The 141,598-nt window shown below is 43.4% G+C and overlaps 5 protein-coding genes and 1 long non-coding RNA gene across 12 annotated transcripts in view; 3 read left to right on the forward strand and 3 right to left on the reverse strand.

The window, feature by feature from the left end:
• Positions 1 to 4,697: 4,697 nt before the first annotated feature.
• Positions 4,698 to 25,265, forward strand: PHC1 (polyhomeotic homolog 1). Of its 4 annotated transcripts, XR_006167313.1 has the most exons (16): positions 5,409 to 5,427; positions 9,547 to 9,702; positions 10,992 to 11,102; positions 12,333 to 12,410; positions 13,162 to 13,311; positions 14,255 to 14,410; positions 15,528 to 16,026; positions 16,352 to 17,097; positions 18,299 to 18,446; positions 18,559 to 18,767; positions 19,347 to 19,458; positions 20,000 to 20,108; positions 20,749 to 20,899; positions 22,682 to 22,913; positions 23,135 to 23,736; positions 24,427 to 25,265. XR_006167313.1 is itself a non-coding variant. In XM_042810032.1 (15 exons), the coding sequence occupies exons 2-15, from the start codon at positions 9,589 to 9,591 to the stop codon at positions 23,287 to 23,289; spliced, it is 2,970 nt and encodes a 989-aa protein (XP_042665966.1). In that variant the 5' UTR covers positions 4,698 to 4,764; positions 9,547 to 9,588; the 3' UTR covers positions 23,290 to 24,391. The 4 variants fall into 4 exon arrangements, 3 of the variants coding, with proteins under 3 accessions (XP_042665966.1, XP_042665965.1, XP_042665967.1); XM_042810032.1 differs by lacking the exons at positions 5,409 to 5,427; positions 24,427 to 25,265 and adding an exon at positions 4,698 to 4,764 and having other exon boundaries at positions 23,135 to 24,391; XM_042810031.1 differs by lacking the exon at positions 24,427 to 25,265 and having other exon boundaries at positions 23,135 to 24,391.
• A 290-nt stretch (positions 25,266 to 25,555) lies between these two features.
• Positions 25,556 to 30,983, reverse strand: M6PR (mannose-6-phosphate receptor, cation dependent). The gene is made up of 7 exons (XM_042810034.1): positions 30,820 to 30,983; positions 29,311 to 29,484; positions 28,915 to 29,087; positions 28,717 to 28,826; positions 28,384 to 28,514; positions 27,793 to 27,919; positions 25,556 to 27,244 (listed from the first exon to the last, which is right to left on the reverse strand). The coding sequence occupies exons 1-7, from the start codon at positions 30,966 to 30,968 to the stop codon at positions 27,122 to 27,124; spliced, it is 987 nt and encodes a 328-aa protein (XP_042665968.1). The 5' UTR covers positions 30,969 to 30,983; the 3' UTR covers positions 25,556 to 27,121.
• Positions 30,984 to 31,355: 372 nt separating this feature from the next.
• LOC122156164 lies at positions 31,356 to 40,571 on the forward strand. 3 transcript variants are annotated; one of them, XR_006167395.1, is made up of 3 exons: positions 31,356 to 36,581; positions 36,662 to 38,532; positions 38,689 to 40,571. It is a non-coding gene; the product is annotated as an uncharacterized LOC122156164 (long non-coding RNA). The 3 variants fall into 3 exon arrangements; XR_006167394.1 differs by having other exon boundaries at positions 36,662 to 37,006; positions 38,450 to 40,571; XR_006167396.1 differs by having other exon boundaries at positions 31,356 to 31,537; positions 33,843 to 36,581; positions 36,662 to 40,571.
• Positions 40,572 to 46,427: 5,856 nt separating this feature from the next.
• A2M (alpha-2-macroglobulin) lies at positions 46,428 to 74,903 on the forward strand. 2 transcript variants are annotated; one of them, XM_042809644.1, is made up of 36 exons: positions 46,428 to 46,658; positions 47,668 to 47,851; positions 48,783 to 48,942; positions 49,831 to 49,883; positions 50,361 to 50,381; positions 50,706 to 50,874; positions 51,993 to 52,077; positions 52,871 to 52,994; positions 54,202 to 54,316; positions 54,553 to 54,662; positions 55,118 to 55,276; positions 56,127 to 56,354; positions 56,707 to 56,770; positions 57,215 to 57,357; positions 58,935 to 59,084; positions 60,034 to 60,204; positions 60,810 to 60,951; positions 61,561 to 61,669; positions 61,973 to 62,201; positions 62,475 to 62,601; positions 63,223 to 63,344; positions 65,001 to 65,052; positions 65,837 to 65,920; positions 66,354 to 66,530; positions 66,973 to 67,057; positions 68,209 to 68,365; positions 68,680 to 68,754; positions 69,484 to 69,649; positions 70,552 to 70,775; positions 71,325 to 71,543; positions 71,831 to 71,958; positions 72,307 to 72,397; positions 73,176 to 73,244; positions 73,679 to 73,781; positions 73,960 to 74,001; positions 74,734 to 74,903. In XM_042809644.1, the coding sequence occupies exons 1-36, from the start codon at positions 46,576 to 46,578 to the stop codon at positions 74,757 to 74,759; spliced, it is 4,446 nt and encodes a 1,481-aa protein (XP_042665578.1). In that variant the 5' UTR covers positions 46,428 to 46,575; the 3' UTR covers positions 74,760 to 74,903. The 2 variants fall into 2 exon arrangements, with proteins under 2 accessions (XP_042665578.1, XP_042665577.1); XM_042809643.1 differs by lacking the exon at positions 74,734 to 74,903 and adding an exon at positions 74,342 to 74,727.
• Positions 74,904 to 78,505: 3,602 nt separating this feature from the next.
• LOC122156280 (alpha-2-macroglobulin-like) lies at positions 78,506 to 114,367 on the reverse strand. Its single transcript, XM_042810921.1, has 36 exons — positions 114,255 to 114,367; positions 110,150 to 110,333; positions 106,461 to 106,617; positions 105,851 to 105,903; positions 105,147 to 105,167; positions 101,949 to 102,117; positions 101,690 to 101,774; positions 100,867 to 100,990; positions 100,122 to 100,236; positions 99,876 to 99,985; positions 98,338 to 98,499; positions 97,824 to 98,051; positions 96,145 to 96,208; positions 94,771 to 94,913; positions 94,274 to 94,423; positions 93,904 to 94,074; positions 93,092 to 93,182; positions 91,529 to 91,625; positions 91,031 to 91,259; positions 90,631 to 90,757; positions 89,888 to 90,009; positions 88,180 to 88,231; positions 87,312 to 87,395; positions 86,702 to 86,878; positions 86,176 to 86,260; positions 84,868 to 85,024; positions 84,479 to 84,553; positions 83,584 to 83,749; positions 82,458 to 82,681; positions 81,690 to 81,908; positions 81,275 to 81,402; positions 80,836 to 80,926; positions 79,989 to 80,057; positions 79,452 to 79,554; positions 79,232 to 79,273; positions 78,506 to 78,891 (listed from the first exon to the last, which is right to left on the reverse strand). The coding sequence occupies exons 1-36, from the start codon at positions 114,341 to 114,343 to the stop codon at positions 78,854 to 78,856; spliced, it is 4,401 nt and encodes a 1,466-aa protein (XP_042666855.1). The 5' UTR covers positions 114,344 to 114,367; the 3' UTR covers positions 78,506 to 78,853.
• A 17,884-nt stretch (positions 114,368 to 132,251) lies between these two features.
• Positions 132,252 to 141,598, reverse strand: part of LOC122156277 (ovostatin-like) — a 32,222-nt gene continuing 22,875 nt past the window's right edge. The window contains 6 exon segments of the mRNA XM_042810916.1: positions 132,252 to 133,028; positions 136,223 to 136,328; positions 137,162 to 137,230; positions 140,298 to 140,388; positions 140,747 to 140,871; positions 141,285 to 141,500. Coding sequence (XP_042666850.1) covers positions 132,967 to 133,028; positions 136,223 to 136,328; positions 137,162 to 137,230; positions 140,298 to 140,388; positions 140,747 to 140,871; positions 141,285 to 141,500 — 669 coding nt within the window. The 3' untranslated portion in view covers positions 132,252 to 132,966.

The following is a 141,598-nucleotide window of genomic DNA, read 5'->3' on the forward strand; positions in this document are numbered from 1 at the left end:
ATGGCTTGCAGAAAGCCTGCTTTGTAATAAAGAGACAGTTGCCTCAGCTTCCTTAGAAACTTACTTGCATTTTTTCAGAAGAGAATATTATAGAAAATGGCTGACATTCAGGCCACATCTTGTAGGAAGGAGTGTTATCTGGAACTGTCGAACTGTCTTCCTTAAACACCAACAGCCCTGTATAGGAGGATGAATTCAGTTATTCCTTAAGTTCACCTTTAAAGAGTTGAGTAAATGTGAAAAGTCTTGTAGTGAGCTGATCGGCCAGACACTATGATTCCCGCATGTAAGCCATGTTTTATAAGAAGAAATCCTAGGCTCAAAGGTCAGTCTTCTTCAGACGTCTGGCTCCCCATGCATTCGCCGTGGTGCTGCTTTCGGGATTAACTCTTGATGGCTGAGGCTAACTGCCATTACAAGCTGTCATGTTCCTTGGAAGGGTGCATGAAAAATCCAGACTTCCTCATCACAAGAGAAAGGATTTTCCACCTGTGTATGTGATGTTGATTATATCACTACCAGCCTGAAGTAAGTAAATGAGCATGGGTAAGGGAAAGAAAGTGAATGAGATACGCATTTATACTTTTGTACTATATGAACATGTACAGCATAGTTTGTACTGATTCTTAGGTTAAGCAGCACTGCTTACTTATCTGTGAATGAGGTTCATTTGCAGTCACTGCTTACCTAGCAGATTCAGAAAACGAACTTGAAAAAGTGCACTTTTCCTGTAGAACCGCTAAGTGTCACTAGCACTCTCTAGCCTTCCCTGCAAGCTTTAGTTTCTTTAACAAAGCTTCTTTGCTGAAAAACGTCGGAATATCGTAACTTCCCGAAAAGCCTGGAGCTGGGAAAGTCTGCACCTAAAATGTGAGCAAGTGGTTGAATGTGAGCTATTGATGAAATGAATTCTGGATTACATTCAAGCATAGTGTTAGAAAGATTTCCAGACAGTTTTATGAAGTATGGCTTGAGACCTACTGAAAATGATTACAGGATGGAATAAATGCTTCATGAGGAGATGTTAGAAAGGTTGAATTTCTACCACTTGGTGAGCAATTTAGAGAGCAGTCGAGGAGCTGAGATTTACAAAAATAACAAAGGAAGTAGATAGAGCAAATGGAAAATTGTCCTGTAACAAAGGACTGCTTTCTTTAGTTGTACCCAAGATAGAATTGAGGACACATAATATGGTAGGGACTCATTTGAAAAGAAAAGAAAAGAATAAACAAACAAACAAATAAAAAAACCACAAGAACCTGCTGCTGTGAGAGTTTTAGGAGCAGGTATCAACAGATTCACAATGCCTGCAGACAAACTAATGGAAAGCCAGTTTATAAAGATAAAAAAGGGGACAGGTAGTAGCAGTGTGTTCCTTAAGGTCCCATGCTTCGATGAGGGAATAGAACAACGGAAATAGATCACAGATGTTGGCCAGGTGAACCTGCTGTCCCTATAAAGTATTAAGTGTAGATGAATCTGGTGGACTGAAAGATTCAAAGGTTCCTTTTGTTCCTAGGCCAATGGAGATGAGCAGGAGCTTCTTACCCATTTCAATTTCCGTTAGTAGCAGGGTGGTCAAATTCACAGTACATATACAAATACTGCCTGAGACAAACAGGATACAGTACTTTAAAGATACTCATACAAATAAAGCATGAGTAGCCTGTTTCTAAGGGCAGGCCTTAGTTCTCTCTTGAATTTTTGACTCCCAAAGCACTCACCCTACTTGCTAACTAGAAAGACTTTGAAGTTTGTTAGTGTGTCTCCTGTGCACGCAACAGAATACAGTCAGACAGGATTGAAATAGTTTATTAAGAATACAGTACAGACTGGTGATCAGGTGCAAAACTTGCCTGCGTAAGTACATTGAGTACATAAGTACAATAAGTACATTGACAAGAACCTTCTCACATTAGCAGATCAGTTTAGCCTTCTCATTTTTCTTATTTGTTCATCTTTGATGCGTCTTGATATCATTTCCCTTTCTGTGATTTTTACCCCAAGCTATAGTCCTGCAAATACTCAAGTTCTCTTGCGTCCTAAAATCCTCCTCCTCAGTCCATACTAAGTCCTGATGCCTTTTTACTGTTTCCCTTTGTTTGCATGGATTCCAGAATGAGTTTAGTGAATTTTGCAGCGGGGACAAATAGCTTAGTCATTCATGCAGCCATTAAGGGTTGTAGAAGAGATTTATTCACAGGGATTAAGTCGGCTGGGTTTCCAGCCTCCTTGTCTTCGTTCCTTTGATCACTCTCAGACTTAAAAAAGACAAAAAAAAAAAAAAAAAAAAAAAAAAAAAAAAAAAAAAAAAAAAGAAACAGCCAAACACTTTTCCATCTGAATTTAAAGCAAAACAAAACCAAGCATTTGGAGCCCAAACATCTCGTTGTATGGTGTTTTTCAGTTTTTCAAGCAGCAGCAAATATTACTGATCCTAAGTCATCTCCTGTGAAATTATATTACTGAATCCGGTCAAGTCTTCTTTCCAACGTCATCTGAAATCCGGGAATAAATTCACTAACTCCGACGTGGTGTTAGTAAGCAGACATTCTTTGTTTACGACGTCCGATGTGCCAGGGGATTTCTCCGCCCTAACAGCGCATGTTCTGCTTTTTCAAAAGATCTTCAGCTTATATTCAATACTTGTGTTACATATGCACACATGCCCGATTTTCCCTGGCAGTATATGCATATTCAATACTCCCCCCTAAAATCATTAACATTGGCTCCTGCCTCTTTACATATGCTCAGTGATTTTGGTTGGTAGTCTCAAGACCCTCGGGGAATGAATTTAGCAGTCTTCATGACCGCATTCCTCTTGTTTTTCCAAGTTGGAAGTTTTCCATAGCTCGTTTGCAACAATGAGCAACTCTTTATCACTTAGATGATAGGAAGAGTTCTTGTGGAGTGATGTACTGGAGAGGGCATCCACACCGACCTAGATAACAGTGATATACTGGGCTCCTTGAGTAGGTAAAGGATGTTATGCAAATGTGTTTTGCTTAGCATCAGACAATTAAGGCAAGTTTCGCTTAGCAAAAGCTAGTTTTGTGAAAATAAGTATTGTTCAGTTAAGGATATCACCAACACCAAGCTCAAACTTTAACTTAGTTCCCTAAGCTGGGTAACTGACGTAAGTGATGTTCAGCAGAACCAATCAAGGCAAGGCTGACGTGCTCGTGTAGATAGCTTCTCTTCTTATTTCTAAATGTGGTAGTTCAGCTCTGGCACTTTCTTAATGCACTTCATGCAGATTTCTGCTGTACACCTGAATCCAGGCGGAGAACACTCCAGTGATTTCAAGAATTACACAAAATGTTCTCTTAATATATCCTTATAAGCATAGCTGGTGAATTGTTGTATAACATGAATAATACTTGCCTGAAGCACCATAGTAGCCTTTAGATGTTACGGATGATATTTGTGAGGGAGGGGGAGACGAGTTGTAAGACCGTCCTCCTTTAACATGATAGAAGTTATAACAATATAATTAAGCTTGCTAGTGTTCACTGATAGATACCCCTGTTCTGCAGTTTGTTTAAATAACAGAAAGAACCTGCCTCTGAATCAAGGAAGCTCTGCTGAGTCTTTGTACTAAGTAAATAGGAGGTACAGCTTAGAATCAGTCACTCAGAATCAGAATATGCAACATACTTCTGGGAAAACCTGTAACAAAAAAATGTGACATAACTCCTAGAAACTTCTGCATATGTAACATATCTCTTGGAAAATTTCTGCATATATAACACCAGTTATGTGTATAAACAGAAGATTTTTTGTGTAAGCTATGCACAATTGGAGGAGCACCTCCATGTAACCAGCACCATCAGTAAGAATACTTGCTTAACTGTAATAAAACTTTTGCTGTTAAATCTTTTTGCATCGACTTCTTCAGTTCACCAGGCACAGCTCTTTCTGCTGCATCATGGTCATTTATCAGTGTTTTCCTAAGTATCAAGATAAATATTTTACCTACATAAAATTGCTGATGTTTAGTAAGATTAACCATTCTCCGGAAGAGCTGATTGCAAATTTTCTCAACAGAGAGCACACTCTTTAAGCTGAGTGCTGCACCTGCCCTGCAAAGCTCAGTTCCGCTGGTTATAAAGCCAGAGCTATCGGTCCATTGGTTCTCTCCCCAGCGCTGGTAGAGAATACAGGACAGCGACGCGTGCCCCTCACCCGCTCTGATTGCTGGGGCCTGACGGGGCGCAGAGGTGGGAACCACAGGCGAGCACTGCCGGAAAGACAGCTCTCATACAAGGTTCCCAAACGCCGCCACCAGGCTGCAGCTGCCGTCGCCCGGGCAACAGAAAGCGGCGCTCGGGAAGAGATCGTGTGCCCGGAAGCGCCTCAAGAGAGGAAGTGACGAGCGCTTGGGTGCCCCGGAGGCCAACAGTATTAAAAAAAAAAAAAAAAAAAAAAAAGGCGGGACAGGCGTGGTGGGAGCGCGCGGAGCATTTACCATCCCCGCCCCACCGTTCTGCTCCGCCAACCCACAACGGCCGCGCAGTGCGTCGAGGCTGCACCGCCGGGACGGGCTGGGCCGCGGCTGCCTGGAGCCGCCTCGAGGTAACGCCCCCGTCCCGCCCTCCCTGAACAACGGCACTCGTGCCCCGCCCCGCCCGGCCCGGCCCGGCCCGGCCTGGCTGTCCGCGCACGGGGGCGTGTCAGGCGGCGGCGGCGGCGTGGGACTTCGGTGGCGCCTGGCCCTCACAGGGTGGCGCGGGGCTAACGCCGGCGCGGGAGCGGCGACTGCAGGTGAGGCTGGGCCCGGGGTCCGGGTGGCCGCGGCTTATTCCTCGGGGCCGGCGAGGGTGCGCCGCAAGTTGACAGCGCCTGCGGAGCGGCCATTGTCTGTCCTACGCCGAGCAACTGGAGCGGTGGTCGGCAGTAACTTCGTCTCGAAGCGGCGCTCCCGCCTGCCCGGCAGCTGCCGGCCTCGCCGAGCTTCGCGCCTCCAGCTTCGCAGGGATGGGGTCGCAGTCGCGCCTCGTCCCCTGTCCTCCTTCGCCAGCATCCTGCGGCGGGTTCCCCCATCCTTCCCTCCCTCGCTTTCTTTCCCTTTCTCCCCTCTTCCCTCCCAGCGAGTCTATGTCGTATTGTATCTGTGTGTTGCGATGAAGTGTCTGCAGGCAGCGTACGGTCGCTCTGTATTGGGCGCTCAGCCCACCCTCTGTTGGATGCAACTCGCACTCACCGAACTTCGCTCCCTGGGCTGCGAGCCATGCGGGGACTATGGCCGCGCTCGTGCCCCCCTCAGCCTTGGTGGGGAACTGGGCGGGTGGGCTGCGGGGCGAGGTGCTCACAGTGCTTTACTGTTGCACCCGCTGCTGCCGGAACATCTGGAAACCGAGTTACGGGTCCCTACGGTTTCCTCTCTCTGCCTGAATAGTTCACAGAATGTGCTGCAGGAAAGCGATGGTAACTGTGAGGAGGAATGTCTGGGTGGTTGGCTGTTCTGTCCTTATCTTCTGGTCAAATCTGCACAAATCTTGTTGGTTAACTTAGTCTCCCAAGGATGAGATTACAAAGCCAATTGTAAAATTAGGAGATGTTCTGCAGGTAACACCTGTGTGCCAGGATGGGGAAAGCAAGTAAAATTTTTCTAAACCTGATGTGTTCAGTAGCTAGAGTAGATGCTTGCTCTAATCTGCTGCACTTGAGAAGGGCCAGAGGCCTGTAGACAGACCACCTCTGTTTGTCTTGTGTGCTGTTATCAGCATTGCAGGTTAGACTCTAGGCTGGCTCGTGTTCTCATGTTTGCTTGCCTTGTTCTATAAATTAGTTCTGTGCCTTTCTTTCACCTTCCTCTCTGCTGTGTTGTCGTTCTTGTCATGGTGTTAATAGGTCTTTGTATTCTTCCTTTCCTGCCTTTCAGGGTGCAGTTCTGTGCTAAGTATGATGTAATTTAGCTACCTAGTTGTTGTTTCAAGGTTAATTTCCAGTGAGGCCACATTTTTACTGCCTTTTTTTTTTTTTTTTTTTTTTTTAATTTTCTTGGGATCTATCAGTTATGCTTGTATAATGGTTTGCATGACTGTTTGGAGTATCATTTAATAATTTTTGGTAGATTATTAATCTCATGGAGCAGATAGTTGAGTCATCTAATAGCTCAGTGATCACTAGACTGACATAAAATAAAGAGGAACGTGTCTGGAAGATGTGTGTGGAGAGGGAAGAGGGTGAAGTCTGGGCTATTTTGTGTGGAAATAGCCTGTGTCTGAATTGGATTATGGTAACGTGGGGCTGCCTCCCTAGATGTACTTGCCTGCTTGAAGTGGAACTTAGCTCTTCATTTTTGTGTTTGGAAAGGTTTGTGTTTGTTGGCCAGTCCTGTTCATTAAATTCTTACTTCCCTTCTGCAAAGGGAGAGCATGCTTCTCTAGCTATGCCTCCAAAGGCCTTTTTCCTACAGAGTTTTTTGAGTACCTTCTTTCCAGAGGTTCTAGTGTGTCAGGAGGATTCTCCTTCTGCCAGGTCTTGATTATCTGTAGATCTAGATCAGTGTGATTCTCAAAAATGTGTGAAATCTTGCAGATTGATGATGTTGTATATGAGGAAGCATGAGCTGATGGAATGGAGCACCAGGTTTGAAGCTAGGTTTCTCTTTCTAGTGCATCTTTTGAGAGTAAGGGCATGTGCTACAGCTAGGCTGAACCAATGTCTTATTTAGTTACTTTCTCTTCCACACATGATTGACAGCTGTAGGGTCACAACTGAGCTACTTCAACTCACTGATCTAGCCAAAGCTTACGTTTAAAGTGGTTTTTTTTTTTTTGTTTTGTTTTGTTTTTTTTCCCCAAAGTTAACAAGTTGCGTCAACTGATGGGAAGATCTAGTGAGCATCAGAAGTGAAGTAAATGCTGGGAGGAACCTGTGAGGGCAGATTGAGAGTGGGCAAGAGAACAGTGTCTCCTATGGAGAAGGACTTGGTGGTCCTGATGAATGAAAAGTTGGACATGAGCCAGAAGTGTGTGCTTGCAGCCTGGAAGGCCAACTGTATCCTGGTGTGCACTGAAAGAGGGTGGCCAACAGGACAAGGAGGGTGATTGTGTCAGTTTGCTCTGCCCATGTGAGGCCCCACCTGCAGTAACGCATCCTGGCCTGGGGCCTTCAGCACAAGAAAGATGCAAGGCAGTTGGGGTATGTCCAGAGGAGGGCCACAAAGGTGATACGCAGACTTGTGCACCTGTCTCATGAAGAAAGGTTTGAAGGTGTTGGGCTTGTTCAGTCTTGAGAAGAAAAGGCTCTGGGGAGACCTCATTGTGGCCTTCCATTACTTGAGAAAAGCTTATAAGCAGGAAGGGGGGCAACTTTTTGTACACTCAGATGGTGATAGGACAAGGGAGAATAACTTTAAACTAAAAGGAGACTTTGATTAGATGTTAGGAGAAATTCTTTTTTTTTTTTTTTTTTTTCAGAGGGTGGTGAGGCACTGCAACAGATTGCTCAGAGAAGTTGTGGGTGCCCATCTCTGAAGCTTCAGAGCCAGGTTGGATGGGGCAGTGGGCAACCTTATCTATCAATAGAATAGCGTAGTTTGGAGGAGACTTCAGAGATCACCTAGTTCCAAGGCTCCTGCTGTGGGCAGTTGTGAGTAGCTTGATCTACTGGTTAGCAACCAAGATCACAGCAGAAGGGGGGGGGGAGAGAGGTGGGAGATTGGAAATAAATGATCTATAAGATAAAGTCCCTTCCAAGCCAAGCCATTCTGTGATGCTTTTAGTTGTGCTATAATGTGTACAGTTTCACTTTGATTGTCACATTTGTCCTATGTACTACTTCTTTGTCCCACAGTCCTTTGAAAATGTCTGTATTCTTTCTCCTCAGTTTCTCACTTTTCAGTTGTCTCCTCCGGAGCTTTTATCTTCTAGGTAGGCTTATTGACCAACTCTTTCTATCTGTTGCAGAGTTGTGGATGAGGACAGTAGTGGCCAGCTAGGAGAGTGTTTGAGTTGAGAAGAGGATGCCTGCATGGTCGAGTTGGTTGCTGTGGTCACTACTGAAGCAGATACAAGAGGCTAGTGTTGGATTAGCAGGGAGACACCTAGGCAGTACTTGAGGGCAGAGGTGAAGATGCACGGGGTGCCAGGATTGAAGCAACATCAACATGCTGGTCAATTAGAGAATTTTACAGATTTCAAGGAGCTGGTCTGGAGCAGCAGTTCCCCTGATTTTGTCAGTCATTCTCAGTACTGTCAGTGCTATTGTTTTTCTTTAAAGGTATCTGCTCCTAACGGTGCTCCTAACACCGTTCTGGAATTTAAAAACTGATGGAGAATATTGTTTCACCTCCTTTTATGCTTTGCTTACTGACCTGGAAAAAGTTGAGTTTGATGAATGCTAAAAAGCTTGAAATGTTTGGTATTAAAGAGGTGTAGATACAGGGGCTGTGCTGGTGCTGTGGGATCCTGGAAGCCTAGGGGTCTTATTTAGAGGTCTCAGAGGTGAGCTGTTGGGGAGCCAGCTGGTGGTTTAGTCAGTAATACAGAGACTATCAAAAACTATCAGAGACTATCTTTTTTTTTTTTTTTTTGATCTTATACAAATGATATCCTTCTAAAAGATTTTTTTTTTTTTTTCCAGAATTCTGTTCCCAGTTTATCACTTTTGTCTTCCTTTTTCTGACTTCAGTGGCCCCCCCATGCCTCCCATCTTCCTATATAGTGTATGCTTCTTGATACAAGAAAACCCCGCGATCATTTCCATGTATTACTTTTCCTCTAAGTACTTTTTTTTCAGTCACTTCTCTTCCTCTTGGCTGATGAATGCCATCTTCAGGCTTTTCTCAATCCTGCAGGCCACTGCAACTCCCCTTTCTGCTGCTGGAAAATCTGTCTCTGCATGACTCCTTCAGCAGTTTTCATCTCATAAGCATGGCTAGTGATCCCTTCATCTGCTCTGCTTGTGACTCCATCCATACCTAAAGCAACTCACCACTCTAGATAGCAGCTTCCAAATGAATATTCGAGTTATGATCTGTAAGGAACAATGAGTAGCTGGAAATGCGTGTGTTCAGAAAAGAAGGAAACAATTGAGGGGGCTAAACTGGGAGAAGGAATTATCTGCAGGGCAGCAGAGTTGTAGGATAATCGAACCTCTTGTGAGACTAGAGGAAGAGATGATAAGAAGTTGCAAAACTGCAGTGGCAGACTAGAAGCGCTGTTGATTTTCCTCAGTTCCCTGGACTTGAGGTAGAAGTAAGCAGGTCTGTAACCAAATTGTTTCTGAATGACCTGCAGCTGCTACTTCACTCTGCTACCTGTTTAAGAATTCAGTATGCTGTAGCTTCCAATTGCAGCATGACAATAAAAATATGAGAATGTGTGTATTACGTTTCATACTGGTAATGAAAGATAGAAACTGTGAGCATAATTTCTGGATTATTTCAGCCTCTGGCACCCCTTTATCTTTGTGATGTATCAAAGTTGTGGAAGAAGCCTGGTAGTGGGATATTCAAGTAAAAAGACTGTGTAACACAATGCACTACAGTTTGGCTCCTTCTATAACCTGACATAGTTCCCAATTCTCTCAATTTAGAGCCGGAGTCCATCTCAGCCAAGCTCTTGGGATTCTGTCACCATGGAGACTGAGAGTGAGCAGAACTCCGGCTCCACCAGTGGGAGCTCCAGCTCTGGGGGAAGCACCCGTCCTCAGATATCACAGATGTCTCTGTATGAGCGGCAGGCTGTTCAGGTGAGGTGCTACTATGTGCTAGGAATAAATGTGCATCAGTGAAAGGGTGGTGAGCCCTTTTGTATGTACCTGAGTTGTCGTGTCAGGGTGGGACCTTGAAGGGGTGTCTTGTTTCTGGATTTAGGATTTTTTGTGCTAGGCCTGACTTTTACTTCATTCTTTTATAAGTTACTCCACCGGCCTCTTAGATTTAATCTACTGTGACCCAATAGACTCATTTTAGCTCCATTATTGTAGAGCAAGTTGCTCAGCTTGTCATACTATTTTCTCTATACAGACTTTACCCCACGAGTGTCCAACCTTTTGGCTTGCCTCGGACCCACTGAGTGAATAGGATTTGTCTTGGGCCACATGTGCATAAGTTGCTTTGAAAGTAATGCCTCCTATTTATTTCGGTATAAACAACAACAGTTACAAAAAGCACAATAATACTGTTTGATGGAATAAATTCTCAGCTACAAAACACTATTTTTCAACATAATCACTACCAGTAGCAATGTTTTTTTTTTTTTTGCCAGTGATGATGTGAGCCTGCATGCTGCACTCATAAAAAAAAAATATATATATATTCTTCAGCTGAAGGGACCCACTGTCACTGCTGCTGAAACACACCACCTGCCACCTCTCTGTGCTAACATCCACTGTTTGGTGTCCATAATTGTTCAGCAAGCATTGGTGAATGTCAGCGGGTGCAATTTTTTCCAAATTGAATTCAGTTCCACACCATTTCTTCATACACACTTCCACGTCAGACAGCAACATACAATTATTTGCCATCACGTGAGTCAGCACTGTGCACTGCATAGCACTGCCCTCCCCACATCTCAGCTTCAGTTGACACAGTGTTAATAGTGTTTAGCCATTGCTAAATGTTGAGTGCGTGTCCCCACAGAGTGGTCCCAGACACCGCTTTTGTAGCACGGGGTGGACTGTGTTGCAGACTGTGCTGGGCTACATGCAGCCCATGGGTTGGACATGTGTGCTTTATCCTATATATTCATGCTGTACTGGAGCACTTGTCTGCCTGCTGAACCATGAACACTGCCAGATTCCTGGAGCTTATTAAAATTTTGCGAATGTGCTTTTTGCTATCTTAGAATATACCTGTGATTCAGTCTTTATCAATTTTGTAGCTTTAATACTTATTTTGGTGTTCTAATGTGGTGGCCTTGCTTTTTTCACGGGGACTAGAGATTGTCTCAAGGCTGTTACTTATTTCTTCATTTATCTCTCTAATCATGTTTCAAGGACATGCTATTTTTCACAATTGGGTTTTACTCTTTCTTTAGGCTCTTCAGGCACTCCAGAGACAGCCCAATGCAGCCCAGTACTTTCATCAGTTTATGCTCCAGCAACAGCTTAACAGTGCCCAGCTTCACAGCTTGGCTGCTGTCCAGCAGGTGAGTTGCACTGGATCTGAGGAAGATGTGGAGATTCTCTGCTCGTACACTGAGGTCCTTATCTGCGATTCCCTGAACACGTTGTTTGGGGTTAATACAAACAGCTAGTAAACTGTGAGGGTTGATGAAAAGATTTGTTTGCTTTTCAGCAAAAAAATTCATCTCACCAAATGGGAACTTGCACTTTGGAGGCATGTGACTTGCCATTCTACCTCCTTGAAAGAAAAGATAGGTGGTTAAATCACCAGGGAATGTTTTAAAACAATCTTAAAGTGAACTGTGGATGGCTATTTCTCTAATAACTGTGGTTTTCTGTATGTGAAATTTAATGTGAGGTCCTCTGAATTTTTATTTTGAAACTATTCTGTTTTCTTTACTAGTTACTAGAAAGAAAGTTCCTAGAAAGGGGTAGATCTTATCTATCAATAAGGGTGTTTCCTTAATTGAATTTTGCTTATTGAGATGATGTATGATGCTTAATTGTTGAGCAGGTATTTTTATTTAGCAACTTTGCTCACCTGTCAGACTTTGTCAGTTGAAGATAAATTAAATGTGATGCGACAGTACAGGTCTGTCCCTCTCAGTAGCTTTGCTTCTTGGCTGTTAGTCCAAGATTTAATTGTTTTCAAATCCCTACCTGTAGTTCTATAGCATGGAGTGAATAGAGTATCGCGAGTATCATACTAAACTTTTCTGTAAAACCAACTAGACATGTATAGTATACTTGTTGTGGGATCACATAGGAAAGGAAAAAAGCATTGAACACTATTTACCTTCCTCCACTAACCATACGTGCCTCAATTTGAAATTTGTTACTTGCAGTGCTACCATTGTATTGTTAATAACTTGCATGACTAGCCCAGCAAATTGCTAATATTGGCAGGGACTATCTGGGTGTTAACAGTGGACTGGAGCATCATCAGAGTTGCAGCATGTAGCATGACAAACTGAGGCAACAACAGGATATGTACTTAATTGTGGAGGAATGAAGGTCATGCACTTTCAGTGTTTATTTCCATTGCATGTATTGTACAGGACTGAAATGGTTTGGTGAAAAGGAGGTGTCTTGCTGAGTTGCACTTGATTTGTTGAGGGGTTTGTAGTAGTTCGACTGTGCTCCAGTTCTTGAAAATGGGAGAAGATGATGATGATGAGACTCGGTGTTTATACGAAACCAAATATTTGGACCTTTCTTTCAAGTACTCTTTTCTCTGTCAATCTTTCTTACAGGCTACTATTGCAGCTAGTAGACAGGCCAGCTCACCAAACACCAGCACCCCTCAACAGACTACCACCACCCAAGCCTCTGTAAGTTATCACATATCAAAGCCTTTCTCTGCCCCCTACTCTCCTCTGCCCTTGTTCTTTCTCCTCTTTGTCTTTTAGGAAGGCAGTCAGCCAGGGAAACACAGCTTCTAAGAATGCTGGGAGTCCACAAGATACAGACAACTTTGAGGACTTGGGGTGCTGTCATAATTGGTGGGGGTTGAGGAGCCCAGAGAAGGTTTCTGAGTGGGAGAGGCCTCTTAGCTGGAAAGGTAGTCACTGATCTCTTTTTCCTGAGGCTTTGGGGATATATTGTCATGGTTTAGAAGAGTATCAGGACTTCTTAGAAGGAGGAGTTTTGAGCAGTTTGAAAGGGACCATTCTTTGGCAGAGCTCATTGAATGAGTGGAAGTATGATTTTGTAGTGCATATTGGGAAGCTGCGATTTGTTCAGGGAATAGGTGAGTTGGTAAGGTAGATTACTTTGTTTTTGCTGGTTTGATTTTATTTTTCCTTTACTTGAGAGGCTGGAGAAAATGTATTTTTAGATCTCTTATTGAAGTTACAAACTATCAGAGATACCTGGGCTTAGCTTACAAATGAGTTTAGCATTCAGGGTTGGCTAATTTAGATTGCATAACCCATTAAGGCAAGAATTTCTTTCTTCTTGGCCCCCTGCATGATACAGGGAGAATCTGTGAAATATTGCTTCTACGCCCCAGTAAGTGGATTTGTTCTTATTTCTTTTGCCCCCATCCTTCCTGTATGATTTGGGACTTTTCTCTGTTTTAAGATCAACCTAGCCACCACATCAGCTGCTCAGCTGATCAGTCGTTCACAGAGCGTGAGTTCTCCCACTGCCACAACTCTGACGCAGTCTGTGCTCCTTGGGAACACCACTTCACCACCTCTCAACCAGTCGCAGGCACAGATGTATCTCCGGGTAAGAGATTTGTACACACAACTTGTCCTGTGTATAAACCATGTCTTCCTAGACACTCTTGTTTCAGTTTTTGGAGCTACCAACACTTCTGGGCTAATTCCAGATTAAACTAACTCAAAATTTAAGAGTGTTGTGTTCTGAATTCAGATGGGAAAGGTCTAGTCACAGTTTGACTCTGGGCTTAGCTTAAGATGAATTTTGTATTGTATACTGAGATACTTAAGAACCATATTTGTCTCTGCTCTGCATAGATGTTAAAGATCCCATGGCACTTCTCACTGGAGTACAAGTGTGAAATATGTTTACTAGACTTGACTACGGCTCACAAAAATAAAACTACTTGTTCATTGTTGGAACAGATAGATAGTAAATTACTCCCTTCAGCTACTCCACACAGGGACACAAGCCAAGATTCAAGCACTTGTAGAAACATAAATCAATATGAACAAATAATCTTTTTAATCAGTTTGAAGTGCTGCTATATAAAAAACATTAGACTTCACTATTATCAATCTCAGGTTTGATTACTTACTTGGAAAATATGTTTTTTCTTTTTGTTGGCATTAGATAAAGATTGTAATCTCCTTTTCAAGTAACCCTAGTCTTGGATATGTCTTTTATCTCTGCTGGTCAGCCAGTCCCAGATATACGCCTCGGAATTAAATTACATGCAAGTCTTCTAGCTAGTCCTGGACAGCCTGTGGGAGTTGACTCAGGCCCCTTTTTTTAATAGCAGATTATTTGTCTCCATAAGAAAATTGCTTCCACTTTCCTATTCTTGAGGGTTATATTTACTGTTACATTGCAGGGAATGCTGGGATTTTTTCCAAGTGCAACATTACAGCCCTTTGTTGCTCTCTAAGCTGCTTGTGGTTCACTGTCTTTCTTTCTGTATTCTCCTCCGTTCCTTTCATTTCACATCACCTGACCCTTCCCCCAACAGCCGCAGCTGGGAAACCTGTTGCAGGTAAACCGGACCTTGGGCCGCAATGTCCCTCTTGCTTCCCAACTCATCCTGATGCCTAATGGGGCCGTGGCTGCTGTCCAGCAGGAGGTACCACCCACCCAGTCTCCTGGGGTCCATGCAGACACAGACCAGGTCAGTGACACCTCCTTCCTGGAGTCCTTCTCTTCCCCTGCGCTCTGCCACCTGCTCTCTGGTCCTTTGCTCTGGCCACCAATGCTTATAAAGAAGGTTGGCTCTGTTTTATCCCCGTTCTGTGTCCCTGTAACTAGTGCAGATAAGACATGTTCTCTTGTCATCATTTCTCAATGTTTGCTTTTTGCCTCCAGAAACAGGATTCATTCCAGCTTAAAATTTCTGAGATGAGACATAACCTGAATCACATCTTCACAGTTGCTCGATTATCCTTGTGTGAAAAAAAAAATTGCTAAGATCTATGTCCATTTTTTTTTTTCAGTTGGACATTCACTTTGCATGAAAGAGTCTTTGCCAGCAGTAGTATTCCTTTGCCCAGTTGGTTTGTTGTAAAAATGCCTAAGACTGGACAGGCCACAAGTTCTTATCTCCTGCATTCACCTGCAAATGTTTCTACAGATTGCTGTGGCTTCCCATTTTCCTGGTCCTAACCCAGTTATGCTTGGGATTTCCAGAAACTTCATATTTATCTTGTCTGAACCACTTTTTCTGGCCAAGTTAGTCCCGATCAGACGTGAAGATAACACTGCATGTGGAGGGGGAGTAAATACAGAAGATGGCAACGCCAAAATACAGAGGAAATAGAGAAAGGCTGCAGAATAGCTGCAGGCATCATAAGTGGAAAGCCCTGCATAGGAAAAGAAGCAAACAGCACAGAAGTTGAAAAGGAATTACTAGTCTTTAAAGGAGTATCAGCGCTTTTAACAACCATGTGAAAGTGTATCCTAGCAATGCAAGGGCGAGGCAGGTCTGAAGGCTGTTGCATGCCTCAGAGAGGACGGTGGTGTTCTTACGCGGTGTTCAGAAAGTGCCAGAGATCTTTAACTTCCATCAGAGATGGAGCAAAAGGGAGTTCACGTTTATATATTTTCTGGGAATAGCTGCAGCTGAGCTTTATCCTGCAGTGTAGGCCAGCTCTGCGTGTGAGACTTAAAGCATCAAATCAGCCTGCATCCCAGTAGCGTTTATTGCTTATGCATTCTCTTGTTCTCTACTGTTCTTAGACTTCTAGGAAGTTACATGCATAAAACAGACTGTATTTTGTATGTGTTTCTAGGTTCAAAACTTGGCTGTGAGGAGCCAACAGACCTCAGGCACTAATGCCCAGCTCCAAGGCTCTGCTCAGAAGGCGGCTCTGCCAGGAAACTCCCAGGCTTCAGGCCTACCACAGGCCACAAGTACAGGCCAGACTGTGGCAGTGGCTCCAGCCTCTTCTGGCAGCATGGGCCAGTCTCTCAACTTGAGCCAAGGGGCAGCAGGCAGTAATGGTGTCTCCGGGGGTGTGGTTGCAAGTAGTGGGAGCCAGAATTCTACAGCATTGAGCCAGACGGCCTCTGCAGGTGCTGCTGGCAGCTGCCAAAGGAAAGGAACGGGAGTGGTTCAGCCATTACCAGTAGCAGCTGCCCAAGCAGTGACTGTCAGCCAGGGAAGCCAAACAGAGTCAGAGAACGCAGCCACAAAGAAGGGTGAAACGGACAGTGGTGGACAGCAGACTGTGGGCATGAACCTTACCAGGACAGCTACACCAGCACCCAGCCAGACATTGATTAGCTCAGGTAAGCGGTGCTCTCTTCCTTCTCTTTGAATTACCTGGGCTTTTGTGAGAATGCCATTTGAAAGTCCAGCAGTGAAAGGTTCCCTATCATGCCCTCCAGCTTCAGTGCTCCCACGGGCTGTTCTGCTGGGATTATCCTGCTCTATTAATGACAGAAGTTGATCTCAGCCCATTCAGTCCCCACGGTCTTCGACCAATAAGCTGTCATTTTGGAGTCATTTTACTGAATCAGACCAGTACAGTGGCTACTTGCTTTTTCTTGTTCCCAGCTGTGCTACTGGTAACCTTTATTCTCTCTTCTTGTTTGGCTCTGTGTTTGTATATAGCTACATATACACAGATTCAGCCACACTCACTGATCCAGCAGCAGCAGCAGATCCACCTGCAGAAACAGGTGGTAATCCAGCAGCAGATTGCCATTCATCACCAGCAGCAGTTCCAGCACCGCCAGTCCCAGCTCCTCCACACAGCCACCCACCTCCAGCTGGCCCAGCAACAGCAACAGTCATCATCTCTGACCCAGCAGCAGCAAGCTCAACCTCCACAGCAGCAGGCTCCACCTCAAAACCAGCAGCAGACTCAGACCCTTGTGGTGCAACCTATGTTACAGTCCCAGCCACAGTCTGTTCAGCTCCAGCATGACAGTCCTAGCCAGCCAGCCACCAAGTCACCTGTTCCAATTCAGTCAAAGTCTATGGTCACCATCAAACCACCTCAGCTTGGGCCTGCCAAAATGTCAGCAGCACAGCAGCCTCCACCACACATCCCTGTGCAGGTGGTGGGTACTCGGCAGCAGGGCTCAGGCCAAGCCCAAGCACTGGGTATAGCTCAGATTGCTGCAGCTGTACCAACTTCCCGGGGAATGCCAGCTGTGGTCCAATCTGTTTCCCAAGCCCATGCTCCTTCCCCACCTTCTTCAGCTCCAGTATCCTCGCAGGAAGCTCCTCCTCTCACTACAGGGGTGAATTTGGCACAAGTTCAAGGTACAACCCACATGGTGAAGAATCCTACCTCCTCTCCAGTTGTGGCTCAGATGCCAACAGCATTCTACATGCAGTCTCTCCAGTTGCCAGTAAGTCAAGAGAGAGAATACCGTATGGATTCTCTTTGTTCAGTCCAAGGACGCTAATTGTATTCTAGCTGTGGGTCAGTGGGATGGGAGGAATAAGAAGTTTGAATTAGGGAATATGTATGGAGACTTTACCTTTCAAGAACACAAATTCCAGCCCAGCTCTTGGGGTTAGTGAGCACAAGCATTTCTCTTTCACGTGATCATTCATTCAAAGACTTGCATGAAACAAATGGGGGAGACTCGGACCCTCACTGAAACAGGGTAGGTGTCCACATTACATACGAAATATCCTATTTAACAACAATTGGCCTCTTCATTGTTTCTCTCAGGAGAGAGAAGGCGGCTGTGTGGGCCATGAAGACTGAACTTCCCTCTCCCTACTAGGTGTGGATATCTCCAGGTCAGAGAAACCTTGATGTGTGGTCTCAGCCACGCAGGTAGAGCTGGCTCTAGGCCTCAGAGGATTCCCTAGCAACAGGCTATGCAGAGGTAAACAAAGATGGCTCCTGTTCCACAGGCCTCTCTCATGCTGCTCTGAATTGTCCAACTAGGACCTACCTGACTAACTCCTTGGTACACCAACACTTTCCCAGCTCAGATACCCTCAGCTTGTTGCTGTGACTGTACTTTTTAGTGGGGCTTCACTTGTATAGTCAGGGACAGAATGTGCCAGTTTGTTTCTAAACTCTGCTTCTTCAGGAAGTTACCACTGGATTTGTCTGATTTTTAGAACTGGGGGGACGATTCTGCTGTCATCCAACATCTTTCCTCAACTGATCTGACAGATTTTCATTGGATAGGATCTGATGTAATCAGAAGCTTATTTGGAAACTTTTGAGTGACTGCTATTCCATTTCTTTCTTACTGGAATAATACCTCAATGTTCTCACAGTGTCTTGGTATTATATGAATATCTCAATATATCAACTAGGATTCTAGATCTTAATCGCAGTAGTCTGACAGTGAGTCTTTTGAAGTTTGGCTTTGGCTGACCAGTCATTTGAAAGTTTGGCTCTGTTCTAGACAAACACTCCTAAATAAAGATATGTACTCTGAGGGAGCTGGAGGCATTTCCAGGGTTGGAACCAGACTGGAGATAAGTACGATGGACCAGGGTCTATCTTTGCATCGCCTTCAATCTGTGTTGTTTTCTGCTTTGTGATTTTTCTCTTTGCTTACGTGTTCTACTTTGCTCATGCAGGGCAAGTCTCAGAGCTTAGCAATAAAGCGCAAGGCAGAGTCAGAGGAGGAGAAGGAGGTATCAGCCAGTGTCACTGCACTAATGCCTGCCAGGTCCTCTCCTGTGACAGATAGCCCCAAAAATGTGGAGGAAAATAATGGCCATGGAGGTGAGGTACAAAGTAGAGCTCCATCTTATGTGTGCTAATAATCTGATCTCACACTCCATGTAAAGTAGATTGAGCAATAGTAACGCTGACTCTTGGGCTGTTAACATTCCAGATAAATCTGATTCTGCTGCTACTGCAACCCCAAATGCCACATCAAGTGAAGGAACATCAGTCACCTCGACTTCTGTTCCCACTGCAAACCTGGCAATGGTGTCACGTCAGACAGGAGACTCCAAACCTCCACAAGCCATTGTTAAGCCCCAGATCCTCACGCACATAATAGAGGGCTTTGTCATCCAGGAAGGAGCAGAGCCCTTTCCGGTAAGAATTTACTGCTGCGAGGGAAATATATCTCTTGGAAGGGTGGCAGGCATTCATCTTTCAACAGATGAACAGACTATATTTCCCCATGCTCCAAATCAGCTTTTTTAACTTAAAACACGGAATTGAGGAAGGCGAAGGAAGCTGTTTTCATGCATGAAGCTAGGTGTCAAGAGTTGTTACTAGAGAACAGGTTGGAGAGAGTAATATAAGAGTGCTGGGAACTGTCTTCTCCAGTAGTTCCCAAAGCAATACATTCTTTAGGAATTGTAAGAAGGTTCTTCTGCCTGGGTTTTAGTGAGGGAAGGATGCACTGCATTGCATTTTGAACAAGCAGCAAGTTTAGGCAAATGAGGGGCGATAAGTCACATGGGTAGGCTATTCAAGGAAGACAGTACATGTTGAAAGAACTCTCACATCTGTGAGTCAGGAAGGAGTAATAACTTTGTTCAGTATCTTCTTCACTAGGCAGAGGGATTCTTTTGAGTCATAAGGCGTGAGGGACTTATGCCTTGAAAGGGGATGGTGGACACAGAGACTCCTTTATTGATGGGCCCAATGCTTTCTCTTCCTGCCCAGGTGGGTTGTTCTCAGCTGCTAAAAGAATCTGAGAAACCTTTGCAGGGAGGGGCTCCTGGCCAGGGTGAAAACCTGTCCAGCAATTCTCCAGGAGGGAACAGTGCTTCTATGGGTGAGTTTCAGCACCAGAACACACAGGTAGTGGTACTGAAAATTTCTTATAATACTTCATTATTTACTTTATATAGTATGGACTTGTCTTTCTTCCTGCCCTCCTGCTAACTTCTTAGAGACTCAAGCTACAGACCCAGGGTCTCTTTTTCTCAAGTGCCAGAAAATATTGCTTGTTTTTAATACAATCTAGCACATGTTAGTAGTAAGCAGAATCTGAACTGTGATGACTTAAGGTTGTAAAGGGTATTTGGACCCAGTAGAGAGTGCAGTGGTGGAGATTCCTGTGCAGACTTATAGGGTATGAGGGATATGTTATTTCTTGTTAAGTGAAAAGATACTGACAGGAGAAGTGCACAACTCTGTTCAATATCTTGGGCTCCTAATTAGTGAAGCTTCTGCCTCTCCCCAAGCTAATTGCTTTGTAGCTTCAAAAGAGTGCTTGGAATCTGCTCTGAGAAGAGCAGCAGAATGAGGAATCTTTATATGTGATTTGTTTCAGTTCAAATAATCAAATGGTGTGCATCTCTGTGTCTCACTAGATCTTGATAAGAAAGCAAACTTGCTGAAGTGTGAATACTGTGGGAAGTATGCCCCAGCTACCCAGTTCCGTGGCTCCAAAAGGTTTTGTTCCATGACCTGCGCTAAAAGGTAATAGCAAGACATCTCTTCCTTTTCTCGTGAGTTTCAGAATTCTCTGGAATTTGGCATTTGCCCTTTTTCCAGGTAGTGTATACTATTTAAGTACATCTGTCTGATTCTCCCTTCATGGGATGCACTGACCACACAGATCCTTTAGGACTGGATGTGTTTATGACTTGTGAGTGCTTCTAGGAGGCATATGTGGTGTTGAGTATAAACAGGATTTTTTTACTTGCTCAGAAAATCAGATGGGAAGGGGGAAGTTCTTGGGCTCCAGAGAACCTCTGTTCAGTTGAACATACATTTGGCTGACTAAATTAATGCATACTGACAGCTGTCTGCTGTATTGATACTAGACGAAGACACAAGGAGAAAAACCTGGGAAGACATTACAATAGTAGAGTACTTGTTATGGGTTTTCTTTTCCATTAAGGGAATGACTTAATTGACCTTTCAGATGTTAGAGCAAGATTTTGGTATACAAATATTGCTTGTGTCAGAAGTCTGGACTGGTTTCTTCTAGGGAGAATTCTTAGAAGGAAGAACAGAATTTGTTGGTAAAGATGAGTTTCATCCCCATTTAGAAGGAGAAGCAGTAATTTAGTTAATTGCTGTATCCTAATTGCTGCTCTGCTTCTACTTATTTGAGGTACAATGTCAGCTGCAGCCATCAGTTTCGGCTGCAGAGAAAGAAGATGAAAGAACTCCAGGAAGCTAACTATGCTCGAGTGCGCCGACGGGGATCACGGCGCAGCAGCTCTGAAATTACTCGAACAAAGATCCAGGGCAAGCGTCACAGGGTAAGGCCATAGTCCTGTCTGCTTCTGTCAGAGCAGCCAATATAAAAGTTGCTGCTGCTAGAGGCACCGGGTTCTTGTAATGTATGTAGTGGCACGTTAACTGCCAAGTGGATGTTCTGACACAGTTGTTACACAGGGCACTGTAAGCTACTCCCATTGCTTGCTCATCAGCTGCAAAAGGTAGATACACATTTGTGCTTCTGTTTACTCTGTATTTACTCCAACTTATGTCACAAATGTCTGAGTGAGTGTGATCAGCTGACAGACTGATCTGCTTTTCCTGAATGGTTAGCTTTCTTTCAGAGAAATTATTTGAATCAGATTATGGAAGGATTGAATGATCTTCCTGGACTTATGCAAAGCCTTTGACATGGTCTCTCACCACATCCTTCTCTCTAAATTGGAGTGGTAGGGATTTGAAGGATGGACTGTTCAGTGGATTAAGAATTGGTTGGCTGGTTGCAGCCAAAGGGTTGTGATCAATGGTTCTATGTCAGAGTGGAGGCCAGTCACAAGCAGCATTTCTCAGGGGTAGGTTTGGGACCAGTGCTCTTTAACATCTTCATCAGTGACACAGAAGATGGCATTTAGTGCACCCTCAGCAAGTTTGCAGATGACACCAAGCTGAACAGTGTAGTCGATATGTTAGAGAGAAGGGAAGCCATCCAGAGGGACCTGGACAGGCTGGAGAATGAGCCCATGAAAACCTAATGAAATTCAACTAGGCTAAGTGAAAAGTGCTGCACTTGGGCCAGGGCAATCCCAGGTGTTTATACAAACTGGGGGAAGAACTCCTTGAGAGCAGCCCTGCAGAGAAGGACTTGGGGGTCCTGGTAGATGAAAAGCTGGACATCAGCCAGCAGTGTGCAATTGCAGCCCAGAAGGCCGGCTGTGTTCTGGGTTGCATTAAAAGAGGAGTGGCTAGCAGGGAGAGGGAGGTGATTGTTCCCTTCTACTCAGCTCTTGTGAGGCCCCATCTGCAGTACTGCATCCAGGCCTGGGGCCCCCAGCACAAGAAAAATGTGGAATTCTTGGAACGAGTCCAGATGAGGTCCACTAAGATGATCAAAGGGCTGGAGCACCTCTGCTCTGAGGAGAGGTTAAGGGAAGTGGGATTGTTTAGCTTGGAGAAAAGAAGGCTCCAGTGAGACTTCATTTGGTCTTCCAATATTTGAAGGGAGCATATGAACGGGAGGGGATATGATGGTTTACAAGGGTGGATAGTGATAGGACAAAGGGGAATGGTTTTAAACTGAGAGAGGGGAGATTTAAGTTAAATATTAGGAAGAAGTTTTTCACTCAGAGGGTGGTGACGCACTGGAACAGGTTGCCCAAGGAGGTTGTGAATGCCCCATTCCTGGAGGCATTCAAGGCCAGGCTGGATATGGCTCTGGGCAGCCTGGTCTGGTGGTTAGTGACCTTGCACACAGCAGGGGGGTTTGAAACTGGATGATCTTTGAGGTCCTTTTCAACCCAGGTCATTTTATAATTCTATTATTCAGAGCTGTCATGAAGAAGAGGAATGGACTGTGGGAGGATAGTGAGGAAAAGGAAGGGAATTGAGAATCTCCCTTTTGTGACATCAAGCTGTTGTGGCAGCTGCCCCTGGACCAACAGCCTGAAACAGCTGTCACTGTCTGGGAAAACTGCTGTTGCTCTTAGTTTCTGACTTTTACAGTTAATAAATGTGAATGTATTTGTTCTTCATTAAAGCAAAACAAAAACAGCAAAAAACAAACAAACAAAATGCTTATGTTTTCTTTCTTTTTCGTGGGCTTGTAGGGCCAGGAGGATTCAAGTCGAGGTTCTGATAATTCTAGCTACGATGAGGCTTTGTCCCCTACATCTCCAGGACCTCTGTCAGTGAGATCTGGCCATGGAGACAGAGACCTGGCAAACTCTAATATGGCCCCACCTACCCCAGATCTACACGGCATCAACCCTGTATTCCTGTCCAGCAATCCCAGTCGTTGGAGCGTGGAGGAAGTGTATGAGTTCATTGCATCACTGCAAGGTGAATCTGTGGTCCATTCCTGCAGTTCTGTGATCCAATAGCATGGGAAAATTTGTTGACTCTCTTTTTGGAAATCTTTGAGAGTGATACGTCATGCTTTCAAACTGTATATGTTTCTGGAGTAGGTCACGCAAATGGATGAGTTGTACTCCTCTGCGAGTGAGATGGGGAATTGGGACTGACCATGGCTGTTTCTTAGTGCTGTTTCCTTGCTTTCACAGGATGCCAGGAGATTGCCGAAGAGTTTCGGTCACAGGAAATAGATGGCCAGGCCCTGTTGCTTTTGAAGGAGGAACACCTCATGAGTGCTATGAACATCAAGCTAGGACCTGCTCTCAAGATATGTGCCAAGATCAATGTCCTCAAGGAGACCTAACAGCTCTGAAGCTAGCAGTTTCAATTTTGCTCTGACCCCAGAGCAGCTGCCAGCTTTAAGACATTCTGTTGGGGCAAGGAATGGGACAATCCCATGTGGTCCTGCATTCAAGAATGAAAAGGAATTTAACTGCCTGAAACTGCCATGCACAAGCCCATGTCTTGATCTTTGAATGGTGCTATAACAAGGGAGGAAAATTCCCACCTGGGGCCTTTGAAACTTCCTTCCTTCTTTGGATATGCCTCTCCCATATACCACATCAAGAAGAGAAGGAGACTTCCTTCTGTTTTAGCAGCCTTGTAAAGGGGAAGTGCCCTTGCCCCTTTTTGCTGAAGCAGGTTTGCTGGATCTTGGTTATGCTGGAACCTGAGGTACAGGAAATTCCTGCCCTGCATGGTTTTGGGAGCAGCTGTGTGTGGAGTATTTAAAAAGGTCCAAGTGGCAGAGGTGGGTATACAAGAACTAAAACAAAAGGGGCTGTTTCTGTTATAGCCTAGGTATTTTTTTTTAACTGTGTTTAATAGCCATTCCAGCACACATATCAAACTCAAAGGCCCATGGCATTAGGAGCTACCTTCCCTTAGCTTTACTGTCTCCAGTAACGATGCAGATTGAAGACTAGGTTTTTTGGCAGCTATTCGCTCCAGATGCCCATCTTTGAAGCAGAAGAGGATTTATCGTGACAAGCTGATGGGAAAATCTGAGTGGGAGGATGGGTTGTCTTACATTAGAAAACCCTTCACCACTAGGTGTCATGAGTGTGATAAAGTATAGTTTACAGATCCAAAGCAGTCTCCAGAAGTGCCAAGGCTCTTCATATTAAAAAAAAACAAAAACAAAAACAAAACAAAAAAAAAAAAAAAACTTGGAATTTTGGTTCGCATTTTTTGTTAAGTTTGTTTTCTGTTCTTTTATCAGTTTGTATTATTTTTGTCTGTTTTCATTATCCTCAGGAGAGCTTACAAGACAAAGTTTAAGCTGGCAGGATTGTATCACCTGCCTCAGACTTTTTTAAATTGATGTTGTAAAACAAATACTTCTCTTCCCCAGTATATATATATATATATATGTATAAAAACACTCTAACAACTGATTTTTGATTTTTTTTTTTTTTTTTTAATACAATTTCTTCCTAAGGGGTACAGTGATGTTTAGAGGATAATCCCCTGCCACTCAGCTCTCACAGGTTTTGTAAAGATCAAGTTCTGAATTTTTTAGCATTTGCCAAAGATGAAAATGTGCAGTTCTCTTCCAGAAGCACCTTCACTTTTAAAAAAGCAAAAAGAAAACAAAAAACAAACTCTGGAAGAAATTATACAAAGCATGAAGAGGTAAGTGTCCCCTACAGCTGAATACCTGAAAGCAAGACTTTTTCCTAGGCCGTTTGTCTCAGCTTTTTTATTTTCAGAAGTTTCACATGCATATTTGAGTAAAACATGAGACTGTTCTATGTGCAAGGCACCTACTGTTGCAGGAGTGTTGTGGCATGGGTGGAAGCTTAATGGCACAAGAAACCATCAGAGATCTCTATAACAGTCTCTGTATTGACCCACCTCATAAGAAGGGGGGGAGATTCTAAACTGTAGTATCAACTTTCCAGTTCTAACTGAAGTGTTGAGTCTGAATTTATTCTTGATATCTTCATTCCTATGAGAGAAGGATTCTAAGCCTTCTTGAATCAAAATAGACCCAAAGGAAGCCACCAACTCTTGCACCTTGAAAACACTCTTCAGTCCAATGAAATTTGAGGGGACAAAAAAGGCAGAGGTGAGCACCTCTAATGGCAAAGGAGGGCAGCCTTTAAACTATTTTGTTAGCAGGCTGGGTATGGCAAAACTTGTTTACTTTGGCTTTTGACAGGGTAGGCAGGTAGTATTTGCTGCTTTTGAAGCATAGATTAACTTCAGTCACATTTAAAGGTTTCACTTCTTCATGTTACATTCAGTGTTCTTAATAAAAATTGTTCAGGTTTTAAAGGTCTGGCCACTTTTTAAACTGTCTGAACCTGACTGTTCCTGTCAGTCAGACCTTTGAGAAGCAACAACTTTGATTTTCATTCTTACAGAAGAATATAGGGAACTTTTCTCCTTTGTGCATATGCCTGAACTTTGAAAAGTGTGCATATCCTGCCCTTTCAAGGCCCTACACTAACAGAAGAGAGTCCTGGTAGAAGTATGAAGATACTGTATAATAAGGACCCTTGGATAAGAAGGGTGGCCTAACACCAAAGAAAGCTGTTAAGTTACATCAGCACAACACTACAGCAGGGTGTCTGATCATTTTATTTTTGAAAGTTGTTTTGTACAAAAAACAAGTTACCTTAAATACCACCATGAAAAACAGTACCAGCTGGCTTAATGACTTCATTTTTTTCCCATGTTATGAGAAGGACTGAGACCATAATTTCTGCTCTGACTTTTGGTGTTTGCCCACTCATCCCCCAGCAAGAAAACAGGGTCATCTCTTTGCCCCTACTGTCATTGGTTATACTGCTTTGTCAGTATAAAAACCCACAAACCTTATCTGTACCATGCCATTAGCAGTATTCAGCAGTCTGTGCCCTCAAGATCAAAGACTGTTTTCTTCCCATTCTGCCATATTGTAGACGGGAGTGAGGAGCTAGACTAAGCAAAAAGCAATTAAGAATCAAAGTATGCTCCTAAAGGTTCAAATTAAGTCTTGTAACTCAGCTGTACCTGCTTTTCCCAAGTGCCCAAGTGGAAGGCTCTCTTGCTCCAAGCAGTATTCAAGTACCATCTGCACAGGGCAAGTGTCTTAAGACTGGTGTACATGATGTTGAAGGGGACAGCAACTGGGGTCACTCTCAAAACATTTCTGAGTGTGTTAGCATTCTTACTCTTTTTAATAAGAATTGTAGTAGCTTCCCAGGAAAACATTCTGCCAGACAAGGAAGCTTCAGGAAGCATGAGATCACAATTCTGACCATGACTGAGCTGTATAGGCATAAAGCTTCAAGTAAGGCTTCTTAAAGAACTCAAGTGATAGCTGTCTTCAATTTTCTGATTTTGCCTTGATGTCACTTTCACATTCAGAAAGCATTCCCTTCATTTAGGAGACCATAATTTTTTTTTTTGCTCTTCTGTGATGGAGAAGACAGTATTTTGACGGAACTCAAAAGTAGTGAAACAGCATTTAACTCGGTTCTTTTTAGCATTGCCCCTCTCGTCTGAGAGGATGGCATGCATCCTTTTACACCTCTTGAAGGAAACAGGTGTCTATTTTTCAACACATTGGCATTAGAAAAAAGACTAGAGGGGTGCTAATGCCTCTTCCAACTCCAGTGAGTCCAGCATAGAGCTTTTCATGCAAGTTATGCTGACAAAGACTGTGTGCAACAGTGCAGGTGCTAGAAAAGCCAAAAATGCATTTAAAGGAAAAAAAAAAGTGTCTAACAGATTTTGTAAATCCTAGGAAAAAAAAATACATTAGAAGACCCCTCTGCTACAGTCTCAGTTTTTTAAATGGAGACTTCCCTTTCTGCATGCATTCACAGCCCTTTCTTCCTCTCAATGAAGAAACTCCCTTTCCTTCTCAGTGCTGATCATTCACATTGTTTTCTTGCTGTCTTATCAACTCTCAGCACTTGCTCCCCATAGCTTTGCTGCTTTACTGCATTTTTTTGGAAAAAAAAAAAAAAAAAAAACAGAACAGCATTACAGCAATGAGGCATGCCATTGGGGACCAGTGCTGTTCACACCTAGAGGCATCCATGAGACTTGACACACCAGACAGGCAAAGCGTATCATGTAAAGAAAAATCAGAAGAGAGAAGAGCTGGCTGGGGGGAAATGGGGAGAAGTGTTGAAAGCCTATCACATTGGTAGCAAGTGGTCATCCCGTTCCTCTGACTCATCACCCAGCTGGTCATCACCCACACCACGGTATGTAGCTGGTACATTTCGAGGCTTAGATCGGCAGACAAAGTCACAGCCATCCTACAAGCACAAGTTGTTACATTAGAATCAGACTGTATGCAGAATCAGCAGCCACACAAAGCAAAACATATTCAATTTTGCTACACGAACATGTCTACCCCAGTGCTATCTGAGGGCAAGACCACAGAACCTAGGCTGATAAGAGGAGCATACAAAGGGATATCCTAGCTTATCCTGAAACTTAAGTCAGGTCTGGGGTAGAATGTGGTACTGATTAAGTGGGCAACACAGACATTCAGAGAATAAACAACACTACTTAAGGTGATCAAGCAAGGGTTTCACATAATCAGGCCTGAACATTCTACAATTCCCAGCTGAACATTCCTACCTGAAAAGTCTTAATCATAATGAGCAGTAGGGAACCAGCTGCATCAAGGAATTAAAAACAGTGTTCCCCTTACCTAGAATAAGATAGATATCTTCTTTTCCCACAGGGTACACTGTGGCAGGTCTATCCAAGAAACAGTCTATGAAGACAGTGCAGGTGCCTTTTTATTATGTCTTAACACGTGGGCTTAGACTGGGAACATAAAAGGATTTCCACTCACCGCAACCAAATTGCCCAAATCTTGCCAGAAGGCAAAGTGAGGGAACTGCTCCATGCCCTTTGCTCCCACTATAAGGCGCTGGTAGAGAAACCCACCAATGATATAGACTGCGATTACTGAGGAAAACCTAGAGGGCAGAATTAAAAAATCAGAACAGCAAAATTATACAAGTAGTCTCTTATAACCCAGTTATACTTGCCTCAGTTTGGCACCGGAGCAAGTAGCTGAACATCACCTAAGAAAAGAGTTGAAGAAAGACCATACCAGAAAAGGTCAAAAACATATAGATCTGCTAGAAAAATTTTTCAGGACATCTGCGTGAAGCAGATCTCCAAAGCACAAAGACAGAAAATGAGAAGTCAAGACTCCTAGTCTGAATTTCCAACTGTGGCAAAGAGCTGTTGTACAATTCCAGGAAGTCACACACTCCATGTTTAAGTGCACTGATCTGTAAGCTATGAAGGGAACAAAGCAGCTCTGCAGCATTATGTCTTAACCTAGAATTTGTCTACAAAGCTTGGAGCCACAGTAACGTCTAACAGTGACTGAATACAATTATCTAGACTAGTATAACATCTTCCAACAACTCACGTGATTAGTAGAATGGAGCCAGTGCTGAGGTGAGAATCCTCAGCTGGACAAGCCACACTGCTGTCCATCTCAAAGAGGTAGAAACAGTCCTGCTCCTTTTCCCTCTCTTCTGAAATAATGCTGAATGAACTCTGCAATTTGGGAAAAGTTATGTGAAAATACACCCAGGCTTATACTAAACTTCACCAGAAGATAGTTTTAGCTCTATTGGTACAGGGGAACAACCCATAGAGAATGTAAGAAAACATTACTGCACCCTCAAGGCCTTTCTGCTTATAAACAAGCTTTCTCTGACAGCCTCCTGTTCCTGTCCTACCTCATATTGTCACTCACCGCTGTAATTCCTCGCTTGCAAGAAATCATTATCACAGCTCTTCTCTTCTCACCACTGCAGTGCCTACCATATGAATCACCTCCTTTATAAATCAGCATGATCCAGTCACCTGTGAAGAGAGAAAGAATATAGGCTGCAAATCCAGACCAGGAGGCAAAAGCTAGATAAGAAGTAAGAGTGTTACTGAGTAGTCTTACTTCCATTGAAGACCTGGGTTTCATTGATTCTTCCTATTACTGTAGTCTTTCCAGACTGCCTATCCATTTGTACTACGCCAGCAAAATCATGCAAGCTGCTGTTGACCTCTCTGCATACCCTGAAATGGTAGGCATAGTTTTCAGTTGTGCCAATCTCCACAGTCGTGTTAAATCTGCAGCAGAGAGAGAATAGAAGACAAGCAAACAGAATTACAATGAGTTGAGTTCAAAGCAATTGACACTCAAGACCTGGGAAGCCAGGTCACAGCTCACGCTAACGACAGAGCCCACCCTAAAGCCTGGCCCTAAATTCTTCCACCCAATTGACCCATTAAGTGTAAACACTGTGCACTGGACCCTAAGGTCCACAGCAAGTCAATACTGCTTGTATCATACCTTATTTGACTCAGTGGTTCTAGTTTCTTCAGCAGGGCTTTTTCCATTTGTGACTCAGTACTCTCATCACCAATCACATCACAGCTCTTCTCAGTCAGCGGTTCAGCTCCCACACCAACAGCAAGGGCCATAAAGACTACCAGCACAGCAGAGGTATGGGAATGTGATGACATCCTGGATACATATCACAAAGAACACATGGGATTAACCATCTCAGCCCTCTACAGGCTAACTACATGAAGGCACTTACTGACCATTCCCTCAATCTTGACTACAAAAAGAAGTAAAAAAACCTATGAACACCTCTCAGTTCTCAACAGACACTACAATCTCTTATACTGAAAAACAAACCAGGCCTCTTTGGGATTCTTTTATGAATTTTGACTTAGAACCACAAAAAGTTTTGCTGCTGAGCATGTTAACCAATTTTGATTCAGCCAAAACAGAGCCTAGCAGGCTGAATGCTGGTGTAAGTATCAGGCACAAGCTACTGTTCATTATCACATCCTACTGAGAAGCCAGTCAGCAAATAATAATTTACCAGGCCTCTAATCAAGTCTTTCTGCAGCTTCTGTATAAAGAGCTTGCAGTGAAGAGCCACTGTGACTTTGTCAGGCTCTGTCTGCTCAAGCTCCTTAATCCTAATAATTACGTTATCCTCCAGGACTACTTCAGCTGAGAATCTGAAAGCATTCAGTAGTACTCAGCTGCAACACCACAGAACAGTTTTCATGAACTGAAAAAGGAAATCGAAACATCCTATGATTAATCCAAGAGAAGGGGAGTAACAAAGGCAAGTGGGCATGGGGGCAATGGGTTGACGGTTGGACTAGATGATCTTATTAGTCTTTTCCAATCTTAATGATTCCATGAAGTCTTGAACTTTCAGCCTTCAGGCTTATGCTAAAATAGCACGTAAATCACTCTGCAACTGCACCAGGACAGATTTCCCCTTTGCTTCTCCTAGTGAGTATGTCAGTTCCAGATGCTGGGAACAAACGAACCACAGTTTCATAAGTTCCTCACTGCAACTAGACTGGCAGGCTATTTGGTGGAACGTCATCTCTGCCCCTCAGCTCATCCTGTCAAGCAACATCTTCTGAGCTACTTGTTATCACCATGGAGATAAACATAAGTATGGAGAGGCTAGATACATTCAAAGGTTGGATACACCACACTGCTAAGGCCCGGGACACAAGAACTCGTGATTCTCTCCTCACGAGACAAAAGAAGAACTCGCTACTAGAACACACTTCCTCGGGCAACCTCTCCGCAAACGCCTCCTTTGCATAGACGCAGGAGGAAGAAACCGCACGGCATTGCTGTCGGCTTCTGCCAGCTAGCCACCGCACAGGCTGACGAACCAGGCCTGAGTGGCAGCTGTCCGGAACCACCTGCTCACAGCTGGGCAGAGTCAGCCCGGGGCAGCCCGCCGCCTCGTCCCCGCCGCCCCGTGCCCACTGCGTAAGTACGCAGTAGAAAGCCGGGCTCGCTTTCCGCCACACCTACCTGCTGCCGCGCACGGTCCTCTCCGTCCGCACCACGGCTCGACGGAGAAGCGGGAGCTGCTCAGGGTCAGGCCATGGTCGGCGGGCAGGGGCAGAGCCCAAGGGCCATTGCGACGGCCATGTCCGCCTCACTACCCTCGCCCGCCCCATGAACCGGAAATAGGAAGAGCATGACAAAAACTAATGCGCCGTGCCGCGCCGCCCAAGAAAATCTCGGCCATAGGCATGCCTATAGCCTCTCTTTAACCAATCAGAAGCGGAGACAGAAAGGGGCGGCTTTCAAACCCCGCCCCAGCCTATAAGTGGAGCTATTGCGGAGCCCGCCTTCTTTCTCCATCCAATAGTCGAGAGAGAAAGGTTCCGACGTTACTACCCCCTTCGCTTCCCTTCTCACGGACGTAGAAGGAAGTCTGCCTGGTAGTACCCTGCGGTTACCCTCTGCGGCGGAAAAGCGCGGCTGGAGGCGGGAATGGCTCGTCCGACGGTAGCGAAGCACGCATGGTGGGCCGCCACGAGGCCGTGCCGCGGGGTGTGCGTAGTGGGCCGCCTGGGTCCGGGTGGGCGGTACTCGGAGGGTTCGCCCCATAGCAGCTCTCATCATCTGGAGCTGAACGTCATCAACGTTCTTCATATGGGCTGTGCTTCTGAATAAGAGCGTCTCCTACAGCCTCTGCATGTTCTGTGTCACTGTAGAGGAGTTCCAGCTGCTCACGGGTGAGGTTGGTCCTGAATGCGATTAATAAAGCTTTACTTGATCTGAGACTGGCCTACTTAAGTGACGTTTACCCCAACTGCGATGGTGACAGCCCAATTTCTAGTGCTCTGTGTTTTAATTTTTTAGAAGAGATGGGATAACTGGGCCTTGTGTGTCTTTTAGTAAGAAGGAAATGCAGGTTCTAATGACTGTAAGCATGCTAAAGAAGTCCCTGGTTTGGGAGGAGACTTTTGTGTGACATACTTGTTGAGCAGAGAAGAACTGGGCAGGAGCATTGCATGTGTCCTGGAAAGCTGATTGATTGAGTCTGACAGCTTGTACCATACTGCTGATTCTACCGGGAGCGTGGCACAGGCATCTGCATAAGCTGCGTGAAATTTATTTACACGCACAGTTAGCTATTAACTGTGTTGTCTGTGTATCTGTCAGTTTTCTGTGTCCAAACTAAGGACTCTACTGCTGATATTTGAGAGAAAATTAAAAAAAAAAAAAAAATCAAACAGAGCTCTTAATTGTTTCCCACCAACTTTCACTTTTCCACAGGTAACATCTTCCTTTTCCTAATTCCTTTTCAACTGTTGGTCATGGCCTTCCCTCCTTAGTCTGGGTATTTAAGCAGTATCTGAATTTTGTTGATTTCTTTCCAGCCGCACTTTATGTTCCCAACTAAGCTCTCAAAATGACTATAGCAGTTTTTTCCCTTACTGAGTTTGACAACCATTCCTACACTTCTCTAATTTCCACTGAAATTGTTCAGGAAAGACATCCCTTCTCCTGTGTTGCTCTGATGTCTGAAAGACCGAGGTTGACTGGGACCCTTGGAGGTTACCTGATCACTCTACTGAGGCAAGGGCCACCTAGAGTGGGTACACTAGGTATCCAAGTGGCTTTTGAAGATCTCCAAAAAGGAGACCCCACTGTATCTCTGCCTGTGCTCCATCACTCCCACATCTCAGAAGTGCTTTCCAGTGTTCAGAGGGAACCTCTTGTGCTCCAGTTTGTGCCAGTTCCCTCTGATCATGGCACTGGGCACCATTGAGAAGAGTCTGGCTCCATTTTCTCTGTACCTTCTTCTCAGGTGTTTATATACAGTAATGAGATCCTTCTGAGCCTTTTCTTTACTAGTCTGAACAGTCCCAGCTCTCTCACTCTCTCATCATGTGTGAGATGCTTCTTAGTCATAGTGCTCAGTGGTCCTTTGCTGGACTCTCTTCACTAGCTCAATTTCTCTCTTGTTACTGACGCTGTTGAGAAGCTGACTGTTGGGGATGTTGAGATGGCAGCTCTCAGTGCCTGCCTGTTTCTCAAGCATGTTTGTACTGGGTGTTGAATATAGAAAAAGATTTCTGTAAGTGTCCCAAAGCTCACAAGACTTTTTTTTTTTCAAACCTGTGCTGTACATCTATTGAAAACTGACTCTAAAAACTGAGCTAACATTGTAATAGGCATTTGAACAAGGAACTCTGGGCTAGTGGTGTGTTTAAGTATCAGAAGAATAAACAATTAGTATCCTTTAACCAGGGGTGTCACAAAATCAGCAGACCATGAGAAAGACGTTAATCAGGATGGTTTGAGGATGTTGCCAGCTTGGCAAGAAAACTCAAGGTCTGTGTATGCTCAGCTGAACTACCTTCATTATAATGTTAAAAGTCACACTCATAGATTGAAAAGACCCCTGCCCAGGTGCATGCATAGTAGAGGAAGTATACAGTCAACAATATTATTATTATATAAAAATTACTAACCAGTCATCACAAAGAGGATGGGCTGGAAAAATTATTAGCTTTGCGAGTTTTGTGTATAACTATAGTGGTGGTAGTTCTGTTTGGTGTGTTTGATTTGTGGGAAACCATCCAGCATCTAGGCTTGCACAAATCTGGAATAAATAAAGAATGTCTCTCCTGAATGTGTGATTACTGACCTCGCACATCAGGCTGTTAATCTGTTTTTTGAACAACACCTCTACTTCCCTTTTGACAGCACTTGGGCTTCTGTCCCAGTGGTCTTTTTAGTCTTGTACTGTACCTATCCATCTGCTTCTGTCTTGAGAGGGAGCACTTCAGACCTGCACACTCTCACAATTACTGCTGCGATGCAATTAAGGCCTGTTGCATTCGCAAGCAATGAGCATGAATTTTGCAAGTAATAATCTCTTCCACTCATGCTGTTTTTAAGATATTCCTTGTCAGCGTAAGAAATGTTCTATCTCCAACACTCCCCATATTGGTATAAATTGAGTTATTTTGCACAGCTTTCCAACTTTACGTTTTTTGTCTTCTGAATGTAGCCTCAAGTTTCCTGTTTCACAGGCACTCAGCACTCAGCAGCCTGATTGCAACATCTTGTCATGCACTCTTTGCTTTGCTGTGTGGGAAAGCAGATTGGAGACTTCTTCAGCAGAAGCAAGTGTGGAAATAATCTTTATTGTCAAATTCTCCCCTACTACTTCTCAAAAAGACAAAACTAGACAGGAAAGGAGAGGTAAGGAAGCTGGGTTTTACTTCTAGCAAAAGTGAGATCTAATGAAAACATTAAAGCGGATGAGTCAGTGACCTGGTGAATGTTCCCCTCTCTCCCTTCCTACTTTCACTACTCCTCTCCCTTCATTCCTCATTCTGTCAAGCCCTTTTCAGTGTCTACTATTGAGCATTTAATCCCCTTTCTTCAGAAGAGGCTTGCACTTTTCAAGTTGTCAGCAGCAGTAAGAAATTGTCATCAATAACTCTTCGAATGGCAGATGAGATGTGAGTAAGTAATAAATTAGAGGCATTTACTAATTAGAAATCAGAGACAGAAGAGGTCTATGAGATCGTCTAGTCTTTCTCTGTTGTGTGTCTGTGTAATTCTTCTGATAAGCTTCTTCCTGCGTTGTCTCTCTTCTAGTTTTACATACTTCCCAATAAGCAATTTTCCAGCTTGAAACAGTCCTGTAGGATAGTTTATTATCAGGAAGATTTTGTTAGTGCTTTCCTTACATTTCTGCTCCATTCTCTCTGTTTAGGCCTAGCAAATGTCACACTGAACAATTTCTCTTAGTTGAGAAATCTCACCTTGGAAGAGTGAGATATTTTGCATTGATGGTCATCTTTTTATAAACGTTTCCTTCTCCTGAGCTGATTGCTTTTCCTGTAAATGTTTATGTGTTTAAGCAAACTACTAGCTGACCTTAGCTATTTTTTCAGAGCTGTTACAGCAAAGAGGACTCTTTGGGATAGTAGATGTCTGTGCCCTGCTCAGAATATTTGTGTATGTATGTGGTTGGCACAGAACCCCCAGAGTTTGTATCCAACAATCTCACTCCATTGACTTGGGAGGCAATCTTGTGTTTGCAGATGCTTTCATCAGAAAACACATCTTCAAATGCATCAGAAAATGCAGGGGCATCATTTAATTCTCCACTGTTTGTGTTCATCCCAATCCTGCTAGAGATGGGAATTTCAGGATGCTGCGTTGGGATGTTTGCAGTTTTCCTTTTAATACTCCTCCTATCCAAATTGCTTAGGCATTTTTTTTTTGTGTGTGTGTGTTAAAATCAAGAGCCTGAAAGAGCTGATATTTTAACAGAATTTCTATGCCTATTATTTATTTCTCAGCTCTCTTCTGCATGCAGGAAGTCCCTAAGGAGAGCAGTTTAAGTAACTTTCTTTAGAAGACCTTTGTTTTCAAAACATGCTCCACTCCTCCATCTCCCTGCCCCCATCACTTTTGAGAGATGTGCTCTCACGTTTTTATTTCTGTTTTCAAATGCACTAAATCATTTCTGTGACCAGTATCATAGGTGTATCACAGGTACATAGATCAGTCCTCTGGTCAACCAGCTGGTATTTTCTCACATGGGCTCTCCAAAAATGAGTAGCTATACTAGCTGTGTCCTTTCTGGCTGTTGGAGAGCCTGAAATATTCTACACTACACCAAAATACAAGTCCTGTGGTCACTTAAAACAGTGTTAGACTGTGTGACATGCTTGTAGTAACAGCGAGTTACCAGGTTTGTGCCATATGATGGGGTTCTTGTTTCTCCCATCCTCTACTCCCCCTGGTTTCACATAGATAAATTGCCCCCATACTGACACAGGTACCAGCTGAGGGAATTTATCTGGGACAGTGCAATGAAATTCTTAGGATGGTCCTAGAAGACTTGAATTATAAAATGCTAGCAACTTTCAGTTTTTTAACCAAATCTAAACTCCCCGACCTAAATATAGTGGGTTACAATGCTTGCAGATGAATGCTGTTATATCACAGTAATCATATCAGAGCTCTGATAGAACTAAATGGGATATATATATATATATATATATATATTTTTTTTTGGTACTAGCAAGCTATAACATTGGATATTTACATTAAATATCCACCAGGAATCCTCTCCTTATGCTTTGGGAATCTTTTCCACAGTTCCCCAAATGACAACATGCAAATATGTCTGGGTGCTCCACTCAGATATCCTTCCTCTTTTCAAGCTCATCTCATAGGTACTTTGCTCTCAGTTTTCTACAAGGGCTTCTTCATGTGGTACTCCCAATGGTTGAGAACCAAGAAGAAACTCGTGAACCTGTCTTAGGAAGAGGGAATGCAAGTAATAATAGTCTTGATTTATGAATTTTTTTATTTCACTTCCCTGAGTTGATCATTGCAACTCAAGTGAGGCTCAAATTAAGGTTGAACACTTCAGTATAAATTTGCCTCCTTCACTTTCTTTTTTTCCTCCACAAAATTATTTAATGGTATAGTTTTTTAGTTTTTTTGTTTTGTTTTAAAAACTGAAGAGAACTCTCCCACTGCTCTGGTTTGTAGAGGTGCTCTGAGATTTTTAGTGCTAATTTGCTGAATAAGTTTTTTTTCTTTTTTTCTGTAGTTGCTTTGAAACAATAGAGTGAACTGCTCTACTTCTTGCCAGTAGGTACCAGCTCAGATGGCATTTAAGAATTAACTGTTTCACTGACATTCCTATAGCCTTCTCCTGGGAGCAGTTTCCCCTAAAAGCAGGAGCCTGAAGAATGCAAGAGATGCTTACTTTCAGAGGCAACAGGAGAATAAAAACACAGGTACAAATAATTTTTTCTGAGCATGTGGTCTCAGGACAATTGTGTTTCAACAGATACTTATCCTCTTGTTTATTTTTCAGTTATAAAATTGCCCAGGTAAGTTGTAAAGTCTCTCTTCTTGGAGGTCTTCAAAAGCTGCCTGGGTGTGGTCCTAGGCAAACTGCTTTGGATGTCCCTGCTTGAGCAAGGTTTGGACCAGATGGACTCACACCTTTACCTGTCTTGGATTCTGTGATCTGCAGAGAACATCTACACCGCCTTTAAGTACAGTTGATTCTATTCACTTGAGGCTCAATTTGATTATTTGATTGATTAAAAGTATGTCACTAGAGATGCGAAGGTGACTTTACAAGAGCAAGCAGACACAGAGAACAGCTGCAGAGTTCAAGTTCTTCGGTTCTCCCACTGTTCTCCCATGTGCAAAGGTGAGAGTCATTCTATATGACGTAACAGGAAATATATATGGTTTTATCTTTATCTTTTAATCTATGAGTGAGGCAGCTAGAAGATTCTGCAAGTCCATGTAATCAAAAATAGGATAGAATAGCTCAGTTGGAAGGGAACTTCAAAGATCGCCTAGTTCAACTGTTCCAGACTGACTGGCTTCTAGAAATGCTACAGAACCTTTGCCTTAGGAAAGATCTTTCTATCAGGAAGATAGTGCTTAGAATTAAACTCCGTCACATTGTACCTTGTTTCTCTTGAAGTTTTTTAAGCCAAAACCACAGGTCTAAATGTAATGCTATAAAACAGAAACAAGTTTTAAAACAACTGACTCTGAAAACCTCTCTAAGAATAAAAATAGATTAATAGAAACAGATCACCTCAGATGGCTCTGAGTACAAAACATTGGAATGAACTGTCATGAGTGGAAACATTTCCCTGAGAATGGCCAATAGCTAACTTCCAGGGGAAGATCTTAGTAGCAGGCTAAATATGTAGCAATAGGTCCCTACAATAATCTCTTTCTCTTCCTAAAATTTCACATTTATTTGCCAGAGTTCATGATCTGGTCTATTGTCTTTATTTGAACTAAGCTTTCAATTCTCAAAGCTGGTATTCTTGTTTTTAAGTTGAGCCCCTTCCCCTTCTGTTTTAGCACTGACTTTCTTTTGTGCTTTCATAGTATTCTTGATATATCATATGTGTTTGTTTTCATCCTCTAGCGAGGGATCCTAAAATAGTCTCTCCTAATGAAGTTTTCCCTAAAGAACAAGTATTTTGTTCCTTTAGCCATGCCTTTTAATTTCTCTTTGAAAAACTTCCTCATTTGCCCGTAGCTTTCTCTTTTGAAGTTGTTACATCATTGTGCTTCCATCACCTGCCCTTCCACTCCCCTCTTTCTGCTGAAACTCTGTATATTTGTGGTCAGTGTGACAGAGAAGCTGCTGGATTGAATTGTGCTAAGCCAGGGCCTGTACACAGTTCACAGCAGTCACAAGCTGATCCTATTTCCATGTGTTTCCTGACTTGCCACTCTTGAGCTGGTTTGCTAATACGTGATTGCTTTCACAATCCTCATCTTACAGTCTGTAATATAATTCTGTTCCTGTGTATTTAGTAGTATTTGCCCAGTCTGTGAGGTTCCTGTTACTACTACATATTAATGCAGTTCATTTAATAACCTACCTTGATCTTAATTTTAATTGGATGGAGAATAGCCTTCTCAGTCTTCCCTATGTATTTTGTATCCCATTGTTCTGATATCCTACTCGTAGCCCATCTCCAACCAAGTCTCTGATGTGCTTGTTGTGGCAGTGTATTTGGTATTCTCCTTCCTCCATTTTATTCCCTAGACTTCTAGTATATATATATATATATATATATTTTATAATATATTTCTTTGGGTTTTGTGACACAATCCATAGAGAAGCGCCTGAGATTTCATGAGTTCTACTGGAGACTTTGCAGTTCCAGGAGGATCTGCTCCATGATCTTCCCAAGCACAGAGGTAAGGCTTGTTGGCCTGTAGTTTTCTGGGTCTTCCTTTCTTAAAAATGGGAGTAATGTTTCCCTTTTTCTAGTCACTGAGGGTTTCACCCAGCAGATATGATTTTTCAAACATGATGGAGAGCTGCTCAGCAATCACATCAGCTATCTCTTTCAGAACCCTAGGATGGATATCGTCTGCACCCATGGACTTACAAACATTCAGTTTCATGAGGTTTTGGACGTGTTCCACTGTTACAGTGGGATGGAATCCTCTCCCCACACCTTCACCTAAAGGTTCAGGACCCTGGCAGACATGGGAAACCTGACCACCAGCGAAGACTGAGGCAAAGCAGTCATTGAGTAGCTCAGCTTTTTCTATGTCTGAGGAAGCCAGCTCTCCATTGCCTTTAATCAGAGGCGGGATTTGCTTTTAGACTGGCAAATGTTACTTCAGTGGAAGAGTGTTTTCAAGCAATAAACTACACTGCACCACAGCATAACCTCACTAACACAGACATGTATTATAATCATACAAGCAGTGCTTCCTTTAATCACATCTGCATGATTCTCCCTTGGGGATGGTTCTTTCTTTGTGGAACAGAGTAACATATTCATACTTATCTGTAAATACCACTGCTACGTATCAATGAAGGGGAAGAAGCTGAATTTTTTTTTTAGATGAAGTCTGTGAAATGTAGAATGCACTGGAACAAAAAAATTGCTAAGGAAATAAAAGCACTATACTTATTATGTAGGAGAGGTGTGTAGCATAACATAGAAGGGAAACATTATAAGTAGCTCAGAGAGATAGATGATTTAGGTCCTGTAGCAGAACAAACATGGAGGAGGGCTCCAAGGACTGCCTTTTAAGGCAGACAGTAAGACCCAGTAATTGTGAAAGTGCCAATCATGGAAAGGATTGGCAGGAGCATATAGAGAGGATGCAGATGAGGGAGCTTAGGTAATGGTAGCTATTATTAGGATTCAGTATCCAGACTGGAATGATTTACTTTGTTGACATATCAGAAAAGAAATTTTGGCAAGTGCGAAGGAAGAAGCAGAAAGAACTCCTGCTCACTGAGACAGCTGTAAACATACCACACTAAGAACCATAGCTCTTCCCTCCTGTAATCATACCTAATGGTAATCATGTTGAAATGCCTTTGTGTGAGGGACTGACTGTAATGATAAGGTTAACCACTTGTAGTGTGTGAAAGCAGCAGTACTCCCAACCTCACTAATAGATGTACCTGTGATGAGCACCTGTAGCCACAAAGCTCAGCACTTTGGCGTGCATGCTTGCCAAAACCATTAATGTTACTTCGCAAGCTAGTGGTTCCGTTGACCATTGCCTGTTAGTAGCACAAGAACTTAGTTGATTAGTTTCTGCATGGAAAAGTTACCTGTGCATTTAGCAACTCAGATGACTCCTTACAAGCTGTGAAGGTGCATAAACCTTCAAATCTGAAGAACTTGGGGTTACTGGTGGATGGGGGAAGCTAAATCTGAGCCAGCAATGTGCCCCCACTTTGCCCAGGAAGTCAACAATATCCTGGGCTGCATCAAAAGAAGCGTGGCCAGTAGGTTGAGGGAGGTGATCCTCCTCCTGTATTCACCATGTGCTGGTGAGGCCTCATCTGGAGTACTGCATCCAGATGTGGAGTCCTCAGGAGAGACATAGACCCATTGGAGCATGTGCAGAGGAGCATCACAAAAATGAACCAAAGGATGGAATGCCTCTCCTACAAGGTCAGGCTGAAAGACCTGAGGCTGTCAGTGTCTAAAGGGGAGCTACAGGAAAGAAGGGGGCTGACTCTTTAGTAGGGTCTGTGGTGATAGGACAAGGGGAAATGGTTTCAAACTTAGAAGAAGAAGAAAGAAGAAGGGCAAATCCTCAGAACGTCACAGAATCCACAGTGGTGACTTACTTTTCTCTCATTTTTTCTCTCCTTTTCTTCTCTTTTTCCTTGCTTACTCATCTTTTAATAAATAAAGCTACATTTATCGATCAACATCTTGACTTGATTCTGAGTCTTAATTCAGAAACTTTGGGATTAACGGAACAAACTGCAAGCCACTTCAGCTTGCAAAAGCCAGCATGAGTGCATGTGACTCATATACAGAGGTTTGGAAATTGCATGGAGTGTCAGAAATCCTGTGTTCATGCATTTGTGTTTTTAGATGTTTATCTTGACTTGTAATTTCTTCATTCCGTCTATCCAGGAGAACTGTTTTACAGTAGGTTCTTGCTTGCAAGTGCTCTTCTGTTGATTAATAGTAGAGAAATCTGGTATTTTTACAGGTGACTTCCACCCACACTGTCCTGAGCAATGAATAGTCTACAGAGGGAGCTGTTACTTCTTTTCCAAAAGGAGCAGGATTTGCATTCCAGCCAGGAATCGTGCTGAGCACAGGGAGCTTATCTCTTGTAATGGTTTTTATGTTCTTTGAGGATCTTGTGTTACCTTGCAGTTACTTGGCCTAGTGGCTGGCAACCCTGCTTATGGCAGGGGGGTTGGTACTTGATGGTCTTTGAGGTTTCTTCCAGCCCTAGCTGTTCTGTGATTCTATGATTTATGACTGCAACATTGTATTGCACCTGCAGTTTCCCAGTGGTCAAATGAGCAGAAGGGAGAATGCAAGTCAAAGAAATACAATTACTTGCATTATTATTATTGAGTTAGCCAAGAACGCGTTTCCCTCTACACCTTTGGAGTTTTGTACTTCAAAGAGAGGAAACAGTGGACAAATACCTGCTGCTAGGAGATTTCAGGTGAAATAGAATAGACATGGTAAGACAGGGTAGCATAGAAAAAGCAAATTGCAAATTTTGGGACAACAGGCAACTGGAAAACTTTTTTTCACCCAGAGATTTTGTTCCAATAAGGGAAGAGAAATTTTGCTAATTTCCAGATTATCATATTTCTCCTGACACAAGTGTACTTGTGTCAGACTCCAATATCAGTTTATCCCTTAGTCTGGGATTGCAGTTTATGTATAGTCAGAGCAGTTACTTGCAGTTGTAAGTGTGGAGGACTGGTAGAAATGAAGAGATAATAAAAGCAAAGAACCACAGCATGGTGCTTGGGAGGAAGGTCTGGAGAGAAAGTAATTGACCCAAGTACTGGAGGTTTCATCTGAAAATATTAGATCAAGGGTTCAGTAGGTTGACGGCAAATAAGTTGGTAGTGATTGTTGATGGGATTGTTACTGCTGTGCCGCATGTAAATAAGCACTACAAAAAACTTTGATATACAGAAAATGGAAACAAGATCTTGCTTCCAAAAAGAAAGTTACTGTGTCCGTCCAATAATTTTATTTTAAAATAATTGAAATTGTTTTTGTATTACCTGGTTGAAAGAAGCAGCTTAATGCAGTTTTAAGGAATCCAGTTGCAGTTTCAACACAGCAGGAAATCTCTGATGTTATTTACAGAATGACTTCAGTTACATATTTCTGAGTATGTGAGGCTTGACATTCATAGAGGATGATATATATGGAGAATTAAGGGCAAATTAACATGAAAATATAGACCTTGGTATACCCAGGTAAGGGGATGTCTGCCAAGACACGTATAGAGTTCACAGAGAAGAGGGAATTAAGTTGGGATTATTCCCAGCAAGAGTAGGTCTGCTTTTCAGTAACCACACCTGTAACAGTCAGACCTAGCGAAAATGGAGGAAAACAATAGTATTTTAAGTAGTGTAGTAGAGCGTAAAAACCTGGAGATCCAATAAAAAAAACCTGGAAATCCAATCATCTTGGATTTTCCAGGTTACTTTGGGTGAGTGATTTTGTCAATACTAGAGACTGTTCAACTATCAAAGGAAGATCCTGTTAGTAGCTCAGAAAGTTGAAAAGACTTAAGAAATAATGCCAGACACTTTGCCTGCATTGTCAAAATGTTAGTAGCCTTTTCGGAAGAAAATCTAACAGTTTACCAGAGAACCCTGGTAAAGAATTAGCAGATATTGGTATTAGAGTAGGCGAAGTTAGCATGCCTCTGAGCTTGCCTAGTTTACCATGTGAAGAATGCAAGAGCTTCGCCTTCCCTAGGATTTTGCAGTGCAGTGCATGCTAGACTGTTTTATTTACCAGCTCTTCAAACATAACCTCTCAATCTTATCCCAGATAAATGCCTAGGAAATGTAAAACAAGTAAATGCATCAGGTTGCTTCAAAAGTGGACCATTCTTCTAAAGGAAGGGATTTTCTGTTATTCCCTTATGAGGAAGATGCTCCATTCCCTTTATCATCTTTGTGGCTCTGCACCTCTCTCAAGCAGTTCCCTGTCCTTCTTGGACTGAGGGGCCAAGAACTGAACACAGTATTGCAGATGAGATCTCACCAAGGCAGAGTATAGAGGGAGGAGAACCTCTTTCAACCTACACACCCCTCCTAATACACTGGAGGATGGCATTGGCCTTCTTGGCCACAAGGGCACAGAACTGACTCACGGTCATGCCCAGGTCTCTTTCCCCTTTGCTGCTCTCCAGCAGGTCAGTCCCCAGCCTGTACTGTAGGCTCTCCTCTTCCACTTGAGTTTGCCCAGCAGTTCTCTGTTTAACCACGCAGGTCTCCTGGCTCCCTTTTTTGACTTCCTACCTGTTGGGACGCTCTGATCTTGAGCATGGAAGAAGCACTCCTTAAATGCTAGCCAACTATATTGGGCCCCTTTACCTTCAAGTACCCCGTTCCATGGGATTTTCCCTAGCAATTGATTGAAAAGGCCATAGTTGGCCTACTGAAGTCCAGGGTTGTGATTCTGCTTGGTATTCTGTTCCTGCCACATGAAATCCTGAACTCCACCATCTCATGGTTGCTGCAATGAAGGCTGCCCTCACTGCTTCAGCCAGATCCCCCTTGTTAGTGAAGTTGTCCTCGATACTGTTAATTCCAGGGTCGTGGGTTTGAGCCCTACACTGAGTGCCAAAATAGTGTTGGAGTTTGAAGAGTTAATCATGTGACGCCCTTCCCTCCCCACTGAAGAGAAAGAAAGGGAAAATCGTGACTGAAATAGGAGAATCTAATTTTTGAGGCCTCTGTAGATCAACGAGGAACTCTGGACTTACTTAAGCATAAAAAGAAAGTCTGTAGGGAGTTGAAAGCAGGAAGGGAATGGGTTACCTGGGAGGCAGACTTACAAAGAAGTTGTCTGAGCAACCAGGGATCAAGTTAGGAAAGCTAAAACCCAGATAAAGTTAAAGCTAGCCGGGGATGTAAAGGGCGAACAAGAAGAAACTCTACAGATATATCAGTGATAAAATGAAGGCCAGGGAAGATATTGGTCTTCTCTGTAAGGAAACTGGAGCCCTGGTCACGAGAGATATGGAGAAAGAAAGCTGAAGTGCTCCATGACTTCTTTGCCTCAGTCTTCACAAGCAAGGTCTATAGCTACATTGTCCAAGATGCAAAAAGCAAAGGTAAGAACTTGGAGAAGGAAGATCTGCCTGCTCTAAATGAAGATCTGATGTTTGAGACCATCTAATGAAGGTGCACAAATCCATGGGACCAGATTCCTGTCAGCCGGAACTGGAAATCATGTGGAGGCTCCTGGGAAATGCAGTACACCCCCATGTATCTTCCCCTTGGAAGATACTCAGCAACTGGTGCCCAGCCTGATTCCCAAGCAATAGCCATCCCGCCCTGGCCAAATCCATCAGCTTTACTGTTCAACATGATGCCACACAGTACAGAATATCCCTTTGTTCAGTCCTGGTCAGCTGTCCTGGCTGTGTCACCTCCCAGCTTCTTGTCCAGCCCCAGCCTATTCACTGGCAGGGTAGCATGAGAATCTAACAAGCCCTTGACTTAGTGTAAGCACTGTTCAACAACTACTGAAATTCCATTGTATTATCAGCATTGTTTTTTGCCTAAATCAAAATCATGGCATCATACCAGTCACTCTGAACAAAATTAACTCTATTCCAGCTGAAAACAGGACAAGGAGTTTTCATACAATCATAGAAATACTTGGGTTGGAAAGGACCTCAAAGATCATCTAGTTCCAACCCCCCTGCCACAGGCAGAATTGCCAATTGCTAGATCAGATTGCATGGCCTTGAACATCTCCACGGTGTTTCCTTGAGGACCTCAAGAGATAACCTTTTAAAAGTTAGCCAAAAAACTCTAGAAAGCCTACTGATGTTCTCAGCTATACCCTCAGCAGATGGAAATAAAAAGAGATTGAGGGAAAGCTGATTGTCACTGCCTTGTCTATGCTATCATCTATAAAAAAGTGAAACACATTGGTCATGCATAAACCCTAGCAATTAGTCTGGCAGAACCAAAGATGCTATTGGGACTATTATGGAGGCCAAGCAGCTTGAGGGCAAATTTTGAAAGGTGGTTTGGTATCTGCATGTGTTCACTGGTACCTACTGGAATTTTCAAGCCTTTACAAACCTGCTCCCTTAACTGACAGTAAACACTTCTCAGATTTTGGCTACAGAGTGCTCTCAGGAACAAGGAGGATCTTTAGTCATAAAGATCATGGTTTTTGATCAGTGTGAGACTATTTTCTAAAAAGTGCAGCTTAGGCTTCTCCTGCTGTGTGCAGTCCTACACCTCTTTCCTGTAACCAGTCAGTCAGTTCAAACTAATGTAAACAAAAAGGCTTTGACCATCCCAAGTACAAACCCTCTTCTATGCGAGTGAGGCAAATCTGGGTTACATTTTTTCTGGACGGACAGAACAACATTAAGGTACCATATAGAGAAGGCGGAGCACAATCTTGGACTGTGTTTCTTTTGTGAATTCCCCAAGGAACTCAGACATGCAAAACTATTCTCTTTTCTTTCCCATCAAGGTCACTACGGGACAGAATGAGGTCTCTAACGAAGGGTTGTTGTGTAATTGCACTTGGATTTCTTAACTCCAAACTTTCTGAGCTTAAGAAACTTATGATGGTAGTAGGAGGAGGGAAGGACAGACAGGTAATCATTTTATCCTAGGCTTTTTTAATGCCCAAATTATGTTTTACGTTCTGTAACACAGATGTCTATTCTTTGGAGTTTGAGTTAGGACTATGAGAAAGACGCATACATCCAGCCACTTGCAAGGGTAATAATTACCAGAGCTATTGATCTTCCTGCTGCAGACCAAGGTAACTACAATAAAGGCAATTGTCAAAAAGAAATTTCCCTCTAGTTACATTACCCATCACACTGCTATACATGGATTTTCGAGTATTGAAACCAAGAAGGACTCCATCAAAAAGCAATAATTTGATCTATATATCCCAATAACTTGACCTGGAACAAGAACTATGACCCAGGCTGCGTATGTTCTGCAGCATGTGAGCAAGTTCTGTTCCGGGGAATGGTTAATGTGTTACATGCTGTTACTTGGGTTGACCTTTTGGCAGCTTCTCCTCATGTTACTGTCCGTGTTTCTGTCAGGTGAAGGTCAGGCTATCCCAGGTTTGATTGTCCAGCTGCTCTCTGGCCCCTTTTCCTGGCATTAGCTATTGTGAGACTAGGAATGGACTGCACAAGAGAGCAGAGTGGGTAGAGGAGTAACGTTTTCACAGTTTGCATTCCCTGATTTCAGATCTGTAAGACTGACATATTTGTCCTGCTTGTAATAACTGGCAAACTCACTCTTGCTTCCCAAACACTCACTCATTCTTCTCCCAGCTGAAAGGAAATAATCTCTCCTCCAGCAGCCTCCAGGATCAGAGACAGGTGCAGCCCTACACAAGGAGTCTTGCTGTAAATTGAGGTCTTTTTTCTACCCTCTGCTGTTAACCCTTCTTTGCTTTAGCTACCACTCTTGCTCCTCCATTTCTTGCTGCCCTGCCCCAAAGAGAGACAGCTCTATCCTGCAGGCATCCTCCCCTCCCTCTTTCCTTTTGCATCTGGACTTCTGCCTGGATTCAAAGAGCTCCTCCTTGCAGCCTCTCCCATTTCTGGATGGTGCCTGGACCCTAGTCCTTATCTCCACCAGCGCTTGGACTGTTTGCAGCAGAGTATAAAGGGTTGACTCGGGGACAGAGTAGCAGTACAAGCACCACTGGACTAGGCTGGGCGGATATTTTACCCAACCACAGCCAATTCTGCACCATGGGGAAAGATGGGTCCAGCAAATTAAACATCTTCATTCTCCTCTTCTTCCTCCTTGGAGATGCTTCACTCATCACAGAACCGTAAGCTACATGGGGGAGACTTTAGGCAGGCTGGAGACCTGGGTTTATTTCTGTGTTTCTTTGTCTTTCATCTTTCAACTACCTTCTTTTACCTTGGAACAAAGACACAAGGGCTGGGTAAAATGTCTTCTACAAACAGCAGCTCTGGTGCTTTTGAGGGACTAAGGAGAGTCTGTGCAATTGAGATATCAATAAAACTGCAGCCTAAATAAACAAATAAAACAAAAAGAAGGAGAGCAGAAAGAAAGAGCTTTTGCTTTTTCAGAGAGCTGACAGCATTTTAGCAAAATTTCTTGCACCAAATTGATTATTTACTTAAAAGACAACTTTTTATAACCGTTTACACACTCATTTTTTTCTTCAGAGATTGTTTTTGAAAAGACAAACATTTCTTTCATTTATTACCTTACTCCTTGGTCGAAATGCCTGGGAGATGTGAGTGGGTTTTTTGATTAATAACATGGAAAAAAAAAAAAAAAAAAAAGCAAATGACAAATCTGGCATGACCATAAATGGTTTTATTTCTTAATTCATATTCTTCAGTTCAGCCAAAGGAATGAAAATTTCCTTCTCAGCCAGGGTTATATGTCACTGTAGAACTGTGGCTGTTAGATCTGTGTGGTACTAGCAGACAGCTAGCAGACTGTATCTTACTGCGTTCTTTCCTTACTCTCTTTTGCCCTATTGGTATGAAGGAGTGACAAATATTGTCTGGCAAAGGTGACAATTGACTTTTTGTTTTTTACCACACCATTCACAATCTCAGAATCGAGTGCTTCTGTTGTGCTAAAGTTTGGAAAAAATATCCCTTCCAGACATTTGCATTGAGAATTTTCTGTGGTATTTTACTTTCAACAGCAGCCTCTCTGCTTTTCCCTACTGTTAGCAGACATGAAGGAAATCCTTTTCCTGTATGGTGAAGTCAGACTGGTTTATTTGCTCTTTCTGTACAGCTCCAGCTACGTGCTCCTCCTGCACATCTCACCTAATCTTCCCCTCCTCTTTCCAGGCAGTACATGGTGCTTCTACCGTTTCTGATACACACAGATTCCCCTGAGAAAATCTGTGTTCAGCTGACTCACCTGAATGAATCTGTGTCGCTGAATGCTGCAATTGAGTATCAAGGGGAAAACAGGAGCTTGATTAATGATGTGGTGTCGGAGAATGATTTGTTTACCTGCATTCCTTTCACTGTAAGTATCTTAATCCCTGTAGAATAAACTCTAGCGGCTCTGAGTAGTAACAAACAGAGTAACTCTGAACAGGTATTCACTTTCCTCTTGGCCACAGTTATACTCATGTCTATCCTCAAAACACTGTCACTGCTGAGCTCTCCTTAGCAAAGATATCTAAATGAGAAATGCTGAATCCCGGAAAGCCTGCCGCTGTTTAGGACAGTAAGAGGAGAGGCCTGGAGAAAAGTAGATTTGGCAAATATGTTAAAAAATATTGTTTTGTAGCTGAGAATTTGCTCTACCAAGTAGTATTATTGTGCTTTATAGATCTGCTTTAGTTTCCATGGAAATAAATAGGAGGCATTATTTTTGGAGTGACTTATGTAATTGGTAGTTCCTAAGTCTAAAGCAACAGTCCTGGGCAACTGGGAATGCTGGTAACCTGGCTCACTATACAGATTATATCTTTGGCCTGAAGGCTGAAGAACTGGTTCTCAGAATACTTAACAGTTGACATCTATGTCATGCACATGTTGAAGACTGCTATTTTGTCACTTGGAGAGAGATGTATGGAGATCTGGTATGGCTGGTTTGAAAAAGGAAATGTTATGCAAAGATTAGAGATATTGCCTGAAAGAAGAGGGGGATTACTCCATTCCTCTGTGAATGTCAAGATGGAAGAGACAGATTTTCATCAATGCAGGAAGGACTTCTTAAAAATGAGTTGCAGAGTTGAATTCCTTTACTGCATAATACTTGCATGATCACTGCATAGCAATAGGAAAGTAGAGGAATATAGTACAAGAAAAGATCAGTCTCTTGTTCCTGATTCCAGTCCCTTCATCTCTGTGCCGGGTCTGTCACAATTACATTAGATCTATTATTTTAGGAAAGCCTGTTCAAGAGGCCTTTACAAGTAGTCCATAGTTGCCTTCTTACAATTCTCCAGATTCCAAAATCAAAGAGCCAGTCAGCAGTCACATTTATTACTGTGACAGTGAAGGGGGAGACTCTGCAGTTCAGAAGCCGCAAGTCAGTGCTGGTCAAGAATTCTGAGAGTTTGGTCTTCGTCCAGACAGACAAACCTATCTACAAGCCTGGACAGACAGGTACGAAGAGGGGGTGGAGATTTGTACTTGAAGCAGAAATTCCTAAAATTGTTGTGCTGTTCAGGCCAGATGTTGACTGCTTTCACTGGAGATTGGAAGATCAGTCTCACATGGCTGAGGTGTATGTTTTTAAAGCTCCACATGGGAACAATTTGGAGAATTTTAAAGAATATGCATGTAACTGGGGCACCTACACACATTTACGTTGCCGCTGGGAGTTCTGTTGTTGTGGTCTATGCAGCTGGATCCCCTTTTGTGCTGTTTTGAACTCTTTTGTTATAACCACAAAAACTAGAGCAGTGACTGGATATTTATTTTATAGAAAACAGGGTGAAAGTTCAGGCTAAGTCATGAAATAGTTTTCAAAGTGGCAGCTGATTTTGCACTATGAAGATAGATAAAACCATATAAGCCATTTCTTCTGAGCCATTCATCTTCTAAACTTGGCCTGGGCAGGAACAAATGTCATAAAAGAGATGCTGAATTCTCTGTTTATCTAGAGCCAACACAAATTTGCAGCCAGGTGCCAAAATGATTTGCTTGCATTCATCCTTCCTGAGAAGTTAATCTGGTTAGAACAAAATTACAAGAGACATGTTAATTCCAATGTGAAAACATGATGTTGACAAAGGCAACTTAAATTTAACTTTGTCCTCAATTAAACTGATGCCCACCATCAATAAAATGTTCACATTGCCGTGATTCTGGTCCTAGCATCCTCTGATTAATATCTCTTACATGGGTAACATAGCATGATTTAACTTTCTAGTGAATGGAATTTCTGTAGAAGAGAATTACTCTGTTCTCTCTTGCACCATCTGTGTTTGCAACTAATGTTTTCTGGTTGGTGTCTGTTCTGTGGAACCTCACTCTGCTTTTGTCCATCAGTCCTTTTCAGAATTGTTTCTCTGGATGAAAACTTCCATCCCTTGAATGAGGTGGTAAGTATAACACTTCTTTTTCAATCATTGTTTGGCTTTAAGTCACCTTTGTGGGAAAAGTGAGGAAAGAGGTGTCTCTTGTGGAGATCTCTCAGTACACAGAGATAGTTGTGCAATTCCCAGGTTATTTCAGATCTTGCTAAGAGGATCTATTCTTCAGATTTCTGCATTCTTGGAATGGTTAGAGAATATAACTTTAAATGAACAATGCGGATGTAAAAACCTCAACAGTGAGAAAATCTGCCATTATTGCAGTGGACATGTGCCACAGTTGGTTTTAGCTGACTTTTCTATCCTGTGCAAATGCTTAACATCAAAGTGCTCTGCTGCTCTCTATCAGGGGCTTTCTTCCTTATCCCATTGTATTATCAGCTTTTTCTCCAAAATATGTTTGTAGTCCTAGTCATTTGACTGTATTGTTTGCACACTCTCCAAACATGGATTCTAAATATGCTGTTTAATTTCTTCCCTTTCTAGCTTCCGCTGGTCTACATTGAGGTATGTATACTCATTAAATTCATGTTCAGATCTATCACATTCCCAGTTGCCTCAAGATGATTCTTGTCTATTTTATTTATACAGCAGATTCATAATATTTATTCAAACACATAAAGTTTTAACTTGTATTATGATACCTATGGCCTAGGGCTCATTCTGTTGTCCAGCCCTGAACTCCCCAAAAAATCCTGCTGTTTCTGCCCTGAGCCTCATTTGATACTGGGGTTGTGCCTACTCTCACTATTTCCATTAGTGCTTTTTAGTTAGTTACCATTGCAGCCTCACACTGTTCTCACAATCTCCTTGTGGTCTCATTATCTGTAGGACCCAAAGAAAAACCGTCTGTACCAGTGGACGGAGGCTGAGATAAGAGAAGGGTTAATGCAGCTGTCTTTCAACCTCACTACTGAGCCCATTCAAGGGACTTACTCAGTGGTTGCACAGAAGGCTTCTGGGAAGACAATCCATCATCCCTTCACTGTGGAGGAGTATGGTAATTGTTGCAGTGGTTTCAGGTTCCTAGCAGCTATTCCAGTAGGGGCAGGAAAGAGGAATTGGACAGAGTGGTAGATATAATCAAGATGTCCAGCAGGGCTGGAAAATATCTCTGTGTTTTCTCCTTCATAAGCTTCATCTGTTCTGGCGGAATGAAGACTGAAGAACTTGAGCAACCTATCTCTACTCCTTCCTAAAATCCAGGCCATGCAGTGCCCATATCAACAAGGCTTCTAGCAGGAGCTAGTATGCTTGTAGCGGTCTATGTTGGTGACCAGTGGCTGTACTTCCTTTCAGAGGTGATTGAAGTCACAGCCTATTCTTCAGCTGGCTACACACGTGTTAAGTGTCATACTCTGAACCTAGGTCTCCCTCGAGTTGCTAAGTTCTGACCTTCTGTTGTAGGCTGGGGCTGTAAATCTTTCCTGTCCTCCTGTGTCAGTCCAGTCTGCTTGGCTAGGAAATGGAATCCTAGTACAAACTTGCACATGGCTCCTACTTCCCCCTGACATCACCTCCAGTGATCAGTCCAGAACACCTCAGCAAGCCAAGTGCAGCCTGCATTACATGGTCTGCCATGATCATACAGCCCAGATGAGCCTTCTGGAAGCTCGCTGTCTTGAATTGCTCCTAGTTCACCCAAGGTGGTCACTGTCCATGACCTCTCCTGCAGCAGGGTTTGGATATGAGGTCATCTTGTCGTAAGTCAGCAGAGAAGCTACTGGGTCATTCCTATTTTCCAGACTGGTAAGGTATATATGCTTTGGAAATGCAGAGATCAGGCTACAGTCCCATCTCTAAATATTTGTGAGAAACCTTTGACTTAACTCTTTATATCATTCTGCTGTGAGACTGATAAATCCTTGTGTTACCTCAGGAGATGCTTTATTTTAATAGATAAGTATCATAAACCAGTTTTCTTACCTGGCATAGAGGCTGGCTGAATGCCAGTGGTTTACTTAGACTTCTGTGGGATGTGTAAATGACACTGGCCACAAAAATCTGACAGCTTGGATGCAAAAGTCTTTCAGGACATTTGTAGTTATGTGGCCTTCAGGTTTCATTCTAATGTTAATCCCCCCCCAAATTAACTTTTGTCCTTTGGTTTTGCTGCAGTGCTTCCAAAATTTGAAGTAACAGTGAAAATGCCCAAGGTTATCACCATTCTTGATGAGGAGCTGAAGGTGACAGTTTGTGGTCTGTGAGTATCATTCTTCTTTCAATACTTCTTTGTTTCAGGTTTTATTTTAGCATTACTGAAGTCTAATTGAGGGGTTTTATTACATTTCTCAATCATTCTTGAGGTCCCAGGACCAGTAAGGCTATTCAAACCATTAGCAAAAAGGCTTTACAACATTATTGCTTAGGAGTATTTGTTCTGTTTTTTTGAGGGGAGTATTTTTACAGTCTTTTATATAAAAGTCTTAGAGGATTTAAGATTCAGCTGCAGTGCTAGAGAAGAGGTCTTCTATTTAGTTCAGCCGAGAATGGCATTTTTGTCTGTGGCTTCTACATAAAAAAAACATGTCATGTTTCCCCTGGGCCACATCATTTGATTCTACATGGCGTATTCTACATGCATCTTGCAGGGAAAGACACAGAATGGGATGAAAAATGAGCTGAAAAACCTATTGCATACATAAACAGTTGCATCAGGTGGTAGGGTAGATACTTGCATCATGTTCTCTAAGTCTAGGCATATTGTCAGTGAATAAGCATTATAGTAAATGACTTTTGGAAAGTCATGTCTTATTCCCAGGAATTCAATCAGAATTATAAGATTCAGTGCTGTACTGAATCTTAGGTTCATTGCCAACTTTGATTCTAAAATGTTACCAAATTTCTTGATGCCTTTTACTTGGTACAATTAGCCTACAAATCCTGGAGGCAGTTTAGGGAAAAATTTTGGCTCCACCCGTGGTGAACTAACCATTTTCCTCCACCCTCTCTTACACTGATAATAGCTCTGTTTTTTCTGTCCTCTCTGCTTATAGATACACATTTGGCAAGCCTGTTCCTGGCCATGTGAGCTTTCGTGTCTGCAGGAAATTTGAATACCCAGCCACTGCTTGCTATGGTGAAGAGGCTAAGGCAGTATGCGATGAATTCTCTGGACAGGTGAGTCTTGAGTATTCATCAGGTGGAGTGATAGGAGAAGATGCTGTTTATTAAGCCTGCCTTGTAGGTATAAATTTGCTCTGCTACAGTGTGTAGAAACATGAGTCTGAAGAGGGGAGTGATTCCATGTATTTTAAGGAAGCCTGAAGAAGGAAAGAAGATTGGATGTAAGTTGAAATGTGAAAGGTCTCTGTAGTAAGCAAGATGCACATTTAAGCGAGAAAGTGATACAGAAGGAAGAAAGTAAAGAAAAGAAAACAACTCAGTAGATTAGAGAATATAAGGGACTAAAAGATAGAAAGGATGAACAGCTAACTCATCAAAGTGTGTGGGATCAAAAGCTGTTCTTCGAGGCAAGAAAGGAACAGAAACTGGGGGAGGGGTAATGCAGTTTAAGGAAAGAGGAAAGGAACATGAATTTAGGAGCAGTGGCTAAGAAAGAGAGACAACTCACATCCCCTTGACAGTGCTCTACAGAGCAAAACTCTTTGGAGCATGGACTGCATGTGCAGCAGTGCTAACTTAATTGACAGAAACAGAGGTAATAGCAATTGTGGAAATGAACCAAGATAATAGAGCAAGCAGAAAAGAGGGTGGTCCTTACAGTATGCTATGGTATAATTCCTGCAATTGTCTCTGCTGCTGTTATCCATGCTAAACAGAAATAGAAATACTGCAGTATTCCTCTGTTCCAGGTAGCTCCTCCCTTTACTATAGAGACCTGCCTTGGATATGAAGATGCTAATAAGAGATGGCAAGCGTTGGAGATACATTTCTAGCTGTCTTCTTCTTTACACCCATACAATCTTTATGTATGGTTTATGTACCACTCAAACTTGTGCATTTTAAGTCAGCAGCTATATTCTAATGTGCCTGTCTTTTGGCAAACACTTGGTGTGGCATACACGTGAATAATTCCCTGTGCTTTGGTATCAAGAGAATCAAGAATTCCAAACTTCATACACACGAATAAAAATCTAGGTTGCAAGTTCTTTGCTTTGATATTCCTGTAGGTACTTCAGAATGCTCAGTGCCAAGTTATTTATGGCTGTTTTCCAGTTTCAGTAAAAACAAAAAAGAGAATAACCTATGAACTTATGGGCTTCTCTCCCATTTCAAGGTAGCACACAGTGATGGGATCATTATGTTGGATAAACATTACAGTACATGAGACTGTAATATTATTATTATTTTTTTCTTCCAAAAGACAGACAACCATGGCTGCATTTTTAAACTGGTAAAAACCAAGTTATTCCAGCTCAAGAGAATTGGATATGAGAACAAGCTCCATGTGGATGCTAGGATTGAAGAGGAGGAAACAGGTATGAATGATCTAGGTCAAAGAGCCAGATAACAAGCCCAGGAGATACCAGCAGAGCAGACTGCCAAGTAAGAGGAAGGAGAAGTGTAGACTCCCAGTTCCGGAATTTTAAAACTTTCCTGCCCAGGTTCCAAGAGCACCAAGCAAATGGTTGACCAGCAAAGGAGAGCTGGTATGGAGTAAAAGTAATTCTTGTCAGCGAGATGCAAATCAATCAATCCTTCATGCTTCTTACAGGAATTGTGTTGACTGGAACAAGCTTCTCTGAGATCACAACTACCATCAGCAAAATTACCTTTGAGAACTCAGATTCTTACTACAAACCTGGAATCCCCTTCTTTGGGCAGGTAGGAAAACTGAGAAGTGTTGTGAATTCTTAACAATCATGCTACTGAATCTCCTGGGTGGATATCTGCCTACCTCTGCAAAGATTCTGGAGCTCAGTACAGCTAATGCCTGGGGGCTTCCACTACTTTGCAAGTTCTGTAACCAGAGAATAGCAGCTGAGAGCATAACTCAATATTCTTGTGTTTCAAGTTCTGCTTCTCTGGTCTCCTGCTTAATAAGAGGCCTTACTTGATGTTAATGCATGTCAGTCTGTGTCCACTCTTCTGACACAGAGGTGGAGATGAAAAAGATTCAGAAAATCTGCAGCTCTCCTTGAAACATGTAATATACATGTAAAATACAGTGGAAATGTCTCTGTCTCAAGACAGACCCAACATCCTCACCTTTGCAACATACCAACCTGTACAGGTGGCAGGCATTGCTGTCCTGTATCATTCTGTTTTTACTCCTACAGGTTAAACTTGTGGATGGGTCTGGTGCTCCAATTGCCAATGAAACTGTGACGATTTCTTTACAAGGAGGCCAGGAAATGAACTACACAACGAATGAAGAGGGCAGGGCACTATTTGCCTTGAACACGTCCATGTTGTACTTCGATTCTGTTGGAATTAGAGTGAGTCCTGGGGCAGAGGTGATGAAACTAACCAGCAGGACGTGGCAGTGGAAGACTATTCCTTAAGTTTCTCCTATAAGTGCAAAAGCGCTTAGCTTCTTGCTCCTGATTGGTTGTACCAGTCTTGCCATCACTGTGGTGGAAATAGCCATGCAGCAAATTAGATTTCCACATGACAATCATGCTTAACTTGTATTTGATTTAGGCTTGGCAATAGCACAATAGGTTTAGAAGAAAAATCATGAGAACATATAGTTTCACCTTGGAATAGGGCAGTTTTTCTATAATTATATTATTTTAATTATTTTTATTTATTATTATTATTGTTTTAATTATATTGTCTATAATTATATTTTCTTTTCTCCATACAATTTTCTTGCCACAGAATAAAACCATTAAAAATTATCCAGAAGTTACCACAATGTGCCTGTGGGGTAAAGAAAAACTTATTTTCTCTTTAAACAAACTGATAATTAGAGAAGGCAAGATGTTAGGGTGAAGAAACCTTGAGGTGTTACTGATAGTAAGCAAACAACTGAGACAAACTTCGGCTTCACTGGGAGTGAATAATTCTCAATTATTTATTCAGGATACCACTGCCCTATATTATATTTTCCAGAGTCATGTGTGGTTTTTTTTGTTTGTTTGTTTGTTTTGTTGTTGTTTTTTGTTTTGTCTTGGGCAGTGTCGCTAATCACTGGGCTGCCCAGAGCTACATCCAGCCTAGCCTTGAATGCCTCCAGGGATGGGGCATCCACGACCTCCTTGGGCAGACTGTTCCTCCTGTGTGTCACCGCTCTCTGTGTGAAAAACTTCCTCCTAATACCTAGCCTATTTTCTGCTTTTTCAGGCAACTCATAAAACACACTCCTACTGCTTTGACCATTCATGGGTTAATCCAAATTATGAAGATGGTTATCTCCACCTAAAGCGCTTTTACTCTCCTAGTAAGAGCTTCCTCAAAATTGAGCCCACGTCTGAGACACTGAGCTGTGGCTCCTCAGCTGAGGTCCGGGTTCACTATATCCTTACACCAGAAGCTGTAAGAGAGAAGAAGAAAGTCATGTTCTACTACCTGGTAAGCTTGCACTTCCCATGCAGTCAGGATGTCACTGGCAATTGTGAAGGAAAGAAGTGGAGTTGGAAACAGAGGTTTATAGCAGCAAGCTTTAAACTCTTCCCCATCATCCTCCACATATTTTCCCAGTAAAATGAGTGTAAACGTTTAGAGCAGAAGAGTGAGGATGTCCCATGTGCCCCCTGGGTGACTACTGGGACTCTGCTACAGAGGGCAGCTGAGCAGGTAGCAATTAGCTACTTATTGCTCACACACAGAGCTCTCTTACTTTCCTCTCAGATCCACTCTCCCATCTCTTAAGATTTACTTCATGTATAACCCCAAGCATTGCAGGATTTCTCATTTCTTTCAGGTGATGGCCAAGGGAATCATCAAGCAAGCAGACACCAGAATTCTGGATTTGGACAAGGAAAGTGGTATGTTTCCCTCCCCTCACAAATTGTCTCTGACTTGTTGCAATTGTGGCAGACACACAACCTACTTCCTTGGGGAATGCAGGGATCCACTTCTCTGTGCTGCTGGAAGAGTTCAAACTTTCTTTTCTGTTTACTTGGTTTTTGCGTAGATTTGTTTTAGCCTTAGTGCCACCTCTTTTTTTATTAACAATGTATTTCTGGGACTCCAGTGCATGAAGGAGACACAGTCTGGTCTGTTTTTAGAATCTGAACTAAAATTGAGCTTGCTTATATAATCAGACAGTGAGACTTATCTCTGTGAGAACAAATTCAGAACAGATTCATCCTAGTTAGAATCATAGTTTCACTAGGATAAAGTTCAGCATGAAGGGAAACCTGAAAATTTGGCTGATCCAAGAGGAGATTTCCTGTACTTCAACTTTTTGCTCTTGTTTTGTTTGCTAGTCAATGGTGTCTTCATACTACAGCTGCCTGTGGAAGCTGACTTCGCTCCTGTGGCCCAAGTTCTTGTCTATACTGTTACCCCTAGCAGGGAGGTGATTGCAGATTCAACAAAGTTCAACATAGAAAAATGTTTCAACAATAAGGTAAGTGACCATTTGTTTGAGAGAGTAGTTACACTATAGCCTGGCCACATATATATATATATACTTTAATTTAGCCTGACCAAGCTCATTTATTTAGATTTACTCACACTGAACAAACCACCAAACAATTGTTGGTGGTGGTTTCTCTGCCCAAACCCAGTAGGCACATCTAATGCTTACAGTATTTTTCAACTCCTATACATGTCATCTTGTCATTGTAATTTCTGCTCTAAGTAAGTGAACGTGAGCCTTGCTTAAACCTGCCATCTGTAGTGAACAAAGAACTTTAATAGCACTAGTGAGACTGAAAGAGCTGAAGGAGGGCAGAAAAATAAAGCTTCCTGTGAACATGTGGACCATGATCCTCTTATGGCCCCAAATATTCTTTATGCAGAATAGTAAAGTGATGTATGAGCAGCCCTATGTTGCTCAGTATAACTTAAAAATAATAGAAAGGCCCTGCTAAAGGCAGTGCCTTGTCTCACTAAAAGCCAAGCTAAATGAGTTATTGAGATTGATTTCACTGTAAGATGTTGGATATGTGAATTTTACTTCTATTTTAGATGCCACTTTACATGCTGTATTAATATCTGATCAGACATCAAGTACTAAGTAATACATGTGCTTAGGTATTGCTTTTCTCTCCTGGATTAAAAAAAAAAAAAAAAAAAGCAGCCTGGATACAAAGCTGACATCAGTCTATCTAGTCTTTGGGCCATTTCTGTGTTAGCCATTTTTTTCTAGTAGCAAGCTTGCTAGATTCCTTGTAAGGTCATTTCCTTAAGAATACTGTTTTTGCATTCCCAAAGTTGATACCACCTTGGGAGCGATGGTGTCAGCAAAAGGCATGCCATGGTCCAGAGGGAGACTGGCAGCTAGTGCTGTTTATTCAGGAAACATGTTTACTCTAAAAGTATTTTGATTGGTGTATGTCACAGAAGGGTTTTGTACTGCTGAGAACAGAAAAATCTATGCAGGACCATCATTGCAAAATCATGTGAGATAAGGATGAAAGCAACTTCTGCTAGCAAAACTTCGCAGAGCGGAGTTTACTAGGAGGTCATTTGAGTTATGAGTTAGGTTCTGAGTAAGCTACACTAAATTGGCTAGCCTCAACAACAAGCTAGTTCTTCAGAACCATTTCCAGCCAGTCCATATCACAATACTGCTCCAAGACATCACTGCTTTTTATGTTATGAGAGAATCTGCCAACCAAGATCATTGCAGGTATGTTGTATTCTCACAGGCAATGTCTGGATGCAGCACAGACTGAACTCTGTGCAAGACCAGCTGCCTGAAGAGATCAAGCCACTATGTGGAATTATATCAATGTTCACAGTGGCTGTAAAACCCCAAAATGCCTTAACAATCATAAACAATTATGATAATTAAATTGCTATGAACTTCTAGGGCTCATTCCTCTACTACTTTGAGAAGGAAACCTGCTTATGCAGTAGTACAGGATGGATGTGTGCGTGTGCAGATGTGTGTGGGATTCATAAGGTTGGGGCTGATGCACTCAACTAGTATCTTGCTATGTTAGGGCACATGCAACATAGTTTTTCCTATTGCTGCAGGTGGGCTTGAGCTTCTCTCCTTCTGAAGGCCTGCCTTCTTCTGACACTCACTTACTATTCAGAGCCTCCCCCAAATCCCTTTGTGCTGTCCGTGCTGTAGACAGGAGTGTTCTCCTCATGAAGCCTGAAGCTGATCTGTCACCCAACTTGGTAAGTACTTATTCTACGTAGCATCTCAAAGTCTGATCATGGCAAGAGCAGCTCAGCAGAAATAGCGAACAAACCTTGTAAGTGCTGACACAGAAATGCTGTCCTGTACAGCTTCTCATCTTCCTTCAGCACGCAAAAAGGCAAGAACTGAACAGCAGCTGTTTGTTAGTGATTTTACATGACTCTAGGGATGGTAACTAGGAAACCCTCTTAAGGAGGCTGCTTTGCATGCCCAGGAACCAAAAGCTGTCCTGTGTTTAATGTTGATTTTTTAGGTATTCTTTACAGCCATGGATATATTTTATTGGAGTAGCATCTAGAAGTGTCAGAGGGTTTATTCCCCTTATGCTGAGCAGCAAATGCCCTTTATCTGGTGTACAATCAATGAATATACAGATGATATAGTACATTTGAGAGCTAGACTTCCGTAGTTATTATACTAGAGCAGAAAAGCATACTTACCTATATCCTGGGCTCATATAGGAAACTCCAGCAGAGTGGATCTCCAGAAGAGATCCTTCCCTACTCGTAGCCAGCTCTTAAATAGGTCTAGGAGAGATGCAGCCAGTCTCCACCCCTTCCTGCAGCACGGGTGAATTGCCTTCACCTGTGCTCCTGTGGTTGACTCACTGCTCCCCTCAGGTGATTAATCAGAGGTTTAGGCCATGATTCAGCAGCCCCATATACCTGTAAAGGTAGAAAGGACAGTAACTGAGCCAGCCACTGTAATTTTTGATATATTTGAGCCGTAATAACCAGACTAATGTGCTGTTTATAGGAACTAGACATCTTTTTAGAAAGATGTCTTTTTAGATTCAGTTTCCCATTGCACCCACTGCAGGGAGGACCATGGCTATGTGGATTTGATTGTTATGATCAAAATTCTTTAGCAGTGTTTTGTGACAGCGGATACTGAAAAATGCGAAATATCTTGGCTTTTTCTGCTCAGGTGTACAGCTTACTGCCAGTGAAGGAATTGCATGACTATAGCCATGGTACAGATGTGCTCTTGGAGGAGCCCCTAGAAGACTGTGTCCCCTTGAAGAAAATAATTCTGAATGGGATCACCTATTCTCCAGTAGTGGAGATGAACGAAGATGATGCCTACAGCATTCTAAAGGTATAGCCCTCTAGTAAGTCTAGGGAGTAGAATGGGAGAAGGAATGAGAAAGAACACCTTCTGTTGCATGATGCAAGATAACAAGGGAAGGACTTGTGAATCTCAGTAGTTAAACACTGATTTTTATCCAGAGACAAGTAAGAGTTACAAGTCTCACCTGTCTTACCAGCTGTGTTCCTAACTTGAATTCATCAATCTCAAAGTTTTCTTTTTACGTGAAAAAATTTGAGGTTAGCTTGAATTGAAGTTCTAACTCAAGTTAAAAAATTCTGTGCTATTACAGTTACCCCAAGTACATCAGTATATCCTTGAGCAGCACTGTGGCCACAGATGTTTCCTTCCAGAGAGGAGACTTCATATCTAATTCCTGGCTCATCCTGATCCCTAGACTGGAATCAGACTTCAACTAGTATCCTAAAGGCAAGAGATCTATCCTTTAGCATTTCTGAGCCACTCAGGACCAGGACTGAGAGGGTCATCTCAGGCTCCAACCCATAGGCAGCACAGTTTTTACTTTTGAGGCAGTGAAGTATGAACAATACATCTGCTGTGTAAGCCTCAATAGGAGTGAGTACCCAAAAACATATTCTGTTTCTCTCCCATAGGAAATGGGTTTAAAGGTTTTCACCAATTCCAAGGTGAGGAAACCTTGGTATTGCAGCACTGAGAATTACATGCCTGCACAAAGTCACATTTCAGCAAGCGGAAGCCTGGCTGGAGCACCTATGTATGCACTGAGGAGTGGTGGTAAGGGAACTGGGCCTAGTTGTCACCTCTGTAATGAACTGAGATCCTGTCTGTATTCTGGGGTGAATATTTAAACAAGAGCTGGGGTTGTGGGCTGAGATTTTAGAAGGAGTACTGAAGTGGTGGGTCCACAGATGTCAACTTCAGCATGTCTGTGGGCATGTCACTTTTGCTGCATTGTGAAGGCTTACAGACAAGCTTTCATAACTCAATATTAGATGTCAGGTCTCCAGCTACACAATTTTAATCTAAATATAGAAATGAGTTTGCCCAAAGTAAAGATATTAAAAATGATTAGTTAGTTAAGAACTTTTAAACTTTCCCTGCTTGGGTGGATTTCTGTTTCCTTTTGTCAGAGCAAAGCACACAATATCAGAAACAGCTGCTTCCTCCAAGCTACTCACTTTTACTTCATGTTGTCCCGCAAACTGTGAGGTTTGCTGGAGACCAGTGGGTAATAATGAAGGGCTAGCCCATGCTAATAAACCCTGAAAATCACTGTTCATGGTACTAGTGCTACCAGTGTAGCTTCTGATTGTCAGGTAGACTGCTACTTTCTTAGAGCAAAGCATGATGCTGACGTAGATCTTGTTTGTATGGAATTATCAGACCTACAGTCTAGTAGAATCCATGCAACATCCAGCAGTCCTGAAGAGGTGACAGAGACAATACGAAAGTATTTCCCAGAAACATGGATTTGGAGTTTAGTATCTATAAGGTGAGTGATTTGGGCAGATTCCTTCCTTATTTTTATAATGAAAAGTGATGAAAACATAAATCCCTTGTTTTCCAAGCCTTTTCAAATAAAATAAGTCCTTAATTGTTTGCAGAAATCACTTGACAACCCTTTGAAAAGGAACTTCCTCTGGCTATGGTTAGGTTTGTCCAGAGCGTAGTAGTGAGTTTGAAGAAAATGTGGAGTGCCCTATGGTGAATACTGTGCTCCCTCATTCACAAAGGCATTGCTGTTCAGAAGATGATAGATAATCACCCTTCTGTCCTTTTTCTCTGTCCCTACCAGCTCTGAGGGAAATGCTGAAGTAGAAGTGACCATTCCTGACACCATCACTGAATGGAAAGCCAGTGCGTTCTGCATGTCCCCAGACACAGGCTTTGGCCTGTCACCAACAGTGTCCCTCAGAGCCTTCCAGCCTTTCTTTGTAGAGCTCACCCTACCTTACTCTGTAGTGCGTGGTGAGGCCTTCACGCTGAAAGCCACTGTTTTCAACTACCTGACAGCCTGCATCAGAGTAAGGAAGACTGAAATCCTTCTCCATACCTGTACCTGCTTGCATGCTCTTTGCCTACACCTAGCCTTCTTTCTTATCTCTGAGTAGCCTTGGGCCGCTTCCTCCCTGAAATTCTTACGTTACACCTTCAACGTGCTTGAAATGCCCGCGTACAACTCCAGCTTCCTGCTCCTTTGCTGCAGAAGAAATAGACATTGCTAATTTTTCCTAGCTCTCTGTCTTCTCCCTTTCTCTCAAGACCATTCCTTGATTACACCTCTCTACAAATGGCAGGTCAGGGTGATTCTGGCTCAGTCTACTCAATTTCTGGCTACTGCGGTGGAAAAGGAGGAAGACTCTCATTGTCTCTGTGAGAACGGGAGGAAAACAGTGGCTTGGCTGGTGACTCCCAAATCTCTAGGTAAAAGTCAAAGAATGCTGAAAGCTGCAGGAAGGAATTCTCTGTGCTGTTCTCCCATTTTGGTATCTGAAGTTAGAGCAACAGTTTCCTGGAAAATACTGCAGCTGTGTGTGTCATCTGAGGTTATGCGGGACGTAAAGCCTGGTAGACTCCACGGCCGTGTCTAGCACTAAAAGAAACATCATCAAATCTTACTGCCCCTGGGCAACATCTTCTGAAGCTATAGGCATTGCTGGCTGGCTGGCAAGGACATTTTGTCAGCCCCATCCCTCCCAGAGATTAGACAGTTGCCCTATGAGACCCTCACAGTTTGCTTTTGCTGTTGCTGCATGTTGTGGTAGCAGTCACGGTGTGCATGCAGAGTAGCAGACTGCTGAACAGCTTTGGCACCACTATGGTGCTCTTAAGTTCTGGTGAATAAAAGCACCAAAACAGAGTCACCTTTCAATGGCAGTGCAGCTCAGCTGCTCCAGGATTCATTCTGATGTGAATAGCTAAGCTTCCACGGGAAAGAAGCTGGCCCCATCTGCGACGGGCCTCTAGGCTGAAAACTCCCAGGAATGGCAGCAACTCCTGCTGCATGGTGCCGCTAGGCAGGACTGACTGATTTGTTTCCTCCAGGGCTGGTGGAGTTCTTGGTGAGCACTGAGGCCCTGCAGAACCAGCAGCCATGCGGAAACACCGTAGTGGAGACCCCTGAGAAAGGGCGGAAGGACACGGTCATCAGGCAGCTGCTGGTGGAGGTATGCAGGCTGTGGGCAGCAGGCTGCAGTGACTCACAAGCTAGACACATTTAACAGAGCTCGGGGTGATGAGCACACGGTGCCATTGAAACTGTGGTCTTCCATTATACTTGACTAGAATGCACAAAGTCTGCACGTTAACAGCTGTGCAGTGCATCTCCTTCTACTCTCTATTTTAAAACTTCCCCATCCTCTACTGTAAAGACTCCTAGTCCAATTCACCCTTCCCTATATCTGCTTCATGTTACCTCCTATTTCAGGACGCTGTCTTTACAGCTTTACCCAGTAGGTCTGCCCGTCAGCACGTGCTGTCTCTCTGCTAGTCGAGTAGCCAAGCAAACTGCCTGTTATGCTGCGTGTTACACACCTTTGGTCTGGCACCAGGGTGAAGGTGGGGAATTCAAAGTACCTGTGGGAGTTAGATGCCTGTATAAAGGTCCCCCTCCCAAACTCTACATATTAAAACAGTCCGTGAGAACGTGTTACAGTTTTACAGCTTATCTGTTTTCCACGGCTGATACTAGGTGGTATGGAATGAAACATGATGTGGCAGTTAGTTCTGTACAGTTTGTTATAGGAAAATGCTACGTGGATTGTTCCACAATGAATGCCTCCAGTTTAATTTCATGGAAACTACAACAGGCACGAAAGAACAGTAGCACAGCCTGATAGAGCAAATGCTCACCTACGAAATACTGTTTTTCAACATAGTCGCCACCAGTAGCTGTGCATTTTTGCCAGCAATTAAGTGCATGCAGCACTTATAAAAATCTTGCCTGCATTCCACGCTTCAAAAAATCTTGCTGACATGTTAGCACAGTGAGGCGGTGGGTGGCTTGGTCTCCGTAAATGTTCTGCAGGCACCAATGAATGTCAGTGGGTGCGATTTTTTCTGTTCAGATGCACACCATTTCTTCGTACGCCATGACTTCCATGTCAGATGTCATTTTTCACATTGCTTCTCCGTAGTCACGTGTTGCATGGCAGCAAAATGTAATGGAATACTGATGGGAAAATTCAGCCTCTCCTGCCATACCTCCCACATCCTGACATGATAAAATAGGAGGCATTACTTTTGGAGCAGACCCCACGGATTATTATGCCGAGTGCCGTAACTTGACAGCGGTACCTGATGTTCTTTTCTCATGAAACAGCCTCTCGTGCCACTTGCCTGTGTTGCATCAAGTGCGTCACCAGATACCATCGCGCCCATTTCCCCTTTCTATTCTCAACAGATCTTTTTCCTCCAGTGTCTGCAACTTATGATCAATAGCCCTGCAGACGGCTTCTGAGCGGCCCTCTAGGGGTGCTGTGAACTTCTGCTAACAAAAGCACTCGCTGTAATGCTGCAGCCCTTTTGTTACAAGGATGCAGGAGCCTCACTGCATACAGTAGTTGCAGGTCACCCTCGTGATGGTCCTGCAGTGTTGTTGCTCTTCTTTTCCTGTTCTTTCCAATAATTTAGGAGTATGACTGTTTTACTTGCATTGATATTTCAGAGTCCTTTCTCTATATTACAGGGAGTGTTTGTCACTGCCTCTCCTTCTCCTGTTTGTTCACTTTTCACTTACTTGCTCCTCTTTCCTTGTTAGGCATCCCTCTGTCTGTATGCTCAATAATTTCTCACCTCTCTTGTTTTCTTTCATTCCACCCAAGCCTGAAGGAGTTGAGAAGGAAACTGTTCAGAACTCTGTGCTCTGTTTGAAAGGTAAGGCCCTCCCTCCCTGCCCACCATTTGTTTCTGTGTGGGTGATGAGTGGGACATGCCTGGAGGAAGAAGACAGCGCTGCCTCTACCGCTTTCCAGGTTGGCTGATATTTTACAAATATCATTCTACAAGTGGTGATAAGGGGCAATGAGACAAGATGTCGTTCTCTGAGTAAACTGCCATGTTATTCAAACTTCTTCAAAACTTATTCACGCCAGATGTTGCTGGGAGAGTCTTACATGAATGGCTAGTGAATGAGTTCTGTAGTTTGTAAAATACACAAACGGGGAAGTTTGTGCTTGTACCACTTGCATTTTTTTTACGTGAATTCATTTTTCATTATATAGCTTGCAACAATTATTTCTAGTATATTTTAGTAGTACTTGTAGTACTCCTAGTTTCACCAAGGACAAGTCCTGGATGACCAACCCTCTGTGGCCTTCCTATGATGGCACAACTGCCCAGAAAGATGTGGTGTGCGCCCCGTTCCTGGAGACATTCAAGGTCAGCCCAGACCAGACTCTGAGCGACCTGGCAGAGCTGTAGGTGTCCCTGTTTGTTGCAGGGGAGTTGGACTGGACGACCTTTAAAGATCCCTTCCAACTCAGACGCTTGTATGATTGTAGATAATCAGAACAGGACCCTTCACTTGGGGCCCAGAGACATCTTTATGTATAGCAAGGGATGAAGGGAAGAGGAAACTTTTCTGATGTTCCACTGAAGGCCCTGCCCCTTCCTTTAAGCTTGGGTCTACATTGAAGCTGTTTCATCTTGTTTCTCTCAGGAGAGTCTGTGAAAGAGAAGTTTTCTCTGTTGCTTCCCTCAAATGTGGTCCAAGACTCAGGCAGAGCATATTTCTCAGTGCTAGGTGAGTGATCGGCCTGGGAAGGATCTGCTGGGAGAAAGAAACGTGCTGTTTCTGCCCATCTGCATGACTGTGTTCGCCTCCTAGCTCTCACACAGATTCTTCTCCTGGTTCCAAGCACACTTCGTTCCTGCCTTTCCTCTCTTCTGTCTCAAGTGCTTTCCCTTTCAATTCTGTTTCGTTTGTTGCTCTTTCTGCATTTCATTCTGTCCGGGTTTCTCCGCTAGTGATCTATCCGTTGACTTACCACCCTCCTTTTTTTTCATTGTTGTGCTCTGTGTGTCATTCCAGGATTGTTATCAATACAGATTTTTCTGCCAGATATTTCTGCCAGATATTCTGCCATCTCCTCCTTCTGTTTTTCTGTAGATCCCTCTGATTTTGGCAGCTAACGCTGAATTTCATTAATATCCCTCTTGTATTCCCTGTTCCTTAGGCGATCTCATGGGCACCGCCATGCAGAACCTGCACCAGCTACTCCAGATGCCATTTGGTTGTGGCGAACAGAACATGGTCTTGTTTGCACCCAACGTCTATGTCCTGGACTATCTGAACAAGACAGGACAGCTGAGTGAGGAGGTCAAATCCAAGGCCATTGGATACTTAGTGAGCGGTGAGTTGAGCAGGACTTTTGCTTCTGCTCTGAACTTTTTCAGAACTTGTCTGGCTTGTTTCTGTCACATGCTGACCAGATACAGCTTGTCTCTTACTCAGATGGTCTCTTCTGTATGCCAGGGAAGTCTTTCCCATGTCCTTTTTCTATTCTCTGTTTCTTATGCATTCAAGAACCTCGTCATTTCACCCACTTTTCTCTGCTCCTTAACGGAACTGGAATGCAGTGCACCGATACCAGGTGACCTGCTGCAGCGGCTTGTCCATTGCTGTTAATGTGTCTCCTGCCCGCCTTCTGAAGAAAGGCAGATACTGCATCTCTTGCAGTATAAGCAGTATATGGAGGTGGGGTTGTATGTGCTAGGATAGGACTAACCTGTTTCTCTGTTTTGCTGTCGCTGATGAATCTTTTTTTTTTTTTTTTTTTTTTTTAAACTCTGCAGGTTATCAGAGGCAGATGAACTACAAGCACCCAGATGGCTCTTACAGTACCTTTGGACCACGTTACGGCCAACGGGGGAACACCTGGTGAGATTTCAGTGTCATCTGCTCCTCTTCCACATGCTCTCTTTCTCAGCTACGCAGCTATGACAAATACCACCTGATGGTAAATAAGAAATGTAGTTGTAGACCAGTGGACTTTTCAGAGCTGCTGTGGGCCCTGTGCTGCCTCTTAAGTGAGGAAAGAGGCTGCATCAGCCAGTTATGTAGCTGAAGCATCTCCTCCCACCTTGCAGCTACGAGGACTATGATGGACGAGAAAGACAGACAAAAACAAAGTGGGAAAGGAGGGAGAAGGGATTTCACATCCCAAATGAAGAAAGCTGAAGAGTTGCAGTGGCAGCTCTTCCAGAGTAGGATCTGCTGAGAACTGCTGGGAAAAGTATTTTCGTAAAGGACAATAATCCAAAAGCAGTGCTGTATGGTTATCTTCCAAATGCGTTTGTTACCAAACAAAAGACAGCCTGGAGGAGAGGGTGTGTTGCCAGTGTGATTTACTGCAAAGCTCTGAGTTACTCCAGCATGTTGTTACCATGCATTTTCAGCTTTAGGTAAGGGTAAGAATGGATGCTTTCATCACCTTGCTTTTGGACTCTGAAACAGTACTTGTGCCCTGGGAGTAATTGGCCTCTCTACATGCCTAGTTTTTTAGCTTTTTTCCCCGTAACTGCTATGTAAAAGCTCTTCTAGCGTGTTATACTTTATCCACAGTTTTACTGACATCTCTGGGGAATTCTGGGGGGCCCCTGAGACATGGCTATCTGGAGAGAGAGTCCTGCCAGCAGACCATAAGCTTCTGTGGATTGATTCTTTCTTGTTATTCTGATTCTTACTCTCATACAGATGTTGAGCTAATCGGCATGCAATACTCTACCGTTTTCCAAAGACATTTGTTTGGATACACATTAACAACCCGAAGTCCTCAAAAGGGTAGCCTCAATGCAGCAGGATCATAGGGTTATATGGGCCAAGAGGCAGAAAAGAAAGCAAGGCAAGAAGCAGATTCTTTTTTTGGCAGATTCTTTGTGGTGAAGGCGTACTTCGTGTCTGACTAATTGACCTGCAGATCTCCAAGCCGCTTTTCCTTCTTCCAGACAAGTGAAGTGCACATGTGCTCTGTCACCTGGCATGGGCAGCAGGCCTGCACAAGCCCTCTCACTGTTCTGTCTCCCTTACAGGCTCACAGCCTTTGTCCTGAAGTCCTTTGCCCAGGCCCGGTCTTACGTCTTCATAGATGAAAAGCACATCCAGGATGCTTTGATCTGGCTCAGTCAAAATCAGAAGGAGAATGGCTGCTTCCGCAGCTCTGGGATGCTCCTGAACAATGCCATGAAGGTAGCATAGCTGGATCTTAGTGAGGCTGGCACTTGACTCTAAATCAGATGGCTGCAGCTGAGCTTCTTGAGCACACAGGCCCTTGGGGAATTCCCATGTCAATGGCAAGAACTAAAAAGCCAGAGGCCGTTTTGTGTGACTGCCATGACAAGAAGGAGAACAAGGCAATCCATAAACGGCACAATATGAGCATCAGTGGGGAGGACACGAGCTAAGGGGCTACAATACAGAATCAAGTATACCCATAGAAATGGTAGAAAAATGACTTTGAGAAGATGTGTGGAGTAAGCACCTAATTTTACGTTTCCCTGCAGGGTGGAGTGAACAATGAGGTAACACTGACAGCCTACATCACTATTGCACTGCTGGAGATTCCTCTGCCTGTAACTGTATGTGTCACCTGAGTCACAGACGGTACTAACCTGCCCCACTAGCCTCCTATAGATAATTAGGCCCCTTTATATTTTGAAAGAAGAAATTCTATCTGGATATACTTTCTTTCTTTTCAAGTCCAAGATGGACTGACGCTTTTTCTCCACTTTCCTCCCCTGTCCAGTACTGTCTCTTATGCAAACATTTCACTTCATCTTCCCCTAAGTTCATTTCTGGGGTATCTTGCTTTTGCTCATTGTAAAGAGTACTCCGTGGATTCACAGTGAGTTAAATAACATTTAAATTTCAGAAATGACCCAGATAGGTTTTTTACATCTGTAAGAAAAACTCCTTTTGTGTCAGAATTGTACGTGCCTGTTAGACGACCTGTATGGGCTTACTGTGTTGATGCAACGCACCGTCAGGCAGCGAATACTTCCATAGGCAGAAGAATATTGGACCTTGCTTCAAACTTTCAATGCAAAATCACTGAACTGCTCACAAAAATCATTGTAACAAGATATTTCAGAGAAAAGAAAGGTACAGAATAAAGAACACTCTTTGGTTACTCATATGTCACATAAGGAAGCAGACCTGGAGGGAAAGGAAAAGACAGTGGTACAATATATATCAGACAGTGTGCTAGGGTTGTAAAGGGACCGTGGGTACCATACAGTTCCTGTTGTTCTGAGATGGACTTCAGTATGACGTCTTGCTGCCTGGTCTTAGTGTCTCCATCTCCCCAGCACTCGGTGGTGCGCAATGCTCTGTTCTGCCTGGAAACGGCAGGAAATGGGGAAGAAAACCACGTGTACACCAAGGCACTGCTGGCATATGCCTTTGCCCTGGCAGGGAAGGAGGAGAAGAGGAAGGCGTTCCTTGGCTCACTTGAAAAGGAAGCCGTCCAAAAGGGTGAGAGCTCTTGGTGGGACATTGCTTTCTTCCATCCCACAGATCTTACCTCTACCTCTGATAAAATGGCTTTTGTTGGTGGGGAAATGGGAGCATGGAACGGCTTCTGTGGATGGGGAAAGCTGTAGGGAGAGGAAATGCTTGTGCAGTGTGGTTGTGTTTTTGACGGCTCATCGTGGGTGCCCCGTCCTACCCCTCTGTTCTGAGGGATTCGTCTGGAGGCACCCCTCACCATTCCCGTTGGTGATGAACAAAAGGGTGGCTCTGCTAATGCCTCATGTCAGTCTACTCCTCCTGTCATCGCAGGCACTGCTTTAACAAAGTCTTAGCAATGTTTATAGCCGCTCCTTCCTTCCAGCAGACACGCTCAACACAGAACAAAGCTTACCCCTCACAGCGTGAGGGATGATACATCAGAGAAGAGATGGAAGTGCTGAGACAGAATGGGTCATTTCAGAGGTCCTAGCATAAGCACTGAGTCTTCCAGGAAACTGTGTCAAGACTCAGAACCATTCTGGTAAAGTCAGCCTGGATGGTCCGTTTGCCCAAATGTTGTCCAGCAGGGTTGCGAAGGAAGTACCACTTCTCAAAACGGGGCAGTGTGCCAGCCTGGTGTTCTTCTTAGGTCTCTGTCTCCTTTAGGTGTCCAAACGTGTAAATGTGTCTGTCAATCTGGAGTTTAAGTGAAAGTGGCATCCAGGCCCAGGAACCTCGGCACTCTTAGACTAGTTGTAAACACGCATCGAGTGTGGGGCTATCTAACCCTTCCCACTTCATCCTATAGGACAGGTACATGCCAGGGGCTCTCTCCTCCTCGCTGGCAGCAGGTCAGTAACTCCCTTGCAAGAAACTGCTACTAATTCCTTGCTGTCTTCTCTACATGTACCCTGCCTCCTGTGAAGATGGGTCTGTTCACTGGCAGCGGCCTGGGAAAGAGCCAGAGGCTGATCTCCCGTACTACCGCTATAAAGCTCCCTCTGCTGAAGTGGAGATGACAGCCTATGTGCTCCTTGCTCACCTCACCACGCAGCCAGCACCTTCGCAGGAGGAGCTGTCACTCGCATCTCGTATTGCAAAGTGGATCATTGGTCAGCAGAATCCCAACGGAGGCTTCTCCTCCACCCAGGTGAGCAGCAGTTTCCCTCCTGTGGCCTCCCATATCAATATCAGGAGAGTGCCAGAGACCAGGGTGGGAGCGCAGTTAAGGTTAAGCCAAGTGGGGACTGTGGCCCCGCAGTATTAGCATCTGCCGCAGCTACCGAGTTCCCGAGAGGCCAAGGCCAGTATGTCAGGTAGCACCGCAGGGAATGACTGATACGCTGATTAATGACCTGGCTTATTTGAGCCAGTGGGTGAGAATGCTGGTGACACAAATGACACTGCAGTTTGGAGCTCCCGCCATAGTTTGTGTGTGTATGCAGCTGCTGCTTTTCCCCGGGGAGAACAGGTGAAGGCTGCACAGAGCTTCGCCACAGCAAGTTCAGGAGGACACGGGAAGAAAATGGGCGCCTGCAAAGGCTGATCTTTCCCTCTCAGCTTCTCGCTTAAGACCAGAGAAAGTGAAGAATGGAGGAGAGGGTGCCTGCTGACAGCAAAGGGCGGGCTGTGGGAGAACAGGATGTGGGATGGTTAAGAGGGCTAACCTGTCCATGGGTGTCGGGCCTGGCTCTTGCAGGACACAGTTGTGGCTCTGCAAGCCCTCTCCTTGTACGGAGTTTCCACCTATGCCAAGAGCGGAGCAGCTTCCAAAGTGACCCTGCGATCTGGAGGGGACTTCCAGCAAGACTTCCACGTGGACCCCTCAAACCGGCTGCTGCTCCAGCACGTGCCCCTGCCCCAGGTGCCAGGGGAGTACAGCGTAGAGGTGTCTGGCAAGGGATGCGTCTACCTGCAGGTGAGGGTGGTGGGGAAAGTGCTGTCCTGGCAGGGGAGCCCTCTCTCAGGCAGGAGCGAGGGGGAGGGCAGAAGGGATAAGGGAGAGGGGGAGGAGCGCAAGGGAAAGCTCCGGGAGAAGCCGGAGAGGAGCAGAGTTGCGTGGAGAACGGAGCGACAGTGAAAGAGGGAAAGAGCCGTGAGTGCTGGGGAGCTGTGAGAGTGGGGAAGGGGGAGAGCCGGGCAGGCAGACGATGATCTCTTTCAAGCGTTGAGCATGCACACACACAGCTGCTGGCTCTCCCGTAGACAAGCCTGAGGTACAACGTGCAGCCCAAGCAGGAGAGCGCGCCCTTCCTGCTGCATGTACACACGAGACCAGAGACGTGTGAGGACTCCAAGGCTCACAAGGCCTTTGACATAGGCATAAACGTCAGGTAAGTCTGTGTTTGGTTTGAGCCCTCCTGAGTAGCCGAGGGAGCTGGAGGAGGTCTGGTGGTGCAGGGGGAGCCGGTCTGGAAGGGACGGAGCAGCCACCTGGACTGCGAAGTGGGCTGGAAGCAGCCGGGCTGGGAGGAGAGGCTGTGGAGGCAAGAGATGTCCTGTGGGGATAAGCTGTGCAGGGAGCAAAGCGCTGGGCTACTGAGGGGCGGCACAGGTGACCAGGCTGGAGAAGAAGGTGCTGGATTGACAGGAAGTGGTGAGGTGTCAAGTGTTACAGAAAAAGTGGAAGTGCCCCAGCTTTGACATGGCATGCCCTGAATCTCTGTGGCTTGATTCCTTAGTTACGTGGGTGAGCGCAGTGTCTCCAACATGGTGATTATCGATGTGAAAATGCTGTCGGGATTCATCCCTGTCAAGTCCTCAGTGAGGAAGGTAGGAACCCACGTGAATTGCTTGTCTGAGGATATCTGCCCCTTTCATTTTATCACCTGGGCCACATTCAGTTTCTCCTTTATTTTTAAGACACGTTCCAGGTGTCTGTGGCTTACTAGGGGGCTCTAGGATTGACATCGTCTTGATCCTGCCATTGTCATCTACACAGATGATGTGTGTACAGTACTTTTCTTTCCACACCTGGCTGGAAGCCAGTACTACGTGATCCATCTGTGTAAAACAGACTATGTTTGTTTTTTTCTCTTTGGGCAGGTGATGGGTTATCTCTGAGTTCAGATACCTTGCTGAAAACATTGTCCGTGTGTATCACATTCAAAAGCAATACTGGTTTCTTTTTCCTTCTGCTGATCTTACCATATAGTTTATAGCTTGTCTTGTAATTGTTTAAGGCTCAGGTCCCTTTGTGAGGTGTTGAGCAAGTGTGTTGCCCTGGAAAAGAGCAGAGATTATAAGATACTGCAGAACTAGCAAGCCTAAAAGAATGCATTGTCATTGAATCCTCTCTTTGCTGTGTTTGGACCAGTGATCAGTCCCTGCTGGAGCTGCTCAGTATTTAATCTGCCAGGCTGGTGAAGGGGAGACCTGGGGACCATTAATGGCTAATGGTGCACCAGGGAGTCAGTTCCACAACGCAGGCCTAGTCACTGCTGTCAGTACTCCTAGTGCTTTATCCGTAGTGCGTCCCGTCCATGGGGCAGTGAAAACGGCACAGGGGGACCACCCTCAATTCAATAACAATTTGGTCTTCTTTCTTCAGCTGGCACACCACCAAGTCATTGAGCGTACAGAGTTCAGTACCAACCATGTCTTAGTGTATCTGGAAAAGGTGAGTCTCCGTTTGGGGCTAGAATGGGAAAGAAAAACACAAGCCTTGGGGACATTTGGCCACCCAAGGCAAAAGACACGGGTCTCAAAAATGGATCTGATAAAAGTAGGAATGAACTGACTTTTGCTGACCTCAGAATTTACTGGTGCCTTCCTCACAGCCCTCAGCAGGTTTTCCCTCTGGGCCTGCATACGGATCAGCCTACACCTGCCCACCAGACATGAGCTCCCCCAGTGTGGGGAAAGGTCCTGGGGTTTCCCCTTGTCCCTCAGCCAGGCCTGCTGAGGGACACGCTCACACGCACATGCACTCCCAGTGCCCAGGGCACTGCTGGCAGCAAGAGCACTAGTAGGAAGAGTTCAGTGAGGGGACAGCAGGAGAGCCCAGGGCAGACAGAAAGCGGACACTGATCCTCCATCACTTCCTTTTCCCAGCTGAGCAACGTGACCTTGAGCTTCTCCTTCACGGTGGAGCAGGACATCCCTGTGCAGGGCCTGAAGCCAGCTCAGGTGAAGGTGTATGATTACTATGAGACAGGTAAGTGTGGGGCTGAGGGTGTCCCGGTGAGTGACTGTGGGGAGCTGGACTCATGGAGGTGCCTGGGAGCAATGGAAACCCACAGCTGTTCCTGCACTGTCCCTCTGCTTGTCCCTCTGCGTTCCTGGGAGAGGGACCTCTGACAGCCCTGCTCTCTCTCTTCCCTTCTGTTTTTCAGATGAGTTTGCCATACAGGAGTACGGTGCTCCCTGCGCCACAGGTAGGGTACATAGGAGCAAATAGCCTATTGCAAATTATTTTGAATGGAAGTCTTTTGCAAACCTTAGGCTTCCTTTGCCTACAACAAGTCTCTGAGCTTGTCTTTACCATGCCTACAGCAGGCTTGAGTCATACGGTAGTACAGAGGGGGAAAATAATGCTGGGCACCCCGTGTTATATTTCATTTTATTCACTGAGACCGTGAATCTCAGTGCTATCGCCTTAAGTCAGACAGAGGCACTTGTCTTTTCCTGTGTGTGTTTCACATTGTACAAATGAGACCGAAGTCTTCCTTGGGACAGAGCACCATGCTCAACCTCTGCGTATCTACCTTTTCCAAGGCCACTTTCACCATGCTGCAGATACAGAAGTGCATTGAGGAATTGTCTCCCGGCCACCTTGGTGAAATGTTCACATGTCTTCAGTGAATTTCAAGCTTTGCCCTGGGTTCTTTTTTCCAATCCTGTGGGAAATCCATGTGCCACAAGACAACATTTACTCTGATAGCTCATGCCTCTCCTTCCTTCTCTGTAGTATGGATATAATGAACATTCCCAATATGTTGTCCTTCTGCAACGTGGCAATTTTAGGTGTCGTAGGTTCGCAGATTTTAACAGGGTTTAAGCTGACATGGCACAAAAGGGGCTACCACAGAATGCGGAGAAGTCGTCTGGGGTTCTGGTTATTGCTTCACCAGGAATTCTCTCTCACTCTGTCCTTTCCCCACCTCCAGCCAAAGCTGAACAGGGAAATGCCTGAAGAATACATCTGTGCCCTGATGGATCAGCTGACTTGTTTCTGCCCTTAGTAGTCTTCCTTACCTAGTCCTCTACAATGTTACATGTAACCAACACCAAAAGCAAAGCAATACAATAAAAATAAATAAAATCTTGATCCTCCCCATCTGCCTCTGGCCTTATTTTTTTGTTAGCATTTCTCGTGTCTCTTCTCATCCACACTGCAGCAAAGTGCTCTGAGATTTGGATAGAGCCGTCCATGCCAACGCGGTGTTTGGCAAGTCCTTGGGAATACCAGAAGGTAGGCAGCTTTTGGCAGGGAGGAGGCGTGTTGTCACGCTTGCTGGTTCTCTAGGAGGAATGGGAATTCTGCCTGATCCATTATGCAGCATCTCCCTGCCTATAAATGCAGGTGTTTTCTGTGATGTAATTAATTGCTGGACATAAGCCTCTCTCCATATTCCTCCTCTCATTCCACAGTGAAATGGGTTCTGTGCAACAGGAGGACAGCGTAAAACTTGTTCATTTCTGGTTTTTCAGAGCAGACCAGAGAGAAATGGAAGGAAGACCTGCGAAGGAAAGTCTGGTTCTGAAGACATTGTCTGCTGGTTTCTAAACAGCTGAAGTGAAAGCAGAGAGGAACTGCAAACTTAACAGCATCGTTATTTGGAATTACAATCAAGTACTACATGATGGGGATAACCAGGTTAGGGGATGACCTGCTGGAAAGGAGAAGGACCTAGCTGTTCCAGTAAGGCCTCTGATTACAGAGCCCAGAACAGAACACAGTCCTCCAGATATGGCCTCACCAGGGCATAGCAGTGGGGGAGGAGAACCTCCCTCAGCTTGCTAGCCACTCCAGAGACTTTAGTGGACAGCTGTGATTTTTCAAATGTGATGGAGAGCGGCTCGGCAACCAAATCAGCCATCTCTTTCCAAGGGGATCCCACTCAGCAGTTCCTTGAGCAGCTGGAAGTTTGCTCTCCTAAAGCACCGGGCCCTAACTCTACTTTTTGCCAAGCCCGCATTCTTCAAGATCACAAACTCCACCAGGGTATGATCACTACAGCCCAGGTGGCCAAATTCTGACCACTTTAATGGTAAAGACTGGGCACACCTTCCAGCTTTCTCAATGGTAGAAAATCACTATCCGAATTTTCTGAGATTTTTAAGATACTGTCTAATCAATAGAAAAAAGTTTCTCTTCCCTGGCTTAGAAACCATGCATTTTTTGAATTGCTCTCTGATTGGTACTTATCCAAGTCTCTAATCCAACCTCTTCTAAGTTATGTGTTTAGCTTACAATATCAAACAGATTTGCATCTCCAGTACAGTTTCTAATTACAGAATCACTGAACCTCACCAGGGCATAGTAGTGGAGAGGAGAACCTCCCTCAACTTGCTAGCCACTCTCTTCTTATTGCACACCAGCAAACCATCAGCCTTTTTAGCCCCAAGGCACACTGCTGGCTCATAGAGTCATAGAATGGCCTGTGTTGAAAAGGACCACAATGATCACGTACTTTCAACCCCTGCTATGTGCAGGGTCACCAACCACCAGACCAGGCTGCCGTGAGCCACATCCAGCCTGGCTTTTAATGCCTCCAGGGATGGGGCATCCACAGCCTCCTTGGGCAACCTGTTCCAGCATGTCACCACACTCTGAGTGAAAAACTTCTTTCTAATATCTAACCTAAACCTCCCCTGTCTCAGTTTAAGACCATTCCCCCTTGTCCTATCACTATCCACCTTTCTAAAAAGCCATTCCCCCCCTGTGCCTACACTCCCTTCAAATATTGGAAGGCCACAATGAGGTCTCCCTGGCACCTTCTCTTCTCCAAGCTAAACAAGCCCAGTTCCCTCAACCTTTCCTCATAGGAGAGGTTATACAGTCTTCTGATCATCTTAGTGGCCCTCCTCTGGACCTGCTGGCTCATAGAGTCATAGAATGGCCTGGGTTGAAAAGGACCACAAGTTTCTAATTACAGAATCACTGAACCGTATGGGTTTGCTGGCAATGCAAATTTGGGAGAAGTGGCTGACATACCAGAAGGCTGTGCTGCCATTCAACAGGACCTGGACAGACTCGTGAGTTGGGCTAAGAGGAATCTTATGAGGAATCTACATCTGGGTAGGAATAACCATGTTCTTGTGAGGCCTCGTCTGGAGTACTGCATCCAGACCTGGAGTCCCCAGTACAGGAAGGACTGGAGCACTTAGAGCAGGTCCAGAGGAGGGCCACTAAGATGATCAGAAGACTGACCCAGGCCATTCTATGACTCTATGAGCCAGCAGTGTGCCTTGGGGCTAAAAAGGCTGATGGTTTGCTGGTGTGCAATAAGAAGAGAGTGGCTAGCAAGTTGAGGGAGGTTCTCCTCTCCACTACTATGCCCTGGTGAGGTTCAGTGATTCTGTAATTAGAAACTGTACTGGAGATGCAAATCTGTTTGATATTGTAAGCTAAACACATAACTTAGAAGAGGTTGGATTAGAGACTTGGATAAGTACCAATCAGAGAGCAATTCAAAAAATGCATGGTTTCTAAGCCAGGGAAGAGAAACTTTTTTCTATTGATTAGACAGTATCTTAAAAATCTCAGAAAATTCGGATAGTGATTTTCTACCATTGAGAAAGCTGGAAGGTGTGCCCAGTCTTTACCATTAAAGTGGTCAGAATTTGGCCACCTGGGCTGTAGTGATCATACCCTGGTGGAGTTTGTGATCTTGAAGAATGCGGGCTTGGCAAAAAGTAGAGTTAGGGCCCGGTGCTTTAGGAGAGCAAACTTCCAGCTGCTCAAGGAACTGCTGAGTGGGATCCCCTTGGAAAGAGATGGCTGATTTGGTTGCCGAGCCGCTCTCCATCACATTTGAAAAATCACAGCTGTCCACTAAAGTCTCTGGAGTGGCTAGCAAGCTGAGGGAGGTTCTCCTCCCCCACTGCTATGCCCTGGTGAGGCCATATCTGGAGGACTGTGTTCTGTTCTGGGCTCTGTAATCAGAGGCCTTACTGGAACAGCTAGGTCCTTCTCCTTTCCAGCAGGTCATCCCCTAACCTGGTTATCCCCATCATGTAGTACTTGATTGTAATTCCAAATAACGATGCTGTTAAGTTTGCAGTTCCTCTCTGCTTTCACTTCAGCTGTTTAGAAACCAGCAGACAATGTCTTCAGAACCAGACTTTCCTTCGCAGGTCTTCCTTCCATTTCTCTCTGGTCTGCTCTGAAAAACCAGAAATGAACAAGTTTTACGCTGTCCTCCTGTTGCACAGAACCCATTTCACTGTGGAATGAGAGGAGGAATATGGAGAGAGGCTTATGTCCAGCAATTAATTACATCACAGAAAACACCTGCATTTATAGGCAGGGAGATGCTGCATAATGGATCAGGCAGAATTCCCATTCCTCCTAGAGAACCAGCAAGCGTGACAACACGCCTCCTCCCTGCCAAAAGCTGCCTACCTTCTGGTATTCCCAAGGACTTGCCAAACACCGCGTTGGCATGGACGGCTCTATCCAAATCTCAGAGCACTTTGCTGCAGTGTGGATGAGAAGAGACACGAGAAATGCTAACAAAAAAATAAGGCCAGAGGCAGATGGGGAGGATCAAGATTTTATTTATTTTTATTGTATTGCTTTGCTTTTGGTGTTGGTTACATGTAACATTGTAGAGGACTAGGTAAGGAAGACTACTAAGGGCAGAAACAAGTCAGCTGATCCATCAGGGCACAGATGTATTCTTCAGGCATTTCCCTGTTCAGCTTTGGCTGGAGGTGGGGAAAGGACAGAGTGAGAGAGAATTCCTGGTGAAGCAATAACCAGAACCCCAGACGACTTCTCCGCATTCTGTGGTAGCCCCTTTTGTGCCATGTCAGCTTAAACCCTGTTAAAATCTGCGAACCTACGACACCTAAAATTGCCACGTTGCAGAAGGACAACATATTGGGAATGTTCATTATATCCATACTACAGAGAAGGAAGGAGAGGCATGAGCTATCAGAGTAAATGTTGTCTTGTGGCACATGGATTTCCCACAGGATTGGAAAAAAGAACCCAGGGCAAAGCTTGAAATTCACTGAAGACATGTGAACATTTCACCAAGGTGGCCGGGAGACAATTCCTCAATGCACTTCTGTATCTGCAGCATGGTGAAAGTGGCCTTGGAAAAGGTAGATACGCAGAGGTTGAGCATGGTGCTCTGTCCCAAGGAAGACTTCGGTCTCATTTGTACAATGTGAAACACACACAGGAAAAGACAAGTGCCTCTGTCTGACTTAAGGCGATAGCACTGAGATTCACGGTCTCAGTGAATAAAATGAAATATAACACGGGGTGCCCAGCATTATTTTCCCCCTCTGTACTACCGTATGACTCAAGCCTGCTGTAGGCATGGTAAAGACAAGCTCAGAGACTTGTTGTAGGCAAAGGAAGCCTAAGGTTTGCAAAAGACTTCCATTCAAAATAATTTGCAATAGGCTATTTGCTCCTATGTACCCTACCTGTGGCGCAGGGAGCACCGTACTCCTGTATGGCAAACTCATCTGAAAAACAGAAGGGAAGAGAGAGAGCAGGGCTGTCAGAGGTCCCTCTCCCAGGAACGCAGAGGGACAAGCAGAGGGACAGTGCAGGAACAGCTGTGGGTTTCCATTGCTCCCAGGCACCTCCATGAGTCCAGCTCCCCACAGTCACTCACCGGGACACCCTCAGCCCCACACTTACCTGTCTCATAGTAATCATACACCTTCACCTGAGCTGGCTTCAGGCCCTGCACAGGGATGTCCTGCTCCACCGTGAAGGAGAAGCTCAAGGTCACGTTGCTCAGCTGGGAAAAGGAAGTGATGGAGGATCAGTGTCCGCTTTCTGTCTGCCCTGGGCTCTCCTGCTGTCCCCTCACTGAACTCTTCCTACTAGTGCTCTTGCTGCCAGCAGTGCCCTGGGCACTGGGAGTGCATGTGCGTGTGAGCGTGTCCCTCAGCAGGCCTGGCTGAGGGACAAGGGGAAACCCCAGGACCTTTCCCCACACTGGGGGAGCTCATGTCTGGTGGGCAGGTGTAGGCTGATCCGTATGCAGGCCCAGAGGGAAAACCTGCTGAGGGCTGTGAGGAAGGCACCAGTAAATTCTGAGGTCAGCAAAAGTCAGTTCATTCCTACTTTTATCAGATCCATTTTTGAGACCCGTGTCTTTTGCCTTGGGTGGCCAAATGTCCCCAAGGCTTGTGTTTTTCTTTCCCATTCTAGCCCCAAACGGAGACTCACCTTTTCCAGATACACTAAGACATGGTTGGTACTGAACTCTGTACGCTCAATGACTTGGTGGTGTGCCAGCTGAAGAAAGAAGACCAAATTGTTATTGAATTGAGGGTGGTCCCCCTGTGCCGTTTTCACTGCCCCATGGACGGGACGCACTACGGATAAAGCACTAGGAGTACTGACAGCAGTGACTAGGCCTGCGTTGTGGAACTGACTCCCTGGTGCACCATTAGCCATTAATGGTCCCCAGGTCTCCCCTTCACCAGCCTGGCAGATTAAATACTGAGCAGCTCCAGCAGGGACTGATCACTGGTCCAAACACAGCAAAGAGAGGATTCAATGACAATGCATTCTTTTAGGCTTGCTAGTTCTGCAGTATCTTATAATCTCTGCTCTTTTCCAGGGCAACACACTTGCTCAACACCTCACAAAGGGACCTGAGCCTTAAACAATTACAAGACAAGCTATAAACTATATGGTAAGATCAGCAGAAGGAAAAAGAAACCAGTATTGCTTTTGAATGTGATACACACGGACAATGTTTTCAGCAAGGTATCTGAACTCAGAGATAACCCATCACCTGCCCAAAGAGAAAAAAACAAACATAGTCTGTTTTACACAGATGGATCACGTAGTACTGGCTTCCAGCCAGGTGTGGAAAGAAAAGTACTGTACACACATCATCTGTGTAGATGACAATGGCAGGATCAAGACGATGTCAATCCTAGAGCCCCCTAGTAAGCCACAGACACCTGGAACGTGTCTTAAAAATAAAGGAGAAACTGAATGTGGCCCAGGTGATAAAATGAAAGGGGCAGATATCCTCAGACAAGCAATTCACGTGGGTTCCTACCTTCCTCACTGAGGACTTGACAGGGATGAATCCCGACAGCATTTTCACATCGATAATCACCATGTTGGAGACACTGCGCTCACCCACGTAACTAAGGAATCAAGCCACAGAGATTCAGGGCATGCCATGTCAAAGCTGGGGCACTTCCACTTTTTCTGTAACACTTGACACCTCACCACTTCCTGTCAATCCAGCACCTTCTTCTCCAGCCTGGTCACCTGTGCCGCCCCTCAGTAGCCCAGCGCTTTGCTCCCTGCACAGCTTATCCCCACAGGACATCTCTTGCCTCCACAGCCTCTCCTCCCAGCCCGGCTGCTTCCAGCCCACTTCGCAGTCCAGGTGGCTGCTCCGTCCCTTCCAGACCGGCTCCCCCTGCACCACCAGACCTCCTCCAGCTCCCTCGGCTACTCAGGAGGGCTCAAACCAAACACAGACTTACCTGACGTTTATGCCTATGTCAAAGGCCTTGTGAGCCTTGGAGTCCTCACACGTCTCTGGTCTCGTGTGTACATGCAGCAGGAAGGGCGCGCTCTCCTGCTTGGGCTGCACGTTGTACCTCAGGCTTGTCTACGGGAGAGCCAGCAGCTGTGTGTGTGCATGCTCAACGCTTGAAAGAGATCATCGTCTGCCTGCCCGGCTCTCCCCCTTCCCCACTCTCACAGCTCCCCAGCACTCACGGCTCTTTCCCTCTTTCACTGTCGCTCCGTTCTCCACGCAACTCTGCTCCTCTCCGGCTTCTCCCGGAGCTTTCCCTTGCGCTCCTCCCCCTCTCCCTTATCCCTTCTGCCCTCCCCCTCGCTCCTGCCTGAGAGAGGGCTCCCCTGCCAGGACAGCACTTTCCCCACCACCCTCACCTGCAGGTAGACGCATCCCTTGCCAGACACCTCTACGCTGTACTCCCCTGGCACCTGGGGCAGGGGCACGTGCTGGAGCAGCAGCCGGTTTGAGGGGTCCACGTGGAAGTCTTGCTGGAAGTCCCCTCCAGATCGCAGGGTCACTTTGGAAGCTGCTCCGCTCTTGGCATAGGTGGAAACTCCGTACAAGGAGAGGGCTTGCAGAGCCACAACTGTGTCCTGCAAGAGCCAGGCCCGACACCCATGGACAGGTTAGCCCTCTTAACCATCCCACATCCTGTTCTCCCACAGCCCGCCCTTTGCTGTCAGCAGGCACCCTCTCCTCCATTCTTCACTTTCTCTGGTCTTAAGCGAGAAGCTGAGAGGGAAAGATCAGCCTTTGCAGGCGCCCATTTTCTTCCCGTGTCCTCCTGAACTTGCTGTGGCGAAGCTCTGTGCAGCCTTCACCTGTTCTCCCCGGGGAAAAGCAGCAGCTGCATACACACACAAACTATGGCGGGAGCTCCAAACTGCAGTGTCATTTGTGTCACCAGCATTCTCACCCACTGGCTCAAATAAGCCAGGTCATTAATCAGCGTATCAGTCATTCCCTGCGGTGCTACCTGACATACTGGCCTTGGCCTCTCGGGAACTCGGTAGCTGCGGCAGATGCTAATACTGCGGGGCCACAGTCCCCACTTGGCTTAACCTTAACTGCGCTCCCACCCTGGTCTCTGGCACTCTCCTGATATTGATATGGGAGGCCACAGGAGGGAAACTGCTGCTCACCTGGGTGGAGGAGAAGCCTCCGTTGGGATTCTGCTGACCAATGATCCACTTTGCAATACGAGATGCGAGTGACAGCTCCTCCTGCGAAGGTGCTGGCTGCGTGGTGAGGTGAGCAAGGAGCACATAGGCTGTCATCTCCACTTCAGCAGAGGGAGCTTTATAGCGGTAGTACGGGAGATCAGCCTCTGGCTCTTTCCCAGGCCGCTGCCAGTGAACAGACCCATCTTCACAGGAGGCAGGGTACATGTAGAGAAGACAGCAAGGAATTAGTAGCAGTTTCTTGCAAGGGAGTTACTGACCTGCTGCCAGCGAGGAGGAGAGAGCCCCTGGCATGTACCTGTCCTATAGGATGAAGTGGGAAGGGTTAGATAGCCCCACACTCGATGCGTGTTTACAACTAGTCTAAGAGTGCCGAGGTTCCTGGGCCTGGATGCCACTTTCACTTAAACTCCAGATTGACAGACACATTTACACGTTTGGACACCTAAAGGAGACAGAGACCTAAGAAGAACACCAGGCTGGCACACTGCCCCGTTTTGAGAAGTGGTACTTCCTTCGCAACCCTGCTGGACAACATTTGGGCAAACGGACCATCCAGGCTGACTTTACCAGAATGGTTCTGAGTCTTGACACAGTTTCCTGGAAGACTCAGTGCTTATGCTAGGACCTCTGAAATGACCCATTCTGTCTCAGCACTTCCATCTCTTCTCTGATGTATCATCCCTCACGCTGTGAGGGGTAAGCTTTGTTCTGTGTTGAGCGTGTCTGCTGGAAGGAAGGAGCGGCTATAAACATTGCTAAGACTTTGTTAAAGCAGTGCCTGCGATGACAGGAGGAGTAGACTGACATGAGGCATTAGCAGAGCCACCCTTTTGTTCATCACCAACGGGAATGGTGAGGGGTGCCTCCAGACGAATCCCTCAGAACAGAGGGGTAGGACGGGGCACCCACGATGAGCCGTCAAAAACACAACCACACTGCACAAGCATTTCCTCTCCCTACAGCTTTCCCCATCCACAGAAGCCGTTCCATGCTCCCATTTCCCCACCAACAAAAGCCATTTTATCAGAGGTAGAGGTAAGATCTGTGGGATGGAAGAAAGCAATGTCCCACCAAGAGCTCTCACCCTTTTGGACGGCTTCCTTTTCAAGTGAGCCAAGGAACGCCTTCCTCTTCTCCTCCTTCCCTGCCAGGGCAAAGGCATATGCCAGCAGTGCCTTGGTGTACACGTGGTTTTCTTCCCCATTTCCTGCCGTTTCCAGGCAGAACAGAGCATTGCGCACCACCGAGTGCTGGGGAGATGGAGACACTAAGACCAGGCAGCAAGACGTCATACTGAAGTCCATCTCAGAACAACAGGAACTGTATGGTACCCACGGTCCCTTTACAACCCTAGCACACTGTCTGATATATATTGTACCACTGTCTTTTCCTTTCCCTCCAGGTCTGCTTCCTTATGTGACATATGAGTAACCAAAGAGTGTTCTTTATTCTGTACCTTTCTTTTCTCTGAAATATCTTGTTACAATGATTTTTGTGAGCAGTTCAGTGATTTTGCATTGAAAGTTTGAAGCAAGGTCCAATATTCTTCTGCCTATGGAAGTATTCGCTGCCTGACGGTGCGTTGCATCAACACAGTAAGCCCATACAGGTCGTCTAACAGGCACGTACAATTCTGACACAAAAGGAGTTTTTCTTACAGATGTAAAAAACCTATCTGGGTCATTTCTGAAATTTAAATGTTATTTAACTCACTGTGAATCCACGGAGTACTCTTTACAATGAGCAAAAGCAAGATACCCCAGAAATGAACTTAGGGGAAGATGAAGTGAAATGTTTGCATAAGAGACAGTACTGGACAGGGGAGGAAAGTGGAGAAAAAGCGTCAGTCCATCTTGGACTTGAAAAGAAAGAAAGTATATCCAGATAGAATTTCTTCTTTCAAAATATAAAGGGGCCTAATTATCTATAGGAGGCTAGTGGGGCAGGTTAGTACCGTCTGTGACTCAGGTGACACATACAGTTACAGGCAGAGGAATCTCCAGCAGTGCAATAGTGATGTAGGCTGTCAGTGTTACCTCATTGTTCACTCCACCCTGCAGGGAAACGTAAAATTAGGTGCTTACTCCACACATCTTCTCAAAGTCATTTTTCTACCATTTCTATGGGTATACTTGATTCTGTATTGTAGCCCCTTAGCTCGTGTCCTCCCCACTGATGCTCATATTGTGCCGTTTATGGATTGCCTTGTTCTCCTTCTTGTCATGGCAGTCACACAAAACGGCCTCTGGCTTTTTAGTTCTTGCCATTGACATGGGAATTCCCCAAGGGCCTGTGTGCTCAAGAAGCTCAGCTGCAGCCATCTGATTTAGAGTCAAGTGCCAGCCTCACTAAGATCCAGCTATGCTACCTTCATGGCATTGTTCAGGAGCATCCCAGAGCTGCGGAAGCAGCCATTCTCCTTCTGATTTTGACTGAGCCAGATCAAAGCATCCTGGATGTGCTTTTCATCTATGAAGACGTAAGACCGGGCCTGGGCAAAGGACTTCAGGACAAAGGCTGTGAGCCTGTAAGGGAGACAGAACAGTGAGAGGGCTTGTGCAGGCCTGCTGCCCATGCCAGGTGACAGAGCACATGTGCACTTCACTTGTCTGGAAGAAGGAAAAGCGGCTTGGAGATCTGCAGGTCAATTAGTCAGACACGAAGTACGCCTTCACCACAAAGAATCTGCCAAAAAAAGAATCTGCTTCTTGCCTTGCTTTCTTTTCTGCCTCTTGGCCCATATAACCCTATGATCCTGCTGCATTGAGGCTACCCTTTTGAGGACTTCGGGTTGTTAATGTGTATCCAAACAAATGTCTTTGGAAAACGGTAGAGTATTGCATGCCGATTAGCTCAACATCTGTATGAGAGTAAGAATCAGAATAACAAGAAAGAATCAATCCACAGAAGCTTATGGTCTGCTGGCAGGACTCTCTCTCCAGATAGCCATGTCTCAGGGGCCCCCCAGAATTCCCAAGAGATGTCAGTAAAACTGTGGATAAAGTATAACACGCTAGAAGAGCTTTTACATAGCAGTTACGGGGAAAAAAGCTAAAAAACTAGGCATGTAGAGAGGCCAATTACTCCCAGGGCACAAGTACTGTTTCAGAGTCCAAAAGCAAGGTGATGAAAGCATCCATTCTTACCCTTACCTAAAGCTGAAAATGCATGGTAACAACATGCTGGAGTAACTCAGAGCTTTGCAGTAAATCACACTGGCAACACACCCTCTCCTCCAGGCTGTCTTTTGTTTGGTAACAAACGCATTTGGAAGATAACCATACAGCACTGCTTTTGGATTATTGTCCTTTACGAAAATACTTTTCCCAGCAGTTCTCAGCAGATCCTACTCTGGAAGAGCTGCCACTGCAACTCTTCAGCTTTCTTCATTTGGGATGTGAAATCCCTTCTCCCTCCTTTCCCACTTTGTTTTTGTCTGTCTTTCTCGTCCATCATAGTCCTCGTAGCTGCAAGGTGGGAGGAGATGCTTCAGCTACATAACTGGCTGATGCAGCCTCTTTCCTCACTTAAGAGGCAGCACAGGGCCCACAGCAGCTCTGAAAAGTCCACTGGTCTACAACTACATTTCTTATTTACCATCAGGTGGTATTTGTCATAGCTGCGTAGCTGAGAAAGAGAGCATGTGGAAGAGGAGCAGATGACACTGAAATCTCACCAGGTGTTCCCCCGTTGGCCGTAACGTGGTCCAAAGGTACTGTAAGAGCCATCTGGGTGCTTGTAGTTCATCTGCCTCTGATAACCTGCAGAGTTTAAAAAAAAAAAAAAAAAAAAAAAGCTTCATCAGCGACAGCAAAACAGAGAAACAGGTTAGTCCTATCCTAGCACATACAACCCCACCTCCATATACTGCTTATACTGCAAGAGATGCAGTATCTGCCTTTCTTCAGAAGGCGGGCAGGAGACACATTAACAGCAATGGACAAGCCGCTGCAGCAGGTCACCTGGTATCGGTGCACTGCATTCCAGTTCCGTTAAGGAGCAGAGAAAAGTGGGTGAAATGACGAGGTTCTTGAATGCATAAGAAACAGAGAATAGAAAAAGGACATGGGAAAGACTTCCCTGGCATACAGAAGAGACCATCTGAGTAAGAGACAAGCTGTATCTGGTCAGCATGTGACAGAAACAAGCCAGACAAGTTCTGAAAAAGTTCAGAGCAGAAGCAAAAGTCCCGCTCAACTCACCGCTCACTAAGTATCCAATGGCCTTGGATTTGACCTCCTCACTCAGCTGTCCTGTCTTGTTCAGATAGTCCAGGACATAGACGTTGGGTGCAAACAAGACCATGTTCTGTTCGCCACAACCAAATGGCATCTGGAGTAGCTGGTGCAGGTTCTGCATGGCGGTGCCCATGAGATCGCCTAAGGAACAGGGAATACAAGAGGGATATTAATGAAATTCAGCGTTAGCTGCCAAAATCAGAGGGATCTACAGAAAAACAGAAGGAGGAGATGGCAGAATATCTGGCAGAAATATCTGGCAGAAAAATCTGTATTGATAACAATCCTGGAATGACACACAGAGCACAACAATGAAAAAAAAGGAGGGTGGTAAGTCAACGGATAGATCACTAGCGGAGAAACCCGGACAGAATGAGATGCAGAAAGAGCAACAAACGAAACAGAATTGAAAGGGAAAGCACTTGAGACAGAAGAGAGGAAAGGCAGGAACGAAGTGTGCTTGGAACCAGGAGAAGAATCTGTGTGAGAGCTAGGAGGCGAACACAGTCATGCAGATGGGCAGAAACAGCACGTTTCTTTCTCCCAGCAGATCCTTCCCAGGCCGATCACTCACCTAGCACTGAGAAATATGCTCTGCCTGAGTCTTGGACCACATTTGAGGGAAGCAACAGAGAAAACTTCTCTTTCACAGACTCTCCTGAGAGAAACAAGATGAAACAGCTTCAATGTAGACCCAAGCTTAAAGGAAGGGGCAGGGCCTTCAGTGGAACATCAGAAAAGTTTCCTCTTCCCTTCATCCCTTGCTATACATAAAGATGTCTCTGGGCCCCAAGTGAAGGGTCCTGTTCTGATTATCTACAATCATACAAGCGTCTGAGTTGGAAGGGATCTTTAAAGGTCGTCCAGTCCAACTCCCCTGCAACAAACAGGGACACCTACAGCTCTGCCAGGTCGCTCAGAGTCTGGTCTGGGCTGACCTTGAATGTCTCCAGGAACGGGGCGCACACCACATCTTTCTGGGCAGTTGTGCCATCATAGGAAGGCCACAGAGGGTTGGTCATCCAGGACTTGTCCTTGGTGAAACTAGGAGTACTACAAGTACTACTAAAATATACTAGAAATAATTGTTGCAAGCTATATAATGAAAAATGAATTCACGTAAAAAAAATGCAAGTGGTACAAGCACAAACTTCCCCGTTTGTGTATTTTACAAACTACAGAACTCATTCACTAGCCATTCATGTAAGACTCTCCCAGCAACATCTGGCGTGAATAAGTTTTGAAGAAGTTTGAATAACATGGCAGTTTACTCAGAGAACGACATCTTGTCTCATTGCCCCTTATCACCACTTGTAGAATGATATTTGTAAAATATCAGCCAACCTGGAAAGCGGTAGAGGCAGCGCTGTCTTCTTCCTCCAGGCATGTCCCACTCATCACCCACACAGAAACAAATGGTGGGCAGGGAGGGAGGGCCTTACCTTTCAAACAGAGCACAGAGTTCTGAACAGTTTCCTTCTCAACTCCTTCAGGCTTGGGTGGAATGAAAGAAAACAAGAGAGGTGAGAAATTATTGAGCATACAGACAGAGGGATGCCTAACAAGGAAAGAGGAGCAAGTAAGTGAAAAGTGAACAAACAGGAGAAGGAGAGGCAGTGACAAACACTCCCTGTAATATAGAGAAAGGACTCTGAAATATCAATGCAAGTAAAACAGTCATACTCCTAAATTATTGGAAAGAACAGGAAAAGAAGAGCAACAACACTGCAGGACCATCACGAGGGTGACCTGCAACTACTGTATGCAGTGAGGCTCCTGCATCCTTGTAACAAAAGGGCTGCAGCATTACAGCGAGTGCTTTTGTTAGCAGAAGTTCACAGCACCCCTAGAGGGCCGCTCAGAAGCCGTCTGCAGGGCTATTGATCATAAGTTGCAGACACTGGAGGAAAAAGATCTGTTGAGAATAGAAAGGGGAAATGGGCGCGATGGTATCTGGTGACGCACTTGATGCAACACAGGCAAGTGGCACGAGAGGCTGTTTCACGAGAAAAGAACATCAGGTACCGCTGTCAAGTTACGGCACTCGGCATAATAATCCGTGGGGTCTGCTCCAAAAGTAATGCCTCCTATTTTATCATGTCAGGATGTGGGAGGTATGGCAGGAGAGGCTGAATTTTCCCATCAGTATTCCATTACATTTTGCTGCCATGCAACACGTGACTACGGAGAAGCAATGTGAAAAATGACATCTGACATGGAAGTCATGGCGTACGAAGAAATGGTGTGCATCTGAACAGAAAAAATCGCACCCACTGACATTCATTGGTGCCTGCAGAACATTTACGGAGACCAAGCCACCCACCGCCTCACTGTGCTAACATGTCAGCAAGATTTTTTGAAGCGTGGAATGCAGGCAAGATTTTTATAAGTGCTGCATGCACTTAATTGCTGGCAAAAATGCACAGCTACTGGTGGCGACTATGTTGAAAAACAGTATTTCGTAGGTGAGCATTTGCTCTATCAGGCTGTGCTACTGTTCTTTCGTGCCTGTTGTAGTTTCCATGAAATTAAACTGGAGGCATTCATTGTGGAACAATCCACGTAGCATTTTCCTATAACAAACTGTACAGAACTAACTGCCACATCATGTTTCATTCCATACCACCTAGTATCAGCCGTGGAAAACAGATAAGCTGTAAAACTGTAACACGTTCTCACGGACTGTTTTAATATGTAGAGTTTGGGAGGGGGACCTTTATACAGGCATCTAACTCCCACAGGTACTTTGAATTCCCCACCTTCACCCTGGTGCCAGACCAAAGGTGTGTAACACGCAGCATAACAGGCAGTTTGCTTGGCTACTCGACTAGCAGAGAGACAGCACGTGCTGACGGGCAGACCTACTGGGTAAAGCTGTAAAGACAGCGTCCTGAAATAGGAGGTAACATGAAGCAGATATAGGGAAGGGTGAATTGGACTAGGAGTCTTTACAGTAGAGGATGGGGAAGTTTTAAAATAGAGAGTAGAAGGAGATGCACTGCACAGCTGTTAACGTGCAGACTTTGTGCATTCTAGTCAAGTATAATGGAAGACCACAGTTTCAATGGCACCGTGTGCTCATCACCCCGAGCTCTGTTAAATGTGTCTAGCTTGTGAGTCACTGCAGCCTGCTGCCCACAGCCTGCATACCTCCACCAGCAGCTGCCTGATGACCGTGTCCTTCCGCCCTTTCTCAGGGGTCTCCACTACGGTGTTTCCGCATGGCTGCTGGTTCTGCAGGGCCTCAGTGCTCACCAAGAACTCCACCAGCCCTGGAGGAAACAAATCAGTCAGTCCTGCCTAGCGGCACCATGCAGCAGGAGTTGCTGCCATTCCTGGGAGTTTTCAGCCTAGAGGTCCGTCGCAGATGGGGCCAGCTTCTTTCCCGTGGAAGCTTAGCTATTCACATCAGAATGAATCCTGGAGCAGCTGAGCTGCACTGCCATTGAAAGGTGACTCTGTTTTGGTGCTTTTATTCACCAGAACTTAAGAGCACCATAGTGGTGCCAAAGCTGTTCAGCAGTCTGCTACTCTGCATGCACACCGTGACTGCTACCACAACATGCAGCAACAGCAAAAGCAAACTGTGAGGGTCTCATAGGGCAACTGTCTAATCTCTGGGAGGGATGGGGCTGACAAAATGTCCTTGCCAGCCAGCCAGCAATGCCTATAGCTTCAGAAGATGTTGCCCAGGGGCAGTAAGATTTGATGATGTTTCTTTTAGTGCTAGACACGGCCGTGGAGTCTACCAGGCTTTACGTCCCGCATAACCTCAGATGACACACACAGCTGCAGTATTTTCCAGGAAACTGTTGCTCTAACTTCGGATACCAAAATGGGAGAACAGCACAGAGAATTCCTTCCTGCAGCTTTCAGCATTCTTTGACTTTTACCTAGAGATTTGGGAGTCACCAGCCAAGCCACTGTTTTCCTCCCGTTCTCACAGAGACAATGAGAGTCTTCCTCCTTTTCCACCGCAGTAGCCAGAAATTGAGTAGACTGAGCCAGAATCACCCTGACCTGCCATTTGTAGAGAGGTGTAATCAAGGAATGGTCTTGAGAGAAAGGGAGAAGACAGAGAGCTAGGAAAAATTAGCAATGTCTATTTCTTCTGCAGCAAAGGAGCAGGAAGCTGGAGTTGTACGCGGGCATTTCAAGCACGTTGAAGGTGTAACGTAAGAATTTCAGGGAGGAAGCGGCCCAAGGCTACTCAGAGATAAGAAAGAAGGCTAGGTGTAGGCAAAGAGCATGCAAGCAGGTACAGGTATGGAGAAGGATTTCAGTCTTCCTTACTCTGATGCAGGCTGTCAGGTAGTTGAAAACAGTGGCTTTCAGCGTGAAGGCCTCACCACGCACTACAGAGTAAGGTAGGGTGAGCTCTACAAAGAAAGGCTGGAAGGCTCTGAGGGACACTGTTGGTGACAGGCCAAAGCCTGTGTCTGGGGACATGCAGAACGCACTGGCTTTCCATTCAGTGATGGTGTCAGGAATGGTCACTTCTACTTCAGCATTTCCCTCAGAGCTGGTAGGGACAGAGAGCAGGGTTTCAGTCATATTCTGGAGATCATCTATTTTTTTTCCTCAGCCTAATGAACAGCCACTACTCACAGCAAATTCCTGTCCAGTTAGTATATGGGCACTGTGTTTTGCAGATCTTCCCAAAACATTCTGTACTTAGCATTCTTGAGCAATCCCTCTGTCTACTAAAATATCCGCTCACCAAAATATTGACACTTTTACAGAAGCTTAACTATCTTCTGAAGTTTTGCCCCAGTTCCCATAAACACTTACTTCACTGAAAATACGTCCCAAATCCATGTCTCAGGGAAGTACTTCCGGATGGTCTCCACAGGACTGCCAGCATCCGTCTGTTTTAACATTGCATAGTCTGAATCATCAAGGAGTTGTGAGGCACTGACTAAAAAAATTTGTTACAGGAAATGATAAGTCAAACTCCATTCTAATCAAGGAGGATACATTGCTTCCAGTTAGTGGTTATTTTTTAATAGAATTATAACATTGAAAGAACAACTTGAATAATTTGATCATGGGAAGACTCACAGATTCAAACTGTGAGCTGCCTCTTTGTTGGAACTGAATACAGCATTCCCTGTATTACATTCTTATCCTCACATCAACTGCTCATTGGAAACAAATGTATTGTTCTTTTGTCATTTCAATATTTCATGTTTTCTAAAGCTTCTTCTCTTACAGGGGTTGATCATTCTAATTCCACTGCCAGCAAATCCAGGAACACCAAATGTTGTAACAATGGCTACTGAGGGTACTTTTCTGTTGCACTAAAGAAGTCAAATGTGGAACTCACTGCCTCCAGATATTATGGTTGCATATAGCTTAACAAATTTCATTTAGCGGATTGTATTTATACATGGCCAGAAACTGCAGTTGCACTTATCCTTCCAGAGTTCCAGAGTAGGGAGACCAATTCTGACATTGTTTCACAGTGATGTGCCTTATGAAAGGCTTTCCATCAGTCTTTGAAGTCTCTACACCCTTTCATAGTGCACAGTAGTCTCAGGCCGTGTTCTGAAGACAGATCTGGCGTTTCAAAACAGAAGATCAGATCTGTTATGACTAGGAGCTTCCTCAAGACTAAAGGCTATTGTTTGTAATATTAGCTGAGCTACTGTACCACAAAAATAAGTAAATAAATAAATAAAAATCTCACAATCTAGTTATTTAGGAAAAAATGGAAAAAATCAGTCATTTAGGAAAAAAAGTAATGTTTTTTTTTTTGTCTTTACAGTCACTGATGCTGCAAAGAAGTGAAATGACCTACACAGACTCTTTAAATCATATGAATGGGAAAACTGGGAACAGAACAGAGTTTTCCCACCCTCAGCGCAACACATCAGCCCACAAATTCATATCACCTTCTCATCACCTTGGCCTACTTGTGCCATAGTTATTTCCCTAGTAATTGCTGGAATGTAACTACCTTGAAGTAGAGACTGTCACTGTTTAGGTTGCTATAGGTAAACCCTGATTTGGTGGAATAAAGCCTACTCTTCATGCTTGGCAGTCTATCCAATGTAGATGGATGGTCTTAGCATCTACGGGATCCTTGCTGTAGAGCTTGGCATGTGATTCACTGAGCACACAGTGTTAACCAGATATTTCTTTTTAGGTGAAGATAAGGTGTATCAGTTTCATATTTCAGGACTGAATCCCGAAGGAAGTGATACTGAATTAGGCTGACATATCTTAGTACAATGTTTGATTGTTCTAGTGTAATTAGTATTCAAAGAAGTAGAGGCGAAGGAAGGAGCATGATGGTAAATTTTAGGTAGTTGTTTGGAGATAAAATGAAGCAGGTCTTCTTACTAGAACCACTGTAACTCCTTTCCATCATATGTGCTGTGTAATGCTGGCAGACTTCAGGTTTATGGATCTTGTTGCTAGTGAAGACTTTTAAGCCTATTAGCTGTTAAACAAAAAAGAAAGAACAATAAAAAAGCAAATAAGCTTTTGAAATTAAGCTATTTTTAATATGCCAAGCATAGATGTATCTGGAATTGGTCAGAACAGTAAAGGCTTGTATATAAATGCTAAGTAGACTGGTTCAACCCACATTATTGAAGCTTTATCATGATATATTCATCCCAAGGCTAAATCCTGACATGATTAGATGAAAAGCTTCGAAGACCATAGTCTACCTCGGGGACATCTGTCTTGGTGAAAATGATGTGTGAAAAGCACATTGAATTGAAAGTACGCAAAAAAATTACAAGCAGGACTCTTCAGATTTTTTTTTTTTTAGTGGGTTATTACAGTAACCAGAACTTTATTAAGCCACTATCTACACCAAACAGAGAACTTGCATGACTGAGGAAGGGATTTCTGGTATTAGGCCAGTACTCACGACTGTTTCCTTATTTGAGCCTATTCACCAGCTTCTGCCCTAGCACTGAGGAGTTTTAATGGTTTTTTAATGGAGTTTTAAAGGTTTTAATGGCTCAGAGGAGCACTTAGGTACCAGCAATGGGCTATACAGAGGCAGGGACTGGGCCTGGCTGTTGTCTTGCATACACAGATTAGCAAGCTCACAGCAAACTTCATTCAAAAAGACCTTCAAGATGGGGAAGAAAAGTAAAGGATGCTGTATTCTAAAAAGAAATAAAAAAAAATCAAATTCTGGTGCTTACTTTGAGAATTTCATAAACATCACCTTCACCATCAGGAGAAATGGGTACATAGGTGAATCCATTCAGTAATATGTTGTCAAGTGACACACAGGGGTTTACATCTTCTTCTTCCAAGTAGTAGTCCTTGAAGCTATAGCCCCGGAGTTCCTTGAGTGGGAGAAGGTTATACACCTTGGAAAATACAAACAACCAGGTAAAAACGTGGCAAGTTAGCCCTCACAGGGACACAGAAACTAACAGTCCAGTGATAGAACACGGCTACTAAAACCAGTTATGGTGAATGCCATACATGGCCTGGTATCCATCCTGGTGTTAATAAGTACCTAGTCAATTTTTTTATTACTTACTACTAGAAACAGCAAAGACTTACGGAGTTGGGAGAGAGTTCATCTTCAGGCTTCATGAGGAGGACGCTCCTGTCCACAGCACGGAGGGCACACAGGGACCTTGGTGAAGAATGGAGTTTCAGGCTTGTGTTGGAGGCAGGAAGTTCTTCCTCGGGTACAAAACTCAAGCTGACCTGCAACACCAGAAGTTAAAGTAGCCAGTTTTCCAGATGCTGTTACACGCTCTTAGATACTGAAGTATCTAGCTTTGTGAATTGAGTTCTGCTAGTGCTCTACAACTCTTCTAATGTATTCAGCTTTTACTAGTGTGATTCATAATGACTAGCAGTTATCTTTGTTATTATGTTTTCCTTCATTTTTGCAGTTATGGCTTTGTAACCTATTCTGAATATAAGTTACTAAACCTCAGTCAGTGTCTGATGAGACAATTTCATGAACCCATTGTGAATTCTGCCTCCATGATGGTATTAATAACTGAACGTATGGCCATGAAGAAACAGAAACGCTGATTTTTACTTACTTTATTGAAAAGGCAACTTTCAACCCGGAATTCTCCTGTACTAGCAATGACTTCTCCACTGGGTGAAGTGGTATACACAAGCATTTGTGCCAGGGGAGCAATTGTCACATCAACAGGTAAGATCAACTGGAATATCCCATAAGCTGAAAGAAAGAAGAAATATTAAGCTATATAACAAGATGTTCCAGCCTATATATTTGTCTTCTTGATATAAAGAAGTTCACAACTTTAGTTAGGAGGGGCATGAAGTCTGCATGACTGAAGTCCATGCTTATTGCTGAAGACATCTGCATTCAGTTGTGATAGTGATTACGTAATAGCCAAATTAGATGTTTTGTGGGTCTCAACATGCCCTCTGGATCCTCTCATCTTCTCCAGCTATCATCTGGCATTACCTCCTAATGTTCCTAGCCCCTTTGTTCCTCAAGCTCTAAGATCTTCTGCAGTCTACAAAACAATAGATGACCAAAAAAGAACATACATAGAAATTAGGGAGAGTTGTAGCATGCAGTAGCAGTCAAGGCTGCAGTATGATTGAAAGAAAAACTCCTCAAAGTTATTCCTAAGCTAATATTTAGCTGAACACCAAACTTTTACCCCAGCTACTGTGGGAAGTGCTCCTTTATATTGAAAGGATCTTTCTAGGTGGGCCTGAGTTTTATTTCACAGTTTGTATGAAGGTGATAGAAAGTCTCTTGGTATGAGTCAGGGTGTTAGTTTAGTTACTACAACTAGTGGGGAAGCAGAGTTTTCTAACACCCTCTCGCAACATCATGTCCTGTAGCAACCAAGATCTTTTAGTTCTGTATACAGTTTATTCCCACTATGGTGCAAATCCTCATAAACTTCCAAAATGGTTTCCCTGGTCTCATTGTCAAAAGACTTTTAAAGATGCAACACAGACAGTCTCAATCACTCAAATGTGTAATCCATGGACATTTATGTGTACAGAATTACATACCTTGGTTGGAACATACATATATACATGTTTTCACAATTATAAGAGAGAAATAACATCCTCAAAGATAAATTAAAAAGAGAGACAGAAGGAAAAAGAGACATCTTCCAACTCACCTGTGAACCTTACAACATTGACAAGTACTCACAATCAGAATTGTTTACATCGGTCAGCAGGAAAGCATTGAGAAAAAAAATTGTGTGTATTTTCTGTTATATCTTCTAAAATATTTTGGTCAAAAGCATAGCAACAGAAAGAATTCAGACAAAACAAAACCAATTCAAACTACTTAATCTAAGAAGAATTTAATTTCACAACGTTCTTCAGTTTTTTAAAATGTTTGAACTGAAATAATTTCTCTATATCCTCCTACCCTCATCTCACAGTAGATGCTAAAAATCCATATTTCTACTCACCATTTCCAGGATCCACAGTCAGATCATAGGTGTCTGCTAACATAATACTGCCCTTGGCCATCACCTATGTAACAGAGAAAGATTTCCATAATCACTGCTGGTGGTGATGAAGGGAAGAAAAATGAATGTTCACTGGGTAAGCTGTAGGATATGTGAATACGAATAGTAGTAACTGGGAGCGAAGAAGACATTAAGCAAGAGTCAGACTCAAATTTACTAAGTTTTTTAAGCCAGAAATGTTCGCTCCTTGAAAGACCAGTGTTTCCTCATTAGTCAGATCCAGTTTCCCTTTTGTACACATTACATGTATATTTCAAGTTAAAATGCACTTTGCCTCTGAACTCACAAAGGTTTGTGGGTTGATGTGCACTTTTCTAACATTTTTGAACAGACTGATGACCAAAGATTGTCCTCACTTTACTCTCATTTGCTTTGTGAAACACAATAGAGAAAAAATGAATCAGAATTATTTCCATAACTCACACAGAGTTTGAATAGAAGAACACAGGCTGTAAACAACAAGTACTTGAATAAAGTACCTGAAGCCAGACTTAAAACATTCTGAATGCTGCCTGCAATTTTCTCATTTCAAGGAATACTTTCCTTTCTACAACCCCAAATGCTCTTTATACAATTACTTCACACTCCTATACTCTATGGGAGATATCTGTGTCATAATACTGCGTATTATAATACTGCATATTACTGCATAATACTGCATAATAATGCTATGACACTGTATTTTAATTTCAAGGTGTGGCTATAAAATGTAAGTTTCCTGACTGCTTACCTGCTCCAATTAAGATAATCTTTCCCAAGCTACTAGGATAAACAGGAATCCTATGTTTCAATTTATGGTTAACAGTCTTGACATATCACATGGATATGTCTACCACAGTTTTCTATTCCCTTTCTGTTTTTTTATGTCTATTCCCCTGATTTCTTCTAGATCTGCATAGCTAGAAGAAATCTCATCTCTTCTGTTAGTATCACTAAATGAAATAGCCAGGAAAAAAAATTAGGGGGAAAGAAATACTATCTGAGTGTTCACTTGATTCTTTCTCTTTTCCCAAGCACAAGTCATGGACCATTGTTCAGTCACAGCTGAATTAGTTTATCTTCTCTGCCCTCAATACAGGCATATTACAATTTGTTCCAGTGGCCTTGGTATCCTGAACTTTCCATCACTGATTGATCTACGGAAAAAAAAAAAAAAAAAAAAAAAAAAGAAAGACTCTAAATTTATCAAGCTTTTCCAATTCTGTAGCTAGAGGTTTTAATTTAGTTTCAGTGGCCAGGTATCTACCAAAAGACTGAGAAGGAAACAGGTTTCCAGATCATCTTTCATCTTCTCGTAGAATGCTAATTTCTGAGCTGTAACCGTTTAGGAACCAGAATGTGGAATGGGATAGGAGAGTATTAAGAAATGAGAGTCTTGAAAATATTTTGTACATCAACATTTTGTCTCTCATCTGTTCTTAAGCAAACACAGGCAACCTACCCAAGTCAAAAAATGGAAGACAACATGGGAAACATTATGGAAATTTGTTTAAGTCCAACTGCTACTGGTCATACTTTCAGTTTCAAGCTCCCCCCACTGTAACTGGCTAAGGACTAATCACCTAGCAATGATATGGTCACTATGGACATGGATCAAAGTAACCACAAACAATTCTTACCAAATAGTAAATGATAATTTTCCCCTGCTGTTCAATAACTTCTGGTGTGAAGATATAGTGCACCTGGATCTCTGCAGAGGAGCCACAACTTAACGTCTCCAACTTGGGCTCAATTTTGAGGAAGCTCTTACTGGGGGAGTAAAACCGACTTATTCTACGCATGGCATGCTCATGTGAAGGCGTGATCCAGTCACTGACATAACAGTTCAGTTCAGGTTTATATTCAGCCTGATAAAGAAGAATAAAAAATTCACAGCTGACTAAAACCAGGTAACAAGTCACATGAATATCCATGGGTAAACTCTGGCTACATTCTGTATCTCTCATTCTTAGATGAAGGTAAAGAAAAAGATACATAGAAAAACATGCACAGGAGACAGAGAAGGGAGGTGACCTGCCAAAAAATCTTGCTTAATCTCCTTTTTGGAAGAAAGGCTGATGACTTATGTAAACGTATTTCCTCTGCTGAACAAAAAAGACAGAGACAGGCCCTTGCCCTGTCTCTGTCACTCACTCGGATTTCCAGGGAGGCTTCTGTGAACGTAGTAGTATCAATGGAAAACCAGGATAGTCCCTGCTCATCTGTAGTGTAATTGCCTTTGTATATGTCTCCATTCACAGAAATCCTGATGGTTTCATTGGCAATGGGAACATCATTACCATCTACCAGCTTCACCTAGTAAAGCAAAAGCAAACTTCAGGTTTTAAGCTAGAAACAGAAATAATTCCTAAGTTCTAAAAACCCCTCCCCCTCTTCTTCTTTGCCAGGCTAGATGTTTCTTATGGAGAAGAACAAAATAGAAGAATGTGGAAATGCACATGGTGAGTCCTAAGTTGTTTGAGATAGCAGATCTTCATCAGCAAACAATCTAATCATCAATCAAACAATCAATCATCCCATGGAACTCATTTATTAGCACCTTGATTTTCTATGCCAGTTTGAATTGTTTCGTTCAGCCTCTTTGATGACATCCACCACATATCACCTGCCTCTTAGTCCAGGAATTCTGAGTTCAGTTAGGCTTGTGCCTTGCCAAAGCATTAGACTAACCTGCATCATGGTTAGATCTACACTCAGCTCTTTCTCCTGCTGTTCCCATCATGTTGATAAGACTTCCTTGTTTGAGCTCAGCTCTGACTTATTGCCTTATATTGCCTGGTGACCATTAGACCGTTGGTGGAACTTGAAACTGTTAACATCCCTGCTCTGCTTTGCTCCTGGATAACTTTTCCTTGTGGAATGGCCCATGCTTACTGCTCCCTGATGTTATCCTTGTATGACAGAACAACAGACTGTCTATTCTTTACTGTGATGACAGGAGGGAGGTTCAGGGACAAGTGTTTCTTAGGTACACCGGCAGACAATAATTTGGCTGCCTTTGTGGAGGTTATGTCATCTGCACACACTGCTATTCCAATTGATGAAATTACACACCAGTGTCATGGTTTTATGATTTTTGATTGGTTTTTTTAATGGTTTTTATGATTTTTATCAGTATTCCACGTTATAACATAATGTAGAGAACTGGGAGTTAAAGACTCCAGTTCCATGGACTGCCAACTTTTTGAGTATCTGGTTTTCAGAAGAGAAGAAGAACTACATACCCCAGAAGATTTTTTTGCTTCTGTTTTCTGTTCAGAGAGATAGATAAAACTGTTCACAAGACACAGGACATTACTTTTTCCCTTTCTGCTCATCTCTGCGTGTGTGCTCCCTAGCTGTCTCACCTTCAGCATTAGAATAAGACCTTTGGTTTTTGGATACTCTCTCATTTTATTTGATTTATTAGCTTCAATTCCAATTGTGCTGTGTTATTGTTATCTTGAGTTCCAATATCATATTTAGTAAATTAACTTTCCTCCTCAGATCATTGCTACTGTTTTGTTTTTAGGTCCATCTCCCTACCCTTTCCTTTTCCCCCTTTCCCAGGCAGGTCTGTGGGTCCCCCCACCCCATTAGTCATGGAACTGGGCTGAACCAGCCTGTAAACCGTTGACAAACAGTGAGTTTGCTGTGATATTACACTTTCCAAGTTCTCAGAAGTTACCCACCCAGCCAAAGAGTGGGATCCCTGGTCTGTAATGAGAGTCCAACAGGTCAAAGCTGACTTTGCTCATTATGGATGTGATTTCACAAGAGCCTGTTCCAGTCACAACTATTCCTGAGAGAGAGCACAGTAAAGAGCGGTTATTAATGAACTTTAACATTTTTAGACATGCCATTCTACCTTCCTCATCTTTGCCAAGCTCACCTCTTGTAGCCTACAGTTAGTTTCCCACATACATGGTGATACATACCTGTACCATCTTCTGTGATCTTGCCTTGCACCTCAATGCTCATCTTATATCCCCTGCGCCGGAGTTGAAATATCTTAGTTCTTACTACAGCAGAAACACACCCGTGAACATCTGCCTAAGTAAGGATTTGAAGAGAAAATAGAAACAACTTGGGTGCCTTGTAGAACAGAAACTCTCAATGCAACATGCTTAATTTGTGTTCACGTAACCTCAGATTTATGTTCTTAATACTTAGTTCTCCAGCCATGCAGAGCTTTCCTTATTAACTCCTTTCCTTACTAACTCCAAAACAAAACTCAGTTTTGTTTGTCTTCCTGCTTCTTTCATTGTCTTACTCTCCTCATTTTTTTACTTTTTCCCTTCTGCATTTGACCCATATATATATTGCCTTCTTGTCTTCTCATTTGCTATGCTTTTGCTCCCTGCCAATCTTTCCCACAGTTATGACATTCTGTCAAAGGTTCTTTCCTAGTTTGGTGATAAATACCAGACACCTCACAGCTGCTAGTTAGTTACTAATTTCACTGGGGTCAGTATTTCAGCTGTGGCGTTTTCTTCATTTCTGTTTCCAGTTTAATGACTGCTCTCTGAAGAACGTCTTCCTCTGAGAACATCTGCTTTTTTCCTGAACAGTTATCACTGATGTCCTACCATCTACCAACAGTCACAGTTTTGCCCTCTTAATTTAAGCAATACTGCCCATTACTCATAAGAAGGACTCCTACATTTTAATCTTGTAGCTCACCTGCCTGGTGAATTCTTCACATACAGCTTCTCCTTCTTTTCTATAACAATGTGAAGCAGAATGGGAAAATTTCCGGCACACTTGGACACTCACCATACCAGGGACTGGTTTTCCATAGGTGTAACTATAATCGCAAAGTGTTAAACAATATACTAGATGATGAGATAAGCAGTCAGAGTCACATTCAGACATACATCCTTAAGAATTGTGTATTACTTAGTAGTATTTCTTCTTAAAGCCCAATCTGATACTCTGATCATTCTAGTGATCATGTTTCCATCATTATAGTGGTGAGATTCTTACATTAGAGTCTGATCTAGGTGGGAGGTCTCCATAGCAATGCAGAAAAATATTGCATAATATGATGTCAGATATTGCATAATATTATGTCAGTTGGGAGTATCTTTGTATCACAAAGAGTCAAGGGTTCAGGTGAACAGGGGCTCAAGCAGAACAATGTATAAGTTACAGACTACAATGCTGGTTCTAAACAACCTGCTTAAGTGATGTCAGATCTGACATCCCCAAGTACTGGAAGGTTCAGGAGTGGTAAAGATCTAACTGATGAGATGTAAAGACAGAAAGAGAAAACGTAGAATAAACGAAGAGAGAACTGCTGATTGGTTTGACATCATCCTGTAAGGAATTGTTAAGGTCAAGTAGCAGCCTCAGAACATACAGGGTGGAACAAGCCTGCCTGCATGAGATCTCTTTTAAAAGTTCTTTTTTTTTTTATGTGATTTTTGTTGTTGTTGTTTAGTTCATAGTGGAAAGGAGAACTGAAGGATGCTTGAGAGAGATTTACTCCAGCTCTGTGACTCACAGACCACAGACGGACACTGGAAGCTCCTTGTCCTCAATTGTGATCATCTTAGGCAGCTTCACCAGGACCTCATACTTGGGCAGCACTGGATAGGAGACAGAAAATCTAATGTGAGAAGAGTGAAAAGCTGTATACTGCACAGAAACCCAAACAGGGAGCCAGAATCAGAATTTTTTCCTAAAAAATCCCAAATCCCAAGGAGGCCAAAGTAAAAGGTATTTCGTCAGCCCTGCTTGCAGCCCATATCCCCTTTCCTTACCATATTCCTCTACGGAGAAGGAGTGCTCCACGTGGGCAATGAAGTTCTTTTGCACGACTATTTTGTAGGAGCCTTGGATGGGGTCAGAGGTGAGAGGGAAGGAGAGCTGTGTAAGGCCAGTCTCAAGTTCTACCCCTTGCCATTGATAAACACGGTTTCTCTGGGGATCCTGCAGATGAGAATAACTCCATGTTACGAGTAAGTTACGTACACAGTCAGGGCAGTTTGGTGAAGGCTGCTCCCAAGAACAAAGCATTGGAGTGTCCAGGAAATACACATCCAAGCTGGGAAATGCCTAACCTTAAATAATAATCTATGAAGAGCTGTGACTTCAGGATCTCTTACCTGCCAATTCTGCATAACTAGCATGCAATAAAGCACATTGTTTTTAACCACAGATGTCCTGTGCTGTCTCCTCCTCATAAACATGTGCATGCTTACAAAGGACGAGGCCAGGAAGTTGGAAAAGAAAGACTAACAAGGTAGCAAGGCATAAAGATGGACAGCAGGAATTAATTGAGCATGGGGAGAAAGAAAATTTTTGGACTGACTCCTTCACTTGCTGTACAGTCTGTAACAGGAATTTTTTTGTGCTTGGGATAGAGCATGCTTGAGAAGTAGCGCATAGTATGCTGAGGAATTAGATACATGATTTACCTGAGAAACTAAACAAGTCTACATATATAAGAGTCCAAATGTTGCCATAGGGTGAGGATGCAGGGGAAGGAGCACAGAGTACACCAGAATACAGTAAGCACATCCAACATATGTGCATCCAGCTGAGACCTCTCCTTTTTTCTGGCTATTCCTTATGCTGGACCAGACATCACTACAGTAGTTGAGTATTGCTCACTATGTACTGACTGTCAATAAGTTGTGCTCCAAAATCATCAGGTCAGCCTCAAATTTCTCATAGAAGTCACCAAACTAATTGCCCTTTACCTCAGCAACATGGTTGTTTACAGCCTTTCATTTTCTGCTTGCTCTATGTGTTGTATGTTGGTTGTCACCAAAAGCCTATTTTTTATATGTAGCTCAAGATAAATAATTTCTGATGCATATATTCACTATTCTGAGGTTATATTCCTATGCTCAGGGAAAATGTGATGTGAATGTCATCTTAGCCAGAGGCCACCACTCAGAAACCAGAAGAGTTTGTCCCCATGAAGCACTCTCTGAGTTTGGGGAAGACAAGGGCCATAAAGCATCCTGTGGTTCTGATGAAATCTTATCTGTCATAACTCTTAAACCATGGTGAAAATATCACCACTTGTTTTAAAGAACACCACAGGGCCTCATTAAAGGAGAAATCTAAATTTTTTTTTACAACTGGGCTTGTAATCTCGTTGCCATTTCTTTGATGCATTTATGGAGAATGCATTTATGGTAGCCAGCTTGTTTCTCCTGGGAAGCTTTTTTTTTTTTGTTTTTCTTTTAAATGAAGCAATGGGTCAAATTAACAGGTTAGAAATAGGTTCACACTAATACCTGCCTTTGTGGCTGACTATGATTGCTTAGCAGTGTTAAGGGTGAAAGGATGAACATTTGTTTCTTTGGCACTTAGCAGTGCTAACTTAGCACCTTAAGTTGCCTCCTTCCTTCATTCCTGCCACCCTTTCCTTTGGGCCAGTCCAAATTTCATGCAAGTATGAAGTAAACTGCACTAGTGGATCTGATTTAATACATTAAAAACAAACAAAAAATAACAACAACAACAGCAACAACAACAAAAACAGCAACAAAGCAAAACAACAGCAACAACAACAACAACAACAAAATCCTAGAAAAAAAAAAAACAAATGGGTGAATTTGCTATTAGGTGAGTTTCCTATTCTATAAGAATGCCTCATTGGAGTATGTGAAAGCCAGAGAGCAGTACTACACTGAGAAGCTGCAGCAAAAAAGGGAGAGGTGATGGTGGGAGTGGGGGATGGTGGGACTGGCCTTTGTAAACTGTTGTAAATGCCACTGACAAACACTGTGCCTCACAGGCTGGAGCTGAAAGCCCAGCGTGGCCTTCTTAGTATTTTCAAACTAAAGCTTTTAATGATACTGATACAAAAACGGTTACAAAATTACTGATGGCAGAGGATAGGCTTTCCTTCTTGTTCATTTCATGAAATTCCTGTAGTCAGTCAAGTGTCATCAAATTAAAAGGAAAAAGACCTGTTCTTTCGGGGCTCCAAACTCACAAGAAGGACTTAGCAGAAGGTACTTCTGAGGTATTTTCCTCTATCTGATACCCCACACCCCAATTGTCTCTTACCCTTCCTTTTCTCTTGCTATTAACATGCTGCCAGTTGCCCACCAGCTCTGCAACTCTGTTCTGGTAGTTGCTGAGGGGAAGAGAGAGTGATAGCACTCCGGCAAGAGGATAGAAAAGAGGAAAATTGTGTCCCAGCCTCTGTCTCCTCTGGTCTGGCAACACTTCCAGCTTCAGAGAGGCAGATCAGAATGAAGACATCAACCCTAAGCTGCAAGGAGTACTACTAGAACTGACTATGTAGGATCCATGATCACACAGACCAAGCTGAGATTTGTGCATACTAATTTCATCATTCTTTGTGTTGCTATCACGACTTAGGACATATCACCAGGTCCTTCCCATCAATTTTCCGTTGGATGATGTCCCACATGATAACTGCAAAGTGATTTACTCAGCTGAAATAGTGGATATAGTGAGTACTTAATCGATTCATTGTCAGAATCATCCTTCCTATTAACTTTTGCCTGTCACTGAAGTTTCACTGTTAAAACAAAAAACAAGAAAAAATAAAACAACCAAACAAAAAACAGGCTTGCTTGGGAAGACAGAGGAAAATGTTTACTCACATAATTTTATTTCTTTACTTTTATTTATTAAATGTATTTATATGGTTTTGGACATATTTTGCAGACAGATAATCCTAGATCTGCTTGGGAAGAGGAACAAGACATTCATGTGCTCTAGCCGTACTTCATAGCATGGCATGTACTCATCAAGTATTTTGGTCCGACAGTACAGAATCCTCAATCAGAGAATCAATGTCAGAACTTATTCAGATGCCATTATCAATGTTAGAACTTATTTAGGTATTCAGTCTTCCTTTACACACCATCTGTTTTCACTTGCACCTCAGCATGAAAACACCACTGCTGGGTAATAATACTGAGCGCTCACATTCTGCTGAAATAATAATCATGCAGTTATGTACTTACCTGAACATAGACGATTGGAAACTATGGGGAAGGAACAAAGGAAAATCAGAGTTAGAAAGGAGAATCACATGCGGATTAAAGCAATTTTCAGTTTTGAACTGAAAGACAGAAAACCAACATGCTGAGAAACCCTCTGAGCCATTTTCTGTATTTGCACTGCATGCTCAGTTTTTTATAAATAGTACTTTAGAGCTCCATCTTGTTGTCTTACCACGGTTTGAAAACATGATGAAGAATTCTCAAATAACTTGTCTGCATGAGGTTTGATTAACAAATAAACTAAAAGGTGAACCTATAAGAGTGATCAGTTTCTTCAAACCAAATCCTTTTCATCCTTCTCTCTCGGTCTCTAAGCATGTGGTGGCACTTATTGCTGAAAGTATCTGTTACTTTCAATGCAAACTTGTCTCACATTTTTTCTCTGATGAAATCTCTGTCTATGGGCTTATTCCTTTGAAAGTAGTACGTTCCTTTGAAAAATCAGGTTCTAAATATCTATATCCCTTTGAAATAAAAGGAGCAGTTATTAGTGGAAACAGATGGACTGTGTCCCAGACAGAATATGACCTATGGGATGGGTCAATGGTATTGTGAGAAAGGATCATTTGCTGTAAAGGTTCTCTTCAGTTTTTTTGGATGTGGATAATAAAGGTGTTAAACGGGAATTAAGCCTCTTGGTTAAAAACAAGGAGTTATGTGCATACCTTCTCATTCAGTGGGTGGAAGTCTTTATCCAGAGAAACAATCCGAAACAGAACTGAGAAGTGTAATGAAAAAGAAGGAAATTTTGTTGTTAAGATTTATAACAATTACCACCAAATATCAAAGTTTCAATAATTTTTAACTCAGATTAATTCCACTGATCAACAGACTCCAAAATGAGATCCTTAAGTCATGGTAGTGATTTTTTTTACACTCATTTTCTTACTGATGGTGAAAGATGAACAAATTTAGAGGGAGAATCAGATCTTGGCTGAAATGAGTTATCTGTGGGAAGTGCTTGTTCTCCCCTGTTGGTTCAGATGCAGCCAAGGGAGACAACCCAGATTTGTGCTTATAATTGAGATGGAGGAATGTGAATCTGTGCCTCCATCTGGCTGAGATATTGTGCCCAGAGGGCAGAGAATACAAACAACAATGGTACCACATGCCTTAGATCTCAGCTGACAGAAGTAAGATTTTCTTTTGGCTCTAAATCCCCCCCCAAAAGAGCTTTGAAAACTTCTTTAATAAAAATATTGTCTGGGGAATTAAGTCCAGAAGATTTTCTGCTTAACACAGCACCAGAGTTAACACCAACCCAATTCTCTGTACCTGTCTGTCCAGGCTTGTAGATGGGTTTGTCTGTCTGGACAAAGACCAAACTCTCAGAATTCTTGACCAGCACTGACTTGCGGCTTCTGAACTGCAGCGTCTCTCCCTTCACCGTCACAGTGAGAAGTGCCACTGATGTGCTGTTGGATTTTGAAAGCTGAGAGAAAAATGAAGATCATAACTGCTTTACTGATTCACCTCACTGCACTCAGCCTTTGCAGGACAGAGTCTCTGTAGAGACATGAAAGACACGAGGTCGGAAACAACGGTAAAGCATGATTTTGTGATGTGAACTGGGAGGGCTGGTTGCGGGAGGTGATTCACCCCTCTACTTCTTTGTAGTGAGACCCATCTGTGGTAATGATTTCAGCCCTGGGGTCCTCAGCTTAAAAACCATGCCTCTATTGGAGTGATAATCAGAAGGCTGGAGATCTCTCCTATGAAGACAGGCTGAGGCAGTTGAAGTTGTTCAGTTTAAAGAACGAAATGCTCTGAGGAGACCTTACAGCAGTCTTCCAGCACCTAAAACAGGCCTAGAGGAAAGCTGAGGACAGAGTCTTCATCAGGGAGTGTAGAGAAAGGGGAATGATTTTAAACGAAGAGGGTAAATTTAGATAAGATGTTAAGAGCAAATTCTTCACTATGAGGGTGATGAGGCACTGGAACATATCTATCAAGGAAGCTTGGGTGGATGCCCTATCCCTGGAAATGTTCAAGACCAGGTTGTATGAAGCTTTGGGCAACCTGATCTGTTGGAAGAATGATTCAGGTTGGAAAAGACCTTAAGGATCATCAAGTCCAACCACAACCTAACCATACTACCCTAACTCTAACAACACTCCACTAAATCATGACCCTTGGCACCACATCCGAACAGTTTTTAAACACATTCAGGGATGGTGACTCAACCACCTCCATGGGGGGCCTATTCCAGTGCTTAACAAGCCTTTCTGTAAAGAAGTGTTTCCTAATATCCAACCTAAACCTACCCTCGCACAACTTCAGGCCATTTCCCCTCGTCCTGTCACTTGTCACCAGTGAGAAGAGATCAACCCAGACTAAACAGCCCCAGTTCCTCCAGTCTCTCCTTCTAGAACATATTCTCCAAGCCTTTCGCAAGACTTGTTGCCCTTCTTTGGACCTGCTCCAGCACCTCACTGTCCTTTCTGTGCTCAAAACTGAACACAGTACTCGAGGTGAGGCCTCACCAGTGCTGAGTACATGGGCAGGATTACTTCCCTAGTCCTGCTCACCACACCATTCCTGGCATAAGCCAGGATGCCACTGGCCTTCTTGGCACAATGCTGGCTCATATTCAGCCTACTGTCCATCAGTACACCAAAGTCCCTTTGCATCAGGCAGCTTTCCAGCCACTCCCCCCCAAGCCTGTAGGGTTACCTGGGATTGTTGTGACCAAAATTCAGGACCCGACACTTGGTCTTATTGAAACTCATACATGCAGTTTACCTTCGCCCATTGATCCAGTCTGTCCAGGTCCCTCTGTTGTGTCTTTTTCCCCTGTGCTGGCAGATCAACAGTCCCTCCCAGCTTGGTGTCGTCTGCAAACTTACTGAGGGTGCACTCAATCCCCTCATCAAGATCATTAACAAAGATATTAAATAGAAGTGGCCCCAGTACCAAGCCCTGGGGGACAGCACTTGTGACTGGATGCCAACTGGATTTAACTCCATTGACCGCAACTTTTTGGGCACAGCCATCCAGCCAGTGTTTCACCTAGTGGAGTGCACGTCCATCCAAATTGTGGGCAGCCAGTTTCTCCACAAGGATGTTGTGGAGGACAGTGTCAAAGGCCTTACTGAAGTCCGGGTAAACCACATCAACAGCCTTACTTTCATCCACTAAGCAGGTCATCCTGATGCAGAACAAAATCAGGTTTGTCAAACAGGATCTACCACTCACGAACCCATGCTGACTGGGCCTGATCTCCTGGTTGACTTTTAATTGGTCCAAGACGGCTCCTGAGATTATCCATTTCATAACCGCTCCTGGAACCAAGGTGAGACTGATAGGTCTATAGCTACCAGGATCATCTTTCCAGCCCTTTTTGAAGATGGACGTCAAGTTTGTCGGTCTCCAGTCCACCACGACATTCCATTAGCCAGGATTGTCGAAGGATGATGGAGAGTGGTTTGGCAACCACATCCGCCAACTCCCTCAGCACTCCAGGGTGCAGTCTATCTGGTCCCATGGACCTGTGAACATCCAGCTTTCAGAGCAGGTCCAAAACTATTTCATTGTAGATAATGCAGGGCCAATTCTGTTCCCCATTCCTACCTGCCAGCACAAGGTGCTTTGTGCTCAGTGAGTAACAAGTCCTGCTATTAAAGACTGAGGCAAAAAAGGCATTAAGTACCTCAGCCTTGTCCTGATCCTTGGTCACTGCTTTGCGCTTGGCATCCAACAAGGGATAGAGATTCTCCCAAGCCCTCCTCTTGCTGTTGATGCATTTATTAAAATATTTACTGTTGTCCTTTACCATAGCGGCCAAGTTCAGTTCTAGTTGGGCTATGGCTTTTCAAATTTTCTCCCTGCACAGCTTCACTATATACTTGTAATCATCATAAGTTGCTTGCCTACTCTTCCAAAGACTGTAAACTTTCCCTTTGTTCTTGAGTTCCAGTCGAAGGTCTCTGTTCATCCAGCCCAGGCTCACTGCCCGTTGGCTTGTCTTGACGTGGGGATGGTCAGCTCCTACACCTTTAAAATAACTTCCTCAAAGCATTCCCAGCCTTACTGGGCTCCCACGCCCTCCAAAGCTGCCTTCCAAGGGACCCTCTCCACTATGGTCCTAAAGGGGCTAAAGTCTGCCCCCTGGAAGCCCAAGGTGGCAGTTCTGCTGACTCTCCTCCATGGTTCAACAAGGATCAAAAAAATCTATAATTTCTTGATCACTCTAACTCAGATAGCCTCCAACCTTTACATCCCCCACAAGACCTCTGTTAAAAAACGACAGGTCCAGGATGCCTCTGCCCATGACAATGTGGTTGGAACTTAGATGATCTCTTGCATGGTCCCTTCCAGTACAATCCAGCACAACCCAACCTAACCCAATCCAACCCAACTCATTCTATGATTCCTTCAGAAATTAGTAAGATGACTGATATTCTCCATTTCCTTGCATTTTCTCCAAGGTTCTTCCGCTTCTCCTTCCAAAGCTGTTAGCCTCTCAATACCTTCACTTACAAACTTTCCTCTTTGAAGTACTGAAACTGATCTTGCACCATCCATCCTATGATTCATTAAAATGGAAATCATCTAAAATTCATTATTTGGGATTGGTACCACTTTCATACATTACTCACTGACTAGCCTTCTTCAAGAAACATAAATAAGCCCCAGAAAGAGATAAGATAACATCATGGACTTCAGTTTAATTTTCCACATCCCCGTCTTCTATGGTTTTCATTCCAGTTCATTCTTTTTCCTCTGAGTCTTGAGCAGATCAAGGTGAGATGGGCTAAGTTCTACTTTAAAGTCAAAGTTTGAAGATGAAACATTGCCTAAGTCCTGCATGCACAGTCAGTTTTCTACATCAAATTCTTTTGTTGTTGTTGTTTGGCTCAGCTTAAAAACTCTGATTGCAACACCTTGTTTCTCATCTTTGTTTAGTTCCACTGCATTTTAGCAATAAACACAGAAGATATGTTCACAGAGATTAGATTACTCACAGAGTAAGGGATGCAGGTAAACAAATCTTTCTCCGACACCACATCATCAATCAAGCTCCTGTTTTCCCCTTGATACTGAATTGTAGCATGCAGTGTTACAGACTCATTCAAGTGAGTCAGCTGAACACAGACTTTTTCAGGAGAATCAGTATGTATCAGAAAGGGCAGAAGCACCATGTACTGCCTGGAAAAGGAACAAAGCAAGAATCAGAACTGTGAAACAGTATTAAGAAAACAGTGGAAGTTTTCTAAAATAAAAGGAAATTAGCAAACCAGCAAGTCTTATCCACTACTATTCCTGTGAATTCAGTGCATAAACATGAGTAATACATCTTACTTTGGGTTTATACGTGTTAAGCCACCTTACTAATTTGCCTAAAAACAGGAAAATGCTTCACAGTAGGGAACAATTTCGATGCCAATAATAGATACTCCTTTATAAAGGCTGCTTTGTTCAGCTTCACAATAGAGAGTAAAGATGGCATGAAAAGTTTCAGGCTGTTACTTTTTTTATTATTTTTTTTTATTCCACAGTCCCATGAGACTCAAAAGCATTAGCTAAAAAATGTTGGAAATTCATCAGTTGTAGGGTTGAAAAAATTCCAGCGTCTGTGGCTGCTCCTTTTTTTGCCTGTCCAGCTTTCCAAATTCTCCTCATGCTGAGCAAAAATGTGAGTGCTGCAGTTCATGACTTTATTAAGATGAGCACACAGAGCATTTCAGAGGACAGTGCTTTGTCACAACAGAAGTATACCTGTGTCTTCAAAGAACTTCTGGCAAAAGTTCTCAGAGAAAACATTAGTTGGCATTCAGTAAAAGGGATAATTTCACTAATTTTCATTAATAAATCCAATTATTAAATCTGATGCAGATTAATTGATTAAAAAGTAGAACATAAAGAGTAAGAAATAATAGTCTGTTTATACAGCAGAAGGTGGTCACCAGTAAAAATCTCAAGGATCTGTGCAGAGTCCCTGTTGCTCAGTCTATTGCTGAATAATCTGTAAGGTACTGACTAGTGTACCTTTGAAAACTTTGTACTGTGGGTTTGTGTAGAAAATAATGGCAAATGAACCATTCATACAGGGAAAATAATGAATTAAGGAATAAAATATCACCCCCAACAGCGTACACATAGCTAAATTTGCTATTCCCACTCAGAGATTAGCACTGCCAAGAACTCTTGTAAAATCTTCAGAGATAAGTGACAAATGGACGATAAGGAACTATTCTTAACTCTCTTTTCTTAAATAAAGGAATAAAGAACAATTCAGAACACAGTTTGGCTATTGTATAACTAAAGGTACGTTGTCATATTCCCATTTAAAATAAAAAAAAAAGGATTTAGAAAAAAATTCATTGAAAGATGTCAGATAATCTGAAATCTGGAAGATTAACATTCTTTAGCACAGAAAAAAAGGTGACATTGTTCATCACTGAAATATCAAATTAAATCAAGGAACCTAGTGGCATCAGGTACTATAAAGCTCAAAAGATTAATTTGGTATGACTAGCTTGTGGCTCTTGAGCCTTCTCGTACTCTCAAGCAATCCGAGAACAGCAAATAAATATACTCAGGCTGCAACACGTGATAAACAGCAGCTGAATATCCTTCCCTGGGTAAAGAACAAATGGAGCTAACAGGTACAACTGAGTTTGATAACTGGAGCCCTGCTTGCATGTCCAGTGAGGTGCAGCCCATTAAAAATTACCCAGGTGCTTTCTCCATCTCTTTCTTTCACAGCCTTCTCACCACAGCTTCACCCTGTGCTTCCTCTAATCTCTTTTCCCCTGCTTCCTGTCAGTGGCACTGGCAATCTGCATGCAGTGTCCAGTCTACTGAGGGGACAGCTTGACCTACTTCATAGGGAATTTTGGCTTCATTCCTGTTCACTGTTTCATGGAAATTTTGGCTAATGTGCCGAATGCTCCCCTAAACACACTGTCTTCACTGTCACTGGAGCAAGTTTATGAAATTCACTGCTTATAAACCTCCCTTCAGCTGTTTTGGACATGCTGGTGGAAATGTATGGATGAATTAAAATACTACAAAATCCTTAAATAGCTTAAGTGTCCAAGTCCGTGTGTAGATATTCCAGAACAGAATGCTTCTAGGCTACCAGCAGAGACATCATCAGCCTCAGCAGCAGAAGCAGCAGCTCAGTATTCTGAAAACAGATGCAGTGACTCCATCAGAAGCAGGCAACAAGAAGGGATAGGAGACCTCAGAGTAAGGGATTGACTAAAAAATGCTGAGTTTATCTATATAGAGAAGGCAGTATAAGTAATAAAAGCTTAAAATGCATAAACTCTCAGCTATTTCCAAGATCAGACTTTCAACAAAAGAAACAAATGAATTTAATTAGCTCTATAAGTCCCAATTCACATCTATCAATTCTAATACCATCACCAGCTAGCATTTTTGACTACATCCACTATATTATCAAGCATAAGAAGTTCATTGTAAAATAGTTTACATGCACAACCACATACTAGAATAGGCGAACAATGCCTCCACTTGAATTCTTCCAGAAGGAAGCCAGAGAAGAAAAAAAATCCCACTGTTAGTGTATAACAGCATGGTAAATTTTTTAGTTGAAAAAACCTCTGGATGTCTTAAGATCAACTTCTCTCTTGGAAAATGAATGTTACATAGACCTTCACAGAAGGAGTTTCCACTATATCTCTGGGAGAGTCATTTCAATGCTGCATTAATGTGATAAGTTTTTTTCCAGTATCCAATCTGAAACTTATTTGCCTTTCTTTTGCAGCTGGCTGCACCTGAAGCAGAAAGAACAGCAAATGTTGCTGTTCAAAGAAGCTGTCTCCTCAGGCAAAATGTACCTTAGTTGGAAGCTTCATTTTGTTTTGACTTGGAAGACTTCACACCTCTCCTTATCCCATCTCTCGCAACCTTTCCTTCTTCTCTCCTCCCAAAATGGTGCTCAGGTAAGGGAAAAAGAGCAACATGTTGCTCATGGGAGGACTGAACAGTATGGATCCATGCCTTTTCTACCTGATCCCAGGCAGAAGTAACAAGAGATTACTGTGGGGAGATCAGAGAGCTCTATATGACCCCAGAAAGACTTGGCTGGCTGATCATCTCTAGAACCAGTGAAATAGAGAAGGTGAATGAGACACTGATGGCACAGTATGAGTCAAAAGTCAAAACTAATTTTAGCCTGATACCACTTCACCTCTGAGCACACAGTAAGCAAAGCAGTAAACACTGCACATTATGCTAGATCTACCACTGCTTGTGATCATGAAATCTCTAGCAGGCATCATGAGACCAGATTCAGAACCACACCTCCCCATTCTCTTTTCAAACTGGTTTATCCCCTTGCTCCTATTTCTCACAGCAGAAAACTGTGCTTTTGCGAGCACAGCAATAAGCACAATGATAGCAGCAAGGTCTGAAGAATGAGATTGCTTTGCCTGGACCTGGGACTGTGGAATAAGCCTCTCAGTAGGTGAGCTCATGATGGGCATGCTCAGGTATACCTTCTGCTTGGGGCCCTAAGCAGGGTGGACATAGCAGCCATGCTGCTTGTCTGCAGAGCACTGGGGTGGACACACCAGGGAGAGTGCCAGCGCCTGGCTCAATGGTGGTGAAAGAGAATCTAGGTCACAGATTCTCTTTGAGAACAAGCATGTCTGATGCTGCCAAGGGAAACAAACTATTTTGAAAGAAACACAAGAAAGGGAATAAATCTGTTAGAAAAAAAAAACAAAACTAAACAAAAACAAAAACCAAAAAACAGGAACAGGGAACAATGACTCAGTGATCAAAACAAGGATACTACAAGAAAGGTAAGTACATGCATGTTCACAAAAGCTGAGCCACCTGAAGATTTCTAGTAATGCATTTAGGCAGAGGTGTTGTGATGATACAGTGCTGGACTAGCTGAAGGCTGTAGCAAGAAAATGGAACACTGGCAGAGTTTTTCAGGAGAGTCAGCGATGGGCTAATAATGGGAAGCAGGGCAGAAGTGGAAGAAATTGTCACAACTGTTTGAAGAATGAGAGAAAGAAAGAAAAGTGACTGCAAAAAGAAACACTGTGACCTCCCTCCCTCCCTCCCTCTTCCATGTGTGTAGCTTACGGTTCTGCAGTGTGAGAGATATTTCCAGGGAAGAGGAAGAAAAGGAGAAAGATAACAGGCTTGTTGAAGAGCCAGTCCTTCCTCATCATGCTCAGCAGGACGCAGTGACTCAAGCAAACAACCAGACTGGTCTGGCACTGCTGTTTTCCTGCACTCTGTATTTCCTCTCCACTCTCTGCTGGGTCAGCCTCTTTATAACCGTTCTCTGTAAACAGCCCATGGGCTGGAGGAGATAAGGGCTGGGGGCCAGGGCACATGCAGAAATGTGAGAGCTGCAAGGAGAAGCTGAAACAGGGGTACAGTATTTGGCTAGAGACATTCAAAGTGGGGGAAGGGCATTTATTGGAGAGTATTTGAATTGGAAAGTTTTGAACCACTCATATTCAGATTTCTTCAATCCATCAGGAATCCGGTCTTGGGGAAATTAACTGCATTCAATACAATGTTACTTCCTGAGGGCAGCATGCAGTTCCAGAATTCTAATGTGGGATAATGTCATATGTTGCAAAACACAGATTTATAGGTATGTTAGGAACAAAAGGAAACCCTCAGAAAAAGACAATGCATGTATTATGTTAACATTATAGTAGTAGTTTGCTGAAAAAATCACCTAACAGGACTGCTATAGATTACACAATTAACCTGTTTAATGAAATGAGAGGGTGTCTGGGTGTGGAAGTAAGTTCTTTGAACGTACTTAAAGATCAGTCAGTTCTACTGGGACACATCCTTGCCTCCCCATCATGGTCATCATCTTCCAGCATTCTGTGTTACCTGCTGTGGAACCATCATCTGGTCAAGGGTGGAAACATTCCAGGTGTTCCAGGTGTTCTCCTCTTACACTTAGCCAGATTCAGAGCTGTGCTGCAGGGAGTTGCATCCATAACAAAAGTCTCCCAGAAACAGCACTGCTCCCTTAACTCATTCGTATGTGGATCTTTGGTTGCAGCACTGTTACCATAAAATGGTCGATCAAAAACATCTCTAAGACATAAATTGGAGTGTTGGAAGGTAGCCATTCTTTAGTATCAGTGCTGGATGTATTTAAACCTATTTAAATACAAGGACACAGAGGTTTCCAATTACCTAAAAGAACTGCAAAGTTTTCCACTAAGAAACAAGCTGCAGCTTGTATCAGCAGCTTATGAAGAAGTTCTATTTAGTAAGAAAAGAGTTTGCTAAGTTCCTGCTTGTTGCTAAAATGAAATATTCAGCCCAATCTTGCAGAACTCCCTGAGTAGACTGAGTACATTGGATATTTGCAGCATTCCACAGAAGACTACAAAACTGTAGCTGTGGGGCTTCAGTTTCTCATACAGTGTCTGCGCAGTGAAAGGATTGGGTAGTGCTCTTTTTAGAGATTTATAACCCCTGAGTTTTGTTGTGCACGAGTGATCCAGGAGAGAAAATACTTTAGCACAAATCACATTGAATGTGATTACATGGAGCTACATTATTGGCAGGGATTCTGTGATCTTTGCAGAGGGGCTTATAAGATCATAACAGCATAGGCATCCCTTTGTAAAAGAGTGAATGTTAAGACTGAGTATTAATTATGTAGTGTCTTGATTCTGATGTAGTAATCAGAAAACTACAGAGAAGAGCAGTGCAAAGGACCAGCAGAAATGTCTGAGGATGGAAGGAAGTTTGAGAATGGTGAAGCCAAGAACAATTGCAAAGTAATCTGACTCACCAGAGAGCTACATCAAGCAGGTATTCCCCTTATTACAGCTCTGAGTGCATGGGGAAATCACTACACTGAACATGCACACCAAAGAAATGACAACATATTTAAAAGGCATAAATATATGTATTCATTACGTTTCAAGAAAACAGGCTGAGTTCTGAGAAATAATTAACATACTATTCCGCCCTCCTGAGCATGTGCTCTAAATACATGGTGAAAGGCTGACAGCCATGGGATTGGTCAACTAGTAATCATCTTCACTGTGAATTTCCAACCTTTTAAAGGGGGGTAGCCCAAACCAGTTCCCACTGATGTTACATTGAGCTGAGGCATCTATTTTGTCATCTTATCCTCAGGAACAGAACTGATTGTATCTTGACTTCACAATTTCCACAGCCTCAGCATTTTGTTCTGGAGCTTACACTTACGCAAGCCTCCTCTCCTTCAGCTTATATCCACTCAAGTTATGTGGAAGGCTGTTCTCACAATATAGAAAAGCTGTTCTCATGATCCAGTGGTGTTAAAAAAGTAGTCAGTCTCCCTTGTTTATTCTACATTTCAACACCTCTGGTAAACCACAAAAGTTAGGAAAGCGAGCTAGAAGCAGTCAGTATTGAGTAAAAGTGTTATAAAAATGTCACACAGAGAAGGGATGAACACACATACTCACAGAAACCAAAAGATCTAGCAGATTATCAGTTAAAGATGGAAATACTGATAAATTGGTTGAGTAACTGTCTTTTCCAGTAAATAACTTACGTAAAGCTGCAGTTTTCAAAGCGATAGTGTCCTGGGCATCTGTTGAAGACACAACTCACCCCAAGTTTTCTCTCTTTTCATTCAAGACATTGAAAATTGAATCAACAACGAGAAGAATGGGCACATGTAAAGTATGCTTTGAGGATGAACACATAAAACTAACATTTATCCAGAACCATCAAAAACAGGCATTCAGTAGAGGACCTGCCCACTGTGATCCTTCTTTCACTAATCTATTTACTATCCTCGTGTTATTGAAACAAAAGAAGAAAAAAACAATTTCAAGAAACTGAACAGCGGAAGTTTTATTACCCTTAAGCAGGTATTCTTATTTGCAGTGCTGGAGTAGCAGCGGGATAAATGATTGTCCAACAAATATAGCCTTACTTGGAAATCCTCAATGCCACTGACTGTTCCTCTAGCATTATGACAGGTCCATTGTTAGTCCTTTGGTCTTTGTTTTTAACCCCCAATTCACCTTCCTCTGTTCACCTCCATTGAAGATTCCATGTGTAATACTGTAAGGTGATGGAAAATACAGCAATGATAGCATAGTAGCAAAATCTTAGGCTGCAGCAAGAGAAGATAAGCTCAAATGGAGGAGTTACAGACATAAACAAAGACAAAGGAAAGAAACAGCTTACCCTCAGAAGGCTTCAGGTATGCAAGGATCTCCAACAAGATACCCTTGCCTCCACTGTCAACTCTCAGACGAGAGCTGGGAAGGGGTGGATCCTGGCTCCACTCCTTCATTTCTACTACACTCCACCCCTTCACGGCATGAACAAATGACTGAGCAGATTAAAGGTAAGCCCTTTCCATTACGGTGATCCAGTACGCTGCAACACTTGTACAATCTGCCTGTTACGACATAGGTTGACAAAGCATATGACAATATATGATTGGTTCATGGTTGAAATTTGTGTTCCTTTGTAGGCCAGTACTGGATAGTTCTCCTGGACACACATAGCTGCTTAGGCCAGGGAAGATTCAGTTCACGTTCTATCAATCCCATATCGTCCACCACCAGATGTCACACTGATCATACAGTGACACTGGAGCATCTTGATGCCACGCTTCTCCTCCCAGCGATCCTGAGGACTGAGAGAGTCTCATGGGGAGTGTACAGACTTTTCAGAGATAATAGGAGAGGGAGGTCCACCCTCCATGGCAAGATACAGGCCTTGTTCCTGTCCTGGGTCAACACTTCAGCTTGCACTGAGACATGTCCTGGCCATCTGTACCATATCCTTTGGCCCAATATCTGATACTGCATAACTATGTCTGATATCAAAGGGGAGTCCTTATTTGCCATAGGGACATGATTAAAGTCCCCTTAGTGATGAAAACTGGAATGTTGACCACAGTGTCTGCAGACCATGTACCTATTACCAGGGAGAACTACCAAACCCCCAACCTCCAATAATCTCCAAGGTGCAAGTAGGTCACATCACTTTGGTCCTACTTGCACCTTTGAAGGCATTCTATTTTATGGGTACCTGGTTCTAGGTTCTCAAGGGCAGGGAACAAAAGATTATTTTCATTGCCATTTTGGGGTCTTACCCAGTTATCGGTACCTGTGATTTGGATCCTAAATGGGGAGGCTCATGTTGTCTGTAGCATCTTCAAGGACATTGGGTCAGTCGTTTCCAGGTCTTTCATTTAGGTCCCACAGGATTTCATAGAATCTTTGTCCACCTCTTGCAGGGACTGAGAATCTGTCCTCAGGGCAGCCTTAAGAATACTGTTATGGTGTTCAATAATGTCTGCCCCCCAGTGTTGTACAATTGCACCAGCAAAATGAGTTCCTAGGTCACTCTTGATGACTTGAGGTGACAGGTGGTGCCCACTCACCAACTTGGTGAGTGCCTTGATGGTATATGCCTGGCTCGGTCTTGGCACTGGATAGGCCTGCATTAGTCCACTTTCTGTGTCAGTGCAGGTCAGGGCATATCTCACCCTCTCAGATGGAGAGATGTGCCCTGTGTAATTGACCTGCCATTGCTGGAGAGGACCAAGTCCTCTGTCAAGATGGGCTGTTGTTTCAGGCAACGATCTTGGTCTCATCTTAGAGAAACCATCACATTCTCTGCATGCCTGGATGATATCAGACAGTTTTATGGGCAGCCCCCATGCTTTAGCAGCTGCCCACATTGTCTTTTATCTGGCATGCCACAGCTTCTGATGTAACCAGAAATAGATGATCTTGAATGGTGAATCCTCAATCCATCAGTCTCAAGCCAGGGTTTTGTCTTCATCATTTCCTGGTAACTGTAGAGGTTGCTGGCCAGAAAGGTGGTAGACATGTATAGTCCCGTGTTTAATGACATTTCATGTGTCCAACCACATATCTCTGCCTGGTATTGGTCAGATATGAATACCCACTCCTGGGTGGCCCACTGTGAATAAGCCCCTGGTACAAAGCCCAACTATCCATGCAGACGTTCTTGGTCATAACTATCCACACACCTCACAGAATAGCCCATTGGCTATTCTGACCATTCCCCTCTTCAAACCAGATTGTTTTAGCAGAGGAATAGTATGCCACTGCTCTCCACTTGCTTGGGTTACCCTTGCTGGACCCATCCATATACCAGGCATCTTCAGGAATGTGATATTTCCCTTCCTGAACTGGACTTCTCTCTAGTGGAGAAATTATTGTCTATTCTGGTGCACCTCTGTGATACGTCACTAAGCTTAAGATCTTCTGGCGCTTTTCTTTCCATGGTGAAAAGACAGACTATTTCTCAGGCTGAGATAGGTGACCCATCATGCCACTGTTTGTGCTTGGGCCATCCCGTCTTAGGAAGGTGGGTCAGATCTTTCACCCATCCCATAATTGGCAAGGTCATCTTAACTATGACTTCAGCTGTTTGGGTTATTGGCTCTACTGCCTGTAATGCTTAGAAGGCGGCCAATAACTGTTTTTCAATCATAGTATACCTCTTTTTTGCTCCATGCCAGACCTGAGACCAAAACCTAACTGGGGTTCAAATGGAATTTTGACGCTGTGATAGGTCCCAACCAAACTCGTCCTGAGCTACATATATATCAAGTCCAGCTGGTAGGGTAGGATTGAATATACCCAGCACATGAGCTGGTTTAACAGCTAGTTTTGCTTGCTGGAAGGCCTCTTACTCCACTTTCCCGCAGTCCCATTTTTGGCCTTTCTTTGTGAGCTGGTATAAATGCCTCAGCAGCTGCACTGTGGGGTATAAAGGAACGCCAGTATCCCAATATACCCCAAATTTCTTATAGCTGCCTTGGTGCTATAGAGACTTGGAACACCTGAACCTTATCTATTATTGCACTGGGTAGTACTTTGGTCTTTCCTGTCCAACCTACATCCAGGAATTTCACCAGTGGGCTTGGTCCTTGTACCTTCTCTGGATTTATAGCCCACTCATTCTCTTGTAAACAGGTAATCAATGCCTCCAGTGAGTCAGACATCAACATGATATCATCATTATAGTGATACTGTTTGAGGTTGTGGAGTTTATTACAATCTGCTAGGTCACACACCACTAATTTATGACAATATGTAGCTGAATGTACATACCCTTGCAGCATGACCTGAAAGCTCCACTGCCTGCCTCCCCACATAAATGCAAACTCATCTTGCGATTCTTCATGAGTGGAAATACTGAAGAACATATTTGCCAAGCCTAGGACACAATGGTAGTTTTCTATCTCCCTACTCAATGTGCCCATGAGGGGGGCAATATTGGGTATGCCTGTATGAATGGGCAATGTGACCTTATTAAATATTCTGTAATCCACTGTCATTCTCTATGTGCTGTCTGACTTTTGTGCAGGCAATGTGGAGATATTATGTGGGCTATGTGAAGGTCTTATGATTCCTACATTTTCTAGTTCCTGCACCACTCTGGAGATTTCCTCTTGCCCTCCCAGGAGTCTATACTGTTTAGTGTTAGTATTCCAGCACAGATTTGGTAGATGAATAGGCTCATGTTTCACATGGCCTCTTAATATTGTCTGTACTACCTGGATACTAATACATCTCTCTCTTAATCCGAACTCTCTCATGGTTGTCTGGAGAGTCAGACCCCATGGTATATCTGTGCCCAGTATATACTACAGAACTGGGACAACAGACATCTTATACTGGTGGGTGGGAGAAGCTCAACCCCCAACTTCAACCATGCGTGTGTAACAGGGATGGTCTGTTCCCCAAGCCCATTAATCATCACCCTATCTCTATGGAATTTTGTTGAATCACCATTAAAAAATTGACATTTCTGTGCCCATGTCTACTAATGCCATAACTCACTTTATGTTCTTTTGGGATCAAAAAATCTTCAATTCAACATAGGACATCCAGTCCTGTCTGGAGGCCCTACATGCAGGAGGGCTGGCAATCCCATCACACAATTAATTGTGCAACCACCAACTCTTTTTCCTCAGGTGACTCAGGCAGCATGGTCTGGGTCACTTGAAGAGGCTTTTTCCTTTTCCTGGAAACTAGGAAATCTTCCAGGTTCCATGTTCTCTTTGGTACTTTTTTCAATAATTCTCACCCCTTCCTTTTGGGGGATATTTTTAAACTTTTGATTTTTCTCCAACTGCCTCCAGAGCTGAAGGAGGACATGGCTATCAATTTTTGAAAGTTGAACCCAGTCCAGATTAAACCATTAAACATCTGTTTTAGGGATACACATATGGATGCTGATAGAGAAGTCTGTGGGGTGGGTCTCCTGGTTTTAGTTAGGGAGGGACCTGTGCCCCTTCCAGTTTATAGATATTGTGCCTGGTCCGAAGGCACTCAATCTCCCCTAGATCACTCACCAATGTGTGACCTGCTGGATAATGGCCTCGAAGGCTACTAAAGTGTATACTATGGGCACTGATGTGCCAAACTGGTGGAGAGAAGCTTGTAATATGAGGTTCCTCATCCCTGCAGAAAACTTAACCAGGTCTGGACTCTCAGAAGTATCATCCTAACTGGCCTCCTTTATTCCCAATTCCACACATCACTTTTGTTTTACTATATGATTCTACATGCTACCATTATCCAATGAATTAGCGAATGGATTTCCTCGTTATTTATCACAGTTGCATACAGCCTTTGCCTGATGGCCAGATGTGCGGTAATGAATGCAGATTTAGAAATCTTGGGTCAATTAATAACCACACTTTCAGCCCCCATGTTCATAATCTCAAGAGCCAAGCTGGTATTCTCACCAATGGTTTTTGCCTAAATCATTGTAACAGATTTACACATTCAGCAGCTGTATACAGGCACAGTGTTATATGTAATGCGGTGTGGACAGAGGGCCACTCCTAGAGTGAATGGTCTATCCTGGACTTCCTTCATTTTTTGAGTTATTACTGATCTTATTTCTAAAGGATCTGAGGTTCCTAGGTCCTCCAGTTGGATTTTAGTCTGCTTAGTTTCATCTTATTCTTAGATTCAACTGGGATCCAAGGATCCTGCTGATCTAAGTCCTTTTCCCCTTCTGAAGATATGGTTCTTAATTATAATGCAGAAGCACTCCTTCCACCCTGCCAGTCATTCACGTGCATTGCATGAACTTGAACTCCCCTGGGCTGGCTGTGCCTTCCCATCAGGTGCTCAATCACTCTTTCCAGCAATGACTTAGCATTTCTGCTACACCATGCAAAGACTTTTTGACCCAAATATTGCTGTGGAATGCAAGGACAGATGGAGAAGTCTCTACACATGAAGATAATGAAAACAAAAAGGAATGTCTTGATGTTGTCTGCCATATTTTAGGCCAATTCTACCTAGTGTGTGGATCCTAGCTTCCTATGATGTTGATAAGTGATAAGGACTCCACAGTTTTCCCTTGTGTGTTTCTTCTGCTTTAACACAAGAACAGTCCTATAACATGCATCCCCATCCACAGCACCTAAAGATTATTACAGTATTGAGTCTATGGCTCACTTTGTTCTACAAGAACCAACCAACCTTGAGCTCAGGAAAACTAACTGGTACATAGGTGGGCCTGTGTGAACCTAATTAGGCTCAACACAGCAAAGTGCAAGGTTTTGCACTTGGGTAGAAGTAATCCCAGATCTGTATACAGACTGGGAGAAGAACTTGACAGTAGCCTGGTGAAGAAGAACCTGGGCATCCTGGTGGATAACAAGCTGAACATGTGCCAGCAATGTGCTCTTGCAGCTTGGAAGGCCAGTAGTATCCTGGACTCCATCAGAAGAGGGGTGGCCAACAGGGACAGGGAGGTGATTGTCCCCCTCTGCTTTGCCCTCACGAGGCCCCATCTGGAGTACTGCATCCAGCTCTGGAACCCCCAGTATGTGAAAGATGTGGAGCTATTGAAGAGGGTCCAGAGGAGGACTATGAAGATGATCAGAGGGCTGGAGCACCTCCCTACAAAGACATGCTGAGGGATCTGGGCTTGTTCAGCCTGGAGAAGAGAACACTGAGGAGACCTCATTGCAGCCTTCCGATATTTAAAAGGGGATTATAAAGAGGAAAGGCATCAACTTTTTGTAAGAGTGGAAAGGGATAGGATAGGGAATAGTTTTAAGCTCAGAAAGGGAAGTTTTAGATTGGATGTCAGGGGGAAGTTCTTTACAGGGAGAGTGATGAGGTGCTGGAACAGGTTGCCCAGAGAGTCTGCAGATGCTCCATCCCTGGAGGTTTTCAAGACCAGGTTGGATGGGACCCTGGGCAACCTGATCTAGCACCAGATCTGGAGGCCGGTTGCCTTGCCTGTGTTAGGGAGCTTGAAACTTGATGATTCCTGGGGTCCCTTCCAACCCAAGCCATTCTATGATTCTATGATTCTATGATTCTTATGTCATTAAGCTCATAACAATTTATCTGAAATTTGCTTGAAAGATTTTGGTTCTTTTTCAGACTTGAAAGACTGGCTACTTCTTTCAACAAGGCTAGCTGATCTGATAAGAGATCTCTCTTTTATTTGAACATGTTCTGTCTATATCTTTTGATCATAACAGTTGTGGCGTCTGTATCACCATAATTTAACCACTGCTTCAAATGCTGCGTGTTCAAAACCAAGTCCTGGTGCTAACCATGTAAAGGTATTTCCTCAAACAACAACACTCCTTCCAAAGAGAGTTCACAAAATGTCTGAGGACACTGCACACCTGACAAGATCAAAGAGATTTTAAATAGTTAACATCTTCCATAATCAGATCCTATCCTAAGCCAGAACAAAATCCTAGTGAGTGATTGAACCTTAACCGTTGACCACAAACAATTTAAATTATGCCATATCACATTAAATAGTTGCTTATAATCAAAATATCTAAAGCTAATTTCTTAAATTTCAAGCAAAGTGGATTTCTGTACTTAATGGTAGCAGTGGATTTGACTTCATTGTGCTTGAAAACAAATGGCTACATATGTTTCCTTTACAGATAGCAAATCTTTTGGCTATTCCACATCTGGTCTTTCAAATTTCTTACTTATTTCCCCTGCTAAATTAAAGCTGTAATATTATTCTATTTTTTTTCCAAGAAACATTTGGAAAAAAATAGCTTAATGTTAGATAAGGTTTATAATATGAAAATAGGGTAAGAAACTGGGTCAGTAACAAACAGATGTTACAGGAGCACTTTACCTTGCCTGAAGGCATCATTTTTACCATCTCTTTTTTTTTTTTTTTTTTTTTTTTTTTTTTTTTTTTTCTGGAGTGTTTCATCCTCCATCACATTTTTGAAGGCTACATTCCACCAGTTTAAAATATATTATTTTGATGCATTTTGACTAACACAAAAAAATGCAATTTGTAAGTTAAAGACCACCAGAAATGTTGATAAATTCCAATCACAGCATGCTTTATTCTGCAAAGATTCCTATAAGCCTTGCAATCTTCACTGTGTTGCCTAGAGTAATGGAAATGCTAAGTCACAGCTTGAAACAGTGACTGAGCAGCTGGTAGGAAGGCAGGGCCAATCTAGGGGGGCTCAGGCACAAGCAATATGTGACTGGAAGGGGTGAAACAGGATCTATCCATTTCTGGACTTCATTTAAGGGATAGCTGTGGAGGTAAGGGTATGTGGAGATCTCTGTGTACCTAGGATTTTAAAACATATTCTATTCTATTCTATTCTATTCTATTCTATTCTATTCTATTCTATTCTATTCTATTCTATTCTATTCTATTCTTTTTCAGTGTCTTTCTCCTATTTCTTTTTTGTGCATGCTGCTGTTGTGTTTGACATGTCCTTACTTGCTGCATCCTATGATTTTGCTGCTTTGCTGTTGTTGTACTTTACTTTGTGTTACACTTAGCAAAGGTGACAAAGAAATTTTAAAGTGTGTGTGCATGTATTTGTCTGATTAAAATAAGGATATTGAATTGTGCAGTTCTAATAACCTTAACCCAGTTCTGGTATACTTCTCTCTAATTTCATTTTGATTTCTCTTATTTAGTATTCAGTTTTCTTGATAATAGCTGTCTCTTAACAGCTCAGCCGTCCATTGTTTCTGGGGGAAGAAAATGCACCTGTAAGTGCGTTTGGATATTCTTAGTACTGTCTGTTATAGCAGTCTTCAGCAATTTTGGAACCATTTTCACCAAAGGTAAATAAACCCAAGAAGGACATTTGCTTCTTTACTATCTTGTTCCGATTCTTCTAGTAATGCTAAGCCTTCAAAGAAAAAAACAGGACAATGAATTTAACTTCACCCACTGGCTCTCAAGAGGCCCGTGCTAAAAGCAAAAGCTGAGAAAACAGTTGTTGGTAACTCTCGTATCATGCTGATATGGCAGTTCAATGCACTTTTTCATTAGAAATCCTAATGAAAACCTTGGGGCATTTGTTATTTAGAGTTAGTAGCTCTAGTAAAGGAATCTTTCTCTTCAATGCCTACATCAACTCTGTGTGGGAAAAGGTGAGAGAACAGTCACTGTAAAATATGAGACCTGTTAACAGTTGCAATGATCAAAAATGTTAGCCATTCAGCTGAGTGCTGAAAGTAATCCTTTGTGAAAAAAAAAAAAAAAAAAAAAATCAATCTTATTATTTTGAAGAAAATCCAGTAGTGATAATGTTTCCCTGTCCTATGTATCTAAAGCAAACAACCACAAAGGAGCGTACTTCAAATGAAAAACAGTCTTTACAAGAAAAAGTACTTGTACAAATTAACAACTAACAACAATACTCAGAGGCTAAAAAATTGGTCTCCTACTGTGTAAAAAAACAGAAAGATTTCACAGGCTGTAGTGAAGAGGAGCTCCTCTAAAATTTATCAGGGAAACTCAGGAAGTATGAGCATCTTATATATGTTGCAACATGTAGATAAAGCAAGATATTTAATGAAGTAAAGCACCATAACAAGACTTCATCAACTAAACCCTAAATTTCAGAAAGTATCAGAGGAAATAAAGATTTTTTCACTTTAGTGGTCTTTTGAAAATCTTAATCTGATGAAAGGCCTTGATGGCAGATTAAGTGCCTTTCCTGAGAGGTGGACACTTAGGCTAAAGTAACTCATACATATTTCTATGGTGTCATAAGAACAAATAAATCAATTCAAGTATAGCAAAGGCATCTGTGAATTACCTTCATTTTAATCCAATTTGTAAGTTAAAATGTAAACCAAATCTGTAGTTGGGTTTTACAAATAGATCTGTGACTGACAGTATGGTGCAATGCAAGCCCATTTGTAGGGTAAAACCTCTATGATTTATAAACTCTATATGAGGTAGGACTGATCCACCTTTCTCAGCTATCTTATAACAAATGTTATCTCTATGTATAAACTTATTTTTGCCTTAAAATAAACTTATGCTTTATGTTGCTAAAAAGGCTGCAAAGAAAATTGTGAACTTACAAGTTCACTTATGTTCACTTATGAGTTCTCATAACTTATGAGTTACGAGAAATCAGCAGTGTGTCTGTCTGATGTTTATAGCACACAGTACATATAGAATAGGATCACTTGTTGAAATCTCACCAGCATCACCTCTCTGAAATAAAATACAAGTGAACAATACTAATAATTTGAAAATGCATAACCAAGAAACTAGCTGTTGCGTGTTGGCAGATGTTTCTGTTATCACAGAGAAATTAAGAATGTCTCTGTAAATAATGAAAAGGTATTACGGGATCACAGAATTCTTCCCTCCTATTTTGGGATAGTATGCATTGGACACAAGTGATTGATAGGGAGCAGGATAAGCCTTGAGAGCTTGAGGATCTTGCTTAAGCAGCCAAGGGGTGTAAGGAGAGCTGTGCATCCCAGACTAGTGTGTAGGGCTTCCCAGAGGAACTTTCCTATGGCATAGACACCAGATGACCAACTGTGGACACTTGTACCTTAACAAGAGAGAGAGCACGGAAGAACAGGTTTTGAGGTTGCCTCGAGCTCATCACTTCCAGAAAAGTTAAGTAGGGCAAAGATTTGGCAGGCTATATAATTGCTGCTGGTAACCCAGCCTTCACTTCCTAGTGGGTACTAAGACAAAGAGTGGGAGGCTGAGAAAAATATGTGAAGTTTGGACCTTAAAGCATGCATACATAGCCCATACTTAATTTAGAGCATGATGATTTTTATTCCTTCCATCTCTGCCTACCTTGTTCATACCTACCCTACCTATATTCACTCTCAAATAAGAATTTTTCACTCTCTTATCTATCGGATTATAGTATGAGAACAGGACTGAGATCACATTCTTCAGATTGTTTCTTCTTGGCCCAGCAGGGGAGCAGGAGAAAAGAGGAATGAAGACTCCAGAGCAAAATCATCGGATTATCTTGCAGGAATATCTGAAAGGAGAAGAGTGAGAAGTTTCCTAGAAGGCAGTTTCGGGGTCCTGTATCCAATGTGATGTTAGCTTTAAGGTTTCCTTGACCTTGAAAAGGTCAATCTTTAGGAGGTTGAGCTGAAAGGCTGAAAGAAGTTGTGTTTTGCTATCGAGTTGCAGGACTGTTAATCTTTTGCTTCTCCATAAATTTAAAAAAAAAAAAAAAAGAAAGAAAGAAAGAAAAAAAAAAATGAGGGGATCCAAAGCATTTCTTAGTAACTCTAAATAAACAATTTAAAATTGAACGTGTGAGAAAGATTAAAAATAAATAATTGTATATTTATGAACTTATTCCTCAAGAAATCCTTTTCTGATGCTGTCCTTCTCACAGATATTGGTGCCACAGATAAGGCCATGCCGTTTGTATAACGAATCAAGCATGTATGGGGTGCACATACACACCACTGCCTTCCTAATTGCCCACCAAGTGGGTGGCAAATGAACTCAATAGGGAAATGATCAGAAAGCAAGGCTGAGTTGTTTCCTCAAAGCATTTTGACACATTATCATTTCTTGACAGATTTCCTGGAATATCTCTGGTCTTCTCTGATCAGTTAATTAATTGTTCATTATCCACACTTCATATTTGACAGAAAACCTAAGCAAGTAAAAACAGGATCTGGAAAAATAAGACAAATCATACAGAGTTGGTGTGCCATTGTTTAAGAGCTTAGCACTATTAACTTCTGACACTACAAGAATCACAGAGAATTTGATTCAAAAATGAGCAACAGAATGCCATGAGCTAAGGACTTGTTTTACTAATGACAGTAGTGGATAATAAATTGAGAGACCTCAGCAAGAGAATATTGCCATACTGAAGATCACATTCCTAGGGGATATTCATATGTCCTTCTCTAGATTTTGCATCCTGATATCTGCACTGTGGGTGAGGCCCATTGTTTACATTAAACTTGTTTACGTGTTGGTTGTTCAGGTTCCAGAGCAAATGTGGTCATTGTAAGTGATCACATCAGCCTTTAGCTGATACTTCAGTACCAGCTCCTCATCAACAGCAAAGTCCTGTGACAAAAATAAACTCTACGAAGAAGGCTTAAGCACAGATAAAGCAAGCATGACAGAGCACTTTAGTCAGACATTCTCATGTGATTATACTTCTGTTAGCCATTTTTTTCTCATAAAAGTCCAATTTTCAGAACAGCTTTTAGTGCACCTTTAACAGTCATGCACAAATTCACAGGAGATCTGTAAAATGCAGAGCAGGCATGAGGGCACTGGCAGGTCACTGTAGTGAATTTTGTACTTCCCATTTCTTGCAGTCATTTCTGACTCAGTCCATGGACCTGCACAACAGTTTCAGTGGTCACTTGTGTCTGTTTCTGCTCCTTGATAGCTTTTTAAACTGAGTCAAGCAACACGAAGCATGTTAAACCAAGAGCACCTCTGGGGCCAATGGGCTTTATTTACTCATTCTTAGGGAAACTGACTGCCTAGCCCATATATCTTGCCAGAACTAAAACAGTTCTGGTCTTCTGAGATCTATAATACTCTCTGACATTTTATGACACTATAGTATTATTGGACTATGAAAGAAGAAATGATACTCTAATGGGTGCTTTTGTTTTGCCTAGTAAAAAAAAATCTTCAGTGTAAGGTATGTGCCATGAAGCCTGTAGCTAAAACAAGTTATCCAGGTTCTAGAAATCTTGGAGGTCTTGGAATACATTTTAAGGAATATTGCTATTCTCTATGTGAGCAGGAGCCAAGGAGAACTTGGTCTACATGTAAAAATCTGAAGGAAGAATCTGAGCATATGATGTTTATTAGCTGTGATTGCAAACAGCAATTAGTTGTTGGAACCACCAGCTAAAATCAGGATATAAATATTGCATTTTCAGTACTTAAAGGAAGAGTCTGCAGTGGGAAATATGTTCTTGATGTTTTAATACTTCAGGTTTGATCTAAGAAGACAAGAATGATAAAAATGCTTTTTTTTTTTTTTTTTTTTTTTTTTTGGTCAGGATCCTGTTTATCCCCGGAAAACAATGTTTGACTGAGCACAGTAACATCTGGCCAGACTGAGGAGTATTTTTTTAAGTTCCATGTGGGATACTGAAGTCTTGGCCTAATTGACCTCAAATCCCTAAGAAAGATGCATGTTCTACATACACACCTACTCAACCCACTCACTCTTTCAACCCCATTGCTGTAAGTATTGGTTTTTCTTGTTTCATTATGGTCTAATGGTAGTGTAGCAAGTTAGATTATAGCTCACTTTCTACAGTTTGGGGTGTATCAGGAAAGTAACTCACAGCCTCACTTGCCTACCTCTTTCTTCCAGTGAATGTTTATTTTTGTAAGTTTAGAAACCTGCACCCTGCTCAAAGCAATTTCATCTCTCATAAAATAAAACGTCCCTGTAACATGAAAAGTCCCCCATAACATAAAAACTCTGTGAAACTTAACGAAATGTCTTTTTATAAGCTTGGTAACATGCAGATCCTGGGTGGTAATCCCTTTGCAATTCTGAAAATCACACTTGGTATACATTCTGTGAGTAGTTGGATACCCTGCTGTCTGTAGAGAATCAAACATCTGATATCTTCAGGACTTAACACAGAAGCACAAATCCCACTGATTCTTAAGTTATTTAGACCCTTTTGGGAAAAATAAAACCAAACCACCAACAACAAAATCAACAATGGACAGAAAACAAGAAAAAAAAACCACTTAAAAAAAAACCCAACATTCAAACTCCTGGTTTGGGAAGGGAATTGGGAATTGAGAATTGAGAATTCTATGTTGACATGGAGAGTCAATTTCATTGAAAAAAACACAAGGCTCTATTTCCACATGCATCATTAGCAAATTGCCCAATGGAATGAACACCTTTTCCAGTTCCTTTCAGTCTACATACAAGACCTTAACAGTTCTCATCTGCACTTATTATTTACACTCTCACATGACAGGCCCTTTTTCCTCTCCCCCTTCTCTTTTGTTCATTTTAATCTTCTTTAATGTACATCATAAATCACAAACCACTATATCTTCTGAAATCAATTTGTTAAGTGTGAAAATATCGGACAAAATTCAAATGATACGCAGAGTACTGGGGACACCTTGTGGTGAGTTATAATCAGACTTGTTTGAGGAACATTAATGTCCTCCATGTACAGATGTTTTCTGACTCATTTACTTTATAGTTTTAAACCTGACACTATTTCAGACTGGGACATACTTAAGCTCTCTAGGACAAAGTCTGGAAAGGACCTTAATCAGTAATGGAATATTTACTGAAATCCCTCTGCTTCAGGACTATGCCTGTTTAGGAGCTGGTCATACCTACTGAGACTGCATCAGGCAGTCTTAACCTGAAGCAACAAATATATGCTGCAGGGACCAGCATTGAGCCTGGTTGTAGTGGATGGTCAGCCTGTGGTAAGGACAGCCTGTCAACTGCTACCCTACAGAATACTATAAATAACCAGGTGTTGGACTGAATCTCATTGGCTTCTCGCCTGTTTCATAATAACCACCCATGAGCACTGAGGTGATTTTATTTCAGACGCCAATGTTCCTCTCTGACCTGAGAAACCCACTACTCCCTGCAAGAGGCAGGGATGCACCAGAGGCAGCAGGGTGACACTGCCCCGGTGGAGCCCCGAGCTCAGTGGCCTCTGCACACCTTTCAGTCTGATCTCAGTGAGTTTGGGTTGCTGTGGAGCTGCTGTTTCTGAATAAAACCAGCCATATTCATACATCCTGAGCCCTCCTACTGCCTAGTACACAGTTGCTCTCCACCCTCATTTCTTGCCCAGCCAGGGCTCTCTGTCCTTCTTTCCACTATGCCAGAACATTGGTAGTTCACATTCCTATCCATCCCGTGACTCTGGTCTGGTTCAGCCCAAGAGCATTTTCCTCTTGCAGAAGCTACCCTGGTGCCACGTGTAACAAAAACAGGAAGAAGTAAGCCAATATGGGAAGGCAGGGAGGATCATATCTGTTCATATACCAGGGCAGGATGATTGAGGCTTACCATCTCTTTTGAACACAGCCTCAGTCAGTCTTGGCTGGAGCAGCTCTGGGATGTGGAGGAACTCTGGCATGGCTCTGTGACTGAGGCCTGGAACCTGGCCACAAAGCCTTCACTGAAATCTGTGCCTTTCATTACTTGCTCTTCTACTTAAGCATGATGCAGAGTTGCTAACCCTAAAACCATACTTTTATGTCAAAGGTGCAGAGGCAACACTTTGGCAGGGCCAGGGAAAAGTGACAGGCTGCTCAACAGCCAGGGGAAACAGATGCTATACTACAGAGATGAGAGGCTGAGTGACAGCACATGCTGCATTTTGTGGTAGTTATCAGTGGTTATCAGTTACAGCTGGCAGGAGGCGAAATTCAGGACAGAAATGGTTCTCTCTTCTTTCTCCCCCAGCCAGCCATCATAAAGCGAACTGCCATTGAAATGTAGGTTCTGTGACACTGAAAGAAAGTCAATGCCCAGTATAAAAGGCAGTTTTATTGAAAAAGCATATATGGTTTATAGTAGAGATCTAGAGAGATTTGCTATGAAAGGAAACAGAAAGTAAGATACTGGTACAAACAACATCACAGCATCCCACTGTGCTTAGAAAGGTGAAATAATCCTTCCTGGAACTTAATGACAGAAGAATATAGGGTGCTTGATCACTTGTTCAACTTTCTCCTACAGGGGAAAATTCAAAAGAAAATAAACACAATATGGAAGAAAAAAAAAAAAAGGAAAAAAAAAGAAAAAAAAAGCATGTATAGAATATAAAATATGCTTTCAGGATGCTGAATAGATAGCCCATTCCATGCAAAACAGACAAAAAATGGATGAAGAACTATCAGCAAGCTAGGTCTACATACCCAGATAATTGCTCAGCAGATAATGGCCAGCGTAACTGCTGAACTGAGCAGCATGCAGGCCTGGAGCTCCCCCTACAGTGCGACAACATTGTACATCTGACTGGTCAACGCACACCTCTGAGATTCACGTCACATCAAACGTCCTCCTCAGAATACAATTTGACTGGCTAGGATTCCATTCCTTAAGTTCGTGTGAAATGTGCCCATTAAACACACAGGCTTTGAGAGATGCTGTAGGTAATGTTTAATAAGAGTTGATGTTTTTGAGGAATCTCTGCAGGAATTTTCCACTGTTTCCATTTTTCTGCACTTTGGCTTTCACCCTGTAGGGGAGCTGATTTCCTCTTACGAATAGCAAAGTGGTCCACAAATGTAGTCCACAGAGCGCGTGACATAGGACAGGATCTGTCCACTGTGACTGCTTCTTGGAAAGCCTGGTGAAGGCTCCTTTCCTGCAAGAAGAGCCCTCACTCTACTCATCCTTCCAATTCCTCCGTTCATGCTACTTTATATTTCACCTTCTTACCTTTCTTTTTACTAACTGTTCTCTCCACTTTCCTTCCCCAGTGCTTCCCCTTCGTTGCTGCTTGTTGTTTTTCCTGAGTTTCACTTACCTTACTTTCTCTTATCATTAGTCCATTTCTGCAACGACGTCTCTGCAAAGTGACGTGTATTGAGCAACAGCATATTCTTCTGGAAAAAGCAAAGACTTCGTGTGAGTCAGCTTCACAGCAGAAATTCGCACCAAGGTAGCCTTTACAGAAAGGTACACATCGCGAAAAAAGCCGTTGCGAAGAGACGTTCCTGAAGTTCGGCAGCACTGACGCGGTGCGGCGGAGCCAGGGGTGACAGCGGCCGAACCTCCTGCGTGTACAAAACCTGCCGCTAGGGGGCGGGAGAGAGCGGCTCGAGCAGGGATGGAGAGAAGCCGGCGTGCAAGAGACAGAAGTTCGTTAGGCGGTTATCGCCCGCAAAGGGCAGGGTCGTCACACTGCAAGTGCAGGATTGTCACCCTCCGCGGACACAGGCTGTCATGGTATCCAGCGAAGGAGAGCAAGGATGTCTGCCCCTGCCAGAAAGGATACTGAAACCCTGACTGAGCTCAGAAGCAGCTGTGCAGCTGTCCAAACCTCTGTGTTTGGATGGATGTTGTCTGAATGAGCCTTTCCCTGGCAGAACAGCTGCATGAGATGTGAGCAGGTAGAAGATCTGCTCTGACTTGTGATGAGGCTGCAGGATGAAATATACAGATTAAAAAGTGTCATGGGGGACAAACCACAATTCACCCACACACTGACAGGTTATTTCAAGGGAAAGAACACAGAACACAAGGCTATCTGTATCACATCAGGTCAAGGAAAAAATTGCAAGGCTGGAGGCAAGAACACAAAGGAAAAAAGCAGGTGGAAGCAAGTTCGTGCTTGAAGCCAAGTACAAAAGCCCTCCTGGCCTTCTCCACCTTCCTCCCTCCCCCCTCCCCCCCCCTCCCCCAGGTGCCTCTGTACAGCAGGTATGAGGCCCTGGATGTGGAAGGCCCATCTGTGGGTGATAACAATCCACTCAATCTAGACAAACTAATGAAACCAAACCACAAAAAGCCTTCTCCCAACATTAAGGCTACACCATTGAAAAACAAGAGATGGATATTAGCTGCAGGTGATTCTTCTCTACAGTGAACTGAATGTCCAGTATGCTGAGCACATCCCCTTCTTAGCAAAGTCTGCTGTCTTCCTGGGTGGGAAACGTCATCAGAAAACTATCTAGCATGGTACCACCATCAGACCGCAGCCCCCTACTGCTTTTCCATACTGGGAGATATGAAGCAGCTACATGTGCATCAACAGCTATCAAAAGGGACTTCGAGACCTTGGGATGACAGCTAAAGGAATTGAATGCACAGATCATCTTTTCTTCTCTGTCTCCTGTATTGAGTAAGGACATGTAAATACATCAAACGACCTCATCTTTAAACACCTGGCTCTGTCAGTGGTGCCATTGCCAGAGCTTTGGCTTTTCGACAGTCAGATGGCTTATATGGCACCAGGTTTGTGGGCACCAGGTAGGGTTTGCCTTTCTCAAAGAGGGAGAAAGGTCCCTGGGGAAAGGCTTAGTGGGGGTCATTGGGAGGGGTTTAAACTAGGTCTGAAGGGGAATGGGGGGAATAGTAAGCCTTTCCATGATGCAGTGTAGGAGAGCATAGCTAGATTAGAGGGACAGGGTGCTGGCAGGTGTGGGAATCAAATGTTTTTTCTGCATTAGAATTGGATAATATTTTTTTATTTCACAATCTCTGCTCATAGTTCTTTTTGGGTGTCTTTCTACTTTACTTGGGGAGGGCTCTGATAGTTTGCATCACTTATCCTCTAGATGAACCTTCCCCAGGAATGCACTCTCTGTATATAGGTGTATATATGTATATTTTGTCATACACACTGCAAGAATATCCTGCACGAGATTGATTAAACCAGAGAACAAGTCATGGCATGACCGAGGAAGTGCCTGAAGAGACATCGGAAGGCCTGGCATCATTCTCCCTCCCCCCCTCCACTCCCCCTCCGGTGCCCTTTGTTTAACAAGACTTTAAAGAAAATCACCGTATCAACATGACAAGGAGAGCACTGAGACATCTTGGAAACAACAGGAGGACAGGACTGACACCAGATAACAAATAAATTAACAAGTAATTAACAAATGTAAACCTTCTGATACGATTGTGAACCTGGAGTACCCAGCCAGTGGGGAAACAGGGGAGGAGGGGGAGGCAAGGGGGAGAAAACAGGGTATAAAGGCTGTCATGTTGTGTCCATAGGCACGCTCCTGCTTGCGGGACGCCCGCAATAAATCACGAATAAATTCTGCTTTTATCAGAGATACCGTCCTGACAAAAATTACTTGGACATTTCCAACACAGGGGCCTTGAAGAAACCTCTGCCTTGAGAGGTGGTGGAAACACTGCAGCATATACAAAATCCTTTGATGACAAGGCGGTAGCTGTTGTGGCAATAGGAAAAGGCAATGGGAAAAATCAAGGGAAGTATTTAAAAGGGATTAAGGAGTTATGCCTTAAGGAAGTGACAAGACCAGCTGCCCAGCAGAAGTGACTCTACACCAATACATGCATCTTGGGAAATAAACAGGAGCTGGAAGCTACTGTACTACTAGAACATCATGATATAGTTGTCATCACTGTTCAGTCTGGAAAAGGCTCTGAGGTGACCTGATAGTGATCTTTCAGTGACTCAAGGAGAGCTACAGGAAAGAAGGGGACAGACTCTTAAGCAGGGACTGTGGTGATAGAACAAGGGGAAACGGCTTCAAGCTTAAAGACGGTAGATATAGGTTGGATATAAGGAAAAAGTCCTTCAGAATGAGTGTGGTGAGACACTGGAACACGTTGCCTAGAGATGTGGTTGATGCCCCGTTCCTGGAAACCTTACAGGTGAGGCTGGATCAAGCCCTGGACAACTTCATTAGTTGTGCATATCCCTGTTCATTGCAGGAGAGCTGGACTAGACGACCTTTAACAGTCCCTTCCAACTGTAAGGATTCTATGATTCTATTACCCTGGAGATCACTTCTTGTTTATTTCCTTGGAGGTGGATACACATTTCCTTACACATATTTAAGCTGAAGATTCTTGAAATCTCCTTAGTACTGACAAACACATTTTCGTAGCTTTCCAGTCATGCCCACTTTCATCTTAAACATACAACCAAGCTAGCTGAAATGAGATGGCTCTCTTCCCTGGCACCAGTTCCAATTCCTAACATAGTTCAGAGGAATGTTAGTTCCATGAGAATTGGCTCTTTGTCTCTCTGAAGTCATGTACAGTTTCTGCTCTCCCTGTCCCTTCCCCACACTTCATTCTGGTTAAAACAAAGACCTACCTGTAACATGGTAATCATAGATCTGCACAGGAGCTGGCTTGGGATGAGTCACTACAAAGTCCTGTTCAACTGAGAAAATGACTTCCTTTCTCCTCTTTTGCAAGATCTGGTAATGGAAGGATGAGGATCACATAAGACGTTTTGTTCATCTAACACAATCTGGAGTTGATCAATTATATATCCAATATATATATATATATAATATATAATCAATATAATATACAAGATCATATATATCCAATCCCAGCTGGTACCCACTGATACAGATGTGGGAAATCCATTATCTGCCTGCCAAGTCAAAATCAAAAATATTTTTGAAGAGTCCAAAGAGAGACTGAAGAGAAGAGCTGTAGGCTTCCAATCATGCTTGTATTATCTTTGTAAGATAAACAAATCCTATTGGCTTGAGGCAAGAGAAAGAAAAGAAGTCTCAAAAGACTGGTATTAATTCTCCACGCAATTGTATTTCTATATGTACATTCTGGTCCAGAATTAGATTAAAAACTAGAGTTGGGAATGAATTGAAGTAAGAGAAGGAATTATTTTTTTTTCTAGATCTCTTAGTAGTGTTCCATGTCCTGTTAGAAGAACTGGGATTTAACAGAACATTGCCTAGGGAACATACACATAAAAGTGTGTAAACACCTCCTTTTTGGTGTTTATTCACCATTTACAGAAAGGAGAAAGATTTTGATTAGTTTATTAATACTTTTTAAATTAGTTTTATATAGTTGCTAATAGGTACCAGTTTGAAGCTTTGTGGGATGTGTGGGATGTTACACAGTTTGGGGAATAAGCAGCTTAGTGAGTAGAGGGCAAAGCTGATGGGGAGGGGAATATATCTGGGCACTTAAGAGAATGTAACCTCTCTGTAGGTGCATCTATAACATGCTGATTTTATTATTTGTTTAAATCAAATATCCAGTGCTTGGTACTTACATTTTCCAGGTAAAGGAGAACATGGTTTTTCTTGTATTCTACTTGCATCACTGTATGGGTATCGATGAGCTTTAAAACAAGGACATGGAAATAAATCCATGGAGTCATAGAATTATAGAATGGAAGTGAACTTTAAGATCATCTAGTTCCACTCCCTTTGCTATAGTCAGAGACTCATGTTGTGCTCATGGGCTTTTGTCCTGATGGGGGATTTCAACTACCCGGATATCTGCTGGGATAGTGGCATGGTGGTGGCAGACAATCCAGGAGATTCCTGGAGTCTGTTGGGGATAAATTCCTGGTCCAGGTATTAGATGGACTGACCTGAGGCGAAGCCTTACTGGACCTGGTGCTCACCAATGTGGGGGAGAGCATTAGAGAGGTTAAGATTGGAGGCAGCCTGGGTTGTAGTGACCATGCCCTGCTGGAATTCGTGATCTGGAGGAATGCAGGCCTCACAAAAAGTAGAGTCAGGACCCTGAACTTCAGGAGGGCAAAATTCCAACTGCTCAAGGAACTGCTGAGTGGGATCTTCTGGGAAACTGTCCTTAAGGGCATGGGTACAGAACAGAGCTGGCAGCTCTTTAAGGACACTTTTCTGAGAGCGAAACAGCTCTGCATACCCCAGCAGAAGAAACCGAGCAGAGGAGGCAGATGACTGGCATGGCTGAGCAAGGATCTGTAGATTAAACTGAGGGAAAAGAGGGAAATGTACAGGAAGTGGAAGCAGGATTGATAGCCTGGGAGGAATACAAGGACATTGTCCGCATGTGTTGAAATAAGATCAGGAAAGCCAAGGCACAGATAGAGCTGAACTTGGCAAGGGATGTGAAGGGCTTTCCTAACACACGCAACTCAAGAGTGTGAACTCCGCAGTTACCTGGTGTAGCCTGGGAAGAATATATGGACATTATCTTGATGTGTAGAGATATAATCAGGAAAGGCAAGGCACAGATGGAGCTGAACTTGGCATGGGATGTGAAAGATAACAAGAAGGAATTCTACAGGTACATAGGCAGAAGGAGACAGATCAAAGAGGGTATTCCCCCCCTGATAAATAAAGATGGAGAACTGACTTCTTCAGACATGGAAAAACCTGCAGAGCTCAGGTTTTTGCCTCAGTCTTCACAGGTGGTCAGGCTTCTCCTCATATCTGCCAGGACCCTGAAGCTCTAGGAGTGGGTGAAAGGAGTGGATTCCATTGCACTGTAACAATGGAATAAGTCTGAGACCTCCTCATGAAACTGAATGTATATAAGTCCATGGGGCCAGATGATATCCATCCTGGGGTTCTGAAAGAGATGGCTGATGTGGTTGCCGAGCCACTCTCCACCATATTTGAAAAATCAAGGTTGCTGGGTGAAGTTCTAGGTGATTGGAGAAAGGGAAACATTACTCCCATTTTAAGAAAGGGAGAAAGAAAAACCTGGGGAGCTACAGGTCAGTGAGCCTCACCTCTGTGCGTGGGAAGATTATGGAGCTGATCTGCCTATAAGCTATATTAAGGCACATACGAGATAAAGAGGTGATTTGAGACAGCCAACATGGCTTCACCAAGGGCTTGAACAATCTGGTGACCTTCTATGATGGACTGATAGAATCAGTGGACAGGGAACAGATGTCATCTACCTGGACTTCTGCAAAGCCTTTGACATGGTCCCTCACCACATCCTTCTTTCTAAATTGGAGAGGTATAGATTTGAAGGATGGACTGTTGGGTGGATTAAGAATTGGTTGGCTGATTACAGACACAGGGTTCTGATTAATGATGCTGTGCCAGGGTGGAGGCCAGTCACAGGCGATGTCCCTCAGGTGTTGGTCTTGTGACCAGTGCTCTTCAACATCTTTATTAGTGACACTGACAATGGCATTGAGTGCACCCTCAGCAAGTTTAAAGATGACATCAAGCTGAGTGATATAGCCGATACATTGGAAGGAAGGGAAGGCATCCAGAGGGACCTGGACAGGCTGGAGAAGTGGGCCCATGTGAACCTAATGAGGTTCAACAAGGTCAAGTGCAAGTTGGGCTTGGGTAATCCCAGGTGTTTATACAGACTGGGCGAAGAATCCCTTGAGAGCAGCCTTGCATAGAAGGACTTGGACCTAGTGGACAAGAAATTGAATGCAGCAGTGTATGTTTGCAGTTTGGAAGCCAACTGTGTTCTGGGCTGCATTAAAAGAGGGGTGACCAGCAGGGTGAGGGAGGTGATTGTCCTCCTGTACTTGGCTCTTGTAAGGCCCCATCTGCAGTACTGTGTCCAGGTCTGGAGCCCCCAGCACAAGAAAGACACAGAGCTCTTGGAACAAGTCCAGAGGAGGACCACTGAGATGATCAGAGGATGGGAGCACCTCTCCTATGAAGAAAAGTTGAGGGAACTGAGCTTGTTTAGCTTGGAGAAGAGAAGGCTCCAGGAAGACCTCCTGGTGGCCTTCCAATACTTGAAGGGAGCATACAAATAGGAGGGAGATGCATTCAAGGCCAGGCTGGATGTGGCTCTGGGCAGCCTGTCTAGTGGTTGGTGACCCTTCCTGTGGCAGGGAGGTTGAAAGTAGATGATCTTAGAGTCCTTTTCAACCCAGGCCATTCTATGATTCTATGATTCTGTCAATATTCGTCTCACGGTGAGGAGGCTAAACTGAGCACAGTATTTAAAGCAAGTTCTCACCAGTGCTGAGTACAGAGGGACAATCACTTCCCTGGTCCTATTGGCCACACTATTTCTGATAAGGCCAGAATGCTATTGACCTTCTTGTCTGTCCGGGACACTGCTGGCTCATGTTCAGCTGGCTGTTGACCAGTACCCCCAGGCCTTTTTCTGCTGGGCAGTTTTCCAGTCATCCTTCAGCAGGTCTATGCCATGCAACGGGTTGTTATGACAAATGTGGGAGCTGGCATTTAGCTTTTTTGAATGTCATGTGACATCATTGCAGCCTAAAAAGATCTCCCTGCAGAGCGTTACTGCTCTCAGACAGATCAACACTCCCACCTAACCTGATGTCATCTGCAAAATTTGCACCCACTTTTTGGGTGAGTACTTTTTGTACCATGCCTCTGTTTTCATCCAATTCCTATAGTCACAACCTGGTATCTCCTATCTACCTCGGTGACTCATTTAATCATGTTTCTTTTGTTTACCTTATCCAGGGAAGATTTCACAGGAACAAAGCCGGAGAGCATCTTCACATCAATAATGACCATGTTGGAGCTAGAGCGCTTCCCTGTGTAACTGAAACAACAGACACCCCAGTCAGCCTGGTTTGTGTCAGGGGAAGGAAATTCTCTTGGCTATTAGTCTCATAGAACACAGAAAGAATGGAGTGAATCATATGCACTTGCTGACTGGCTCGAATGGGAGACACTGTGGGAAGGACTCTGGCATGAGGGGGCAAAGTACGTGCTAGCAATTTATATATTAATAGTGTAAGTATCACAAGGTCTTTTGGGAAATATGTCATATTAGTTGATACCATCAACACTGTCCAGGATAGATCAGCTCATGGCTCATGACTTTAAACAAAATTGAATGCACATATTACTCTACTTGGCATGTCAGCTGTGCAGCTGGTTTGTTGATGGCACATTACCTGCTTATGAGTACAATATCAAATTTTCCTGGTTGGTCCTGGGGGCAGGAAGCATTTGATGTCTGTACTGAGAGAGAAAATCCAAATGCCCCCTCTGGAAGGTGTATGCTGTATCTCAGTGCTGTCTGGAGCACAGGAAAAAAAAGAACTTTTTTAAACATGCCAAGGATTTTTCTTTGAATTCTAAAATAGAACATCAGAGTGAGTGAAGTTTCCAGGGCATGTGAATGATTCTTGATTATGTTGAAGACTGACACATCAGTCCTGCATTTTGTCCATAAAGGTGCACCACACATTAGAAAATAATTTTATCATTTTTAATCACACATTCGAAATCCCTTACTATTAGAAAAACTTTTTTTGCTATGTTGTGATTTCATAGGAGTCAGAATATGAAACAGAGAAAAGATTGTTTAAAGAATTTAGGAAAATCAAATAATTAGGAAAAAGAAAGAGAAATCAGATGGAAAGTCATCAGAAACACAGCTGCACTGCATGCAGATTGTAGGATACAGTCAAGAGGAGAGCAGACACTTACTTGTGTAAGTATACATCCAGTGCCATTCACTGTTAAGTTGTATTTCCCAGGGACTTCAGGGAGGGGAGTCTGTTGCAGTAGGAGCCTGTTCTCATTATTAACAGTGAATGCTTTCTCGAAAGTGTTCTTGGAAGTGATCTTGATGGCATTTTGTGTAACAGAATTATAGGTGGCCTCACCATAAGCAGCAAGGGCTTGAAGAGCAACAACCGTGTCCTGAAAAAAAAAAAAAAAAAAAAAAAAAAAGGCAGCTACACTGTGATTATGTGGAGGAAGTCAATATTATGATTCTAATACAAAACAAAGCCACTTTG

Source organism: Centrocercus urophasianus, unplaced genomic scaffold, assembly GCF_019232065.1.
Source record: "Centrocercus urophasianus isolate 14NV4802_14NV808 unplaced genomic scaffold, USGS_Curo_1.0 seq_12, whole genome shotgun sequence".
Classification (NCBI taxonomy): Eukaryota; Metazoa; Chordata; class Aves; order Galliformes; family Phasianidae; genus Centrocercus; species Centrocercus urophasianus.

Bases quoted from the DNA above. Each gene is read 5' to 3' on its own strand.
- LOC122156280 (XM_042810921.1), bottom strand. From the start codon at position 114,343: ATGATGAGGAAGGACTGGCTCTTCAACAAGCCTGTTATCTTTCTCCTT. The intron at 86,879-87,311 runs GTGAGTGATCGG...CCTGTTCCTTAG, and splicing joins AGCATATTTCTCAGTGCTAG to GCGATCTCATGGGCACCGCC. The intron at 81,909-82,457 runs GTGAGCAGCAGT...TGGCTCTTGCAG, and splicing joins GAGGCTTCTCCTCCACCCAG to GACACAGTTGTGGCTCTGCA.
- A2M (XM_042809643.1), top strand. From the start codon at position 46,576: ATGGGGAAAGATGGGTCCAGCAAATTAAACATCTTCATTCTCCTCTTC. The intron at 50,382-50,705 runs GTATGTATACTC...CATTATCTGTAG, and splicing joins TTCCGCTGGTCTACATTGAG to GACCCAAAGAAAAACCGTCT. The intron at 69,650-70,551 runs GTGAGAGCTCTT...CCTCCTGTGAAG, and splicing joins AAAGGAAGCCGTCCAAAAGG to ATGGGTCTGTTCACTGGCAG.
- PHC1 (XM_042810031.1), top strand. The intron at 11,103-12,332 runs GTGAGTTGCACT...TCTTTCTTACAG, and splicing joins GCTTGGCTGCTGTCCAGCAG to GCTACTATTGCAGCTAGTAG. The intron at 14,411-15,527 runs GTCAGTGACACC...ATGTGTTTCTAG, and splicing joins TCCATGCAGACACAGACCAG to GTTCAAAACTTGGCTGTGAG.
- M6PR (XM_042810034.1), bottom strand. From the start codon at position 30,968: ATGGGGCGGGCGAGGGTAGTGAGGCGGACATGGCCGTCGCAATGGCCC. The intron at 28,515-28,716 runs GTGAGTGACAAT...CCCAAATTGCAG, and splicing joins GCAAGCGAGGAATTACAGCG to AGTTCATTCAGCATTATTTC. The intron at 27,245-27,792 runs GTGAGTGGAAAT...TTGTGCTTGTAG, and splicing joins ATTTGGGCAATTTGGTTGCG to GATGGCTGTGACTTTGTCTG.